Genomic DNA, 144,179 nt, shown 5'->3' on the forward strand with positions numbered 1-144,179 from the left:
CATATTTCAAACCCCATTGCAAAAGAACACAATCATTAAATACATATACTCTTTAAAATGATGAACAAATTTACCTTTAACAAAATTTGATATATTCTAGGATTTTGTATGATATTTCAGCTAGATTTTCTCGTTAAAAATCATGGTAGTTGGAAAAAAATCATAGATTTGAAATAAATTTTTGTATTAGACAAAACCAAATAAAAATCAACTCAATTAGATATATTCTAGCATTTCTATTAAATAAAGAAATAGGTCTTATCACAAGACACAAGTCTTATCACCTACCTCATTAGTTTTGAATTTTGTTCTCACCAAAAATTATAAAATGTAAGAAAAAATGTGACAAAAAGAATGTAAAAAGATGATTACAGTAAAAAGATGACTATCATGCACAATCATTTTTTTAGCTCATTTGGCACAATTGTTCTTACATTTTTTTGGCTTAATCTCCAACTGGTCAGTATGTGTTTTGAAAAATTATTCTTGGATAGTGAGTTAGGAAAAAGAGAAATATCAAACTTGAAAAAGATGCACATAAATGAAATTAATTTTTAAACTTGAATTTTATAAACTTACAAAGAGAACCATATAATTATAAGAAACTATTGTGGTTTGTACTATTTGAAAATTATATTTACAAGTGATAAAGTTATATAAATTTGATTCAGAGAGGGAAAATAATGGAAATGAATTATTACCAAAGGTGCAAGCTCAACTACCCCCTGACCCCCCATAGCAAATAGTTACATACATACATGGTTAAGTGCTACCTAACTATGTCCAAGACATCTGCACATTGGAGGCATACTTCATCTACCAGGTAGCCTACATACTTGTATCCAAAAGATCAAGACCCTTGAACTACTCAGTTTAACAAATATATAGTTATAGTTTCTAATTGTTTAGATGTAGCTATATTCCTATAACCACTAGTGAGCTTTACTCACCTAATACAACTCTTCACAATCATACACCCACTCGAGAAAATCTAACAATTTTCTATAATTAAAATAATGTAATACCCTAGTGCAACCTTTGTGTTGTAGTTTACCATGAATGTAAGGTTAACCTATATGTATGTCCTAACTCACTCCTTATATAGTTATGTTTAAAATCTTGAGACAATACCCATGGCCATTCTACTAGTTGAGTGAGTTTTATTTTTTTTCTATTGTGTCAAGATCTCTCTATTTATATACATACATATATGCATATATATACATATACATATGTATATGTGTGTCTATATATATATATAGAGAGAGAGAGAGAGAGATCACAAGGGCATTGCAATGAAATCCTATATCTCCAAATGTACAAGATCTCTATCTATATATAAATACATAAATATACATACATACATTTGCATATATAATTTTATCACCTTGGAAAATTGTATTTGATCTTGCTTGTTGGGAATAACTGATTGTTTGTTTTATTGTACCTAATCTAATGATAGTTCTACATGAATTTTTAATAAACCCAACTAATCAGCAACTAGACCAATTTAAGTAGGTTATGATTTGTTTTTTCCTAGTCAGTATTCTTTTTGTGTATGATCTTGATCTAAGTCATTTAGGATGGGTTGAGTGTATTTTATTATTTTATTATTTGGATTTTGGAATATGGGCTTTGTTTTATTATTGGCTTTGTTCAAGTCTTGATTTTAATGAAGTAACAATTTTTTTTAGGGTGGAAAGAACTCTATAATGAAGAGGAAGCTTGAAACCTTGAATTTTGAAATGCTAAAATGAAAGCTATAAATCAAGACATAAATGATTCCCCAGTTGTTTTAATTGTGGAGAGCTATGTGCAAAAGAGGGTGGAGAGCTCAAAAATTTGGTAGAGATTTCTTTGTCATCCCCTTGTGATCACTGGATTTTTTTGATGTGCCCTTATGATCTATGTGTTTTGTTTCCATGCCCTTGGTGGAGATTAGTGGAGATCTAGGATTTTTTTGCCATGCCCTTGTGATCTCTATATTTTTTTGTTGTGCCCTTGTGATCTCTGTGCCCTTACTCTTTGATTTTATTATTGTCTCATACTCTTGTGATCTTTATACCCTTTGTAACACTGCAACATTTGGGGTCAAATTGTGATGGTAACTTGTGATGGTGGTGTAATTTTTAGTGTTCGGGCCCAAATGTAGTAGTGCTTTCTTTATGATTTTCTTCAAGTGAAGAAGAGGTACCTATGTAAATGTTATTTTCTTTTCTTTCTAAACATGTATCTCTATATATTCCTTGCAGCAGGTGATTAGAGAAGCTTCTCTTTATGTATATGTATGTACACACACACACACATACACATATAACTATGTCTATGTTGATCAAATAAATAAGATTGATAAATGAGTGTCAACACACTTAACCATTTTTACTATACATGCCAAGTACACAATGAAAGCTGAGCTAGAATTTCTTTATGTGTCGAGCAAAACACATTATAGTATATGCTGAGCTATACATGTGCCAAGTAGATCAAAATAAAATGTGTGCCGAGAAATGCAAGAACCCTAATAGGAGTCGAGTGATTCAAAAATTCTATAGGAGCTGAGTAACATAGGAAACATAGTGGATGCCAAGCAATCTAGAATAGATGGTGCCAAACACTAGTATTACTTCATGTGCCAAGCAATGTAGGATTAGCATAAGAGTTTGTGCCAATAAAAACCAAGATGTAAAATGGTTATGCATGACTCATGATAGGATAAGGAGATAAGATCAAATCCTCCCATACACCTATGTGATCCTCATGCAACCAATTAGAAAATTGGAATTGCATGCAACTAATGGGTGAATTTCAAGGGTTTGAGTGGGAACATTTTATCTAAGGATGCATAATGATCCACTAACCTTTATAAGGGAGTCTTGATGCCATTGAACAAGAGTTGGGGAGAAGAAGGAACAACAAAGCCTTTTATTGAGGTCGTTGCAAAGCATTGGTGTCAAATATTTAATGGAAACGACAACATTTACACATTTGGTTGATCAGAATAGAACAAGGAACACAATCAGCAAATCAAATCTAGTAGAAATTAGGGATAGATGAGTAGGTCAAGAGCCTAAGATCAGCATTAGAGATTGCATTAGTTCAGATGTAATATTCTAATACTCTCTCACAATTGTATTAGGAATTTGGAAATCCTATTGAGTTAGGTAGGTTTAATAGCCTTATGTAAATCCTTTAACTAGGTGGCATTCTAAGTTGAATGTTCTTAAGTCCTCTAACAAGGCACATTCCTAATAGGGTGTAGAAATACTTTAACAAGGTCACATATTAACAGTGTGTTGTAGCCTTTAACAAGGCAAGCCTTTAATAGGGAAAACCATCATAAGTGGTTGAAATCAATTGTTGTAGCAATTTCATGGGTATTATCCCCACCCCAATTTTACCTTCCTATTCCTAGAGGGTTTCTAGGTCACCAAAATCTCAAGTGTTGTGCGGTGATGCATGTTTTTTTTTAATGATTGTTTAATGTTTATATGCATGCATGTTAATTTCAAGTGGTTTAAAGGCTAGTACTTCTAATTCACCTCCCCCTCTCAAAAGATCTCTTCCCATTAAGACATTCCAACAATTAGTATTAGAGCTAAGTTCTCTAGGGGAGAAGCCTAACAGCTTGGAGGAAAAGATTTGAAGATGGAAGTTTTCAAACCCGGGAGGATCATTGAGAACTAGGTGATAGATGTGCATCTCGCTCTACACAAGGTAGAGGAAGCTAGAGAGGAATTAAGAAAATCCTTAAAAGAAGGAAGGGAATAGCTATAGCCAAAAATGATATTCACTGCAATGAGATTGACACCACACAAGTATTTTCCAAAGGAGATTTCAAAGAATTTGATATAGCAATAGTAGAACTGATGGAGAAAAATAGAATTCAAGTAGAAGAGATAAGAACTCTTAAGATAGAGCATGAATCACAAGACATGATGCCATGTGAAATCACTAAACAAAAGAAAAGAGTAGTTGGGGATAGATTCATGATGGAGTATGACAAAATAAATCTTGCAAACATACTTGAAGAAAAGTGTACTGAATTAACAAGGATCTCAAACATGCAGATGGATACGCTTGCCCAAATGATGAACCTTCATCATGAACTCAATATGAAAGATATTGAGATCTCTACTTCGAGGATGCACAATGAACAACTACAGAATGAATTGAATAGAGAAAAAGAAATAGAAGAGAATCTCAACAAGTCAAGTAAAGCCATCAAATATTTTGAATAGTTGCTGAAATCCCCAAGATTAGCCCATGATACATCAGGACTTGGATACTCCAGCACTAAAGTTGGGGAATCATCAAAGAGTGCTGAGCAAAGGAGTGACAAAGGTAAGGATTCTAAACCCACTTGTCATTACTGTAATAAAAAGGCGCATACTACTAATTTTTGCAAGAGTAGAAGGATCAATCAGTCAAACACACCCAAAAGCAAGGGTTGCTATCACAAGTGCAACATGCAAGGACATATGACACAAGACTATAGGTCCAAAGTCACAAGGACACAAAGATTTGATGGACATTACCATAATTGCAAGAAGTATGGACATAGAGCCTTTGATTGCAGATCAAATCCTATGTAGACACCAAATCAGCATGTAAGAAGGGACAACTATGAACACCATTACAATTGGGGCTACAATACAAGGCAACTTTATCATTATTGTCAAGAATATGGACATATACCCCAAAACTGCATATGAACACATTTCAAGGGAAACTATAAAAGATGGTTGAACCAAAGTACTTGCTTAAAAACTGGACATGTCAGCAGGAATTGTGCAACAAAGGCCAAGGCACCCAAGACTGAAGTAAATAAGGGCAAAGAAAAGATTGATGTGGAACACATTAGAATAGACATGAAGAAGACATTGTAGAAAAAGGATGGATCAAGTACATCCAATGGAAGGGTCACTTCACCCATGAGGTCAAGTGATCATTTCTCATCCAATTAATCACAAGATGAGCCTATGAGGCTGATATATATAAGGAAGTATCATACATCAGCCCTAAACCATGAAGAAGCACTAAAAAGTATAAATATGCATGAGACAAGATGTTAAGACAAAAATTTGAATGATGATGTCAAGTTGTCTTTAGACACTGAGTGAAATTTCTTTGGATGTTGAGTTAAGAAGTCAAGTGGAAGTTGAGTGAAACTGCAGTGGTGGTTGAGTTATTAACAAAGATAGTAGATGCTAAGTGAGAATAGCTACCAAGTAAATGCCAAGTTAAAAAAAAAAAAAAAAAACCTTTGGAAGTTTAGTGATAGGTAAAGGTACAAAAATGCATTAAATACAAGGCTTTTGAGTCGCTTAAAGGTTAAAATCAATTCATTTTTGAGCCATCCAAATGAAGAGTGATTATCGGGGGCACAACTGAGAAATTTTCAAGCTTTCAACCAGCGATTTGCAGTGATTCAGCATCTACCCAAGTGATCTAAGCATTTAACCAGGTATTTCCTTCAGGTGCTAAGTTTTACAGTTTGTGAAGTTTGCATTAATCATCAAACCCTAGTTTAGTTTTAAAAATGGCATCTAGTTCAAAGATGACCTAAGTAAAAGAGAGCCATGAGATTCAATTTGTTAGTAACGAGGTTAAGCAACCTAAGTTTAGGCCCATACCATAAGTTGCATATAAAAATGATCCCGCTGGTGCCCTATCTGCCATCCTTGAAAAAATTGTTATGGTTCAGGATGTGTGAAAGTTTTATAACTACAAAATAGGAACCATAGGGGACTTGGAAATCTTTAATGCCTTTGACAAACTCTATGACAATGGTATATTGAAGGATGAGTTTTCTATCATAGAGAAGAAGGGTTTAACCAAAGCCTTAATTTTTCCAATTGTATTCAAAACTAAGTGGATACACATAATACTTAGTAGAATCCATGATGGATCATTCTAGCTAGAGCAAGGACCAGTCAAGATTACCAAGAAGATGGTTCATAGGGTTACAGGATTTTCAACCCTAGATTGGCCCAAGACATTGAGAAGTGAAAAGAAGGAAATAATAGAGAAGAACACAGGTGCAAAATGGAATAATAGGGGAATGACAATTGGCATAGTAAAAGATCTCCTTCTAGACTTTACTATAAGGATCATATCACATAAGTTTTATCAATCTAGTAGGTTGAATAGTGTACCCTACATAGTAGTGGATGTGGTATATAAGCTTGTAAAGAAAGACCACACTTATGACCTTGTAGAGCTCATGTTGCAAAAAAATAATGAAAATCTTGGAGCTATTAGAAATTCTAAAGGAGCACAATGCAAATTTGGGTTAGTGCTAGTTTGTATGTTCTTGTATGTGATGAAGGAATTCCCTTCATTTGGTAAAGTCAACTGGAGTCAGAATAAAACCATTATTGATCAAATAAATGATTTCATTGCACAAATGGGAGATAGCTTTGATGATCAAATGTCTATCTATTTTGATGATTTCAAGATTGCAATGAAGAAAAGAATGAGGATAATAGTTTCATTGGTAGAAAAGTATGCAAACAACATATGCTTTCTAGTTGACATTGATTATACTTACATTCAAGCAATCCTTCCAAGAGTAAGATGGCTTAGACCATTGGGATATGAGCTTGATGTTGACCAAGCTTCTGTAGTCATCACAACATTACTTGTAGAGGAAATGGATAAATATGTAAAGGCATTTGGAACATATGACACTTCCAAATCAAGAGTGGTTACCGAACTCAAGATAGCCACAACATTAAAGAAAAAGGAAAAGTTAGTAAAGAAAATAAAGAAGAAGTTTGGTGTTGGAGAAACAAGTGCATCAAGCAAAGCAGAGGAGATTAGTGAAGGAGAAGAAGAAGGTGATGATGAGAAAGATGAGGATTAGCCAAAAAACGGGACACTTGAATTGTCACAAGGCCAAGGTGAAGACAAAGATGAGAGTGCCGAGGAAGTAGAAACCAAGGAAGCACCCATAAAAGGTAGAGTCATCAAAAGGAAGGCAAAGACACCTCCTACTTCTCAACCTTCATGAAAGAAAGCTGCCACACCAACATCCAAGAAGCCAACAACCAGAGCTACAACAAGGGCCTCTATACAAAAGGCCAAAGAGGAAGCTAAAAAGAAGAAGAAGATAGTCAAGAAGGCACATGAAGAGCCAAGGAAAAGGAAAAGATATGTGGCTCAACCTGATACTGATGAGGAAGATTAGACTGAAAAGGTAAGTCATTTTTCTAAGTCTTCAATTGATATATTATGTGAAAAGATTAGAAATGGAGACTTAAGTGAAATGAAAAAGGATTGATTTCAATAAGTTTAGTAAAGAGGAATATAAAAGCATCGAAGAATCAGTCTATGTATTAATGACACAATTCAAGTACACACCTCTTGAACTAGATGGACAATTGCCAAAGGAATTGTCTAAAATTGTAGAAGATAGATGGCATTTCTATCTAATGATGGAAAAGGAGATGAGGGAATCAACCCTAGCAAGCATACTGCCTAATTTGACAAAGGAATAGATAACTCAAGTAGTCAAAAGGCATAACACTAGGTTTACACCTAAGTATAGGGCATTCTCCATTCTCCAAAACAAAATTGAAGAAGTTGTACAGAGAACCACAAGAGCATTGGAAGAACTTGTATAAGAAAATTGAAGATGTCCTTGAAGAGTAATACAAAGAAGAAGCTACTACTAAACCAGAGGAGAGAAGAAAGAGGAGAGAAGAGAAGATAAAAGTAGAGAAAAAGATTGAAGAGGAGGAAAGCAAAGATACTGATGAGCAGAAAAGTGTGCAAGACACACAACTTCCACCTCCTAGTCCTCCTCACTCTACTACCACACCTACAAAAATCATCAAAATTAAGGATGTTTTTGAAACCTCTTGTCAAAACATCAATCCATTAACTATAGAGGATCTCACTAAGATCCTTGACCAAACAACTCTTCAAGCACAATTGTGTACAAGTCCCATATTGGTCAGTGTAGATGATCTCCAAAAGTTAGTAGATAAACTCAAAGAAGCCAAGGTGTCACCACAAGAACCAAGAATAGCCATACAAGCTCATCAGGAGCTAAGTACAATAGTAGAGGAAGTCACAAGTATAACAATACAGACAACAATTACACCTCCAACAACAGTGGTACAAGACGAAGATAGGGAAGAAACACAAGATAAGGAGGAGTCAGCAATACAAACTTTGGTTGAATTGCCAAAAATAGGCACTCCTACCAAACCCATTCAGAAGCTGAGTACTGAAATGATGACCTTGCATGTTAGTACACCAAGCTCAAGTGCTACTAGGGTAGCTAGTACCATTCATTATGGCATTCTTGATCTTGATGAAGAAATTAAAATACCCTATTATGATTCAAGCACTTTAACTGAAGAAAAGATGAATGAGATATAAAGTGCATTGGATAAGAGAAGGACGAAAGAGGCAATGAGGAAAGACCACAAATACAAGTAGGCAATGAGTGAGATCAAAGATATATTCATGGATGCCTTCAGCCTACAACCTCCAGATTCAAGCAGGCCAATCCTTGAGCAACTATCTAATATAGTTGACGAAGTGAATAATGAAGACCATGATACAAATGCAAAACTCATGGAATGGTCAGAAAAGAAGTTTGAAAGCAAGGTTAACCACAAGATAGCTAATAACATAATTTTGGGACAGGTTGACCTAGCTAAGAAACTGGATAATGTAAAGATTGTATTAGGGAATATATTTTCCCTTTATAGCAAATTGTGTGATTTTTCCAGGTTCACACAAGAAATAAATCTAGAAGTTTTGAAACTTGAGAGAAAACTTAAGCTCTCTAGCATGTAACTACCCCCAAATCCTACACAAAGTGAAAAGCAATTTTCTCAAACACTTCACACTCAGAGGGAATTAGCTACATTATCAGCAAAAGAGGCCACTATTAAAGAAAAGATGATGCAAATACAATTCTCTATCACTCCTCACTTGGAGATATTACATAAAGACCAAATGTATGTAGAAATAGTCTTGAAGAAAGATCCAAATATTTCTACTCATGAAGGACTTGTTGATCTAGCAGTAGAGCTTGCAATCCAAAACAAGTCATTGGATATTGCATTGAATAACTGGTATGCAGCTCTCAAAATACTCCTTGAGGTAAATAAGACATTTTTGGCCAAGCATCGCATTACCATTTAGGACCCTTTGACATCAATGTCAAAAAGGGGGAGATAATATTAATGTTCTAAGGGGAGATAATATTATAAGGGGAGAGACACTACTACATTTCATCTCATTTTTCGACCAAAATTTTTGACCATTCACTAAATAAGTTTAATTTGGTCAGAATGTTAAGGCAAAAAAATTCTTTGTTTACATGTAAGCCTTGTGTTGGTCAAAATTTTTACCAACATGGGGCTTATGCATAAAAAAACAAAAAAAACATTTGTAACTTTCACTTTGTCTTTCTCGTGCACAGGTTTTCTGTGATGACAACTACTACTCCCACCTGCATGGGAGATGCTTGGGGCTTGAAACTAAGGAGGAGGGGAGTCCTCTTCCCATTACCATTTCCAAATTGTAGCATTCCAAAGCCAAGGGTTCACACATGAAATTCATCAATGTGGCCTACAACAACCTCATTCATGCCCACTAGGATTTTCTCTCTCAAATTGCCCCTTTGCTTACCCCCTTATGAGTAAGCCATGTTTTGCTTAAGACCCATAGAGACCACATACTCACCAAAAAAATTTCAACTAGGCTAGGTAGTAGAATGGCTTCACCCACAACATTGAGATGCATTGCTTGATGTTTCACATTTTGTCAAGGTTAACAAGTTCAAACTTGCAGTGGCTTATACATTCGTGTGGGTTTTCCTAGCTTTTAATGTTGGAGCATTGTTTGGAACACAAGAAAGATTTTTCCTTAATGTCTGGTAGTTGCAACACATTGACTTCTTTTACCTTTTTCATGGGTCCAGTGAAGATTAATTTGTTGAGTGAGTTTAGAATATGGTAGTAGAGGGTAAGCCATTTGTGAAATACCATTGGCTTTCAACTAGTTTTTTGACATCAATGGCAATGCAAAGTAAAAAACAAAAAATTTTAGTGCAAAGTAATTCCTATACATTGCATAATTACTGCCTCTCACATTTGGGTCATACAGGTGATGTGATTTCTACAAGGCACATTGTGTCAAGTTCAAGAAGGCTCATCTGCTCAATATCTACATCTGTAATAGAAACTTTCTCAGGGAATTTGGGATTGTATTTTGATGCTCAAGAGAATAGCTACTCTGATAACTCTAATGGTTGTCTATTCAATATCATTGTCAATAATAGATGGACGGTCGATTCATTCCTATCTAGGCTAGAAAAAGTTGATACCATGGAGTTGCTTGGGGTTCACTTTACATGAGGTGATAGACCATATCTAATTTCAGGTTTAGATGATCATATAGCCAAGGTACTCTTTACAAATTCTGTCCTGGTTGACATTTGTTACTTTTTGTATGGATCTTTTTGAATAATAGTCCACTACTCATTTTATTTGGTGTACTTGTATCGAATGTGGGATTACCAAACAAAAAGTTCAATCTAGACTCTTGACAGACATACCCATAATGTATCAACAACTTGCTTTCATCCTGAACTTCCTAGCATTATCACTAGTTCTGAAGATGGTACTGTACGCATTTGGCATTCAAAAACATACAGGTAAGTTTATTGAATTGTTTTTTTCACTAGATTTTTTTAAGTACAATGTAATTTTGCATATGATTTTGTTTTATAGTGATCGAATTATTTGTAATAATAAGGGCCAATACAAATTTATTAGATGATTATTATATACCCTTTTTTTTTGTATGGGGCCTACATTATGTAAATTAATTTTGTCTTTGTTACAGGTCTATTTACATCCCATTTTGACTGATATGTCCTATTTTTGCAATTGCTTCCTAAACACAAGGCTTGCTTCTTGAGTAAATCGCTCTAAAATTTTTGAACAATAGGTAGTATCATGCCTTGAGGCTGGCTCGCCATTTTAATGTAGAATTTTGTGCCCCTGCCTTGATCTACAAAATACCTATGCCAAGAATATTTATACATACTAAAATTAGCTAAAAATACTTTATATAATATCTTAGTGAAGTTGTGATAAGATGCTTGATAAGTATTTTTACTTGGTATGATGGGAATATACCTTGTGGAGTATGTTGTTTTGTTTGTATTCATTTTTTTCTCATTTTTTATCACTTGCAAATCTTATTGTTCTTTTTATGATATTCTAAAATATTGGAGCTTGTTACTAGATAAATTCATGGGGTAGGTACAAACATTTTTCTCTTTCTTTTTTGGCATTTCTTAGCTCATGCTTTTGACTACTTGTTATGTAACTTTAGTTAATGCAACACAAATCCTAATACATGTTATAACTATAAGAAGAATTATATATCTAGTGGATTATTACTATGCATCTCATATACTATTTAGTATTACATTAAAAAAATTCATATTCTTTTAGGTTGTTCAAGATTTTTTCATTTAGTTATATTTTAAGATGGAAATTTTGAGTTTTTTTAATATATTTTTTAACTATGAAATAGTCATTTCCTATATCTTATATTAAACTTTTACCTTATCCCAAATTGTACCCCAATCTCCAAAATTGAGAGAGTTTTTCATATCCAATCCCCTAGGTTCTCTACTAATTGAATGAAAGATACTTCTACACTTCAAATAATCAAATTAAACCCTTTGATTTCTCAATAAGAGTGGCTTCCTGTTGAGGCCTATCTATTTCAAAGAGTAGTTGGGATTGCTAAGTAGTTGTAAGCTATTACTAAATGGTGTGTTGGATACCATTGAATCTTCTTTTTTTTGTACAAAGTTTTCTATGTTTCACAGGTTTTCTAACTGTTATCCATTAGGATAGTGATTAACCATAGCAACCATTCCATCATTTTAACTAAGTAAGTTGATTAACTTTTCCCTAGCTTTATGTTTTGTGCCTATCATCCATAGTGCAACAACTAGAAGCTTGCTAAAAGATCTTATTTTGGCACAAAAGGAAAATTGGTTTGATACTTTGACATATACCCATGCACTATTCCAAAGATCTTATTTTAGTACAAGAACAAGGAATGTTAGCATAAGTTGTAGAATATGTGTCTACGCATTTCAATTTCATTTTATTGAATGTTTATAGATCCCTTCAAATAATCCATTTCATACATATTTTGCAATCATTGCATTCCATGAGAAGACATCATGTAAGTTCTTATATTGAAAATTGTAAGTCTTCCCACTATTAAGTTCACAATGTTCAAAATACAATCTCTGTTGAAAAATTAGGTTCCTCTAGACTACATGGTTTTGTTAGATCTAGATACACTCATCTAGTTAAGCAAGTTAAATGAAATCCTCCTGGAGATAAGAAGACAACGACACACCTTCTTTTACTTCAGTTTCAAATAATTCCCACAGTGTATGATTTTAAGATGGCTCAGAGTTGCCAAAAGTGTTCAGCTGTAATCTCTTGATTGGCACATTATCCTTTTCATCATCATTTCTCCTCACCATCTCTTCCACACTATCAACAGTTTCTCAACTCTAACTTGTCTCTTCATCATTCAATTCAGCCATGCTAGTGTTGTGATCTCTCCTAGTTCACACTCTCTATTCTCTTCTTCTTGGTTTTCTTCTTGAACTTGTTGATTTCTTGATTTGCTTCCACCTCATGTGGCTGAATTTTACCATCCTTTGATTGTGCCTCCAAATCAATAATCTCAATCTCTTCATCTTGATGTTCTTTGTCCTACTAGAAGGGAGAATCCACCTCTTGCCTCCGTCTTTGTCTTACTAACATTTGCCTTATGTCCTAGGATCTTGGAGGCTTCTCTTACGGCATCCACTGTGAGTGGAGCTGCAACATTTAACTTTAGTGTGAGGACTCGTTTTATTGTTCAAGTGTAGTTTTTTTCCATCTCTATAACTAACTATATTCACTGATGTATAGGAGGGAATATTGTTGCTTGTTCAATGCCACTCATAATGATCATCTTGATCACCTTGGATTGGTTGACTCCATACATTCTATCCCTCATAAAATTTCATGTCAAATGGCCCAAGATTGGTGCCTCCAATTTTTGCCCATGTAGAGGTGAAGTTGGATTGATTTTTCATTTCTTGTGTATCAGCTTTCAGTTGTGCCAACCTTTGTGCCTCAACACTTTCATCATTTCTAACTCCCTTTCCTATAGTTGCTTGCTCATTTCTTTCTTTCTCTCTTGTAGGTGGATCTTTCTTCTCCTCAACTTTGGCTATGGATTTGGATTTGTATTTTGGGTTCTCACCTCCTTTCTCCATGAATAAACCTACCACAACAACCTCTAATAAGATTTCAACTCATTTTCATCAAACTTGGACTAAATTTTAAAGTTAATAGCTGATAAATTACCTAAAACCAGATCCTAGACATTTACATCAGATTTTTAAAATTAGTGAATTAGAGGTCTAAATGGCTTAAACACTTAGCAATGTAGTCATTTTCTAATACTAGGCCTAATGTCACCTTTATCAATTTGGTTTTAATTCACTCTTAGTGGAAATGGAAAAGAGGACTAAGATTTGGAAAATGAATTGTGATATGGAATTATATAAATCTGGAAGTAATTGCAAACCACTGTTAATAGCAACAATAAAGTTGTTGGAGGTGGAGCTTTAAGAGCTTGATTGATTTTTTTTTATTTATACCTTGGCACTTATTGGTGATGATGTAAATTAAGCTCTGATTTGCTGGTAAGCACCCTAATTTGATTGTAAAATCTTGAGACTAGAGTTTATTACTAGAAAATGCTTGAAATTAGAGTCCTCTTGTTGCAATCAGACCCCAATTTGCTTGAAATTAGAACATTTACACTGGTGAATTCCTGTAGGTGCATGGAATTAGAGTTCTAGTGCTGGTAAATGCAAATAGGGTCTTTAATTTTATGATGAATGCTGATAATTAGAGCCTAACTTGCTGGTAGATAACTGCAATCAGACCTTAAGTTGATGATGAATGATGGTAATCAGTTCATCTTCAACCCAAAAACTTGGAGGAGAAAGATGTGTTTCAAATTGCATCATCTCCATTCTTTAGATCTACCATAATATGATTGAAAAAATTCCAAAATCCTTGTCTTGATGGTTTGGATTTATTAGATCTTCCTGTGATTAGGTAGAAAAAAATATTTTGAAATGAATGAATGACTTTATTTATATAGAGATAGCCTCTTTCAGAGATTTTATCCTTGCAATTCTAGAAAAATTTAATCATTATTATCAGACATTTAATAATCACTCTTATTTGCATTGAATTTGTAGCTTTATTAAATCTGGGCCTCTCTATCATTTTAAAATCAAATTTAAACTCCCTTAATGTATCAAAGCTATCTATGTAGGCATCGCATTATTAAATTTAGGCCTCTTCTGGTATCCTTAGGTTATCAGTAAAATATTGATTTAATTGCCTATTGTGGTTGCACTCAGGCACATTTTCACATTGTATCACATGATATTAAACAATAAAGTATATGTTTAGAGATAATACAATTTGATCCTTTTGGGTCATTTTACGTAGATCTGTTCTTACTCCACACTATTCTTATCACTAAAAAAGTCTATTAAAAAGTAGTTCTTTATTGAGGTCATCTACCTGTATCTTACTTAAAGAGTTGCTTCAAGAATTAGTTTTCTTAAATTGCATATTTCTAGATTTCGTGTAATACTAACATTTAAGAATAGAAACATAGCAGTTAAAACATGTAAATATAAGACAATTTTATAAAGTTGTGACACATATAAAAATGTCAAAAATAACTTGGAATACAGACACATTTTATATTAGCGTTCAACTTCTTGTTGCCCATGAAAGGTGGGTCACATTTTTAAGTTTAACCAATGCATGCATAATACTTCTTCTCTTTTCAATCTCACAACATTTTATCTTTTTTCACTAGACTCAATGTTGTACTTCCCCACAAAATGATCTTGGTAATTATTTGGCTTAGCAATTCAATGATGCTAAATCTCTATTGATTATAGCCTTGGTATCTATAATTTTAAGATAGTTACCTGTAAGAGTTTATATATGTACTTATTAGATGTTACAAAATTTGCAATGATTTCCAGGCTACATTTTTTCAGTTTAACATATGAGTCAACAATTCCAAGAAAATATTTGAAATCTTCATCTATAGCCCAGGGATACATGTTTTTTAGAAAATAACTTTCAGGATGTAAAGATGTGAAAGCAAAAGATTTCGTATTCAGAATTCACATGCTGATCAAAATAGATTACTAGTAAAGTCTTCCTTGGTTTTGGATGTTAGTAGTTCAATAATCTCTTTATTATTATTTTCACCAATCTCTTTATTAGTAGTTGCATCCCATACCCTAATTTGATGTAAAATCTTAGCATATTATTAATGGGTCTTTATGGCACTCAAAGGTTTGCATAATTAAATTGGAAAGAGATCCTCCAAGGAATATATATATATATATATATATATATATATATATATATATATATATATATATATATATATATATATATATATATATATATATATATATATATATAAATTATAACTTTCAATTTTACATTCAAAACCCTTACTTAAAATCTTAATTTTAAGTCTAACCAACCCCATAACACTCAAACATAAACAATATATAGAAAACATCATAGTCTCACAATTGGTTTTGATTTGAAATATATTATTGAATTCTTCATTTAGAGAGATGTCCATTTTTTGCTCCTCCCATTTTGATTATAGTTTTAGTTTTGTAACTTGACATTGTGAGTCACATGTGTGAAATTTTGAGTGAAGTTGAAAATTGTTCATTGGAAATATAGTCACAACCTTGGTGGAATGGAATACTGAAGAAACTAAAAGAAGAGATCAAAGAAAGAAAATGAAGAGATGAAGATGATGATGTTAGCATACATTTTTTTCTTTTTAAATCCTAGTTGTATTAGAATGCCATGATAAAATAGATTAGAGAATATTAATACATCAAATCATATGCTATCCTTTATGCTATAAATTAGTATGGAGTCTCTTAATATGAATTGATCCATAGTTATACTTGAGAGAATGTTCATTGTAAAATAAGATTTTTTAAACTTGATATTTTTAACATATACTTGATGTATGGATGCACCATTAAGTTCTCAATTATACACAACATGATTTATATATAAGAAAATTGTGAGATAGTTTGGCATAACTATATCCCCCACTAGTGATTGTGAACTAGATCATTTAGAGCATCATAGCCAAATTCCAAATATTCCATAACTAGTCAAGCCCATACTACCCTTGAGCCAATAGATAGTTTAGATCTACAAATAAAGTGTTTGTGTTGATCTTACATAAGATTTGTAGGGTGGATTCATCAAAGCAGTTTCTCTCTTCACATATTCTATCAATATAGTTCTACAACTCACCGATAAAGAGTTTTGGAAATTCCTCACTTATGATAATTGATTCTTCCTCCACATTATTTATCTTAGCCAATTCAAAGTCATCCTTTTTACTATTCATGCATAGTAATAGATGTATTCAAAGTTGTAGATTTAGTTTTCTCTTGATGAGCCATGGTGCTATACTCACCTATATCTTTGCCCTCACCACTAGGCTGCAATATGTTTGTTTCCTTTACAAATATGACATAGTGTCCATGCCTTGTGACACTTGAAACTAATTTGCACTTTTCTCATTTGGTTCTTACCCTTTTTAAAAACCCTGTAACTTGTGAGCCCATTGAAATTAGCTCATTTTTGGTTGTGTGCTTTTGGAATGTTTCAATTTAATGGTCAATCAATCTTTTGGAAACCCTATAAGCTATAGGTGATATAGCCCGTTCCTTTTGGAAAATGGCCAACAAGTCTAATAGAAGCTTATCATTTTCATTTAAGATTAAGGACATAATGATTTGCATACAAACTCTCACCTTGCCTGAACGATGCGTTTTAATTTTTTTCAAGAAGCATTGAAACATTTTAAGAATACTTTTTTCACTCTTGAGTTTCAACATAATGATAAAGGATCTAGTTCTTGCCATAGTTTCTAAAATCTTAGCCCTCTCACCAAAAGTTAGGGCTTCAGCATCATGTAACCCATAAGGTCACTACACTTTCACTTGTAGAGCCTTCCTTAGTATGTCATCAATATAGGGGGCTACATGAGATTTTATTCTTACAATCTCATTGTAACAAGAAGCAACTGCAAGTCTTACTTCACACTAGTGTTCCAAAAACTTCTATAGAACCTAAAAGAGAGCATTGAGGGCAGCAAAGCCTAATTCAAAAGCTTCCAGTCTGACTGGCCCACTTTGGACAAATATGAATCTAATTCCTCCAGCTTGGAGAGAACACCATCAAGAAATTTCAAACTCCAATTGTAGTTCCATTACATAGACTTAATTTCCTATTTCTTTTACTTTTTGCAAGTCTCCTACATGTTCACCATTGAATGTATCATTGAATGCTTTTAGTAAAAAATCACTTTTGTGGTCTGCCATTGTCTTCATTTTTTTTTTGCTAAATTGAAAGATGCTACCCTTGTTCTCCTAAATTTTAACAAACCCTTTTCGCTCCATCAACAACTAGGACATTTTCTTGAACAACTGGTAGTGCTTTTTTAAAGAAGACTTCACAATTAGCTAATACCTGATTTTAGTAAGAAGTATTGAAACATATGGAAAAAAAAAAAAAGAAATTCACACTTGAGATCCAACATAATATAAATGATCTAGCTCTTGTCATAGTTTCTCAAATCTTAGCCCTCTTTCCAAAATTAAGGGCTTTCATATCATGTAACCCATGAAGGCTCTCCACAATCATCTATGGAACCTTCCTTAGTATCTCATCATTATAGGGGAGCTACAAGAGTTGTTATTCTTATGATCTCATTGTAACAAGAAGCAATTGCAAGTCTTACTTATTCACACAGATGTTCCAAATACCTATACCAAACCAAAGCATGAATGTTACAAAAGCCTGTACCAAACCAAAGAAATCAATGAGGGCTACAAGGCTTAATTTAGAAGCTTGCAATCTGGCTGGTCCACTTTGGACAAATATGAATCCAATTCCTCCGTGTTGTAGAGAAAACCATTGGGAAATTTTATGGAGTCCAATTGTAGTACCCTTATATAGAGTAATTTTTTCTATTTCTTTTTCTTTTTGCAAGTCCCTTAGTTGTTTAGCATTGAATGTACCATTGAATGCTTTGGAGAATAGTTCACTTTTCTGATTTACCATTGTCCTCATTTTATTTTTTCCAAACTAAAAGATGCTACTCCTTTTTTGTTCAAAATTCTAAAAAAAATTGTCAACACATTAATAACCAGGCCATTTCTATGAACAATATATTTGTTGTGCTCACAATCAATGTCCCTTACTAATTTTTTTCATCCTAATTGTATAAACTGAGTCTTTTCTTGTGAACCATATTGAATTAAAGGATGCTTTTCCTTGAACATAGTTGTTATGATTTTAGCAGATGTATAAACTATCAGTGTTGGAGCTCTATTTCTCATGATAGATTTTGAGTTTTTGATCACTTCATGTATAAATCTTTTAGGCTCTAAAGAAATTTTTGGGTGGAGATGCCATATTAATGTTAGATCAAAAAATAAACAGAAACCCTGCTGCAAACTTGGTGATAGAGAAAGTGCTATTAAGGAGTGGTTAAAAGGCTTGGTAGTGATTTGATTTTGATCAATCAAGTACGCTTCATGTGTCCAGACTTTTTGTACTCAAAGTTTAGCTCTTTTTTATGCCCTATTATTATTGTGAGCTTTACAATTTTATATAGTTCATTTCTCTATTAAAAATTGCTATTATATTTTAGTTTTCTTTGTGTTGTACATAATCCAAATTAAACCCATTTATTTCTTATTACAGGGCTGCACCAGCCTTATGCTTGAAAAAAGAAGAGGAAGCCTCATGTTATAAGAGTAGAACCACAAGAGCCATAGGAGAATGTCAAAGATAGTCACAATGTGCCTATTAGCATCATGACTATCTTCAGCATTCTCCTATGGCTCATAAGGGAGATCAACTAGCAAAGATGCTCTGTTAGCTTTTAATACGCTTCATAGATGAGATTGCATTATATGAGATTCATTACTACACTTGGGAATGGGCTCATCTTCAATCTTCAGAAGATTGAAGATGAGCCCATTCCCAAGTGTAGTAATGAATCTCAAAGCTCCTTCAGCTCAAGCATATCATGTCCTTCAAACAATCTTTTTGAAGCTGCATCAACATTTTATACTTCAAGTGTTTGATTCTTCATCTTTCTTCTTTATTATTCTACAGAACAATTCTTATGGTTTAAGGTTTTTAGCATCAATTTGTAATTTCAGTCAAAAATCTCTATATATCTTTTCTTTCTAGACATGGTTGCTTAGTTTTTATGTAAATGTCTTTGCTTTTGCAGCTTGGACTTGAATTCACCACCAATGTTCTTTAGACTCAGCCAACAATATATTTGTACCTAGTATAGTGCATTGTAATGGTATTGTTCATACAATATTGATGTTTACTCAAGAAGAATCTTTTTATTTAGTTTTATTTGCCAAGTTTCCTTTTTTAGTTTGATTTTGAGCTGGTGATAAAATCTAATTTGACATTATTTGACATTATTTGATTGGTTTGATTGGTAATTGCTATGTATTATGCATTAAGAGTACTCCATGTTCGGAAAATGTAATCCCATCTTTGTTATATGAATAGAGTTCACATAAGAGATGTTGGTATGGTTTTTATAGAGTAGGTTAACAACTCTATCTTCTAAATTCTTTCTTTTAAATGGACATTTGGATATGGTGATATTAATGAAGGGTCTATATTGGTCAATATGATTGTGTTTGAACAGATATGCAAAGGAAGTAATCAAAGCAATTAAGAAACACATTGCCAATAAGAATCCTAAGATCCAAATTCTTTCTCTAATGGTTAGTATTGAATAATATTATAAATTTCTCTGATGTATGAAGGATTTTTAAGAGTGGCCAATGAACTTTACTATTGAACCAATAGGATTTTTTAGAATAGGCCAGACTTTCTAGATGTTGTCTACACAATAACAAAGTAGATTTTATTTTTTTTAAACATGAATCATTTGTTATTTAATATTAAAATTTGATTTCCTACCTCAGTTTACTACATTTTTAGATGCTTTAAGGCTTTCCAAAAAACAACAATAATTGTGTTATAGTTGCTCAAGTATATTCAGTAGTAAGATTATTTTAAGGTTTTTATTTTCACACAAGCAATTTTTTTCTTCTATTTTTAATTTTTTTTGAAGATAGCATGGTTCAATACATGTTATTTTCTTTACTTTGTAACTTTAGTGTACATGCTTGTGTTAAAGGAAGCTTTCTATTTTGTTTAGCTATGGTTGTGCACTTTGTTCGATTCAAAGTAATTTATCTTGTACTATCGTTCTGATTTATTGAAAGAGTTGGCATGCTTCTTGATATCTGTTTACAAGAACTAGGATTTGTTGGTTTACCAGGCAATAGTTCCAATAAGATTGTTGGTATAAAAACCACGGTTTGTTTTAACCATTAAAAATTGGTTTTACCCATCTTATTTAAGACATGTGGGATCTTATCAAGTTTTATTGCCACACTACTTTCTTTTAAACTTTTGTGTTTTATGGTGTCTTCATTATTGCAATTAAGAGCTGATTTCTAATTTAAAATGATTAATCTACATTAGAATGTAGTGGACTATGGCATATATTCCCTTTCAGCATTGATGGTAGTGAAAGGTATTATCTATGATATATGTGAGGTGCTCTGGAGATGTATCTGTCTATATTTATGGATATCAATAGAGAAAATTTAACATGTGCAACGTAAAATACAATCTAACTTTCTTTTCTTTGGAGGTGTCAACAAGAAGTGAGTCTAATTTTGCTAAAGAAATTGGTTGTAGCTGGTATTGGGGAATGACTTGTCATATTTATCACTCACAGGTTGTCTTGAAGTCTCATTTTTAGTATATAGATATTCTCCTGCTTTATGTTCTCATTGTATTTTTAATTTGCATTCTTGTTGCATCAGGTGGTGCTCTATATCTACTAGAATGTGATAGTAATTGTTGTTTGGCCTCAACTCTTGATTAGCTCTTTTTCTGGTTACTCACAAATAGGTAATTTGCCAAAAAAATGCAGAAAGTTCAAAACAGAGTAGGTTGTTGGGAAAAACTTGTTTGAGTGGCAATTATAAGTGCATATTTGAAAGAAATATACAAAGGTTAAAGACACTTTTTAGAGTGTTACTATTAATTGTCTTGGACAAGTATACTATATGTAAATTCTAGTATGGTAATGTTGATTTTGTAATTCTCAGTCCTGGCAGTATGCTTCTGCTACGTATATGACTTAATGTGGTAATGAGTAGACTTTCCAACATTTATATTACACTCAATATTAAAATTTTGCACACATTTAAGATTTGATTTCATTCTCAAGATCGGGAGTAAACTGAACCTAGTGATCCACCTAAACCATGAAACCCATTATTGGCCAGTCTTCCTATTTCTTGAAGGATAATGGGAAGGTCCAATGCTGGTAACACAAGATGTAAAAGTAGAACTTTGTAAATAGAAAATTATTAATGTAGAATGTTTAATGAATGTTTATGGGAAGGTCCAATCTTGGAAATAACACAAGTTGTAAAAGTAGAACTTTGTAAATAGAAAACAATTAAAATAGAATTATAATTTGGAATTGTAGGTTCATATTTATTAAGTTTTCTCTTTGGAATGAGACAGAAGAAGATTCAAAATATATTATTTTGTAACATTATTTGGATAAAATGTTGGGATGACTGATATGTGCCTAAGTTCAAGTTTAATGAAACTTTGTCAATGACATACCCATAACATACAATTATCATTGCGAATCCAATGCCATCATATTGACATGAGTAGGTACTAATGTCAATGTGTTAAAGATTTCCAACATCTTTTGTCTCATAAAATCTTGAAAAGTGCTCAAGTGCAAGATGTTGCACATTGATATTTTGACTCTTAAATCAAAGTCTCTCTAGTCAAACTCATCATTGGTTACTTTTGAAATTGGGCCTAGATTTAGTATAGAGTTAATAAATTGGAAGAACTAAAAAATTGGAAAGGTAGTAGAGAACATAGAAACATAAATAAGTTAATCATCTTCTAGTGGTTAGAATGAAAGATTCCAATGATGATTCTAATAATTTATCCATAGATACTCATCTATAGAAGAGATTTGAGGTAAAAATCATGATTTTTTTAATACTGTTGACAATGAATTTCCAGCTATAGTTGTCATATTTTTTGATAAATCTGATTTGATTACAACAAAAAGAGTATACCATCCACAAAATTTGAAGGAACATATTAGTATGTGAAGAATCAGTTCAAGTCTCTATGTTGTTGTTTAAGAGGTTATCATTATCATGCTGCAAAGTGCAAGTGGCTAAACTTGTTAATGATTTACATGTAAAATTATATGTTATTTGTTTTTAGAGATATAGTAGTTACATTCATATTTATGAATCAACATGTGTTGATTGTTTGTGGGATTCATTCGCTACCCCAATCAGAAAAGATTTGATTTAAACTTTGAATTTCTTGATAAAATTGTACTATCATGCCACTAGGGTGCAGGTTTGAGTCCTTGTCAAGGTAGTAAATAACATCACAATACTTGTTCCACCAATTGGTTGGATTCTAGAACATGGCCTAATTTCACATTAATGTTTTGTGTTGTAGTCCATGGAATTGAAGAGAATTTTTTATGTGATTTTTTGGTTATCAATTTCTTTGGAATTCTAATTGAAATTTTGAATGGCTTCTAGCTAAATCAATGAGCTTGAGTTGAATCTATGAAACCATGTTGATTTGATTTATTTCAAAATCACATAAATCAAATCAACTCAAATACGAGTTGATTTTCAAATATAGGTCTTCCTTGTCATGGCTTGCTTGTTCACAAAGCAACAAAATCATAATATGATTACCATAGAGATGAGGTCATATACTTTTTAGCATTTCAATAGTTTATTCATGTGTTTGATATGGAAGTTGGTGTTGTAGTTGCTCTATATGAAAACGTTGGATATTCTCAGTCTAATATATTTATTTCTTTGGCTCACCTAGGATGCAGTTCAACAACCCTCTTTAATCAGGACCTCTCAGAGTTGACATGCTTGATTTTTTAAAGTTGCCCACCTATTAATGAATATTTGATTAGTAGTGCTTCAAGGTATTGTTCTTCTTGTGTGTGTGTAATGGTAAATCACCTTGGATATGGAAAATAGGAAAATGCTCATGAGCTTTTAAGATAACATGAATTGCAAAGTGCTTAGAGTCTTTCAAATTTTAAATCATACTAACATATATCCAAATAGAAATGCTCATAGAAATTTTTAAAATTAATCTCCATTGATGTGCTTAAAAATAATTACATGGAAAATGCATGCATGCTCGCGTGTGCATGCACACACACATAGATTGATATCTTGTTTTTCTTTTCCCTTTTAGATTTGTAGTTGATACTATGCAGTCGATATGCCTTGATGAAGTTGGTGGAGAGGAAGCCATTCATCCAATAACACATGTGACTACATTCATTCAACAAACATTTGGTGGTTATCTTTAGTCAATGGTGGTGCTAGTATTAACTTTAAAATGTAAAAATGTCAATGAACAAATACACATGATTTGTATATTTCAATTATAAAATTTATTTTTGTATAAGGAGTTCAAATTAGGGGAGTCAGCCTGGTGAGCTAACATGGTGAGTTGACTTAAAGTGGTGAGTTGGTGGGGCAAGTGGGGGTGACTTGGTGAGCTAACCTGAAGAGTTGGCCTAGGGGGTAGACTTGGTGAGTGAACTTAGAGAGTTGACTTGGTGAGCGTACTTCAATTTTCAGCTTGGTGAGCTGACTTGGGGAGCATGGTGAGTGGGCTTAAAGTGGCAACTTGGTGGGGCGAGTTGGTGAGCCAACTTAGCGAGGCCACTTAGAGATGCAACATGTTGAGCTGACTTGGTGAGCAAGCTTGATGAGTGGACCTAAAGACTGACCTTGATGAGGCACTTTGGTGGGGTGACTTGATGACCAAACTCAAAGGGTCAACTTGGTGTGGTGACTTGGTGAGCTAACTTGGTGAGAAAACTTAAAGACTTACCTTAATGAAGCACTTTGGTGGGGTAACTTGATGAGCAAACTTAAAGAGTCAACTTTTTGAGCATACTCGAATAGTCGACTTCATTACATGACTTGGTGGCCTAGCTTGGCCCAGCTAACTTGGCATGCATACTTGAATAGTAGACTTGGTGAGCTGACTGAAAGAGTTAACTCATTAAGGTGACTAGGTGGGAGTGACTTGGTGAGTTGACCTGGAGAGTTGACCTAGGGGATGGGCTTGGTGAGAAAACTTAAAGAGTCAACTTGGTGAGTGCACTTGAATTTTCAGCTTGGCGAGCAGACTTGGGGACTTGGTGGGACATGTGGGAAATTTGATTCAGTGAGGTGACTTGGTAAGCAGATTTAAGGACTGACCTTGATGAGGTGCTTTGGTGGGGTGACTTGATGAATAAACTCAGAGTCAACCTGGCAAGCACACTTGAACAGTCAACTTGGTGGGGTGACTTGGCTAGCCCACTTGGCGAGCGTACTTGAATAGTTGAATTGGTGAGCTAATGAAGTGAGTTGACATGGTGAGTGGGCTTAGAGAAGCAACTTAGTGGGGCAATTTGGCAAGCATAGATAGTGAGACAACTTGCTAAACCAAGGTGGTGAAACCACTGGGTGAGTTGACATGGTGAGCTAACTTAAAGAGTCAACTTGTTGAGGTGACTCAATGGGGGTGACTTGGTGGGCTGACCTAGAGAGTTGACCTAGGGGGAAAACTTGCTAAGAAAACTTAAAGAGTCGACTTGGCGAGCATACTTGAATTGTCGACTTGGTGAGCTAACTATGAGAGTTATCTTGGTGAGCTAATATGGAAAGTTGACTTAAAGTGGTGACTTGGTGATACAAGTTTGTGAGATGACTTATTGAGGCCACTTGGTGAGGCAACTTCACAAAGTGACTTGGTGAGCCAACCTACTGAGTGTACTTAAAGACTAATTTTGATGAGACACTTTGGTTGGTTGACTTGATGAGAAAACTTAAAGTGTCAACTTGATGAGCATACTTGAATAGATGACTTGGTGACATGACTTGGTGTGGTGACTTTGTTAGTTGACTTGGTAAGCCGACCTGGTGAGCATACTGGAAAAGTCAACTTGGCGTGCCGACAAAGTGAGTTTACATGGTGAGTGGGCTCAGAGAAGAAACTCTATGGGGCAACTTTGCAAACATGCTAAGAGAGCCCACATGCTAGGGTAAAACCACTAGGTGAGTCAACTTCATGAGCTAACTTAATGAGTCAACCTGTTGAGGTGACTGGGTTGGGGTGACTTGGTAGCCTGACCTGGAGAGTTGGCCTAGGGGGTGGACTTGGTGAGAAAACTTAGAGAGTCAACTTGGTGAGCATACTTCAATTGTTAGCTTGGAAAGCTAACTTGGGGAGTCAGCTTGGTGATCTAACATGGTGAGTGGGCTTAAAGTGGCAACTTGGTGGGGCAAGTTGGCGAGCTGACTTAGCGAGGCCACTTAAAGACGTGACATAGTGAGCTAACTTGGTGAGCAAGCTCGATGAGTAGACCTAAAGACTAACCTTGATGAGGCACTTTGGTGGGGTGACTTGATGACCAAACTCAAAGAGTCAACTTGGTGAGCATACTTGCACTAGTACATTTGGGTTCATTTGTTTACCTTTATTGGTTGAATTTTTTACCCAATTTTTAACCAAATTCAACCAACCCATTGGTCGAAATTTTTTTGGTCAAAATTTTGACCAACTCACTGGTACATGATTTTTCTCAATCATATAACTAATTATATATTCTTCATATTAGTTACTATCGGTATTTTTTAGGCATTCTATAAAATAGTTCACATGCATTGTGTATGATATGACATTTTGCATGCATCTTGCACTCTCTCTCATTTGGCTAATGATGGATTACATAGCATGATCTAAAACCATGATGCTAAAAAAAATACATTTAAATCCAAAATGAACTTGCACTACAAATGGATTGTGGAAATCTGATATTGGTAAAATTGCATGCATGTCTACTAGGACAATCACAACTTAAACACATTTTTCCTGGTAGACATGCATGCAAAATTAACAATATTAGATTTCCACAATCCATTTGTAGTGCAAGTTCATTTTGGATTTGATTGTGTGTGTTTTTTAGAATCATGGTTTCACATCACTCTGTGTAATCCATCATCAGCCAGATGAGAGAGTGTAGGATGCATGTAAAATGTCATATCATAGGCAAGACATGTGAACTATTTTATAGAATGCCTGAAAAAAATTTTCCACCAATGCCTAAATTTTTTTCTACCTTTGTTTGTTGAAATTTCCACCTCCATTGGTCAAAATTTCCACCAACGCTTAAGTTTTTTTCTACCTTTGTTGGTCAAAATTTCCACCTTCATTGGTCAAAATTTCCACCAATGCCTAAATTTTTTTTCTACCTTTGTTGGTCAAAATTTTCACCTTCATTGGTCAAAATTTCCACCAAAACTTAAATTTTTTTCTACCTTTGTTGGTCAAAATTTTGACCAATTCCTGTTTGAACCTACACAATGGGTTCGGTAGGTTTTTGACTAATGCATTGGTCAAAATTTTGACCAAAAAAATAGCGACCAATGGGTTGGTTGAAGTTGGTCAAAATTTGGGTCAAAAATTTGACCAATAAAGGTCAAAAAAAAACCCAAATGTACTAGTGAGATATATTAAAGGAGAAGATTAGAAGATAACAAGATCAAAAATAGAGAACATTAGGCACAATGGCACAAGACATCAAAATTCATGACATGACAAGGCATAATCAACTCAAGGGGAGTCATAAGGTATATTGTTGTTCACGATATCTTTTTGAAATTTTGAAAGTGAAGAATGTACACATAAAGTTTAGATCATGAATGATCAGTTAAGTGTTTTTCACACTCATGTCAAAGGGGGAGATTGTTGATCAAATAAATAAGATTGACAAATGAGTGTCAACACACTTAACCATTTTTACTATACATGCCAAGTACACAATGGAAGCTGAGCTAGAATTTCTTTATGTGCCAAGTCACAAATAGTGTCGAGCAAACTATAATTGATGTCGAGTAGAACACATTATAGTATATGCCAAGCTATACATGTGCCAAGTAGATTAGAAGGCAGTGTGTGTCAAGAAATGCAGGAAAACAAATAGGAGCCAAGTGATTCAGGAATTCTATAGGAGCCGAGTAACACAGGAAACACAGTGGCTACCGAGCAATCCAGAATAGATGGTACTGAGCATCAATATTACTTCATGTGCTGAGAAACACATGATTAGTATAAGATTTTGTGCCAATACAGACCAAGATGTAAAATAGTTACGCATGACTCATGATAGGATAAGGAGATAAGATGAAATTCTCTCATCCACCTATGCGATCCTCATGCAGCCAATCAGAAAATTGGAATTGTATGGAGCCAATGGGTGAATTTCAAGGGTTTGAGAAGGAACATTTATCCAAGGATGCATAATTATCCACTAATCTTTATAAGGGAGTCCTGACACCATCGAATGAGAGTTGGAGAGAAGAAGGAACAACAGAGCCTTTTATTGAGGTTGTTGTAGAGCATTGGTGTCAAAGATTTAGTGGAAAGGACAACATTTACACATCTAGTTGATCAAAATAGAACAAGGAATACAATCAGAAGATCAAATCTAGTAGAGACCAGGGATAGACAAGGGGATCAAGAGCCCAAGATCAGCATTAGAGATTGCATTAGTTCAGGTGTAATATTCTAATACTCTCTCACAATTGTATTAGGAATTTTGAAATCCTATTGAGTTAGGTAGGTTTAATAGCCTTATGTAGATCCTTTAATAGGGTGGTATTCTAAGTTGAATGTTCTTAAATCTTCTAACAAGGTACACTCCTAAGAGGGTGTAGAAATCCTTTAACAGGGTCACATATTAATAGTGTGTTGTAGCCTTTAACAGGGCAAACCATCATAAGTGGTTGAAATCAATTGCTACAGTAGTTTCATGGGTATTATCCCCACCCCAATTTTACCTTCTTATTCTTGGAGGGTTTCTAGTTCACCAAAATCTCAAGTGTTATGTGGTGATGCATGTTTGTTTCTCATGATTGTTTAATGTTTATATGCATGCATGTTAATTTCAAGTGGTTTAAAGGCTAGTACTTCTGATTCACCCCCCTCTCTCAAAAGATATCTTCCCATTAAGACATTCCAAAATTCTATATATATGTTTATACATACATAAAAACATACATATATAGAGATCACAAAGGCAAACCTATGAGATGTAGAGATACATACATACATACATATATATACCCAATCACCACGAGACAATATAATTTGTAAGTACAAATTTCTAAATACTTAGTTTAGTATGAATAGTTTCAATTGAATTTATTTGAGGAGAGTGAGTCTACTTATGATGATAATGGATCCATGTATTGGGTCTTTAAAGGAGAGAGACTTATAGAAGATTAGATGTTGTTTATGTGGGATACTTCATTTGTGTGAATGGTTGATTGGGCAAGTTGCAAAAAATTAGGGTGTCAATTGCAAATAGTTTCATTAATTAGATAAGGGAATCAACTTTGGAAGAAAGATGATCAAAATTGGCATGTCCATCCTTATTATCTAGATGTCTCTATCTTATAATAGAAAATTACCTCAAATTCCAAGTGACAAATTATTAAATATATGGAAAATATGAAGAATATTTGCCTATAATATTTTTGAAGGAAAAAATAAAAATAAAAATATAATTTGGTGGAAAAATCCATGAGCTATGTGGCTCCACATTATGGCTATTCCATTGTCCAGTAATGGAAAATCTTCACGTTAAATATGAATATCTTGAAATTTAAAAAAATAACCATCAAATATCTATATTTGTGTTTTCGTGATAACAAATATACAATATAATTTTAAGAAAAATAATAGTCTTAAATGTATATGATTAAATAAAATAAACAAGAATACTAGTTGTAGCTATATAATTATAGTATTAATGATTATGTTAAACAATTTTTTTAATAAAATAAGTATCAAGTAACAGAAATGGATCATCTACTCGATCTTAATATGACTTAATGTGAATGCATCCAATCATTACCTAGACAATATTATACATGAGATCTTTACTCGATCACCAAGAGATAATATAATCTATAAGTACATACTTTTACATACTTAGTTTAGTAGGAATAAATTCAATTAAATACAAGGATAATTTCTTGTGTGAATCCAAGACATGAATGACTAATTTAATTTAGTAAAGTACTATGCAATTGTGTATGTATGCATGTAAATAAGTTTACATAGTGAATTGATTTACATACATACATACACATATGCATACAATCATCATAATCAATTATCCTTGAATCCAACCAAAGCTATCATATATGAATATGAGATACATGTTTAGAAAGAAAATAGAAGAACATTTACACAAGTACCTCTTCTCCCCTTGAAGAAAATCATAAAGCAAGGGCACAAAGATCACAAAGGAATGACAACAAAATCTTAGATCTCCACTAATCTCCACCAATTTTTAGAGCTCTCCACCCTCGTTTAGAGATTTACACCCTCTTTCATGCCTAGCTCTCCAAAATCAATAAAAAGAAGAAGGAATGACTAATTTCATGTTTTCTTTTCATTTTTGTTTCTAATCCATAATCCATAATCCACAAGATCTCTCTGCATACATACATACATACATATATATACATACATACATATAGATACATACATACATACATACATACATACATATATATCTATATATATATATATATATAGACACACACACACACACACACATATATACATACATACATGAAAGCAATAGTGCATTTTTAAAGAGTTTACAATTGTTCAACCAAATTAATGTTTTAGAAGTCAATGAATCTAAAGAATAGTTAGCTCAGAAGCAAGAACACAGTGTTGAAATTGTACGAAAAGTGCTTCACATGAGAGGTTTGCAAGTGAGGGTGTTCGTCAATCTTGAAAAATTGAATGCTTAAATGAAAGCTATCAATGATCAAACACCTATGCTAGAGTTACAACACACTGTGAAGTTGATTTTAGATAAGGTAGAGGAAGATATTCACAAGTTTGATAATCAAAATTTAAGGCATGAGAGCAAAGGAGAAAGAGAGACTTTAGAAAGACAATGAGAAGAAGCAACTTTAGAAAGAGACTGCACGATAGAAATAATAGCTAGACAACATAGACAATATTATGGGAGCCAATGGATAGAATCTTGGAAAGTTTTATGGTAGGTACTATGACATTGGAATCACTTGCAAGTGTCTTTGAGAATTTACAATCCAAATTTCAAATTCTTATAAGAGTGTTTCAAGTATTGTCATAGTCTCCTTGCAAGATGATCCCAAGTATCAAATGCTTATAAGAGTGTTACAAGGTTGGGAACCACTTCAACATCCTTTGAAAGGTTTAGAGGTAATGACATTATGGTAGAGGCTTCTGCAAGAGAATGAGCCTCATGATTATGGCTACTTTCTTTCTAAAGATATCTACTATGATATACTTTTGTAAAATTTCTTGCGAACTCTGCCCATTTTTCCTGATCTGCATTATTTTTGTGGATGATCTTGAGGTAAGTCACTTAGCATAGGTTGAGTGAGTTTTATTTTTTAATTATTTGGATTCTAGAATATTAATACAACTGGATCAATTTTTCTATTGTGTAGCTAATATGTAATAAGCACCTTAATAAAGATCTGTAGATATACATGTTCAAAATGAGATATAAAGAGATACTTGTTTAGAAGGAAAAGAAACCAACATTTACATACCCTTGAAGAAAATTCTAGAGCTAGGGCCTGGAAAAAATAAACACAAAGAAAGGGCACAAAATGACAATAATATTACAGAGCAAGGGCACAATAATGAAATGCAGATATATATCATAGAAAAGAAATGCAACAAACACATATGCATAATCACAATGCTCATTCCCATGTAGATGCCATGACCTAGTTAAATATACATATATATGAAAACAACTAATCAACAACTAGACCCATTTAACTAGTTATAGCTTGTTTCTTTCTAAAAGTATCTACTATGATATGTTTTTGTAAATTTTTTTGTAAACTCAGCCCATTTTTTGTGGTGTTCATTATTTTTGTGTAGGATCTTGAGGTAAGTCACTAAGCACGGGTTGAGTGGATTTTATTGTTTAATTATTTGGATTCTAGAATATGTATGTAGCTAGATCATATATGTAATAAGCACCTTGAAAAAGATCTCTTTATATGCATATAAAGATATAGGTTTAGAAGGAGAAAAAATATTTACATATGGATCCCTTCTTGCCCTTGAAGAAAATCATAGAGCTAGGGCATGACATGACATTGAAATCACAAAGCAAGGGTACAACATGAAAATGAAATCATAAAGAAAGGGGATGATAGGATAATAAAATCATACAGTAAGGACATGAAAACAAAATGTAGAGATCATGAGGGCACAACAACCAAATGCACTAATCATAAAGGTGTAATGACAATGCTCATAGCAGTCCACCTCTTTCATGTGTAGCTCTCTCCAAAATAAAAATAAATGGAAAAATGATTGTCGTGTTTTTTATTTGTTTATTTTATGCTCATGAGGGCATCACAATTATGATGTCAATGTCAGTATTGCGATGATGTCAGGGATAATTGCCAAAAAAAAAATGAAAATGATCACAAATTACACTGCCATCACAAAGTGTCGTTGCAATTTGACCCCAAATATTGTAGTGTACAAATTATAAAGTAATTAACAATATCTCATTGTGGGTAAAAGTTTTTCAGAATACTGATTCAGCCCCATCCCCCCTCTCAATATTATCTATTTCTAGCACCCCTATCCCACCCTCTCCCATCCCCTACTCTCTCTCCCCCTATCCCCCCCCCCCTCTCTCTCACACACACACTCTCCCATCTCCTACTCTCTCTCACTCTCTACCATCTCTCCCTCTCTCCCCAAACTCTACTCTCTCTCTCTCACTCTCTACCCTCTCTCCCTCTCTCCTTCCCTCTTTATTGAAATTTAGGCTTAGAAAGTCCATGCACACTATACTGTGTATGTGTTATAGTGTGTGTAGGCTATGTAATCTTGAATTCAAAAATTCTTATATAACACATGCATGCTATAGCGCGCATGTTATTTAAAGCTTTAGATTATACTAAGCCTAAGGCTTGGATTTTCCATGGGGATCCAACACAAAGGTTTATAGTCTATATACTGGTCTGAGACATGTTTTGTAGAAAGCATACAAAAAATCATAATTTTTCTTATGTGTTCTCCTTCAAGTTTCCTCATGGTTGAGAATCGATAAAATTAGGTTACATGCTATTGTAGACCTCTGTGTTAGCTATATAACCATATAATTTATTTTGAATTTGAACTATTTCTCTCAAAAAACAACATGTACTAATGGGGGTGTAGATTTCAGCTCGTTGATCAAATTTTGCAACAACATACTTTTTTAGAAACTAGACTCCATTCTACACAAGTTTTAAAAAAATTTGATTTTAGATTAGTTTTCAATCATTTCTAGGGGTAGCACATAGATATTTCACATTTTTTGGATGTATTCAATTACAAAATTCATATAAAAAAAAATTACACATTATAAAATTACCCAAAAAAATCTGGGATAAACTACATGGTGTAAGGTAACGTTTAACCAAAGTGATTAAACAATTTCAAAAAAAAAAAGTTAAAATTTTAGGGGGACCACACTTTGCACCATGTTATGTTAATGTATTACCACTTTCTGTGGCCTCTTCTTTTGAGAATCTGAAACTAAACCATTTGGAGAAAAAAATTATTTTAGAGACTAGATTCAAAGATCTACTACTTTTTTTTTGTCATATCTAAAAATTTTGAGCGTAACTATGTTCAAATTCTTATTGAAGTTCAGAAATTGTTGATTTCAAAAAAAAGAGTGGCCACTTATACCCCCATTTTGACACCACAACTTGTAAAAAGTTTAACAATTTCTAAAGGAAATACATTAATAGGGAAACACCAAACAATGTTTCTATTACCCTTAATTATGCAAGCTCCTAATAGAGTGTATTCTAAAATAATACAATTATTTTTATGACCAACCTCACACCATAGTTTTCAATCTAACTGGGTTTAAATGAGATAAATATTGGTATTGCATTTATGTGATTGTTTAATTATGTTGAATGGATGTTTAATCTTTAAATAATTGATAATTCTATTATAGGTTAATCATAACTACTATGACTAAATCTATTAAAGAAAAATAAAAATTGTGCTATATTACTCAACTGGTGACTATTAATTCAATATACTCTCTTACTAATCTTCCTATATCTAAAACACACACACACACACACACACACAAACCTTGTAAATAAGTACATATAATACATGTCAATTATAGATGAATCTATAAGATTGACTTAGATTTGATTTGTATGTTGTATCTACTAATATGTATGTATGTATGTATGTATGTATGTATATATATGTATGTATGTATATATGTATGTATATATGTATGTATACATATATATGTACATACATATATATACACATATATATATACATATATCTATATATACATATATATATACATTTATATACATATCTATATACATACATATGTATACATATATATGTATACATATATATGTATACATATATATGTATATATATATATGTTGGAAATGATTGAAAAGATCATAAGGAAGATTGTTGGAATGATCATATGGAACTGGTAAAGAATGTTCTCAATCATTATTTTGTCATTGATGTCAAACTTGCTATTTGTAGGAATGACAATTGGTTTAGTGATCCAAATACTATCAATTAGTTGATTAACAAGGAGGAGGAAATCAATAAGATGTAACTAGAACACCTAGAGAAAGGTTGAAGTTATGATGTTGGAATGAAGTAGAAGGATCAGTCAAGCCATTGATGAAATAATGTACTGATGACATACTCTAAGACACAGAGAATGGGCACACTGAAACATATCAAATAATAAGGTTTTAGCTAAGACATCTATAAAGCCTAACTAAAGTTCATTAGAGAGAAGGAGCTGAGCAAGCTAGTAGGTGCCGAATAGGTTCCTAGTTGAAGCCAAGCAAGTTCAACTTCAAGTGCCGAGTGAACTTTAGATGTCGAGTGATACAAAGTTTATCAAGTGCTGAGTGAACTTCAAGTGCTGAGTGATATAGAGTGTATCAAGTGCCGAGTGATATAGAGTTTATCAAGTGCTGAGTGATATAGTTTTATTTAGGTGCTGAGCTATCCAAGAAATAGATGCCAAGCATCAGAAAACCAATAGTGTCGAGTAACATAGAGATGTCGAGCATTAGTAAACCAATAATGTCGAGTTGTTGCATTATTTCAATAATTGAAGATTTGACAGATTTAAGCCAACAAGGTTGTTATCTAGAATTCTATGAATTAAATGGAAGATAAGAATGATGAGTTGGTGGCACAGAACACCATGTAGAACATTTTTGAGGTTACAATTGGAACCTAGATGAAGTCTCTAGATAAGAACAAGATATGAGATAGATACATTGTATCCTACCTAATCCATTTGAAACCCTAAAAATTGGAGAGGGAGAATTGAGTGGAAAAAGGAAAATTAGATTTCTATTTAAGGAGTCATAAGGTCATGAAGCAAAGCGAGAGAGGTTGTCAAGCATGAAAGCATAAATTGCTGAAGAGGGTGCTAAGGAGAAGAAAGCACAGAAATATTGTTTGGATAGATGACCACAAGGATGATTGCATTGGCATGATGAGTGAGAAGACTCAAGGAGACGAAGCTTGAGAGGAAGACAAGCTGTCAGAGCTGAAATGATTAAATCCAAGCAATAGGACTGAACTGAAGAAGTGATTTGAAATTTTCAAAGTATGTTGTAAGTTGTATCAAATCAAAAAGCCATTATTGTTACTCTCTAGCAATTGTAATAGATAGTTTAAATCCTATGGACTTAGGTTGGTTTAATAGCCATGAGGTAAATCCTTTAACAGGGTGACATTTCAAGTGAATGTTTAGAAGTCCTTTAACCAGGCCTATTCTTAATAGTTTGGTTAAATCCTCTAACAAGGTCACATTTAACAGTGTGTTGTAAGCCTTTAACAGGGTAGGCTTTTAATAGGGCATCATTTTAGAAGAGTGAAAATCAAGTAGCATGTTACTAGTGGTTTTTCCCAAATTGAGTTTCCATGTAAATCATTGTGTCATGTGTTGATCTTGCACATTTTATCTCTGCATGTTGATTTACTATAACTTGCTAATATGGTTGATTTAAGTTTGGATGAATGAAAAGTGTATGGATTCATTAAAAGTAGTGAAAAAGTGTTATTAGGGCATTTGGACCTTGGATAACTAATTCACTCCCCCCCCGCCCTCAGTTATTCTAAAATAATTCTAACAATTGGTATCAGAGCTAAACTGTTGATTCAGTTTAAAGGGACTATAAGCAGAAAAGATCAAAATGCCTAAGAGAGAAGTTCCCAAGCTCAACAAAGACAACTTTGTTGCATGGCAAAGTTTGATGAAGCTACATCTTGGATCCATAGGAGATTATGCTAAAAATTCAATTGTTACTAAATATGTTGATCCAACAGGTACTCCTACTGCATAAGATATGAAAAACAAACAAGAACACAATCAGACAATGCTAGAGATTTCTTCTGCACTCAACTATGCTGAATTTGATGATATCAAAGGATGTGATACTGCATTCAAAATGTGGAAATCCCTATTAGACATCTATGGAGGAGATCAGAATGTACAAAGAGAAAAAAGAGAAAGTCTTAGAGAAAGTTTGATGATATGAAAATGGAGGAAAATGAGAATGTTGCTCAGTATGGCACAAGAATAAAGGAAGTGGTAAGTGCAATAAGACACTTAAGTGGTCAATTGGATGAAGATACTATTAATAGTAAGTTCTTAAGAACCTTGCTTCCTATCTATGCTATTAGAGTATCAACAATACAAGAGTTAAGATGTGTACCAAGAAACAATCTAAGTTTTGAAGGTATAGTGGGTATACTCACTGCATTTGAGTTATCTAATTTTGACAACTACAGACTTGAGAATGTTAAATTTGCATTCAAGGCCAAGCTATCACTGAAAGATGCTGAACAGATGAAATCAAAGAAAGGAAGAAAGATGAAATATTTGTCCAGTGACAGTAGCACTGATGAGGAAGATGTGGAAAAATTGGAAGCACTACTTGCTAGAAGATTTCATAGAGGTATAGGAAAATTCAAAGGTAAGATGCCTATAATTTGTTTCAATTGCAGTGAAGTAGGTTATATTGCTACTAGGTGTACACAAAAAAATGATTACAAGGAAGGCAACAAATTCAGAAGAGAAGATAACAAGAGAGATTACAAAGACAAAGGTAAGAAGTGTTATATTGTTGAAGAAAATGATGATATTAATGATGATGAAGTTGTTTATGTAGCCATGAAGGACCAATCTAATGAAGAAGAGCCCACAGCACTGGTAACATGTATGAACAAGAATGATAGGTGGATCATAGATAGTGGATGCTCACATCACATGACATGAGACAAAAGTAAGTTTGTTAACTTTACTCAGTATGATGGAAATAGTGTTAGATTTGGTAATGATGCTCCATGTCAAATCAAAGAAAAAGGTTACATTAAGCTCACAGAGAAAATTTTATGTGATAATCCATACTATGTTGAAAGATTAAACTACAATTTGCTGAGTGTCTTACAGTTAGGCAATGTAGGATGCAAAGTAGAATTTGGAAAAAAAATTGCAAAAATCTATGATACCAATGATAAACTGATAGAAAAAAGAGATCAAACAAGAAGTAATTTGTTTTACCTTGATATGGACAATGTTTCTTGTCTCATTGCAAAATTTGATGATGAATGGTTATGGCATAGAAGGCTATGTCATGTCAACTTTGAAAATCTAGTCAATATCAGTAAAATGAAGAAATTTAGAGGTTTACCAAAATTGAAGAAGCTTGACAATATCATGTGCAAACAGTGTCAGCTAGGAAAGATGACAAAGTCAAGTTTCAAAAGCAAAAACTATACATCTAGAGAAGTACTTGAGTTAGTTCATACTGACTTATGTGGTCCAATGGAAGTACAAAGCTATAAAGAAGATAAGTACATAATGTTGTTTGTTGATGACTATTCCAGGATGATGACTGTTATGTTCTTAAAAAAAAAATTTGATGCTTTTCAAATGTTGAAGTGGTATGTGGCTAGAGTTGAAAAGGAAATAGAAAAGAGTTTGAAATGCCTAAGATCAGATAGAGGTGGTGAATTCACATCAAATGAATTCGAGATATTTTGTAATGATAAAGGAATCAAAAGAAAAATGTCAGCTCCTAGAACTCCCCAACAGAATGGAATTACTGAAAGAAGAAATAGATCTGTGATTGACTGTGCCAGAACATTAATGATGGAAAAGACTGTTGCTCTAAAATACTGGAGAGAAGCTATTAGTGTAGCTGTTCATACACTGAACTGAGTACAAGTCAAGAAAGGTAAAAATACAACACCTTTTGAATTATGGTATGGTCACTCACCCAATGTAAAACATTTCAAAGTATTTGGTTGCAAATGCTTTATCCTTAAAGATGCTAGAAATGGAAAACTTGATCCAAAAAGTGATGAAGGCATATTCTTTGGTTATTCCATTAGAAGTAAGGCTTACAAGTGTTTGAATACTAACACTAACAAAATTGTGGAGACTGCAAATGTAAACTTTGATGAACATACAGAAGTTCAAGCTGAAGAACCAAAGAGAATGGATGAATATAGAACCTTTGTGTATTTTTATGAAGGAATGACTACTGATGAGGATGATGTTAATCAAATTGAAACTCAACAACAAGTTTCAATTTCAGCCGACTCACAACCAGTGAATATCGAGTTGCATTCAGAAGCTGAGTTGTAGAATGAAGAAATTACACAATCTGATTCTGAAGTTTGTACACATGAGAGAGATGAAGTACAACCGAACAACTCAATACATAGTGACCTTGAATCAGAAAGATCAAACATGGAAATAAGGACAGAACCAAGATTATCCAAATATGTAAAAAGACATCACCCTGCTAAACAGATAATTGGTGACAAAGATGCAAGACCAATGACAAGGAATAGACTGAGACATGAATCATGTCTAATTAGAAAATCTAAAACTAAGACAATATATGGTGCATTACAAGATGATGACTGGTATAAAGCTATGGAAGAAGAGATTGATCAAATAAAGAAGAACAAAACTTGGGAGTTTGGTTCCATGACCAGTTGACAAGAATGTGATTGGCACCAAGTGGGTATTCAGAAATAAGCTAGATGAGAATGGTGAGATTACCAAAAATAAAGCTAGACTAGTATGCAAGGGTTATGCTCAAGAAGAAGGACTAGACTATGGGGAAACATTCGCCCCTATTGCTAGAATGGAAGGAGTAAGAACTTTACTTGCATATGCTGCATATAAAGATTTTAAAGTCTATCAGATGGATGTAAAGACGTCTTTTTTAAATGGAATACTAGAGGAAGTCTATATTGAACAACTAGAGAGATTTGTTAATGAGAACAATGGGAATATGGTTTTTAAGCTACATAAATCACTCTATGGTTTAAAACAAGCACCTAGAGCATGATATGCGAGACTTCACAAGTATCTAGTGAAAATAGGATTTGAAAGAATTGATGATAATAGCAACATGTACATCAAAGAAGAAGAAGGTAAGGATATTATTATATCTAAAATCTTTGTGGATGACATAGTGTTTGGTGGAAAGGAAGTGCTTTCCAAAGGCTTTGCTGACAAAATGAAACATAAATTTGAGATGTCTATGTTTGGAGAAATTAATTTTTTTTTTGGATTGCAAGTACATCAACTCAAACATGGTATATTTGTGAAACAATCAAAGTACATCAAAGAAATTCTTAAAACGTTTGGATTGGAGGAGTCCAAACCAGTCAGCACACCAATGGCAATAGGAAATAAGCTATCCAAAAAATGATGAATTCGCTGAAGTTAATCAAACAATGTACAGATCCATGATTGGAAAACTACAATATGTTGTACATAGCAGACTAGACATAGCATTAGCAATTGGAATAGTGGCTAGATTCTTTGCTAATCTCAAAGAAAATCATCTCATAGTAGTAAAAAGAATAATGAGATATCTTAAAGGAATTGATAACTTTGGTCTATACTATAAAAAGAATGGAAAGTTTGAGCTCAATGCATATACAGATGCAGATTGGGGAAGCAACATTGATGATAAAAAAAGCACAAGTGGAGGTGCATTATTTCTAGGAAAAAGGCTAGTTACTTAGACTAGCAAGAAATAAACATGCACATCCCAGTCCACTGCAGAATCAGAATATGTGGCAGCAGCACTCAATTGCACAAACATTATGTAGCTCACACATCTATTGAAAGGAATGAAAGAAGAGGTAACAAAACTTGTGATATTGTATTGTGATAACACAAGTGCTATAAACATATCCAAAAATCCAATAATGCATGCAAAAACCAAGCACATCGCAATCAAGTATCATTATGCAAGAGAATTTGTAGAAGACAAATAAGTGAAGTTGGAATACATTCACACAAAGGAACAAACTACAGATATCTTCACCAAACCATTGCCCATGAATGCTTATGAATATCTTAGAGGCAAGTTGGGGGTAATACCCCTAACTCAAACAGTTTAAAGCAAAAATGAAGTTGCCCTTAATCAATAGGAAAAAATCATTGAAATATCAGAAGAATGATGCAGAGGATGATAGTAGGAGCATAAACTTCAAATCAATCACAAGCATGGTGATAGAGGGAGAAGACATCAAGAAGCCAAAGCTTATATTTTGCATGATAAAGATGCTACATCTTTGGCATTTATGACAAAGAGGGAGAAATATGTAGAAACCTGATCAATACAAAGCAAGAGGGAGATATATATGAAAGAGGGAGATATATGAGATCAGTATTAAGGATGCAGCAGCCAAGAAATGTAGTAGACAATGTATACAATCTTGGTGGTAACTAAGTTGATCAATTGATCAGTTTGGTTTGCCATCAATGCCAAAGAGGGAGATTGTTAGAAATGATTGAAAAAATCATAAGAAAGATTTTTGGAATGATCATATGGAATTGGTAAAGAATGTTCTCAATCATTGTTTTGTCATTGATGCCAAACTTTCTATTTGCAGGAATGACAATTGCTTTAGTGATCCAAATACTATCAATTAGTTGATTAACAAGGAGCGGGAAATCAATAAGATGTAACCAGAACACCTAGAGAAAGGTTGAAGTTATGATGTTGGAATGAAGTAGAAGGATTAGTCAAGCCATTGATGAAATAATGTACTGATGACATACTCTAAGACACAGAGAATGGGCACACTGAAACATATCAAAGATATAAGGTTTTAGCTAAGATATTTGTAAAGCCTAACTAAAGTTTATTAGAGAGAAGGAGCTGAGCAAGCTAGTAGGTGCCGAACAGATTCCGCTGAGCAAGTTCAACTTCAAGTGCTGAGTGAACTTTAGATGCCGAGTGATATAGAGTTTATCAAGTGTCGAGTGAACTTCAAGTGTTGAGTGACAGAGAGTTTATCATGTGCCGAGTGAACTTCAAGTGCCAAGTGATACAAAGTTTATTAGGTGTCAAGTGATATAGCTTTATTTAGGTGCCAAGCTATCTAGGAAATAGATGTCGAGCATTAGAAAATCAATAGTGTCGAGTAACATAAAGATGTCGAGCATCAGTAAACCAATAATGTCGAGTTGCTGCATTATTTTAATAATCAAAGATTTGCCAGATTTAAGCCAACAAGGTTGTTATCTAGAAGTCTGTGAATTAAATGGAAGATAAGAATCATGAGCTGGTGGCACAGAACACCATGTAGAACATTTTTGAGGTTACAATTGGAACCTAGATGAAGTCTCTAGATAAGAACAAGATATGAGATAGATACATTGTATCCTACCTAATCCATTTGAAACCCTACAAATTGGAGAGGGGGAATTGAGCGGGAAAATGAAAATAAGATTTCTATTTAAGGAGTCGTAAGGTCATGAAGAAAAGCGAGAGAGGTTGTCAAGCATGAAAGCATAAATTGCTGAAGAAGGTGCTAAGCAGAAGAAAGCACAGAAATATTGTTTGGATAGATGACCACAAGGATGATTTTATTGGCATGATGAGTGAGAAGACTCAAGGAGACAAAGCTTGAGAGGAAGACAAGCTATCAAATCTGAAATGATTAAAGCCAAGCAATACTACTGAACTTAAGAAGTGATCTGAAATCTACAAAGTATGTTGTAAGTTGTATCAGATCAAAAAGCCATTATTGTTACTGTCTAGGAATTGTAATAGATAGTTTAAATCCTATGGACTTAGGTTAGTTTAATAGCCATGAGGTAAATCTTTTAACATGGTGACATTTCAAGTGAATGTTCAGAAGTCCTTTAACCAGGCCCATTCCTAATAGTTTGGTGAAATCTTCTAACAAGGTCACATTTAATAGTGTGTTGTAAGCCTTTAACAGGGCAGGCTTTTAATAGGGCATCACTTTAGAAGAGTGAAAATCAAGTAGCATGTTACTAGTGGTTTTTCCCGAATTGGGTTTCCACGTAAATCATTGTTTCATGTGTTGATCTTGCATGTTTTATCTCTGCATGTTGATTTACTGTAACTTGCTAATATGGTTGATTTAAGTTTGGATCAATGAAGAGTGTATGGATTCATTAAAAGTAGTGAAAAAGTGTTATTAGGGCATTTGGACCTTGGATAACTGATTCACCCCCCACCCTCTCAGTTATTCTAAAAGAAGTCTAACAATATATGTATGTATATGTATATGTATATATATATATATATATATATATACATACATATATATATATATATATATATGTATATATATATACATATATATATATACATATATATACATACATATATACATATACTTATATATATATGTATATATATATATACATATATATACATACATATATACATATACATATATATATATATATATGTATATATATATAATTTACAAATAAAATAATTTAGGTCAATATATGAGTTATATCCTTTTGCATTATATTATTCTAGAAGATTGTGGCTATTAATTGTTTTTATATTTAGGAATGGAAGGGTTACTTGTTTTCCCCAACTAATAATGTAATCGATGATGCTATGGATGCATGTAAAAGAGTCATATCAGTTGTTATTTTATCATTCATGTCAAGTCTTAGTTTTCTAGATATTATGCTAATTTAGAAGAGTTCTATATCATTTGATTGATGAAGAGGATTTGATTGATGGAGAGAATTTGAAGAAAGTATGTTGAACATAGAGTTGATAATTATGGTATTCAATGGGAACAAAAATGAGTTGGGTCTATTGATATTATAATGTTGGTTTGATTGTTTTATAATCATGAAATATTGTAAAGTTTTGAGTTACACAAGCTAAATTCAATTATGAGGCTAAAGAAGGAAGACAATATTTGTCAAGTTACTAGAGTGTTTACTGAGTAGTGGACAAAGTTAAGTTGGAAATTCAATATTACTCAAACAAGTCTAGTATTGAATAAGTTCTATACTACTTGAGTGAAATTTTATGTTCATCGAGTAACATCTAGAAGAAAAGGATTGTAAAGATGGAATCTAAGGCTAACTTTAGATGAAAGTATGAAATGTCCAAGATGTTAAGATACGTGAGTCAAATTATGTTGCAAGATCAAGGACTCAAAAAATTTAATGAAGATCTAATGATGAATATTGAAGAAGGATAATGATGAGCACAAATTTCTATGGACATTCTATTTTTCAAGTCTCTAGATTCATTGTATTTGGTATGAATATGGGATTGACGATTATGATTAAGATGAAATAATTAGAATAATATCAAAGTACAAAGACTACTATTTAAAGAGATGTTCAAGATAATTTTTGATTGCTAACTAAATGATGGAATTTTTGTGAATAAAAATTCTTTTAGGAGTTTGAGAAGAAGAATAAAGAAAGGTGTACAAAGAAAAGTAGAGGATAGATAAAAGTAGAGTTGGTCAAAGTGTAAGTGTGAATCATCTAGTGAGAAGATAAAAAATAGATTGAGAAAAAAGGAGATCTAAACAAGAAAGGTAGTCGTATACCTAAAAAGATCACCTATACTATTACTTTCTAATCACTATAAAATACAATATCATAAACTAGTCAATCCTAACAATTCTGTAAAATTCTATATTTTATCATCAATTAGTGTTATTTGTAAGTTGTTTAGAGGTGGCCACTCTTTAAACAAGATCAAGGAGTGATAAGTGTATCACCTATTTTAGTAGTACAAAATGAATACTAATTATAAGTGAAAGCATTCACAATACTAATATAGTTAACACTTATTATAGGACCAAGGTTATCACCAAGAAAAAAGGCAAACAAAGAATGGTAAGCTCCTTGAGTGTAACTTATGATGATGTAGATATGTCCCTGATAGATAAGGGATGCATGCTCATGGTGTTCTCAAGCTTCCAATGGATGGGGTGTTTTATCAAGCATGAAAATGGGTGAGGGTTTCAAAAATGGAGGTATGGGTGGATTTTAACATGGTAATGGTGTAAAATGGCTTTGATGTAGTGATCAATGGGGCATTATAAGTTTGTATCATAGTGGATGATAGATTTTGAGAGGGAAGGGATTTATTTATAGGCCAAGGGGTAGAGAGATGGATGGTCTCGATGAAAGGATCAAAGATTGGTGAGGGAGGGCTAGGATGCTTCAAAAGGAGAGCACATGGATTGTGCTTGTTTGGAGCCAATCAAGGAGAGACATTTGTCACAAGGAGGATGAGTGTGAGGGGATGGGAAAGATGATTGGTAAAAGAGAGTTATGATGGAGGAAGAGTGTGTAAGAGGGATGTAAGAGCCATTAATACTCTTGGATAGGGATGGAAGAGGAAAAGGGAGACTTATTGACTTGGGTTTGGGTTAGCAAGTCTTGACCCATCCTTAAAATTGTGCACATATTTAGAAAGGGGATTGGGCTTTTCTCAGGATGGGGTTTAGGGGGAAAGTGGCTTATCTTTGATGGGATGGGTTAGTTAGGTTCCTAAGTGAGGTTAGTATGGATGAATGGGTTGGATTAGGGGCAAAAATAGGGCTTAGGGATTTTTTAGGGGTTTGGATAATTTATTAAATGATTTATTTAATAAAATGTAGGATGTGAGATTAAATTAAATAGATTTGAGGATTTATTTAATTTAATAGAGGAATAGGATTATAATTGATAAGTCAATTTTGGGTTATCATTTGATTATGTCAATTGGACTATAGTTAATTGAATTGATTAATTAACTAGGGGATGATGATTGATTAATTAAATAGTAAATATTTAATCAATAATATCTTAGGAGATGGTTAAATAAGATTACCTAGTAGTGTAATTAGATTTAGGTGTCTACAGTTTGCCCCTCTTTGACGTAGTGTTGGAAGAACATTATTTCAAAGAAGTTTGGATATAAATAACGCAAAGAAGATTTTTTAAAGAAACATAGTTGTCCAAATTTTGAGTAGAAGAGGAGAGAATGGACTATTTGATGACCCCCTCAAGAAGGTGGCAAGGGAAGAAAAATGAGGCTTGACAACTTCTTGAAAAAGTGTAGTAAGTCAGGGCGAGGAGGAGGATAGAGAAGGATTAAAAGAGGGTGAAAAGGATAATAAATGTTTTTTTTAAAAAAAAGGTTGGGGCAATGGAGGTCAGTGGAGGGGTCATAGAGGAAAATAAGGCACAATAGAGGGCTTATAAGGGGCTTGGGGAGGTCTAAAAAGGGTTATTTTCTCTCATACAAATGACAAGATATTGCCGCTTGGAGCTCTAACTTGGATGATATGATGGTTGTGCTTGGATAACTAGAGCATCCACTAGACATGGTAAGGCAAGTACAAGTATGGTAGATAGTAGATCGATTGGTAGGGTAAAAAAACCAATCTTTAATTTTTTTAATTTGTAGCATTTTTAGTGCTCCCACAATGTAGGAAACTCAATCCCATGGACATTGGTCCACTGAGGTTGCTATAGGAATTGAGGGGATTACGTTCATGTAAAAATGGCTAGACGGGAAGGGTAAAGTAGGGCTTCAAAACAATTTTTGTGAAAGTGTGAATTTGTGTAGGAATACTTGGCAGGATTGTGAATTCGGTAGCTAGAAAGTGATTCCACTAGTGAAAATGCAAGGAACATAGTGGGAACACTATGTTGCTGAAATAGACAAGGTCAATGCAAAAATGTGATAAGGTTTGACTGGGAGTGTAAAAGTCAAAGCATGATCTTGCAATAAGTGGGGTCAGTGGGAATGCTAAGGCTTAGGTCTTGCAAGAATGCTACAATGGGAATGCAGTCTTGGGTTTTGGGGAGTCAAAAGGTCAAAGGGAATTCATGTGATAAGCTATGTCAGTGGGATCACAAGATTTGATAGTTCACAAGAACATGGTGGTGGGAACATGGGAAAAAGGGAAAAAGGGGAAAGGGATGCAAACAAAATATAGATTTGGTAGCAGGATGGGTGGGGGGTTTAGAAGTTAGGTGATGTATATATGAAAAGGAATACTTACATGCTATTGTCTTGTATGCACTGGTCTCTAGACGCTTTGGTGTCACACAAGAAATGGGAAGCCGTACTATGCCCTAAAAAGTAGCTTACCCTAATTGACCACATGAGTATAATTGGCATCATCTTGGGGTACCTAGTGAGATTTCCCCATACACAGACATATATGATGATGGTTACTAACTTATATAAGCAGTGGCATAGTGATATGGGCACATTTCACTTGCCCATAGGAGAGATGATAGTGACACTAGAGGATGTGTATAGGATTTTCAAATTGCCTCTACAAGGGATGCTAGTGAGGTGATGAGGGGTATGATAAGTTAGGCAGGAGTACAATGGCTAGTGGGGCATAAAGTAGCATACTAGATCCAAAGTGGGGAGTTCCCATTAGATGAGAACCAGGACCAAGTATCCCTAGAGAGGCATATTTACTTCTACATATGTGGTATAGTATTGTGGTACATTGCCCCAGATATAAGTGGGATAGGAGTCACCTTGGCTTTGATACTGACCATTATGCAAATTTTTGATGTTAGGGCCCCTATGACATGGGGTTCACTAATGTTAGAAGAGCTATATCAAGATCTTCATCAGATAGTGTATCAGGGGATAGGATGATAGGGGAGGAGTATAGGGTTCCTACCATTGTTATAGGTGTGGGCGTGGGAGCATATCGCAACATTCAGGCTAACTGGGTGGAGGGATATGTAGGCAAAGGAGCCAGTGGTGTATAGCTAGGGGGATCCATTGACATACCATCATATGAAGGATTTGGACTACTAGCTAGTCTAGATAGATGAGATTTATGCATTGACATGGAGACCATACATGGGTTTGGGGCCATGGGTAGAGGAGGGACAAAACTTACTATACACCATATCATTATGTTTCATTTTTGAGTGAATGGAGTATATTGTAGAGTAGTACTCACTAGATAGGGCCTTGCGATAGTTTGAATTGGTATAGGTGGCTCTAGGGGAGCGAAACTAGTATTAGTAGGTTACACACAAGCTAGTGACAATGTTTGGGCAAGCACTCTAGAGAGATTGATTATTATAGGCTTGGTGAGTGTTAGCACCATAGCAGTGGGAATGGTTCAACAGAGTAGCAAATGTGTTCTCCACATAGGAGTGCCAAGATTGGTTTGAGCAGCCGAAGCTAGTAGGTCAAGCTAACTTGACTAGAGTAGTATTGGTGGTGGGAGAGATAGCCCAAGAAACTAGACAAGGTATATATGTAGCCAAGGGGCTAAGACAATAGGTAGAGGGAGTGGTGTAGGAGGAGGGGCCAATGAGGTAGAGGTAGAGAGTTGGGATGAAGGTGAGATAGGAGGATGTAGGGGCGCAACTTGAGAGGGGAGAGGAGAGGTTGGTGGTGGAGAGGAGACCATAGGAGGAGGGTGCTTAGGGGCCATAGGGGCCAGGTGGCAAAGGAGGAGGTGGATCATCATTAGGGGGATGGGATTATGGACTGGTGAGCTGATACACATCCCTACAATAGACACAAAAGGCAACCAGCTATTTTCTATAAGACACTCAGTAGGAGAGGGGTCAACTTAGGATAAACCAATATTAGCTATGCCATGAGCATGATATGGCATAGGGATAGGTGAAAAGAGCATGGATAGAGGTGGTGACTCTACGGGTGGAGGGTAGGTAGTTGGAGGTAAGGTTAGAGATTGTTACCCTAGAGAGACAAATAGTATAGGGGAGGATGGACACCATCCAATAGGAGTAGGATGGTTTGGTGGTAGGTGGAGGTGTGGATGAGCTGAGGAGGTTGCAAGGGGAGGTGGAGGAGCAAAGGAAGAGAGCAGGATTCTACTGGGGGAGATATCATGTGGTGGTACCAACAAACCAAATAGGGCATTATAGATGACTGACATGATCAAGGACAACTGGGACCCATAGAGTCATGTAGGGAGGGGGAGAGATTGGATGGAGCACTAGGGGCTCTTAGAGGATAGGTGGGTCTTAGTAGATAGGGCAGAGCCATAGGATAGAGCAGAGCTAGAGGTGAGACATGGGTATTAGTGAGAGGAGGGATGAGGTAGAGGGCTTAAGTACGGGATGAGGATAGATGAGGCCACCACCTCTACTAGTAGTAGTACCAAGGTTAGAGTGGGACACATATGAGTCTCATGATGAGGAGGCTATAGATGAGGGAGATCAGTGATATGCAAATTTTGACATAGTATTTTTGGATGTACCATTGGATACATTTTTTCGTGCATAGACCCAATGGATTGATATGATTTTTTGTATGATATGGATACTATATATGTGGACTATGATGGACTTTGATATTTTGTAGGGATGGATGTTTTATTCTATATTCATTGTGGATGATATATATATATATATATATATATATATATATATAGAGAGAGAGAGAGAGAGAGAGAGAGAGAGAGAGAGAGAGAGAGAGAGAGAGAGAGAGGATCATTCTTTGGGGTGGGATATGGATGTATGGACTTATGATGTTATGATTTTTTTACGACATGGATGTTTATATATGATTAGATGTAGATGGGAGACTAATGTCTGCTTATGCAAGATGTGATGTTTATGAGAGATATGATGTTACTGATAGTTTGTGGTGCAAGATATGATATTTATGATGAGGTGTTTGGATAGTGCTAATATGTTTGTGGTGTAGGATGTGATGTGCTTTATGATGAGATTTTTGTTTGGATGGTGCTGATATCTTTGTGATGTAGGATATGATGTGCATTAATGATGAAATGTGAAACAAATTGTGTTTATGATGATGTTTACGATAATTAAGAAGATAATTTAAAAAAACAACAAACCTAGGATATGGTGATCGGTCCAATGTGTGTTGACTTCTATTTTGGAAAAGATAAATGGAAATGAAATAAATAATTAATGATCAAAAAAAAAATGTAACCCACAAAATGAATCTAAATCATGATGAAAAAAAAGGAGACTTAGACTTATGATGATGATTATGCTAAAAAGAGACTTTAAACTATGATAAAAGATGATAAAAGGAACATAGACTATGATAATGACTTATAATAAAATCAACATAAACTATGATAAAGTTGACATGAGAGTTATGGTGATGGAACATAAGAAAAATGAATGCCAATTGCAATGAAAAATGTGATACATGAACTCAAAGCTATGATGATAACATATGATAAATGAACTAAATATAAGGATGATAAAATATGACAAATGCAATAACATATGATGAATGAGTGTAATCTATGATGATAAAAAATTATAATATAAATCCAAACTATGATAATGGGCATGATAAATGAACACAAACTATGATGAGACAACACAGCAAAATATTTTTAACACTACAATGGTGGATATGATGAATACACACAACTATGATGGAAAAATATGATTAAGAAATTTAAAACTATGGGGCTTTAACATGAGGAACAAACTCAATCAATGATGATGAACAATGATAAAGGATGAACTTAAAAAATATGAGAAGCTAAATTTTAAGAGTATGATGATGGAAAATGATTAAAAAAGAACTTTATCTATGATGATAAGATAGAGGATAGAGGAACTTAAGCCTAGGATGGTGAACTATGACAAAGGATGCAAGTGATGATGATAAAACCTAAGCATAGGGATTATGATTTGTAAGAGTATGATAATGAAGATGAACTCAATGTTTGAGGATAAAGAAATTGAATTGAGAGATTTTGATAATGAAAGGATCCAAAGGGTGAAAAATATGGGTGATATAAAGGAAGAATGCAACCGAGGCAAGTGATGAAGAAAAATAGGGTAGAAGGGATTTTTGGGAATATAGGGAAGATGAGAAATCATGATATGAAAGGTAAGTAGAGTGATAGGAAAAGATATGTGGGGAGGTAGGAGAATGGTGTAGCATATCACTGATCATTCTTGACCATGGTCAGGAGAGGATGAATAGTAGGCACAACTTTAAACACAATGTGCATAGAAGACTAAGGAGGGTTAGATTAGGTAGGAGATTGGGGTGACAGGAAAAGGTGGGAACATGGTAGATGAGAGCTTGGAGGGAGTGACGATAGGGAGGAGAGGTGTGATGTAGGGATTGAATGTGTCAGAGGGGGTTAGTACAGATGTGTGTGAGGGTGATATGAACAAGTAACTTTTTGTATGGGAAAAAATGGAGAGAGTGAGGGGATACACTAGAAGCTTGAGGGAGGGGTACTTTATAAATAAGTACCACCATGTAGTGCGAGAACTTTATTTGATATAAGAATATTAGAGACATGCCAAGATTACTAGGAATGTCAAGACCTTTCTCCAAATATTACATAGGACTAACTCAAACAAGCATGGAACGATTTCCCCAACATCACACTTGAGTCCATAGAAATCAACATAGAAAGAACGCTAGGTGATCCACAAGAAAATGATATTCCCCAATTGAATCATGTGATCATTAATGAAAACATGTTTAGAATATGCAAGGGTGATAATTGATTGACTCACAAGTAGAAAAAAGACCTTGGTCAAAACCATGCTTTTGAGTTGCCCTAGTCAAAGTACACCATGATATAGAAGAACATGGTGACCATGAGGAGGGAATAACTAAATCACTTGGAAACAACCTACTTGAATAAAAATACACAAAAACCCAACATCAAAAGAAAGAACAAATTCATGAGAAAGTAACCTTTTGCCAAAGAGATTGGGAGAACTGGATATTGACAGGCTAATGTTAGGTACAATGAAGGATGCATCCTAGAGGAACCTAGTGATAGTATGTTTTTGGAAAATGATATAATGGGAAATGATAACTTCCTAAAGACAACTAGCTAGTGATGCAAGGTCCACTATTGGACTTGAAAATGTACAAGCATGACTATCCAATGGGTAGAGGATAGAAAAATATGATAGAATATGGTAGTAGGTGCGTGTATGATGGGGAAAAGATCAGGATGGGGAGATAGCATTGGTGCAATATATTTATTGTTACACATGTATTATACATATAATACTATGATTGTTACAAGGATATGATACATAGAATATTGTTGTTGTTATAAGAATATGATACATAGAATATTGCTCTTGTTACAAGAATATTATACATAGACATGGTTCAAAGGATAAAAATACACCTGATATGATCCATGTGGTAGTGTACAAAGGTGGGACATATATGCTAACCATGGTAGAATATATGATCGAGGTAGGCTTTCCAAGCTAATGGACATTGAAAAAGAAATATTGTAAATTGTCAAAGCTTAGGGATAAACTTTTTGAACACCTTGGAAAGTGGGAAGATGAGAGAGGAGATATAAAATGGGGATGGGGGAGATGTATTCATTGATAAATAATGGATAGGCTTAGTACACCTGGTGCCTATTTGATAGGTTTTCTCTTGGGTACCTATCCAAGTTGCTTGAATTGCCAAGTTTTCAACATTGGATGCTTATTTTTCTTTACTATTTACTATATATATATATAATTTTCAATTTTTAACTTTTAATTTTCTCTTACATTTTCCCTTGAGGGAGCAGGATACACTAAGGATGTTTAGGCGTAGAATTTTTTGAGCTAAATGATGTTGGTGGGACCATTCAAGACTTCAACTTCAAGTCTAGATAGCTGATATGCCCCTAAACCAAAAGAGGTTGTGACCACATAATGACCAAGCCATATGGGCTCTAACATGCCTTTCTTTTCTTGGTGAGCATGGACATTCATTTTTTCTTTGAGGACCATGTCTTCTTCTTGAAACTAGCATGGATGGACCTTCCTACTAAAGTTGTTCTTGAGACAATTCTATTAGACCATGAGATGGTCATAGGCCCATTGTCTTTTTTCATTAAATAAACTTGTCTAGTTAAGTCTAGCAATTCTATAATCCTCATCTAATATCTGGCCTCACAAAGAAATGCATAGGGATGGGAGTTTAGGTAAGATTGCTTAGCACCATACACTAGGTAATATGGTGTTGTGCTTGTGGATGTAGGGAATAAGGTATGGTAGGCCCACAGGTCAAGGTTGATTTGTAAATGCCAATCATGGCCAGAATCATTAACAAATTGCTTTAGGATTTTGAGTAAGGTTTTATTAGTTTCCTCTACCTAATAGTTACCTTGTGGGAAGTATGGGCTTAAAAAATGGTTGTGGATATGAAGGGAAGTGCACAATTCTTCCATATTGAGATTTTCAAAATTACCTCCATGATTAGTAAAAATGGTAGTTGGGATGCCAAAGTGGCATATGATATGATAGATGATAAGCTTGGACACTTGAACTCCTATGGAAGTGACAAGGGGGATTGCTTCTACCCACTTAGTGAAATAATCGGTGGTGATGATTATCCACTTGTGTCCTTTTGAAGAGAGAGGTGCAACAACACAAACAAGGTAAAAACCCCAACATGCAAACAACCATGGCAGCACAATAGGTGGAAGATCTTGAGCTAGGGCTTAGATTAGATTAGCATGTTTTTGATAGGGTTAAGACCATTTTACAAAGTAGCATGCATCATGCTCTAGAGTAGGCCAAGAATATCCAGCTTGAAGGTTTTCCTCATCTAGAACTATTCTACTCATGTGAGCACCACAAAGTCTAGCATGTACCTCTTTGAGAGCCATTGTAGCCTCATTTTGGTCTAAACATTGAGAGAGAGTATCATGATAACCATGATGATATAGAGTTCGAGCTATGACAGTGTAGCAAAATGCTCTATGAATAAGGTTCTAGTGTTGGGTTGTGTGAGATGGGGAGATATAATACTATTTAGTAGGTAAGCATAAATTTCTTGGTACCATGGAGATTGAGGACCAACCAAGATGCATGCATGTGTTGACTCATTGTTCTTGTATGTAGGCTCATGTAGTTGCTCAACTAGGAATTCATACTATGTAGCTTCCTGTAGGATCTCCAAAAGTGAACCAATAGTTGCCATGGCATCTATAGCCTTGTTTTGCAACTTGGGTATTTGTGTGAACTGTATTTGAGTAAAATGTTCCTTCAACTAGTCTATCAACTCCTTATAAGGCTGCAACTTGTTATCCTTGGTCTGATATTCATCTAGGATCTACTTGATGATAAGTTGTGAATCTCCAAAGACCTATAGCTCTATGATGTTCCACTCGACTACTATTTTGAGTCCTACAATAAGGGCCTCATACTTTGAGATGTTGTTAATACATTAGAACTGTAGTTTAAAAGATTTAGGAATGTAATATCCATAAGGTGTGACTAAGAGTATGTTAGCTCTAGAGCCATGGGATGTGTAAGATCCATCAAAGTATAACTTCTAGGATGGTTTTTCTTCTATTAAGAAAAGGTGTTCATTTGGGAATTCCACAATGAGAGGGTGATCCATAACCAAAAACACATCTGTGAAGTAATCTACTATAGCTTGACCTTTGATAGCCTTTCTGTTGACATATTGGATGTTGAATTCACTAAGAAGCATGACCCATTTAGCCAGACACCCTGTGAGTATTGTGTGTGAGAACATATACTTCAATGGTCAATTTTGGATATTAGTTGCAAGTGTGGCTTAACATATAATGACACAACTTTTGAGTGGAAAATACCATGGCTAGGCAATCCTTTTCCATTGGTGTGTAATTGATCTCATATCCAATGAGAGTATGACTAATATAGTAAATATCCATTTCCTTGCCTACATCATCAAGTTGTGCTAGAAGGGCACCTCATGCTTTTGGGGTAGCTATGATGTATAATATGACTAGGCATCCTACAACTAGAGGAACCAATATAGGTGGATTAGCCAAGTATTGCTTGATCAATTTAAATTTGCATTAGCAAATGGGGTCCCACCTAAAATTTTGATCCTTTTTGAGTAAATGTGTAAATGGTTGACACTTATTAGTGAGTTAGGAGATGAACCTCCTGACTGATTGTAGTTTCCATTGGAGAGAGAGAAGTTGTTTGATTGTTTTAGGAGGAGCCATATCCATGATGGCCTTGACCTTTTTAGGGTCAATCTCAATACCATGTTGTGACATAACAAATCCCAAGAGCTTGCTTGAGGTAATGCCAAAGATACACTTCTTTGGCTTGAGAAGGAGACAATATTTAGCCAATTGACCAAACACTTCCTTGAGATGGGATAAGTGATCAAGGGTGTTAAGAGATTTGACTAGAATATCATCCACATAAGCTTCAAGAGTCTTATGAATTAGGTCATGGAAGATAATTTTCATGCCATGCTAATATGTTGCCCCGAAATTCTTTAATCTGAATGGCATCATGTTATAAAAAAATGTCTCCTAAGGGGTGGTAAATGATGTCTTATGTTGGTCTACTTATACTATCTAAATCTGATTATATCTAGAGAAACCATCCATGAGCAACAATAGCTCATGGTTTACAGTGAGATCAACAATCATGTCTATGTTTCATAATGGGAAATTATCTTTTGGGCAAGCATTATTGAGATATCTGAAGTTTGTGCAAATCCTAATATCACCAGGAGGCTTTGTGACAGGCACCATGTTGGAGATCCATTCAGAATAGTCAATTGGAAAAATGATCTTTGCCTCTAGCAATTTTTCTAACTCCTCTTTAACTAGTAAAGCCACTTTGGGGTGCATCTGTTAGGGTTTTTTCTTGTCAGGTTTAGCCTTTTGATCCACAACCAAATGGTGTGCTACTAGCTTGGGGTCCAACCCTAGCATGCCTTGATAGGACCATGCAAAGAAATCAACATTTTCATGGAGGAATTCAATGAGAAGTTCTACCTATTTGGGTGGTAGAGATGCTGTAATGTATGGGATATTTTGTATTTTAGTTAGACTGATATTGACTAGTCGAGTCTCCTCTATCAAGAACAATGAAATGGAAGGCCTATGATCTTGTGGGGGGAGGATGAAATCTCCATCTTCAGTTGCCTCCAAGAGGTTTTCACATGAATTTGTCCTTTATTTTCTTTTCATATTTTGTGTCATCTAATGGTGCTCCAAGGGAGTTTTCACTAGAAGATGACATTGCTTTGTTTTTTTTCTTTTTTGTTTCATTTTGTAGTTCAATTTGTTAACCTCATAATGGTTTTTGACAATTGAGTGCCAACACACTTAAACATATTCTACATTGGATGCCGAGTACATCATGTATGCTGAGTGATCTTCATGTGCCAAGTAGTTTTCAGATACCGAGTGAAGATCAGATACCAAGCAAAGATCAGATACTGAGTGAAGAATAAGTGCTGAGCAACATAAAAGTGCTGAGTGTTAACAAGTACCGAGTGTTAAAAAGTGCCGAGAAACTTAAGGTACCGAGTAGTATAAGGTGTCGAGCTATCCAGGAAATCGCATGTGCTGAGTAGTATAAGGTGTCGAGCTATCCAGCAAACTGCATGTGCCAAGTATTAGCAATACTTCAAGAGCCGAGTAACTCAGTAGATCAACATAAGAGTTTGAAATTGCACAAACTATGATGCAAATAGTTTTTATAGCCGATATAAGGTAAATCTCCAAGGATTTAATGATGAGATCGAATCTTTTATTTTTCCTATGCAATTTGCATGCAGCTAATAAGAAAAAAGCTAAAGGCATGCAACCAATCAAAAAAAGATAAGTATTGAGCAAAAAATAAAGATTGAATATGGATCATAGATCCATATCTAACCCTAAATTCTCAAATGTCTTTATAAGGAAGATGAAACTTCATTGTAAAAAAAGGAGATGAGAGGTATGAGAAGACATACAAGGGTTTGCAAATCAAGGATTGTAATTAGTCAGGTTCATGATACCTAATACTCTCTAGCAATTGTATTAGAATGAAAATTATATGGTGATAGGTTAGCTTAATAGCTATTTTTATAAATCCTTTAACTAGGTGATTAAATCCTTTAACAGGGTAACACTTCATGTTAAGTGTTTGAAATCCTCTAACCAAGTCACTATTGACACAGTGTAAAGCCTTTATGAGGGCAGACCATCAGAAGTGGTTGAACAATATTGTTGTAGTAATTTTTGTGGGTATCATCCCCACCCCAATTTTACCTTCTTATTTTTGGAGGGTTTGTGGGTTACCAAATTCCAGTATTATGAGTTATTAATGCATGCATTTAGTTACATGTTTATTTGATGTATTTACATGCATGCAATTTACTTTCAGTTAAAAGTTTTATTGGATAAATTATGATACTTATGATTCACCCCACCCCTCTCTCATAAGTACTCTTTCCATATTTGAATATTCCAACAATTGGTATCAGAGATCATCTAGGTTCTCACAAGGAAAAGCCTAACAGCTTGGAGGAAAAGATCTAAAGATGGAAGCTTTCAAACTTAGAAAGATCATTGAAAATCAGGTGATAGACATGCAACTTGCTTTGCATAGCTTGGAGGAATTCAGAAACAAGTTGAGAGACTCATTATTAAAGAGAAAGGATATAGCCATAGCTGAAAATGATATACACTACAAGGAGATTGATACCACCAACATATTTTCCAGTGAAGACACTAAAGAGTTTGATGTAGCAATAGCAGAACTGATGGAGAAAAAAAAAATTCAAGTAGAGGAGTTAAGATCTCTCAAGATGGAACATGAATCATAGGCCATAATGATATGTGAAATTACTAAACATAAGAAAAGAGTAGTTGAAGACAAAGTGATGTTGGAAAATGATAAAAGAAATCTTGCAAATAGACTTGAAGAAAAATGCACTGAACTGACAAGGATCTCAAACATGCAGATGGATGCAGTTGCCCAAATGATGAACCTTCATCATGAACTCAATATAAAAGATATTGAGATCTCCACCTTGAAGATATAGAATGAACAAATGCAGAATGAATTGAACAGAGAAAAAGAGGTAGCAAAGAATCTCAATAAATCAAGTGAAGCCATCAAGTATTTTGAACAGTTGCTGAAATCACCAAAATCTGCCCATGATACATCAGGACTAGGATACAATAGCACTGAAGTTGGAGAATCATCAAAAAGTGCTGAACAAAGAAGTGACAAAGGTAAGAATTCAAAACTCACTTGTCATTACTATAATAAGAAGGAGCATATGACTAATGTGTGCAGGAGTAGAAGATTCAATCAATCAAACATACCCAAAAGTTTTTGTCACAAGTGCAACATGCAAGGACATATGACACAAAATTGTAGATCTAATGTCACAAGGACTTAGAGATTTGATGGACATTGTTATAATTGCAAAAAGTATGGACATAGGGCATTTGAATGCAGATCAAAACCTATGTGGACATCAAATCATCTAGCAAAAATAGAAGGGAATGAAAGTCATTATCATTGGGATTACAACACCAGGTACAGTTGTCACTATTGCCAAGATTATGGACATATACCACAGAACTATATAAAAACACATTTCAAACGGAACTACAAAAGATGGTTGAATCAAACTACATGCTTCAGTTGTTTGAAAACTGGTCATATCAACAGAAACTATCCTACAAGATCAAAGGCACCCAAGACTGAAGATAACAAAGGAAAAAAAAAGATTGACATCGAAAAGATAAGGGGGCAAATGAATAAGAATTGGAAAAAGAAAGATGAATACAACACATCAAGTGGAGGGATCACTTCACCCAATGGGTCAAGTGATCACACTTCATCAAACTAAGTATGAGAAGAACATATGACTGATATACAAAGCTATATCACACATCAGTCCTAAGACAAAGAAGCTCAGCAAGGTATAAATCTACATGAAACAAGATGTCAAGACAAAAACTAAATGTTGTCACCGAGCTGTCTTTGGATGTTGAGTTAGAACAAATGCCAAGCTACCAATAGCAACCGAGCTGATAACTAATGCCAAGTTGAAAACTCCAAAGGAATTCAAGTAAAGTGGAAGTATAGTGGAAGTTGAGTTAGGTCAAAATTTCTTCAGAAGCCGAGTTGGCAGTTGAGCATTCAATGTGATGAAATTAGGGTATATTATCGCAATTTTGATCAACTTTTCGCATCATGATCAAGAAGCAAAGGAGAAGAAAGAGAGTTGAGTGACTTCATAGCAAGAATCTAATGTTTCAAGTAGATTGCAACCATATTCAACATGTTTTTCATCGATCTAAAGGTATTTTCATTTGTGCCGAGCTATGTAGTTTCATACCCATTTGTTCTATAAACCCTAGTTTACAAAAATGGTGTCAAGTTCAAAGAAAGTCAAGGAAAAAGAGTCATTTGAAGTCCAGTTAGTTTCAAATGAGGTGAAGCAACCTGATTTCCACCCTATTCCCGAAGTTGCCTACAAAAATGACCCAGCCGGAGCTCTCTCCCACATTCCCCCAAAAGTTGTAATGGTTCAAGATGTGAGGAAATGTTACAATTGCAAGATAGCAACCCTAGGAGATATGGAAATTAGACAAGAATATGATAAACTGTGCGTAGATGCAGTCTTGAAAGAAGAATTCAAAATTGTAGAAAGAAAGGGTTTGACCCAAGTTTTAAGTTTTCCTACTATATTCAAAACTAAATGGATTAGACTTGTACTAAGCAGAATCCATGGTGGAAACTTGTGGTTAGAAGATATGCCCATCAAATTGACAAAGGAAATTATACATAGAGTAACAGGGTACCCAACCCTAGATCAGTACAAAACCCTAAGAAGTGAATCAAAGGAGATCATTGAAAGGAATACTGGTGCACAATGGAACAAAAGAGGAATGACAATTCATACCATACAAGATCCTCTAGTTGAATTTGTTGTTAGAGTCATTGCTCACAAATTCTATCAATCCAGTAGACTCAACAGTGTACCATGCATTGCAGTAGATGTAGGCTACAAATTGGTGAAAAAGGATCATACTTATGATCTTGCAGAACTGCAATTGCAACAGATCAATGAAAACCTAGTTGCCATAAGAAGAACAAAGAGCACACAATTCAAATTTGGAGAAATCCTAGTTTGCATATTCTTTTATGTATAGAATGAATTTCCTTGTTTTGGTAAATTAGCATGGAGGAATTATAGAACCATCATTGCACAAATTAATGAATATATAGAGCAAATGGGAGAAAATTTTGATACTTTGATGACAAGCTATTTTGAGGATTTCAAGAAATCCATGAAGCAAAGGTCAAGGATACCAGCTTCATTAGTGGAAAAGCATACTAATGATATATGTTTCTTACTTGACATTGATTTTACCTACATTCAAGTAGTAATACCAAGAGTAAGATGGCTAAGGCCATTTGGATATGAAATTAATATTGATGAGGCATCAGCAACAATAACTGCATTATTAGCAGAAGAAGCAGATAAAAGTGCACCACATTTTGGCACTTATGATGTGGTAAGATCTAAGATAAATATGGAATTAAAAATTGCTTCTACATTGAAGAAGAAAGATAAATTAATCAAGAATATTAAGAAGAAGTTTGGCAAGGAAATTGAGGCTAAGGCAGAAGAAGAAGAAGATGATAGTGATGATGAAGATGAGTAGGAACAAGGGTCAATGGAACTAACTCAAGGTCTTGGAGAAGATAAGGAGGAAGGTGTAGAGGAAGAAGAAGCCAAGTAAGAACCAACTGAAGCCAAGCCAAAGAAGAGAAAGGCAACAGAACAGCTTTCAGCTAAGCCCAAACCAAAGAAAGCTGCCACTCCATCACCTCAAAAGCCAACAACATGAGCATCAACAAGAGCCTCTACTCAAAAGGCTAAGTATAAAGTTACCAAGAAGAAACAAGTCAAGGAATCATAGGAAGAGCTGAGGAAAAGAAGAAGGTATGTGGCTCAACCTGACACTGATGAAGAAGAGAAAACTGAAAAGGTAAGCAATTCATTAGTTGATATCTTATGTAAAAAGATTGGAAATGGTGACTTGAATAATTTAAATAAAGTTGATTTTAGTAAATTTAATAAAGAAGAACAAAATAAAATAGAAGAAATAGTGTATGGAATGATGGCATAGTTCAAATGCACTCCACTTGAACTAGATGGCCAATTGCCAAAGGAGCTGTCAAAAATTGTAGAAGACAAATGGCATTTTTGTTTAAAAATGGAGAAGGAGATGAGGGAATCAACCCTAGCCAGTGTATTGTTAGATTTGACTAGAGAAAAAGTTAGAAAGGAAGTCAAAAGGCATAATAATAGGTTTACACCTAAGTACAGGGCATTCTTCATACTCCAAAACAGAATGGAAGAGATTGTTCAAAGAACAATGAAATCATGGAAGAATTTGTATAAAAGGATTGAAGATTTTCTTGAGGAAGAATACAAGGAAGAGGTTGTTGTACCAATAGAGGAGAGGAGAAAAAGGAAAGAAGAAGAATAAAAGAGAAGAGAAGAAGAGAGGAAAGAAGAAGAAGAAAAGAAAAGAGAAGAAGAAAAGAAAGATGGAGAGGAGGAAGAGACACAAAAATAGGACAAAATGGCAATAGCTAAGCAAGAGCAGTAACCAGAATAGAGTGTTCAAGACACAAAATTGCTACCTCCTAGCCTTCCACAAGCATCCATCTCATCTGCAGACACTGTGATGATTATTGATGTTCCTGATACTACTGGTCAGAATATCAATCCATTAACTACAGAAGATCTGAAAAGAATTCTTGACCAATCAACACAACAAGCAATATTGTGTACAGATCTAGTATTGGTCAATATAGATGAATTGTAAAAACTAGTAGAAAATACAATCAAAGATAAGGTGAATCCACAATAACCACCTTCTATCACAACTACTAGCAGTCAATTCGAAATACCAACAAGCATAATTGATGCTGCAAGACAAAAGCAAAGTGTAGTTGTAGAAAAAGGTATAGAACAAATAAGACAGACTATTACATCTGATCCTACAACACAAACACAAGGTGCACTTCTATAGATAACAATAATTGATCATGGTAGATAGAAGGAGGAAATAGTGAAAACCCCTAAAGAATAGGAGGCAATTCAAACATTAATAAATTTGCCTACCTCGGGAACTCCTTCACACCAACCATTGCAAATTTCTGTACCATCATCCAGTACTACCAGAGTTGCAAGGGTACTTCACTATGGAGACCCTGAATTAGATGAGGAAATAGTCATACCGAGCTATGACTCAAAATCAATAACCATTGATCAAATCAATGAGGTGCAAGATGCATTGAATAGAAGGAAAAGATAGGAAATACTCAGGAAGGAGTATAAACATAAGCAAACACTTTATGAGATAAAAGACATCTTTATGGATGCTTTTAGTTTGCAATCACCAGATGAGTCAAAGCATATCATAGAGCAATTAATAGATATTGTTGACCAGGTGACAAATAAAGACCTAGAAACCAATGCAAGACTTATAGAATGGCCAGAAAGAAAATTTCAAGGGAAAGTGAATGAGAAAATATCAAGACAAATTTCACTTTCACAAGTTGAATTGGCAAAGCTTATTGACAAGGTGAAGAAGGTACTTGAGAATATATTCTCACTGTACAAAAATTTGTGTGATTTTTCATACTTCACACAAGAAACAAGCCAAAAGATACTAAGCTTGGAAAGAAATTTAAACATTTCAAGCATGCAACTACTAAGTGATCCAGCTCAAAGTGAGAAGCATTTTTCTCAATTGCTTCACACTCACAAAGAAATAGCTGTCTTAACAGCAGATGAGGCTAATATCAAGGCCAAATTAATACAGCTCCAGTCCTCCATTACCCCACATTAAAGATACTCCATAAAGAACAATTCTATGCTTGAACTGTTCTCAAGAAAGACTCAAATCTTTCTACATTAGATGGACTCATTCATCTTGCTACTGAGACTTCTATCCAGCATAAGTCACTGGAAATTGCTTTGAACAATTGGGATGCAACTCTCAGAATGATTATGGAGGTAAATAGAACTTTTTTGGCTAAATATGGTCTTAACCCTTAAACATTCTTTGACATAAGTGTCAAAAAGGGGGAGATACAGATTAAAAAGGGGGAGATACAGATATGAGATAAATTAATGGGGGAGTTATAAATTGAAAAAAAATACAAAGGAGGAGCTTGTTATACAGATAAGGCACAATCAACTCAGGGGGAGTTACAAAATTATTGAGGTATATATTGTAAGATTGTAAGTTACAAGTTTTTGTCAAGTTTTCTTCAAAATCTGTACATACCAATCAGATTAGAAAATATACATATAAGAATAGTTAAGTGTTTTTGTCACTCATGTCAAAGGGGGAGATTGTTAACCTCATAATGGTTTTTGACAATTGAGTGCCAACACACTTAAAAATATTCTACATTGGATGTCGAGTACATCATGTATGTCGAGTGATCTTCATGTGTCGAGTAGTTTTCAGATACAGAGTGAAGATGAGATACTGAGTGAAGATCAGATACCGAGCGAAGATCAGATACCAAGTGAAGAATAAGTGCCAAGCAACATAAAGTGCCGAGTGTTAACAAGTGCCGAGCAACTTAAGGTGTTGAGTAGTATAAGGTGTCAAGCTATCCAAGAAATCACATGTGTCAAGTAGGATAAGGTGCCGAGCTATCTAGGAAACCACATGTGTTGAGTATCAACAATACTTCAGGAGCCGAGTAACTCAGTAGATCAGCATAAGAGTTTGAAATTGCACAAACTATGATGCAAATAGTTTTTACAGCCGACATAAGGTAAATCTCCAAGGATTTAATGATGACATCAAATCTTTTATTTTTCCTATGCAATTTGCATGCAACCAATAAGAAAAAAGCTAAAGGCATGCAAACAATCAGCAAAAGATAAGTATTGAGCAGAAAATGAAGATTGAATATGGATCGTAGATCCATATCTAACCCTAAATTCTCAAATGTCTTTATAAGGAAGAAGAAACTTCATTGTAAAAAAAGGAGATGAGAGGTATGAGAAGACATACAAGGGTTTGCAAGGAATTTTATTTTCAGAAGCAAGGATTATTAGATCACAAAAAGGGATCAAGATCAAAGAAAACAAAATAGGTGCCTCCAATCAGTAATCAAGGATTGTAATTAGTCAGGTTCATGATACCTAATACTCTCTAGCAATTGTATTAGAATGAAAATCCTATGGTGATAGGTTAGCTTAATAGCTATTTCAATAAATCCTTTAACTAGGTGATTAAATCCTTTAACAGGGTAACACTTCATGTTAAGTGTTTGAAATCCTCTAACCAAGTCACTATTGACACAGTATAAAGCCTTTAACAGGGCAGACCATCAGAAGTGGTTGAACAATATTGCTGTAGTAATTTTTTTTGGTATCATCCCCACCCCAGTTTTACCTTCTTATTCTTGGAGGGTTTCTGGGTTACCAAATTTCAGTATTATGAGTTATTGATGCATGTGTTTAGTTACATGTTTATTTGATGTATTTACATACATGCAATTTACTTTCAATTAAAAATTTTATTGGATAAATTATGATACTTATGATTCACCCCCCCCCCTCTCATAAGTACTCTTTCCATATTTGAATATTCCAACAGAATTTTGCAACTGGAGATCTCCTCCTCCTTGAAGTAACCTGCTAGATCTAGTTTGTAGGCATATGTTGATGGAAGTGGTGGTTTTTTATGTGGTGTTTTTTCCCCCATGAATCAAAGGAGTGTGTACTCTATAGAGAATTTGTTGACATGGACAACAGTTAGTTGGTCCCAATCAATGAGTTCAAGGTGAGTGAGTGATAGGTCTATGAGATTTAGGGATAATTAGTAGAGCACATAAGCTCCTAGGATAATTTCATCAAGGAAGATATAATCATAGGCTTTCTTTTCTACTTCCTCGAGGATGTCTTTGACCTCAACAAGACTATTGTGGATGTTTGTGAAGGCATGGCCTTCCTTCATCGTGCCCTTAGTTATGGGAAGTCCATAGCCTAAGGGTTTCTTTTTCTTTTCTTTGTATGCTTCCATAGGCTATGTAATGCCTAACTCCAAATGGGCTAGACCACCTCCTTGATAGTCTCACTACTCAATAGCAAGATGATGTGACCAGGGGTATTTTTTTTTTAGGTGAGCGAGAAGTCCTTCATTTTTTGGAGGTGGCACTTTGTATAGCCATGTTCTAATGTTAGGAGTGGTTTCCTCTCTGTCAAGGATACCTTTGGTAATAAATGTGGTAGGGCCCAATTGTCTGAGTTGAGGGGTGGTATTAGGCCTTAGCCCCTAATGTGTTAGGTTCCCTTGAGAATGTGGGTCGAGTGGTAAAGTGCCAACAAAAAAAGCATATGTGAGATTGTAATCTCTACAACCTTGGTAGTTGATCTTAACTATGGAAAGGGTGGAGGCTAAGATGGTATATGGATCATGGAAGGTGCCAAAGGAACTAGCCATGGTGTGGCCAATTTTGATTCCAAGAAAATGGTTGGTATATGAAGTTTCAACTGAATTGCAATAAGAAAAGGATTCATGATTGGCATGGATGGTTACCTCAGTGCCATTATGTAGAAATTTGACGCATTGATGATATGTGGATGGAATGACCTTCATGGCATGAATCCATGGTTGGCCAAGGAGGATATTTAATGGAAGGTTAAGATCAACTATATGACAAACTATTTCTTGAGTGGCTAGGCCAATACTGAGATGTAGCAAGACTGTTCCATTAGTTGTGCACTCCAACTTGTCATACGATTTGATGGTAATGACCTCATTAATGATATCTACCTTAGTGTATTCTACTTGTTTGATGAACTTTAAAGTACATAGATTTAGAGTCGATCCATTATATACTATGACCAGTTTGACCATGACTTTAGAAACCATGACAGTGATGCAAAGCAAAAACATATGATCAGGTTCAATTATTGAGATTTCAAAGGCTTTGAAGGATAGAGAACATGATGCAAAAAGGTGGCCAACCAAGTTCCAAAACTTAGTCAAAATTATTTTAGTGGGGATGCATGACTCATGGAGAGTACTATCAAGGATCTCTTGGCAAAGTGGGCTTGTTCATAAGAGATGTAGAATGGAAATCTGGGCTGGTGTATTTCCAGGGTATTCTAAGATATTATATTGTGGTCTTGATGAAGGTGGTGCTAATGGAGGTGGTTTCAATGGTGTAGATACAAATGGGCCAGCTATATTGAGTCGAGCTTGTCAAATAGTAACTATAGATTGGGTGTTTAGGCCTTTGATGTTTATAACATTGATAGAAGGTTGTACTTGTGATATACATTCGATGAGGTTCGCATAGTCTAAGTATGCTGAGGTATAGTTTTGAGACTTATCTTGGTTATCTCCTTGTTTTTTTTGAGTATTGTTGGGTTTTTTATTGACAAGAATGTTCATAGGTGCTTTACTTGTGTTTATGTAATGGAGAGGAAATACATTTTGGTATATCAATAATCCTACATTGGGCAAGGCCTTTGCACCCACTATGATCTCTTTCTAATCAATAAGGTCTTGTCAATAGTTCTTGAGTTGCATACATTTGAGGGTGGTGTACCCTTTGACATGATGGAATTTGAAAAAATCATTATCATTATACCAAGATTCCCTAGACTGATTAGGTTCCAAGGGTTGTGTTTGTGGATGTCGAATAAGATTATTCTTGGTTGGTGTCTCAAGGATTGCATCAAGGGGCTCCCCCAATGGGGTGTATACATGAGGCTGTCTTTGAACATGTGGTTTAGGTCCAGCCAAAAGTGTGATACCATTAGTTTGATTTTGATGGCTAGATATTTGGACATTGTGTTGATTGTTTTGTAGAGTCAACTACTGATAGATTGGTGGTTGTTGTTGAGAAAACATGGTGGGAATGTTTGCTACCAAACAATGACATGTACATGTTAGGTATTAGTGACACCATCAGTAATGATGTTCTTATTTTTATTCTAATACCATGGTTTGTCATTGCTTGGACCTCAATCCTGGGTGTTTTCCTTGTACATTTTGATGATACCATCCTTCATGAGCCCTTGCTCAAGTCCCATCCCTTTTTCCTTAATGTCTTTATATGTTTGTAAATAGTTCATAACCATGTGATGGAAAAGACTAGGATGTGTGTTGTTAATGAACATCTTGACAAGGTGATGTTCGAGGATGGTGCATGAGATCCTAGTTGCAAGAGTTTGCCAATGTTGTAAGTATTCTACAAGACTTTCTCCTCCCTTTTGTTTGGTATGAAATAGGTCTACTATAGACAACTTAGTTTTGACTAGAAGAGCATATTGAACCACAAAGGTTTCCAAAATATTAGCAAAAGTCTTAATGGTACCCTAGGGTATAGAATAAAACTATTCTAGGGTCAGAGCCTCCTAAGCTTTTTGGAAAAAGTAGCATGAGAAACACATCATTATAGGCCACTTCTTGGTAGTGCATATAGAATTTCTTTATGTGCGTGACTATGTCACTTTTCCATCTAAATTTATTAAATTTTAGGATCTCAAAATGTTTAGGAAAAGGTATCATCGTAATTGTTTTGTTAAATGGATATGGACAATCATTTTAGAATTTGAAAGTTTTTGAGTTTGTCCCATCCTTGAGGGCCTTAAGAGAATTTTTCATCTCTTCCCATTTAGAGTTTATAGGTAGGGTAATGGGTGCCTCCAGTCCAGGTGCCCCTAGTGTAGGGTATGTGGTGGCTATTGAAGGTTGGTATGGAAAACCTTGACTGCTATATGGTGATGGTCAAAAAATGGGATGTGCTACTATTGGGATGGATGTTATTAGTTGTTGGAATGTAGTTTAGGCATATTTCTACATTTTCTAAGTAGACTGTAGATGGGGAACATAGGTGTGAGTTTTTTGCCTTATTAGATAATTCAATGAGGATGCCTCTGCACACTGCTAGTGTGATGATTGCAACTGAAAAGATGGTAGCATAGGTAATACCTAGGCCATGTTTTGGGAATGTATACCTTTCCTAGTATATGTTGGTTGTGCTCTTGCTTGAGAAAGTAACTAAGTATTCATAGGTGCTAGGTAATTGATGTGGGAAAGAGTGTTCACAATCGAGTACTATGATGCAGGGGTTATTTGGCTATTGCCTAAGGGTGGTATAGAAAAATAGCTAGTAATGGGTGGTAATGAATAGACATGAGGAGGAAGGGATGAATATGACTGAGGTATGGAAATGGATGAAGTATTGAAGGGGGTACTAGTGGCAAGCCCTCATGCCATACCAGAGCTACAAGGTCCTAGAGAAAATGGGGACGAAGTACTTTGGCTAGTGAGAAATGGATTGATAGTGATTTTGGGTAGGATGGAAGATAAAGTATTCAAACCTAATGGAAGCACTCTCTTAATGTACTAGGATGTCAATTGGATTTTTATGGTACTAGTGAATGGATTGGATGTATTTTAAGATGGAAGGGAAAATGTCATCTGACTAAGTGGAAAAGGTGTTTATTGCAAAGCAAGGATATGGGTGGTGGAAGTAGATGGAGATGGTATACTTTTGGTTGATTGGGATGTGGTATGAACTAAGGGTTGAGTGAGGATGGTTTGAGTGTTTTGTGGAATTGGAGCATTGACCTTTGAAGCGATATTCGAGTTTTCTATTTTGGCTTGTATTGTTTGATACCCATTGTTTGGTGAAAGGAAAGGATTATGAGGGAAAGGTGATCCTATGGATGGTGGTTTCCATCCAAATAGAGAGTGGGTAGGATCCATAATGTTGGTAGGCGGTGGTCTTCCAAAATCAAAGGCACCAACATTGTCTCTTAAGAAGTTTTCCATGATGGTCTCTCTATTTTGATCTATGATGGAATTAATAATGGTTACGTGTCCAGGTTGATTCATGAATGCATCAGTATCTATTGAAGAACTTATTTCTTCAAGAATTTGTGGTGGTGGGTCTGGTGGTGCTGTGGAAACTATGGGGTATGGTTGAGCTTGAGTTGTGCTACTACTAAGACTAGGATCCATGTCCTTCTTTTTTCGTTTATTCTTACTAGTGCATGTGGTAGGTGGCATGAAATGATAGCTTCCCTAAGGATGAAATGCAAAAAAGGATGATGATAAGGGTATGTGAGGAGATTTTTTTGTCTAGGTTTGACTAGGGTGAATGGATTTCCTAAGATACAAAGGAGAGTGTGTGAAAATATTCTTAGTGATATCTAGGAAGCTTAAATGACATGGTATTAAGTGAGGGAGATTATGTTACCCTTAAGTTTGAATATGAAAATGTGATAGGGATATCAAACCTTTAGGTGGCCTTGTGAACTTTTGGAAGACAAATGGGGATCAAGTGTGGAGCCCAACCTTATTCTCAAGGTGATGTGGGACACAAATGATAGTTTATCCTAAATAATGTGTAGTTTAAGGATAACTATGATAGTGAGATGGATGGAGAGTTCTATTTTTAGGGAAACAAATCTTTTAATGCAGGGATGCTCAATTCTCTAAGTGATGAGTAAATAATGGAGGACACTAGGGTTTAATGATGTTTAATTTGGAAGATATCTAAAAATATAAGGTTGATTGAAAAAGGGGAGGAGATGACTCTACCAATGTTTTGATGGGATGAGGAGCTATATGAAAGACTAAGCCTATGACGAGATAAGTGCATAAGTGTGTGTGGGAAAAGAAGGACCTAATCCAAATAAGTAACACTAAAGTTATCAATAAGGCTATGGTTGACACCTTGTCAGAGAGTTAGGTTCTAAATTTTGCAGTCCCACTCAGCTTGTAATGCAATGTCTACACTATCTTTCTCAACTTGGTCTAGTTTAGTGATCCTTTGTTAGGGGATATACTTCTTATGTTTTTCTTCTATTTCTTTGTAATTTGGTATTTGTGGAAGTTTAGCCTTTTTGAACTTGGTCTTGGTTTGGCCTAACATGAGATAACTCTATCAGATTTGATCACAACTATGGTTTTCTTAAGAGGCAATGACTATGCTAAGTATACCTTTTAATCTTTGGTTGAAAACATAAATTAGTTGAGGAGTAACTAGGTTTCAAGAAAATGGTGTGTTTATTTAAAGGGGGAAAGTGGTTTTCTTGGCGTATTTTTGGGATGTAAGTAGTAAAATGGGGCAAACTAGGCTTAGGATTATTTCAAATAATCTTGCTAACAATCCTTTTGAAAAAAGGTAAGGATGATCTATTGTTGAAAATGAATGTTTTGTTTACAAGAAAAGTTTGTAGTCAAGTAAGATATGTAACAAGTGTATTTTGAAAAAGATAACGTTGGACCAAGGAGAGAAAAGTTTGTTTACAACTAGACTTTGTTAATGACTATTTTTGAGATAACAAGGATAGCTTTGAAAAAGGTAAAGTTGAACCAATGAAACTAAAGTTATTGTGAATGGACTTGCTAACAACTAATTTTCAGATAAAAAGGATAGGACCTTTTCTAATGTGATGATTTATGAGCAAACAATTTCTCAAAGGACAAAGCAAGTTTGAGAAAGACAAACAAATGATCTCTTTAGCAAAAGGATTTGATAGTAACCATAGAAACAATATATGTTATTAAAAATGTTTTTCACGGGTCTTTTGCACAAATAAGACAATTCAAAGACACTCTTTATCCCTAAGGTCAAAATTTTGTTGCAATATGTTATTCAATGGCCCATAACTTGATGTCTCTTTATTCTAGTGCAATATGTCCCTCTAATCAAAGAGGTCAGCCGATACAAGACTCGATTGACAAATGATACACATCAAAGAGTCTTCAAAGCATGGCAAATAGAAGTCCCCCTTTTGTAGGAACAATGACTCTTGGAGATGGAACCCAAATAGCCTTACGCCTATACTGGGGGAGCACAATGGTGAGTAATCTTGGGGGATGTTGTTTCCGTTGCATAGTGAATTAACATACCATAGATAAAATCAAGATGACTAAAATAGAGTTGTAAATAGGATTGTGGAGTCTTGCCAAATGGTTGTGGGTATGTGCAAGATAATGGTGTGCCAAAAAATGGTGATTTGAAAAATTTGTAGTTCTAAAATATCTCAAACCATTTCAAAATCTATTCCAACTTTTTTCCCACCCACCCTGATACTAAATGAAAACAATTAATATCTTTATAAGGTCTACTATAACTTTTGATATTGAACCTATATGGTCAACTTTAAAAACATCTTGAAAATGTGCTTTTGTCCTATTTTTATGTGATTTTTACTTCAAACATGCAATTGACAACTTTTTTTTCACAAACAATTGATGAAATGAAAAGGGTTTCTTAAGAATGTTCTTATATTTTCATAAATGTAAGGTTTGTCAAATTATGAGTTTAGTAAATAATTACTTATTTTCTAATGGAGTTACATATAAATTGTTGACTAACACACAGTTTGAAAAACAATTATAACTTTCAAATGGTACAACATTTTTTAAATCCAAATGATGCATCACATTTTGTGTTTCTTCTACTATAAGGAAAAAAAAATGAAAAATTGAGGGTAAAAGCACAAACCTGTGTCACCTTTTATGAAGAAATGTGATATCAAAATGCAAGAGTTCAACATTAATGACAAAAAAAATGGTATTTGTGTTTAGAATTTGAAAATGATGTAAACTGATGAAATGTCTGGAATTGGATGAAATTTATGCCTATCATTTTAAAAAAAAAATTTGAGTAAGAATTTATTCATTTATTTTATTTTGAAGTCCCTTTTTTAACTATAAAAAATATAGGGTGTAGTTCCCATAAAAAAAAAAAATGCAAATCATCTTTTTTTGTTTTGATTTGAAAATATCTTATAGATGACATGTATATCTAGTGCGCAAAAAAAGAAATAATTATTTTTGATCTATATTTTCTTTGTTATAAGTAGTCAAGCTCGACCTTCTCAGAAGCCAATAGTTTTTTCCTCCCGTCAAAACTTCCCAATCAAATCTACACCTTCTTGAGAAAAAATTACATATTCATGAAAAGGACTCTCTCCTCTAGAGATAAATATAATTGTTTTATTTTTTTGCTATGATTTACTATTTTTTTTCTTTTTTTAAGTGAGCATCTTCTGAAATGTTGAAATATCGATTTATAATATTTTAAAATTCTAACATATTGTAACTAATCAAAACACTTAAAATTTTATATAATGATGATATTGAATCTAAGATCTATAAAAGGGTATTTTTAGTTTTTGAATAAAATTGAGTTTTGATAGAGAAATGAAATTTGACCAAAACAGGTTTTACCCTTGAATTTTGTAGAGTTTTGAATTAGTTAAGGTGGTCAGACACAAGAGTTTTTTTATTCCAAAAATACTAAAGTAAAAAATTGATTATTAATTATTTATTTAGAATAAAAATATCCAAAAATATGTCACATCCATGCATGATTCTACTAGTTATATCTAGAATATTATTAAAAAAAAATTATCATTTGATTTTGATTAAGATGGTCAAACATATGTCTACTTCTTATTTTTGTTCTGAAATTTTTATAATTTTGCATTAAAATTCAAAATTTTGACCAATCAATTTTATTTTTTTGAGATAAGTCCTTGTGGTTTAGAAACTAGATTCAATTTTCTAGAGATTCTTTTCTCTCAACTTTTTGATATAAAGTTAATAACAATTAGAAAATTGCACATCAAGTTGACATAACCCTAATTTTCTAATTTTTTATTGCCACTTAAGAGCATAGTTTGGTTGACCATGATCCTGTACATACCCTTGTTACATATCTAATCCACTTAAGGATCTATTTTAGACATATTGAAATCATGGGAAAGTTTTCCCACCTTAGGCTACCCTCAGAAACACACTACTCGAACTTGGGAGATAGAGTGAGAAAGTTTACCTTTCTCCCCATTTATATACCAGCCATATTTTTACCGATTTGAGCTTCTTACCTAAGGGGACATGCTTTGCAAAGGTGGATAAACTTGCTAGAAGCACTCCTAGGTTGTTGCAGATGATCTTGCTAAAAAAATTTGGTACATGCATCATGTACTTTAAGGTTTTAAGATGAAGAAAAATAGAGAAGACAAAGATGTGCTAGAGGACACAATCTCAAAACACACAAAGCATTTGGTTCATTTCTATTTTGGGTGCTTTAGTGTATCCTAAAAAACTAGTTTTTGAAGACACACATGATCTTAGCATTCAATTGTTTATTTCCAACTTCACAACGATGGTCAACAAAATAAATTGTGTCAACAAAAGGGAATAGATCGAGAAAGCTTTTAAAAGGAGAGAATAAGAATGATTTTATCCTTAGATCATTCAAGATTTATAGAATTCATTTTAAGCCTTAAAATTGAGGTGTTTTTCACATAATGTTTGTTTGCACTTTAAATGAAGTATTCATCATATTGGTTCAGTTTTTAATACTTGACATTCAAGAGTAGATATTTTCAATTAAACTATCCAAACATTCCAATGAAAAATGTTCTAAGATTTAGACATGCATTCCATGAAAAGGTGAAAATTCTTCATTTTTAAGCATTTAAACAAGGATTTTCTAGCAAGCACTGTAAGAAAACCTATAAAAACCCATTAGAATTCTACTCCAACAAATACCTGCAACAAGAAAGTGTTAGAATTTGGCACTGGTTGGTCAAACTAGCAAACCCATAGGTTTTAGTCCATGATCCCAAAACATTGGAACATAGTTAAAAGGACATAGGATTGAGGTGCAATGAACTGGTAAAAATGCGAAAAAGTGGCATGCAGGAAGAAATTAATAGAGTGATCCCATGAAAGTGTGATCTCATGGATTTATGGGGAACCATTCTCACCAACAAATATATCTATAGGTTTGACCAAGGAGGAAAAAAGTGGGGTTTACTATTTGAAAAATTAGGTTAAGTATTTCTGCAGGTCTTTTACAATGATCTCACTAGTAAAAATGAGTGTTCCTATGGGAATAAGGTTGGTGGGAATGATGGGGGTGTTTTTAGTGGCACGTGGTGATAGGGTTGAAGATAGAATGTGATCCCTCTCTCATGGGTTCACATTCCCATAGGCTTAGGATCAAGATTGCATGGTTGTAGGTTCACGATTGTGTGGCTACAAGATTGTGAATAAAGGTGGCTAAAATGTTGCCCAAATTAGAACCTATTTAAATGGCTAGGAGTGTGCTTCCTAATGAGACCTTGATGCCCTCAATTTTTTTAGAAGAGCACCTACATACACAAACAAGTGCAAAACATCAGTTTGGTTGGTCTAACATAAACAAGAAAAAATGCGATTATGGTGACTTGAATGCAAGGTCTTACCGGGTGTGCCAAAATGTTTCACCTATTTTAGTAGTTCAACATTATTAATAATTATAAATGAAAGAATTAACAATACTAAAATAGTTAAGACTTATGATAGGATCAAGGTTATCACCAAGAAGGAAGGCAAACGAAGAATGGTAAGCTCCTTGAGTGTAACCTATGAGGATGTAGATATGTCCTTGATGGATAGGGGATGTATGCTCATGGTGTTCTCAAGCTTCCAATGGATGGGGTGTTTCATCAAGAATAAAAATGCATGAGGATTTTAACAATGGAGGTATGGGTGGATTTTAACATGGTAATGGTGTAAAATGGCTTTGATGTAGTGATCAATGGGGCATTATAAGTTTTCATGAAAGTGGATGATGGATTGTGAGAGGGAAGGGCTTTATTTATAGGCCAAGGGGTAGAGAGATGGATGTTCAACATGCAAGGATGAAAGAATGGTGAGGGAGGGCTAGGATGCTTTGAAAGGAGAGCACATGGATTATGCTTGTTTGGAGCCAATCAAGGAGTGATACTTGTTACAAGGAGGATGAGTGTGAGGGGATTTGCAAGATTAATGGTCAAAGAGAGTTATGAGGGAGGAACAGTGTGTAAGAGGGATGTAAGAAGCATTAATGGCATGTAATAGCCATAAATATTCATGGATAGGGATGGAAGAGGACAAGGGAGACTTGTTGACTTGGGTTTGGGTTAGCAAGTCTTAACTCTTGCTTAAAGTGGTGCACATGTTTAGAAAGCGGATTAGGCTTAGCTTAGGAAGGGGGTTATGGGAAAAGTGGCTTATCATTGATGGGAAGGGTTAGTTAGGTGGCCAAGTGAGGTTAGTTGGGTGAATGGATTGGATTAGGGGTAGATGTAGGGTTTAGGTATTTTTTAGGGGTTTGGATAATTTATTAAATGATTTATTTAATAAAATGGGGAATGTGGTATTAAATTAAATAGATTTGAGGATTTATTTAATTTAATAGAGAAATAGGGTTTTAACTGATAAATTGATTTTGTGTTATCATTTAATTTTTATCAACTAGACTATAGTTAATTGAATTAATTAATTAATTAGGGGATGATAATTAATTAAAAATAAATAAATATTTAATCCATAATGTCTTAGGAGATGACTAAATAAGATTACCTAGTAGTGTAATCAAAATTAGGTGTCTAAAATAAGGTCTAGATGATCTTTTGGTGTAAATCCTCTAACAAGGTCACATTAATAATGTGTATATAAGCTCTGAAAAGGTTGGCACCTAGTCAAGCTCACTTCAGAAGACTACAATTTTTGAGTTGCTAGTCCCAGGTAGTTTTTTCCTTTACAAGGTTTCCATGTTTAAAATATTGGTGTGAAATGTGTGAACGTTGTTATGTTGCAACTTAATATTCATGTTATTCTCATTTTACTACAACTTAGTAACAACTAAGTTAATGATCATGTATAACTAAATCTTATTACTGTCAATCAATTATTATAGAACTATGAGATATAAGTTTGGAGTAAAGTTATTGAGTGAGTTAAATGTGAACAATGAGAACCTCTCATCATGGAAAGACATAATGTAGTTGTATATATTTGGAATTGGAGACAATGTCACACATTGATTGTAAAATAAATACACTAGCCCTATTAGCCCTAAAACTATGGAGGAAATGAAATAGAAGATCACAATAACTTGATGATTGAGATTGCTTCTACACTTAATGATGTTGAATTTTATTCTTTCAATCAGTAGTAGAATTGGCCCCTATTTTTGAGAAAAAAGGGTCAAATTTTCTACCCAGATTGGTCAAACTTTTGACCAATGGTCTTGTTGCTATTTTTTTGGTTAAAATTTCAAAACATCCTTGTTTAGGTCAAAATTTATACACCAATATTGGTTAAAATTAGCATCTTATTTTGGCCATTGTATCTATCTATAATTTGACCATTGTTGATCAAAATCTCTCATCCATCTGACCAAGATGCCAAACCCACAATGCCAACTATGTCGATGCTTTGGTCAAAATTTCAATAAAGAAAATTAAAATGATTGATAGAAATTGGTGAGGGTTTCAACCAAGCTATGTCAAAATTTTGACAAATATGGAATTTTCAAAAACAATAATGTACTTGAAGATAAATATCAAGAAAACATCAATGCCATCCTGGTCGGTGATTAGTCTAGATATTCATCTTCAGATGTTACATTGCACTAATATATGTGGCTATGTATTTTTTATGTTACTTTTTTATTAGCATAATGTTTTATTATGAATTTATTTGATGTTGGTTATGGATGTGTGTGTGTGTATGTACAGACAAACCTAAGGCTAGAAAATACAACAAATTGGAAAAGATTAGCATAACTTACTAATACAGTAAAAGATAAAAGTATTAGGTTCCCTTACCAAAAAAAGAATCTTTGGAGAATATTCCATTGATTATATCAAAATATGATACTTTTGAATACACTAGCCACTCTCCAATAATACAACCTACGGCTTCACAATATGATTTCCAATACCCACACTATCTAGACTAGATCAATTTCAAAGTCTAGAACACCTGCTTGAGGCATAATCAGACACAAACTTAATCCAAATGTTTTCAAAAATAAAATATGGCCTTCTTTAATACAAGATATAGTTCCCAAATGTTTCAAAACACAACTATACAATATTTTCTTAGGGAAATCAAACTATGAACCCAAAACTCGAAATTGGGCTACAAGGAGAAAATTAAGATTTACGGAGGAAACCTTCTTGGAACTTGAACACATAAATTCTTAGAAACCTTTAGACACTCCAATACATTAACCAACAATCCTCACCAAGTTAGGACCATTGACCAATCCCCTAACTCAAGTTGTTTGCAAGACTTTCCTAGGACTAATAGGGCTAATTAGGTCACTTTTACAAAGAAAGTACAAGGAATTCAACACATATACCAACCAAAACTATTGTAATATCTTAGGGAAATGCAAAAACATCTAAATCCAAGTTCTTATGTTTCTATTCCACCCCTGGGCCAAGTTGTGTCTCAAAAAAACAAAACTAGACAGTCACATTTAAATGCATGTCCAGAGGGTTTAGCGATTTCTCCAAAAATATCCTACCTCCTGATCTAAGACCCAAATATTATTAAATTAAAATCTCCTCCCTTTCTTTCAACCAAGGATCATATTTTTTCCATGGTGGAATCTCTAGGAAAGAAAGATTTTCTCTGAAAACCCTTGTTAGGACGTTCCTGCGACCAACAAGCAAACAAAAATTGATTTGTCTTAGGCAATATGACTTGAAGATCTCAAAAAACTTGAAAAACCTTTATATGAAATTTATTCAAATTTTCCAATCCTTTAGAGTCTCATGTGAATCCAAACAATTCCATACAAACATTTTTTAAGGCAGAATTGGTAGGAAAACAACAGATTTTATTGATTTTATTGCAATGAATGAATATATTAGATTCTTCTATTCGATATTGAGAAAGGTTTCTCAACCTTATTTATTCCATTCCCAATTAGTTACAATTGATAAAGGTTCTTGTGAACATTGGGATTCAAAATGTTGCATTTATGGACAAAAGTTGCACTAGGCAAAATTGACAACTTTTTGCAAAAGTTGTCAAATATCTCCAAACTCTACCAAACTTTAATTCTAGACTCTACCTATGAACTTAGGAAGATTTTGATCATTAAATAATGATTATTCAACCTTGTAAACTAGTTTATCCTATTTCTACCTAGAAATTTCCCATAAAATGATTATGGTAGACAATTAGGTTTATAATACACCTAATGTCTCCTTCTCTTACAACTTGGACATTATTTCTAGTATTGGGTTCTAGATCCAACCACTATCCTAGCCCTTTTCCATTGATCCTCTAGATGTTCTTGCAATGGATGTAATTGAAGGTTCTCCTACACCAATCTTTATTATTCAAACCATATGACCATTGCATGCTTCGAGACATATGTTGAGGTACCACTGAAGTATGTTGCACATGATGCATGTCATCCGAGTTTGAAATATGGATGCAATGTTGTGGATAAGAACAATGGGATAAGTGAGATGCCTACTAGGTTTGAAGGGATTGGTGTTGGGATTAATGTAGCTACTGGTATTGAACCTAATGTGGTATACAGTACAATGGTTGGGGTTGCTATTACATCTAAGGTTGAGACTGTTATATACAGTAAATTAGTAAATAAACTCTATATCTTATGATGTTCTCAAGATTATCATTGAATATGTCACTCTTGACCCCAGGTTTGATAAAATTAGGACTCATCATTTTGTTCTGTTAAATCACTTTAGACACAAAGTGAAAATTTCTTTTCCTTTTTACATTTTCACCTCCATGGCCAAGAATATAGAGGGGTTTAAGAAATGCCCTATCAAAAATCTTTCCCTCCATGAGGGTCTCCTACTTTTGATTTATGAGTTATTGAAAACCCATACTAGAGGTAAAACCATTGGGGATTTGGGTAGTGCCTCGGAGGACACTGCCAGTTTTGATTCTGGGGATGAGCTTGTAGTGAAATTAGAGAAAATTGACACCCAAAGCAAAGCTATCCCAGTTACCCGTGATCCCCATATCCCTTGTAGGAAGAGCCCCAGATGTCTTCCCCCTATCCCCCCCTCTCCTCATCTTAAGGAGGTGAAAGAGGCTAGTGATGATGATTTGGAGTTTGATACAGAGTCAGAGGAGACGAGGAAGGAAAGTGAGATGGAAGAAGATAAGGGGAGAGAAAATGACAAGGAGGTGGTGACCCCTATGGACCCCAAGGTTAACCCTAAGAAAAGAAAAGTTAACTAGGCCCTACCCCAGGAACATCCCAACAACCATGTTGATGTGCCCCCCAGCCTTACCTCACCCAATTCACCTTAGGAGGTTCCCATTTTTCCCCCAGAGGAGATGATTGAAATCATGGTTGAAAAAGTGGGGGAGGTAATCAGAAAGAACAAGAGGAGGGCCTAGAGGAACTTCTATGGGGACAATGTCAGTTTGGGTATTGTTAGAGAACCTACTAAAATCCAGGTGTTGGAGGACCTTGATAGAAGTACCCACTATGACGAGCTCATTGATCCGGCTCTTTTTCTTATCTCTTACAATGTGCGTGAAACTGGCTTCAACTTCTTGAACAATGCAAAGAACAATCTGATTGACAACTTTCATTCCATCAGGTGGATTTTTCAGGAAATTGAGGCTCTGAAGGACAAGAACAACCAGCCCAATAACCAGGGTACTAACAAGGACTAGGAAGCCAGAGGAAGCAATGACGAGGTGGGTAGCTAGGAGAAAGGTAGAGGTCAGGTCTCCAAAGACCATCAGGATGATAGACTCGCCCAGCTTGAGCAGAAAGTCCAAAGACTGGATTCGATCCACTAGATAATCACGAAACAGATAGTGGACACCCTTCACACCTTGAATGAGAATATTGTCAATCTGGGGGACTATCTGAATACAACTAGCCTTGATAGGGATGTAGAGTAGAACACAGAGCAAGGATTCAACCAGGATGAATTTCAAAAAGAGGCCAGTGACTAGGTGAATTAAGGGAACCAGATGAACACTTCTACCAAGATTCAGGGGGGCATAGCCTCTCAAAAGGACAATGATGCTGCAGAAACCCTATAGGTCATGGACATGGATGGCCACTAGCTTATTCGCCTAGCTTTTCTTTTCTGTCTCTGGCCTTTGTTCTTTGGCTTCAGGCCTTCTTTTGTCTCTGGCCTTTTTTGGTAGTTTTTTTTTGTTTAGTATGTTTCATCTAGCTCTTTTTGTTGTAAAACTTTGGGTTTCAGGATCCCTATCAAACTTGTTTTACCTAATAAAAAACATTATATCTTATGAAAATTGTGCTTGCATACCTATTATAATGATCTAGATTATTGAGGAGTGAATCATATACAATGTTTGTATTTATAGATGTAATATTGTGTGAGTAATAAAAAGAGGCACGAAAAACATAAATAACCATATGAAGCTTTCGAAAGCAAGCATATAAGAAATGTATAAGAAAGATAATAAATTTTGGCACCACAAAAAATGTGACGAACAAATATATAAAAATACTAGTATAATTCATAAATTGGAACCCTTGATTTGACTTTGCAAATGTATGAGATCAAAAACATGCATTCCCTTCTACTCTAGAAACCATTCAAAGCATAAACCTTAAATACCAAATGTATAATTTTTAGTGATAAATATATAAATATGTATATCATTGACTTCAATATTATTAAGCATATAAAGAATAGGCCAGAAAACCAAAATTCATGTATTTTCTATAAATGAAAAATATTATATGTGCATACCCTCCAACTCTAGCAAGTTTGACATTTACAGGATACAAGAGCTTGAGAGAAACAATGATTCTATTACCAATCACATCTCTAGAGAGTTCACCAACCACTATAAAATTCCTCAATTTGTCATCACTTTCTATAAGACTTTGTATCACTCTAGTTGTAAGAAGTCTTCTATTCCAATTCTATTGCATATACTAGTGGTTCTTCGTATTCAAAAGGCATAAAAAGACTACCTCAATCACATAGCCTTTCCCATGAGGGAGAACTAATGAAAATTGAACTAAACATCCACTAGGATTTGAGGGTGAAATTAACTTTTTTGAACTAGACATAAGCTACATTTACATCTCTGATTTCCATAAAATACACCAAGAGGCCAAAATTTTCATACTATGCAAAAATAAGTTTTGTTGAAAGCATCAAATCTATGATAGAAGAACATGTTTCCTACCATAGATAAATGATGCCTTCATCAATTCTAATTTCAATAGATCACTTCTAATGTGCTTTATTTATTAATATTAAACCTAAGCTTTCAACTAAAGTTTTACACAAGGCATCAAAGATTATGCTCACCTACTGATATGTTTAACAACCAAAGAGGTAGATTGTAATGTTTGTATAAACAATGCTAACTTCCAACAATGAGAAATTTAAAGTGCTTTCCCTATTATTTATAAAAATTAAATAATGACACAAAAAAAGGATAAAAATATTGTAACCAGAGGCATAGAGCAGAATTTAAAATAGTACATCAGAAAGAAACTTCAAAATCTTCAAAACATCAAACAACATAACTTTTCTACAAATCAAAGGAAGTAAAAGTTGGTTTCTTGAAGTGGTCATGGTAGATTATGTTGTACATTTTTTTCCATCATATACTAATGTTCAATAGACAAATCCATCTAAAGTAGTTGTTTTAACACAAATCCCATTAAATGGTTATGACTTTAAAAAACTAATAATAGTTATATGAAGAGAAACAATACCAGAAAGGGATTGGTACGTCAGATTATCATGGTGAAACATCTTGAGGCACATGAAAAACATCAAGTTTCCTAGTAATTGAATACCATATCACTTTTAGTTTATGTGCAACACATCTAGAATCATACTATAAAATTTCACAAATAGAGATGGATGAAAAGTTCAAAACAACATTACATAATTTATTATTGTAAGCCCCCTTTGATTTATGCATCTAGAAAATAAAACTACAACCTAGTGGGATTGAGACAAACCTTATAAAACAACAATATCTAAGAAGGTTCTCTTTTCAACAACCATTGAATATAGGGTCCTCCAACCATTTCCATCATGATAAAATTCAACCTAAACTCACAAAAAATAAATGTTAGAAAAATACATTCTAAGATGAATTTATCTATGGCACTCCATATATTTAAACATAGACATGATGACATAGAGAATGGTGATATCCTCCCTCTGCAATGCCATCAATTACATAGATAGAATCTTCAAGAAGGATTGTAGCCCCATATCCTTGTAGTGAGGAAATTGAATCAATCTATTTAAATACATCTTTTAATAAAAAATAGAACTCAAAATTTGTAATCCATTACCATGATTCAATTTTTGTTCATGATTAATAGTTAAAACATGACAACAGGATTCCCTTAGATAGATTTCATAAAACTCTATTATCTAGATGCATGTTAAGATTAGAAAGTTACAAAAGACACATGGTTTGATCATGGAAAGTTATTTTACAATGACCTAGGAACTTGTGCAAGGATTAAACATCTCCCCACTATATAAAAGTGTTGAGCAATCATAACCACCTATAGCATAACTGCATCAATGACACATCAGTATCAACATATTTGAAAGGAAAACACTTACTATAGAGTACACAACTTGTGATATAAATTTAATTTACCAAATGAGCTTTAAACCATTTCTGTTAAAGACGTACAATTTTTCATTTAATACAATGATAGAAAAGCTTCCTCACTTCTTATTCATTTCTTCAAGTTAGACCCAATGACCCTCATGGGGATCAAATATTTCAATAGACCTAAAGGAAATTAGATCAATCAAATTTAAATAATAAACAAGTGTTTCATCCAATATCTTTACTAGTTGTAGAATGAAACTAATGAACAAATCAAAATGATCCACCTTAATTGAGATTTTTTGAATAAAAAGGAACTTAGATATCATTTTGATGATTACTCATTAATCCATTTCTTCTTGCAAGATGAGAAGATGGAGATAATGAGATTCAAAAATGGATGCAAAAATATGTATTGCTTAGTTGAATATTATCCGTAATAGAAGCTGATTGATCCAAACAATACAATCTCGTAGCTCTTTGTTCTTGAGACATGCAAAACCTTGGCAATCATACTACTAAAAATGTAACTTGGCATTCCCCAAAAGCCAAGAACTAGAAGCCATTAACATACAACCCATAATAGGAATTGAGTCTAAACCATCCTCCAAACAATATATGGCCTCTTCAACTCATATCAATTATTTATGGAATACAACAGACAACAGTGGTTGTTTCATATTATCAAAACTAGAGTCCTTGTTTCATATCATCAGAACTAGAGTGTCTGTTTCATATTATCAAAAGAAAATAATTATTTGAATCTTTTGTAGTAAAATATTAACATAAATTTTATTGATGTATTGGATCCAACTTTCCAATTATAATCCAATATCATCACTTTCACATATACTAACTTCTCCTATTATTCCAACTTCCATACTATCATTTTTAAGATAAAAACTTGTGTACTTAAAGGTATTTAGTGTTTCCTATGTCCTAATTGATTTAAGGATCTAATGGTGTTGATTTGGTATCCCTAGTGGTTAAATGGAATTGTTAAGATATATTACTAATTTCTGTGAGGAAAAGGGAGTCTAAAGGAACTAATTTAATACTTCACCTACTAGAAAAAAAAAAACCAATAAAATAATCCAAATTAGGCCAAGAGAGGTTGACGCATTCAATAAGAGAATACTTACACAAAATGAAGTTGAATCATGTCAGACATGTTGAGAATACTTAGTTTGAGCTTCACTTGGTTTCAAGAATACTTTAATATTCTCTAGCTAACAAGGTGAACCATGTGAAGGTGGAAGCTCATCTAGCCTCAACCCCCTCACCCTAACATCAATCTAAATTATCCATTAACATCTATTTACACACTTCATTCATTCATTCATCCATTTATGAACTATAACATTTAATCAATATAATCACATAACATTCATTAATATGATATAAAATTTATTAATACATAAAAATCTTCAAAAATTTATTTATATATAATAATAATCATTAACATGACATAAAATTCAATATTAAAATGCAATATTCATAGATAATTACTTTAAAAGTTGTTCTTTCATTATCCAACAAAGTTAATCAAACACGGTTTATCACAGAGCATTTTTAAGAAATCATTTCATTTTTAGGTTTTATTTAGATTTCTTAAGGTAAAGGAAATATATTCCTCATTCTCCTCCTCTTGTGGTTGTGATCTCAAATTATGATGGTTCCTTATGTTTCGAGGAGCATGAGGCTGTTGCACTAAAGGGGGTCTATTGCAATAATAAGTAAATGGGCTAAATTTGCATACCTTTTCTATACTTTTACAATTATTCCATTAACCAATACAACATAACATGCATTTTTCTTTACCTGACAATGTGAGATTATGTACAATAAAGTTTTGATCTATCACCACGTCAACATGCTAAACACTTCAAACATGGTCCACTCATTGACCATGATGTTCAATATGCTCTAAAATATTCAAAAAAATGTTACATGGCCAATTGCAATTAAATATGTTAAATTCTATTAATAATTACATAATTTATTTCCAATATAAATTTAATACCTCCACCACTATGATGGACATCATGGCCTTCATCAAGCACAGGTTTTGTGATAGGATTTGAATGTTGTAGTGAAATTTCATGTGCATTATTATCATTGTTTGATATATAAAATAGAAATAGTCAATTTATGTCAGAAATTAACACCAAACACAAAATTTTTCAACTATTCAATTTGATTTAATTTTCATTTGACCAATTCAGCTATGTCTCATCTAGTGCACCAAATTCTTCGGTGTGGCTTTTGGATTCTTGGTGTAGGTGTACAGCCATGACTTTAGAGCCTTCCTTTAAAGTAATTTTTTTGTCTTCATTTTTGGGCTCTATATTGAATTCTTGCCCTATATTTTTCCTTCATATCATATGTTTTGCATGTATGTTTTGATTAAACAAATTTTTTTGTAACCTTATATAAAAAAAAGTGATTTAAAATTTCATTGCTTCTACTTACAAGTCAAGAGTGAAGTTTCATATAGCCACTAGAGCCAAGTTTATGTTGGCCAACCTTTTGTACTCTCACTTCTATAGATTTTGATGTGTCTTGTACTCTATGAAAAGTTTGAAACATGTTATATTATATATTTACAAAGATCACTAATTAATGCATGATTTCATTCTACTTAATACTATCATAACATGCCTTCTTGTTTCCTCTTTTGGTTCAACTCCTTTACCATGTAGCATTTTCTCTTTTGCATCTCCTATTATTTCATTCCACTCCATTGGTGGACTCATAGGAGGATACTCATACTTTGGGTTATCCTTTAGAGCCCTTCTATATTGGCCCCTTACGGTCCTTATATGAATGGATGCTCTTTTAAGAAGGCACTATCCAAAAAAAAATTTCCAAAGAGGTCCTCTAAAAATGTAATGAGTTGATTTTTTAATTTAAGACTCTATTCATTCCACCTTTTTTGAAAAAACCTAAATTGTTAGATACATAATTTTAATACAATAAAATAAATGGAGGAAAAGTAAAATATTGTAACAATAATATGAAGCTACATACCTTTTACATATGGTGGGCCCAAATAGCTTCAATGCCATTACAAAAAGAGTATCATAAAAAATATCATTTCCTACAAAAATAGCATGGGATTATCAATCAAAAATGTGTTATGTATAAGTAAACTACAATTATAATGTAAATAATTATAGTTTTAAAGCACGTAGAAGCTTTGGTACTTTTAGCAGAAACATTGTTTTCTTGTTCAACAATAATGATCCTACAAATGAACCAGTAGTAGTGACATGAGCTGATCTAGGAAATGGTTTAGCTTCAATAGTAGTGGTCTCTATTCTTGTATCAGTTGTAGGTGTATATATTAGTGCACAAAAGAGTTCCATGAGTATAAAATGCACCCAACAAAAAAATATCAATGCATTATTAGCATATAAAAAAATATAGCAAAACAAGGTTTTACTAGATGTATTTGGTATAGATGAAGATGTTTGCAAGCTCCTTGTTGCTGACATTGCAGTCAGCAGTATCAAAGTGGTGATTGAAGGAGGTATCCGCACTTCATTATGAGCTAAAGAATACATTGTTAGAAAAGAAATTTATAGTAGATAAATATCAAATGGGGTACTAGAAGCATCTCAAACATAAGTTGAGTCAATAATGCATGCAAAGGTTAAATAAATGGTTAAAAAACTTTAACGAATATTTACATGAAGGTTGTGTGCTACAACCCTCACCATGTTGACCATATTTCACAAGCATCAAAAATTATTGTAAGAAGAACACACCATATTTAAGATTGTGATCCATAAGACTGTATAAAATATAAACTTCTATTAAACTTTTATTATTTCTTAAGATCAATTACTTTTTACCTTCATAAAATTGAATCTACATATCAATTCATCTTTGATTGCCTCTATCTCCTCAGTTTTGTTTTATTCTAGGACAAGGGTAAGAATTCCTTTACTATATTTATTTATCATCTGAGTAGACATGAAGTAGGGGTCAGTGTTACATGTGATGTCATCCAAACATGTTGCCTTAATTTCATATTGCATTTGATCTATGATCATTTTTTCTTTTCGCTATCAATAAGTATTAAGTTGTGACATCAATATCATTAAAATTCTATAAAAATAACTCTAAAGCCATAAAAAAAAGAACATAATAATATGAAATTTTCTTCTATATAATTTGTACAATTACACTAATTGTAACAAATTAATTTTCTAAACTAAAAAGATAGAGATATATTTTGAATTAGAAATAGATATGAAAATACTACTTCAACTAATTTATTGAAGTGAACATCTTTAATTCCATTTCATGTGAAACTAATTGAATTAACATTCAACTAAAATAACAACCAACTAAAATAACTAATTTCTATTGTAATTATAGAAGGAACTTAAATCATTAACATTAACTCTATGATATTCAATATTCACAAGAGAAAGTAAATGCATAGTAAAGGATGTTAGAAGAACATACAAAATCTAAATAGAGAGTCTTGTAATGGTTGTGAAAGCCTCAAATTTCATATAAGAGGAGAAGCATTAGCTTAGGCTTAACCTCCCAACCACAGACCATATCAATCCCCACACAATATTTTGATAAGAAAGGCCCTCCCAACCCCAGGTCTAGGCTTATGGCACTATTAGTCTAGCCATCTATGGAATATCAGTGTTTAGAATGTTCACTCAGTAATAGATGGGCATATCTCATTAACTTGTGCCACCAACATCATGTGATATTTAGAAGGAAAGCATGCCTTTAATGACCTTTCCCAAGGTTTTTGGATGGGTTTCTAATACCTGATCACCAACACTCAACTTGACAATAGGGTAATTGGATGGACATGCATGAGCTATTGAATAGTTCTTTAAAAGTAATAAAGTTAGCATATCAAATCTAATTCCATTTTCTTGTTCGTCCAAAACTTTGTTTCCCCATCTTCACCCTCTTTCTTGGCCAACCAACTAGGTGAGTCCTATGTGTCTATTCATAGAAGATATCAATTCATTTGCTAAAACTCAACTGATGGAAATAATATTTTAGTACTGGAACAATATAGTCCTTAAAACTCAAGAACTCCCCTTGAGAAAGCTTCAAAGGATTATAACATTAATTTGAAAGACCAGATGAAAAAAAGAGGAAATCATAGCATGACATGTGTATTTGGTTCAAACTTAACATGGTGAGCTAACTTGGTGTGCTTGATCAAATATGTTGCTCAATAGACTTAATTTAAATCACAACCAAGTATTGTTATTTGAAAAATCCTTGAAACTATTCTTGCATCTATACTTTTGAATGCAGTACATATATCAAAATAAGATTAGGAAAACTTATCACATAACCTGATCAATGAAGGGATGGATATTTTCTTAACTCTGACTGGTTGGCTCTCAAAAGTCAGATTTTTAAATGTGCATTTTAGATTCAAAGACCATTTAATGATAGGAATAGTAGCTCAAATTCTATTTAATATTTATTACAAGAAATAAGGAAAGAAAAAGGGAAGAGAGAATGGAAGTATAACTATAGTATCAAGTGCTTGCTCTGAGACTTATGTTCGAGCATAAAATAGATAAGAATAATATAGAAGGCTTAAAAAGAAGTCATGGCTCTTGGTAGTAGTTATAAAAAGATAATTGGATTCTTGGTTCACCTTTAAAAAAAAAGTAAAAAGATGCCAAGTGTACTCCTCGTCTCTTAAAGAGACTTATAATTATGAGAAAAAGAATTCAAATTATGTTTTCTTATTAAAAATAAATTGTTTATAATTTTACAGACACACACACACGTATATTTGTACATTTATATGATATTTTTGAATGGTGTCAACATATTATTATTGTGTCCAAGGTTATACCATTAGGACACAAATATCTATATATGTCCATAATTGAGAGATTATTTTATCTTCATATCCTCTCAATGTGTGTGTGTGTGTGTGTGTGTGTGTGAGTGTGTGTGTGTGAGTATGTTAATAGAGATGATCTAGAATGATTTAATACTATGGTGGCACCATAGTTTTTTATACCTATGTGCACACATATTGTTGGAAATATAATAAGGAAAGTAAACTTTGAGAGGGGAGGGGGTGAATTAGTCCTTCAAAACTTTAACCATAAAATGATTCACCACACATCCATCTTACAATTTGCATGAAAATTGAAATAACTATCTAAACATATTCATCCATATCATGAATGAAAATAACATTCAACACATATATGACACAAGATATTTGGTTATCCAGAAACCCTCCAATGAGAAGGTAAAATTGGGGTGGGGATGACACCCACAAATCTTCACTACTACATTTGTGAAGTGTATCTAATGAAGGTACAATGTTTGATCATAAACTATGATCTACCCTATGAAAGGTCTATCTTGTTAAAGGCTTACAAGATTGTTAGATCTTACTCTATTAAATGATTTCAACATCCTATTAGAAGTGTGAATGATTAAAGGATTTACAATAGCCTATTACAACTACTCTATTATCATATTTAACTGATTCACCTATTAGAATGTCTCAGCAATGATCCTGTGGTTAGCACTTTACTACTAGATAATAGATCACCTCTTTGCATGTATCCTTGATCCTTTCTGATTAGATATATCACTTATTTCTTTTAATACTTTCCTTCATTCTCCTTTAACTAATTCTACAATGTATAACTTGATTCTCAACTCCTTAGCCACCATAAATTCTTTTTCTATACATGCAAACTTCTCTCTTTGCACATACATTGCCTTAGGGTTTTCCTCCCTTAAGAAGACCTAGGTGACTTAGGGTTAGGTATACATCAATGATTGTGATTCACCCATTTTTTCACTTAATCCATCCCTTTAACTGATCGGTTGCATGAACTACAATGGTATCCTCAATATAGATTTGTTCCTATCATCTAGAATCGCAAAACAATCCTTATGTTGGCTGAAAAATAGTTTACATAGTAGTTTGTGACATTACAAAAAACTATGTACAAAATTATTTTACTCAACACTTGAAGTCTCTAATACTTGACATCTACTATATCTTCAAAGTTGTAACTCAACCTTTGAATGACTCATTATCTGTTGATCACTTAACATTTGAATCACTCGACATCAACTATTTGCTCGACACTTGAGTGACTTGGCACTTACTACTTACTCAACACATACTATATATCTCACTCAACATATACTATCTAAAAACTTATGCTCAACATACATTACTTTTTCAACATAAACTAATTTCTATCTTTTAAATAACTTAAGCATATTATCACTTAGATAATCTCTATTCAGTACTTGACTTACATATAAAATTTCAAAATTTCAAAATTTTGCAAAACTTGTAACTTATCTGTCATACCTAAAAAATTTATAACTCTCCCCGAGTTGATTGTCCTTTTTTGAATTTGAATACTCCTACTAAGTAAATATGTTGTACTACTATGCTCTATTTCTATATTAACTCCCCCTTTTTTTTGTCTCCCCCAAAGCTTATGCATTCTCCTCTTTTGTCTTTTCAAAATTAATTGTCCCCTTTTTGACACTTATGTCATGGGTGGTAGATGAATAGTGTGTTTATCCAAAAATGATTTATGGACCTCCATTATTTTCTTTAGTGTCACATCCCATTTGTCACACATTATCATAAAAGATTTTATTTGAATAGCTAACTTGACAGCAAGATTAACTAGGCCTTTATGAGTAAAAATATGAGGATATTTCCTCATCACTTTTTTTACAAACGATAGTTCTTGTGTAACACCTCCATATGAGGGGTCAACATGGATTGGATGCTAATTAGTGCAGCCCAAATGGTGGCATCTTGAGCGTGTAATGCTGCTAACTAAACTTGAGCTGATAAAAATTGTCTAAAATGTGACTAACTTAGACCATGAGATTTTTGTAGGATGTTACCTATTTTCTTCAAATCTCCTTCCAAGTGGTCAATGTGTCTCTGCACTTCTTGTGTGAACACAGGTACATCACACAACTTGGTGTAAAGAGAGAAAATGTTTTCTAACACCTTCTTCACATCATCAATTTTGGTTGCTAACTCAACCTAACTAAGTGCAATGGTACTTGATATCTTTTCAGTAACCTTGGTATGTAATTTCTTATCAGGCCATTCTAACAATTTGACATTTGTGTCTAGATCTTCATCATTTACCTTCTCCACAATATTTGTCAACTAATTAATGAATGGCTTTGTTTCATCTAATGCAAGTAGGCTAAAGGCATCAAGAAAGATGTCCTTGACGTCATGTAATTCTTTTTTTTTTCCTTTGCTCCCTTCTGAGTAGATCTTGGTGTTTCTTTCTTGCTAGAGCATCTTGTAATATGCTCATTTGTTCTATGGTTTTTGATACAAGATCAAAATTTAGTAGTTCAATCACCTCATATAAGTTGATATCACCATAAGATGTAACTTCATCAACCTTAGATGTACTAGGACTAGGCCTTGATGATTGCAATAGTGTAGCTTCTACACTCGACCTTTGAAGTGCTTGACTAGGAATATGAGTACCAGTATCTAGTAGGGTACTCGGTGTCTAAATTGATATCTATTCCTCTAGTTTTGTAGTCAAGACTAAATCTTCAGTCCTATCCTTCTCCTTTTTTGTGTTCCATGTATCACCTTTTTCTTGTGTTGTAGGTGCAGGATTGGCTTCCTAACCTATTTGGATTGGTGTCCCATCTTTCTCAGCTTTTGAAACTACATGTACTAAAACATTTGGCACCAATGCACTGACATGTGATGAAACAATGTCCTTCCTTTTATATACTACCATGGGCATGGTAGATTTCACTTTTGTATATTGAGGGGGAATAATAGATAATTCTTGAGTTTTCTCCCCTGTAGATGCCAATTCTACTTTCTCAATCTCATCCACACTCACCAATACAAGATGGCTACATAATTTTTCCTTGATGGTGGAGTCAATCAATATCTTTTGCATATCCTCCTCTATTAAGGGATTAATTTTTTGAGTAGTTTTTTTAGAGACATCCTTGATCTTTATTGTTTTTTTCTTGTTGATCTTATTTGTCCATATGAGGGGGACTAGTACTCAACATATCAACCTCTAGTACATTTAGATCTTGTTGTTTCTCTTCCTCCATTGTAGCCTCTATATTTTTTTCTTTTCTAGTACCCTCCTTGTGTCATTCCCTTACTAATTCATCATTTGTTATCTCAAATATCTCTTTTTTAGCTTTGTCTTTACCTACTTCCACAGGTGCTTGCTCAATAGCTTATTCTATCTACAACCCATAGATAACCTTCCATATCTGGTTGCTCTATTTGACAACTTCCTTAATGTTGTTCTATAAAATGATGAAGGCTCTATATTTTGGAGAAAATATCCCTTTATACTTATTAAAGGCCTTATTCATAGATGACTTATATAATTCAGGCATTGCTCTAGGAAGAGCAGTTTCCCTAATATTCCTTTCAGTATTTAAACTAAATTTCCATCTTTTCTTAACTCTTTCATATATACTTATGGGTAAAGAGTTGGCAAGCTCAATAGGAGTATTCTAGAATGTAGCCATTATTTTATACATATATTCTTCAACCTTGTTCATTTCTATTTTACCAAGTTTGTCAAACTCAACCTGTGTGAATCTTGATAAATCAACATTACTCTTGATATTATCTCACAAGTTGCCCAAAGTAGAAGAGGGATGCTGACTTACAATTTTGAATTGGATGATTTCATCTAACTCATTCCTCTCCTCAAATAATTTAGATGGAGCTATATATTTCCTCCTTTTCCTCTACTTAGGTTTATGTACCTTGGTAGTTGTACTATCCCTGTTTCCTTTAGGCTACTCAAATTGTTGATTGTTCTGAGCACTAGCTCTTGTGCTAGCCCTGGTGATAGGAACTGTAGGCTTTTGCTATGAAGCTTTCATAGGTTTCTTGGGTTTGCTAGCTGTTGGCTTCTTTTCTTTTCTATTTTTCTTTTCTGTAGAAATAGGTGCTTCATTGGCTTATTCTCCCTTAGCATCTTCATCAAATTTTTCTTCTTCTTCTCCTTGGTCCTCACCTTGACCTTATGTGATATAAATTGGTTCTTTGATAGGTGTATCTTCTTCATCATATTCATTATCCTCTTCTTCTTCATCCCTTTTTTCCACTTCACCAAATTGTTCATTGATCATTTTCACAATCTTGTTTTTCTTCCTCATCATAGAAGTTGTCTTCAACTCCATTGTTATTTTATGCTTGGCTACATCATAGTTTCCTAATGTAGTAATCTTCTTATCTACTTCCTCTTCCAATAAAGTAGTGATGGCCCTGCATATGCCTTATCCACATTAATTTCATAAGGCAATGGCTTGAGCCATCTAACCCTTGAAACAATAGCTTGAACATAAGTGAAATCAACATCAACTAGAGAAAAACATCACTGAAATGTTTCTCTACTAGTGATAATGGTATTCTCTATCTTTGTTTCATTGACTTCTTAAATTTTTCAAAATAACTTGGCATTACAGTCTAAAAATTATCTCAAAGTTTCTCTATGTATTCTCCAATATACATTGCAATAGACCTATTGGTCTTCCAAGAAACTTTTCCAAATGATAGAAAACTATTATGTATATATAAAAATATACAAACAAGTATTGAACCAAATTTGCATTGTGCACTTTTTGTCTTTTTTATGGTTCCAGAGTTTTCTGATAACTACTAGAGTTGTAAGTTAGCAAGGTCATAGGAATGGTCCTTCTTTACTATATTATAGCATAAATCCATACCTATACATGGTAGATTATTCAATCTTCTAGATTGAACGAAATTATGTTCAATCACTCTTACTACAAATGCAATTAGGGGAACAATGATTGTGTCTATGGTCATCCTTCTCTTGTTACATATTGCCCCTATATTCTTTTCAATTGCCTCTTTTCCATCACTCCTCATAGTTTTTGATCTTTCTAGGATAAGATACATTTTTACTCTTTGAATAATCCTCTTTATGATCTTGATAGGGCCTTCTTCTATCCATATAGGATTGTCATGTATTCTTCTTAAAACAATCTTAATCCAATCTATCTTGAATATGTTAGCAAAATATAGGGCATAGGTTAACCCTTTTCTCTCTACAATTATTTTTCCTCTTTCAACACTCTATTTTCACACATTTTTCCATACAAGTCTCTAATTTCCATGTCTCCTATACTTCTTACCTTTCAAATCTAGGAATACCTTACATCTTGTATCATTAAAACTTGTGGTGGTATCATACATAATGCACCAGATGGGTCTCCTTTGTATGCAATATCAGGAATTGACTAGAAATTTAGTTTTTTAATCTCATTACTAATCAACTAAACATTTGAGAATTATTTTCCTTCCTTAACTACAATATAAAAAGAGCTAGATTCCATTACAACTATCTAGGGTTTGTATAAATTAAAATAGCATAGCTCAACATATGATAAATACCTTAAAAAATCTTATGTTTGGTTGTGAGTAGCAGTTGAATTTAGTATGAAAATGCTTGGATCGATTTCTCCAATTCACCTTGCTCCCTTTATGCTCTCTTCAATATCCAATAGTTTCAAATGAGTCAAAAAAATGACCATATAGCCCTTGAAACTTTGCAATAAATGCTTAGTGCTTACAAAGTTTTGAAATTGCATGTACTAAAACATTTGGCACCAATGCACTGACATGTGATGACATTGTTTCCTTCCTTTGATATACTACCATGGGCATGGTATATTTCACTTTTTTATATTGAGGGGGGATAATAGATAATTATTGAGTTTTCTCCCCTATAGATGCCAATTTTTCTTTCTCAATCTCATCCACACTCACCAATACAAGATGGTTGCATAGTTTTGCCATGATGGTGGAGTCAATCAATATCTTTTGCATATCCTCCTCTATTAAGTGATTAATTTTCTAAGTAGTGTTTTCAGAGACATCCTTGATCTTTATTATTTTTTCTTGTTGATGTTCTTTGTCCATATGAGGGGGCATGGTACTTAGCATATCAACCTTTGGTATATTTAGATCTTGATGTTTCTCTTCCTCCATTGTAGCCTCTATATATGCTTCTTTTATAGTGCCCTCCTCATGTCATTCCCTTAAAAATTCATCATGTGTTATCTCAACTATCTCTTGTTCAATTTTTTCTTTACCTACTTCCATAGGTACTTTCTCAATAGCTTATTCTATCTACAACCCATAGATAACCTTCCATATCTAGGTGCTTTGTTTGACAACCTCCTTAATGTTATTCTGTAAAATGTTGAAGGCTCTATATTTTAGAGATAATATCCCCTTATACTCATTAAAGGCCTTATTCATAGATGACTTATCTAATTTAGGCATTACTCTAGCAAGAGTAGTCTCCCTAATATTCCTTTTAGCATTTAAATTGGATTTCCTTCTTTGCTCAACTCTTTCATATATACTTATGGGGAAAGAGTTGGCAAGCTCAATAGAGGTATTCTTGAATGTGGCCATTATTTTATACATAGATTCTTTAACCTTTTTCATTTCTATTTTACTAAGTTTGTCAAACTCAACGTGTGTGAATCTTGATAAATTGACATTATTCTTGATATTATCACACAAGTTGTCCAAAGTAGAAGAGGGATGGTGACTTACCACTTTGAATTGGATGATTTCATCTGACTTAGTCCTCTCGTCATCTAATTTAGATGGAGCTATACATTTCATCCTTTTCCTTTGCTTAGGTTCATCTACCTTGGTAGTTGTACTATCCCTCTTGCCTTTTAGGTTTCTCAAGTTCTTGATTCTTCTAAGAAGTAGCTCTTGTGCTATCCCTAGTGAGAGGAACTATAGCCTTCTTTTTGTGAAGGTTTCATAGTTTTCTTGGGTTTTCTAGCTATTAGCTTCTTTTCTTTTCTATTTTTCTTTTTTGTAGAAATATGTGCTTCATTGGCTTCTTCTCCCTTAGCATATTCATCAAATTTTTCTTCTTCTTCTCCTTGGTCCTCACCTTAACCTTATGCGAGAGAAATTGGTGCTTGGATAGGTGTATGTTCTTCATCATCTTCATTATCCTCTTCTTCTTCATCTCCTTTTGCCGCTTCACCAAATTATACATTGATCCTTTTCACAATCTTGTTCTTCTTCCTCATCATAGAATTTGTCTTCAAGTCCGTTGTTATTTTAGACTTAGCTACATGATAGTTTCCAAATGCAATAGCCTTTTTATCTACTTCCTCTTCTAGTAAAGTAGTGATGGTTGCATATTCCTTATCCACATTAATTTCATAAGGCAGTGGCCTGAGCCATCTAACCCTTGAAAAAATAGCTTGAACATAAGTGAAATCAACATCAACTAGGAAAAATTATCACTAGAATATTTCTCTACTAGTGATACTAGTATTATCTATCTTTCTTTCATTGACTTCTTAAAGTTTTCAAAATAACTTGGCAGTATAGTCTAAAAATTATCTCCAAGTTTCTCTATATATTCTCTAATCTACATTGTAGTAGACCTATTGGTCTTCCAAGAAACTTTTCCAAATGAGAGAAAACTATTATGCACATATAAAAATATACAAACAAGTATTGAACCAAATTTGCATTGTACACTTTTTGTCTTTCTTATGGTTCCAGAGTTTTCTGATAACTACTAGAGTTGAAAGTTAGCAAGGTCATAAGAATGGTCCTTGTTTACTGTATTATATCCTAAATCCATAGCTATATGTGGTAGAATATTCAATCTTCTAGATTGAAATAACTTATGTTCAATCAATTTTACTACAAATGCAATTAGGTTATCAATGATTGTGCCTATGGTCATCCCTCTTTTGTTCCATACTACCCCTATATTCTTTTCAATTGCCTCTTTTGCATCACTCCTCTAGGATACCCTATTACTCTTTGAATAATCCTCTTTTTAATCTTGATAGGGCCTTCTTCTATCCATACAATATTTTCATGTATTCTTCTTAAAACTATCTTAATCCACTCTATCTTGAATATGTTAGCAAGATATAGGGCATGGGTTAACCCTTTTCTCTCTACAATTTTTTTTCCTCTTTCAACACTCTATTTGCACTCATTTTTCCATACAATTCTCTAATTTCCATGTCTCGTATACTTTGTAGCTTACAAACATAGCAATACCTTACATCTTGTATCATTTAAACTTGTGGTGGTATCATAGATAATGTACCAAATAGGTCTCCTTTGTATGCAATATCAGGAATTGACTAGAAATGTAGTTGTTTAATCTCATTACTAATCAATTGAAAATTTAAGGCTTATTTTCCTTCCTTAACTATAGAAGCAAAAGAGTTAGACTCCATTACAACTATCTAGGTTTTTCATAAATTAAAATAGCATAGCTCGGCACATGATAAATACCTTAAAAATTTTGATATTTGGCGGTGAGTAGTAGATGAATTCAGTATGAAAATGCTTGAAATTAATTCTCCAATTCACCTTGCTCTCTTTGTGCTCTCTTCAATCTCGAATAATTTCAAATGAGTCAAAAAATGACCATATAGCCCTTGAAACTTTGCAATAAATTCTTAGTGCTCACAAAGTTATAAGCTCAGCTCCAATACTAATTTTGACTCATTTGGCTTCAATGTAATTTCTACCATACTCATCAACCACAAAAAATGCATCCAACTCTATCACCTTCGATAGCTCGACATCAACTATATTTTCACTTGTAAGCAATAATGAAACTTTTCATGCTCGATAGCAATGCCAAATCTTATAGATTTCTTCTAGGCTCCAACCAATACTTGACATCTTCCTTCATACATATATGATCTTTTCATGACTAAATCCTTGGAATTCATGCATAATTGAACTTTGAAATATCATTCCCACACATACCTCTTGATTGCCTACTTGGGGGTGGTGTGATCACCCAATCCATTGGATGAAGTGATCCCATCTAAACTTGATGTGTTGTAATCTTCCTTTTTCTTCCATGTCTTGTTCATCTACACTTAGACTTCTTCAATATCAACCTTGCCTTTTCGTTTATTGAATTCACTGCTAGGTGCTTTTGACCTTGTTGGATAATTTTTGCTAATGTGGCTAGTCTTCAAATAGCTAAAACATGTAGTTTGACTCAACCATCTACTGTAGTCACTTCTAAAATGTGTTCTAATGCAATTCTCAACAAATTTTCCGTACTCTTGACAATAGTGACAACTATACCTTGTATTATAATCCTAGCAGTAGGATCTATTAGTATGGTTTACCTTAGCTTTCTTGTTTGATGACCAATTAGGCTTGGATCTAAAATCATATGCTCTGTGTCCATACTTCTTATAGTTATAGTAGCAACCTTCAAATCTTTGTGTTCTTTATGTCTTGGTCTTGCATTCATGTGCTTGATGTCCTTGGTTGCTACACTTATGATAGTTACCCATGAATCTCTTCTTAATGTTCTAATTTGCATTGTTACTCTTGCAAACATTTATTGTGTGACTTAACTTTCCATAATTATGACAAGTAGGTTTGTAGTTCTTACGATTGTTGCTTCTTTTTTCATCACTCTTAGATGATTCCATTTCCTTAGTTCTTGTGCATTCCAATCCAGTAGTATCATCATTAGATCTAGGAGATCTAATCAGCTTCTTAAAGTACTTGATTGCTTTACTAGGTTTGTTGAAACTTTCAACAAATTATTTCTCTCTTTTCAAATCATTTCTCAGTTGTTCATTCTATAATTTTAGGTTTGTGATCTCAATATCCTTTCTATTCAATTCATATTTGGTAATCATAATTTGATTCATCGTTTCAAGTTGCATGTGAAAAATCTTTTTAACCTCTGATGTCTTCTCTTCCATTTTGTTGGTCAGGAACCTTTTGTCATCTTCAATCATGACTTTTTATTCCTCAACTTTCTTTCTCTTCTCAATCACCTCAATAGCAATACTAATTGGAATTTTTTTCAATCTTAATATTTATGACCTCTTCAGTTAGGGCTTCATTCTTTTCCATTAGATCTGCAACTACTGCATCAAATTCACTTGTGTATCCATCTATAAACAATTCAATAGTATCAATCTCTTGGTAATGTGTGTTATTCTCCTAAATAGCTATCTCTTTCCTTCCCTTTAATGAACACTTCAACTCATATTTTTCTTCTTTCAACTGATGTGGGTCCATTTGTATTTCAATCTTTTGGTTATCAATAACCTTTCCCAACTTTTAAACTTCCATCTTCAAGATCTCAAGAGGGTGGGGGAGGGGGGTGAATCAATCCTTCAAAAATTTAACCATATAATCATTCACCACACATCCATCTCACATTTCACATGAAAACTGAAATAACTAGCTAAACATATTCATTCACATCATGAAAGAAAATAACATTCAACACATATATGAAACATGATATTTGGTTACCTAGAAAGCCTCCAATGAGAAGGTAAATATAGGGTGGGGATGACACCCAAAAATCTTCATTGTAAAAGTTATAAAGTGTATCCAATGAAAGTTACAATATTTGATCATAAACTATGATCTACCTTGTGAAAGGACTTCCTTGTTAAAGGCTTACGAGATTGTTAGATCTTACCCTATTAAAGGATTTCAACACCTTATTAGATTTATGTTTGATTAAAGGAATCAAACTTACAATGAACTAATCACCCTATTAAAGGATTTACAATAGCTTGTTAGGACTACTTTGTTAAGATATTCAACTGATTCACCTGTTAGAATGTCTCAACAATGATCTTGCAGTTAGAACTTTGCTGCTGGATAAAAGATCACCTATTTGCATGTATCCTTGATCCTTTATAATCATATGTATCACTTTTTTTCTGCTAACTCCTTTCCTATTTTATCCTTTAACTAATTCTACAATGTATAACTTGGTTCTAAACTTCTTAGCCAACATGAATATTCTGTCTACGCATGCAAACTTCTCTCTTCACACATTAACTATTTTAAGGTTTTCCTTCCTTAAGAAGACCTAGGTTACTTAGGATCAGGTATGAGTCAACAATTGTGATTCCCTAATATTTCTACTTAATCCATCCCTTTAACTAATTAGTTGAATGAACTGCATAGGGATCCTCAATATAGATTCATTCTTATCATCTAGAATTAGAAAGCAATCCTTAAGTCAACTAAAAAATGGTTTACATTGTATTTCATGCCATTACAAACAACTATGTCCAAAATTGTTTTTCTCAGCACTAGAATTCTTTGATGCTTGGCATCCATTGTATCTTCAATGCTATAACTTGGCCTCTCAATGACTTGACATCCATTGATCACTCAACATCTGAATCATTCAGCATCAACTGTTTGCTCGGCACTTGAGTGACTCTACACTTACTAATTACTTGACACATACTATATATACATACTTAAAATTTATGTTTGACATACATTACTTGTTCAACATGAACTAAGTTCTATCTTGTAAATGACTTAAGTGTATGATTGGTCATGTCAAAACCAGTCTAAGATTAACACATACACACACACAAACATATATATATAATGAAATGATGAGAATACCAACATAAACTATTTAAAGGTACATATCTTGATCATATTTAAATGTTCAATATTTTATTGATTGTCCAATAGCTTATGTGTGTCCAAAATATGAACCCTATTATGCATCACTAGGTCCTTACCAAGATAGTTAGAGGTCATAGCTATCGATCAGACAAATGGAATAAGGTAGTGCCCCATTCCATAGATCTTGTTAAGAAATTCTTCACCCCTTTGTGTGCTCCTATAATCACCCATGCAACATTTTCTAGAATAATAAAAAGTTCACATGATAAATCTATATCAACATATAACATAGATAGTAGTAAATAAATTAGTTAATAACCATCATTTAGAAAACAAGCAACTGTTAAGTACCATCATTGACATATGACAAGTAACAATTAACTACCATCATCAATAAATGGTTATACATAATAATTGATAAAAAAAAATTTAATATGAAACAAAGGTTACATATAACTACCCTATATTAATTTATTTAGATGATAACCACCTAAAAGATACTCAAATCATAAGAACATATAAATAAGATTTTAGAAAAAAAAATTAAAATAAATTACATAAAAAGTAAAGCAAGTTGTAAATATAATATCTATACAAAAAATCTAAGAAACAACACTTCTATCCTCATGTGTTTTCCAAGATCGTATATAACATGTTTAACACTATTGTCCAACTGGTGTAGGAGGGATTGGGGTAGGACATACTAAAATAATTTAAAAATGATCTTTTAGATATATTTTAAAATAATAAAATAAAATTTAAATGAAATTTTACAAATATATTGTAAACAAAGAACATGACTTACCTTGACAAAGGTATGCCAATCATGTGTTTTCAACCATGGCCCAAAATTACCTTTCTTTGATACAAGATTGCTTATAATTGTAGAAAATCTTATGGGAACTTTTGTATTTCTATGACTTCTTTTAATGCATCACTTTGTTTCTCCATTAATAACCAAGGAAGGGCACTCATATTTATGCATTCTTCATTGCTATTTGTTTCAATGAAAATTTTTAGTGTATGATTGGATTAATGAATACCATTACAAAATTTGGCATTTTTGCTCTCACACCTTCCATCCAATATTTTTGAAAGTGTCTATATTACATTGTTTCCAATATGCATAGATCAAAACTATACATGATTGGGAAATCCTTGTAGTATGATAACCTACTAAATTGAGTAGGATAATTTTTATTTATCTAGGAAGTTGGTCATTGATACCTTGATGACCTTTGCAAGCATCAATTGCATCATTACTAAATAAAATACAATGTCAAAATGTCAATGTCAAACCAAAATCATCAGATAGACATTACCTTAGTGATATAGTCAATTGTATTCCAACTTCCATATATTAGGAATCACTCTTTATGTCCTTGATCTTATCTCTTCTTTCCAATTAAAAATATATTTTTTAGTCATTTGGTACTTATTATTATTGTGGAAAAAGTTCCTAAACTTCTTGAATGATGAGATTTCATCTTTAGACCACAAAGTAGACATGCAAATTTTTGATGTCTAAAGACCTTAAACATCATGTACAATTGGATCATGCACCATTATCATGTGCAACTTAAACATACAACAATAATGCGCAATCACTATAACATACCAAAAATATGTGACGTTAACAATATGACATACCCCAAAAATGAGTTAGCCCAAGGGCATCATCTATTGTCCATACAAGCACTACATGAAATTAAAATTTTCTTTGTCCTATTGGTGTTGAGATATCATACATAGTGACTCCATCCCATAACTTTAACAACTCATCAATAAGGAGCACTATTTATATGTGCATATCTTTAACTTTCTACTTACCTAGTAATTGAATGAACACAAATATTACATGATTATTATGACTATTTTGATGCATTGTTTATAAATTAATTTAGATAACTATTAAATGAAAAAATACATCTCATATCTCCAAATGGATTGACATCGTTCCCTGCCAATGAAAGCTTGAGATTATGAGGTTCTTATTTAAAGTGTGGCAATGTTTCTTCTATCTCTTTAAATGAAAAACCATCCAAAGGAATTCACATAATGTCATCTTGACTTCTATTGTGTGCATGGTAATCCATAAATTGTGCCAAGCTAGTGTACCTAAATAATTGTTCAAGATGTGTAATAATGGGAATGTATCAAAGAACCTTGTGAGGCACCTTTTTTGTTATTTGATCTAATTGATATTTACTAATATGAAAATCAAGGAATTCTATTACAAATGATCATTGGGACATGTATGTATTGTTTGATACTTCATTTCAATTTGATTCATAATGTTAGATAATTCTTTGTACAAATGAGGCACAATGTTTGATGGTGGTAACAAAAATGCACCTATCAACCTACAAAAAAAAAAAATGAATTGTTAATATAATGAATAGTAATGGTATGTAACATTCAATATGACAAAAATGGCATACCTTAGCATACATGACATTGCTACATTGGATTAACCATGCATAATGTTCAAGTTCACCAACAACACTATAGAAGAGAGAAGATTTTTTTGGGAACCCTGGTATAGGGGCTCGTATAACTTCTCAATTATAGGTATATCAAGATCATATTCATCATAATTATCAAATGCGTTAGTACCATCATCATGATCATCTTGATTAGTTGTGCCAATACCATCTTCTTTAATCATTTCCTCTGGCAGATTATCAACTACACCAATACCATCATCTTTAAATGTTCTCTCTACCACATGATCATCTTCTTCAATGGGAATGTTATCCTTAGCTTGGATATTCATGCCTCCATGTTCCTCTAGTTCGAAATCCACATTCACTAATCGACAAAAATTGTTCCCCCTTCAACGTGACCATGTTGCCTACAATGACTTTGGGTTGTTGTGACTAAAATTATTTGATTCTTTAAGCCCTTAGATTTTTTGCAAGGACAAATATATTTGTCAACTTTTTTTTTTGGAACTGAGACCACAATCTATCAATTGTCTCATTATTTTGTTCTAGGTTCATACTACCAAGTATGGTCTTTTTTCATGAGAAAATATTCAAGCTATAAATATACAAAATATAAAGATACAATAATTAGTAGTATCTTTTATATAATAAAAAATAATAAAATATTACAACATTATACAAGTTTTACAAATATAGACAAAAATCATGCTCACAAGATTAGGCTAGCCAATTTTCACATTCCTTCTCAAATCATCTTTCCTCCACCATAATTTGGACTTAGTATTTTCATGTGATGAAGGATTTTGTAATTTTATATTACCACACAAATGTGTGTGTGATCACACACACACACACACACACACACACACACACACACACACACACACACACACACACACACACACACACACACACACACACACACACACACACACACACACACACACACACACACACACACGTGCATGCGCGCGCATGCAAGCACACACACATGTACACACGCGCACACACACACATAATCACACACACATGTGATCACATAGACACACACTCACTTGATCACATACACATATATAAAGTACAATCAAGTGAAAACTTATGGAACCAAATATGATGGAACTTAGATTAAATGGTATATGAAGGGTTTTTTTCTTCCTAACTAGGTTTTGAAACATATTATGAGGTAGACTATGACACTTTTACATTAGAATTCTCAATATCAATGGGTTGTGGTAAAAGGTGTTACATTGTAGGGGGTGGTGGTAAAAGGTGTTACATTGTTTTCATTAAGTAAAAATAGGTTTTAAAGGACCTGAAACCTTTTACATAAAACTAGAAGTCTAGAGATAACCAAGAGAAGTAAATAGCATAGACAAGTAGCACAGGACGCCATGAGAGAGACCTCCAAAAAGAACAGCCATGAGGTCACCCAAAGGTGTTACATTGTTAGCATCCTTAGAATTTTCCTTTGATAGTTCATGAATCATTTATGAATAGTTCATAGTTCATGAAAAAATTCTTTCATGGTTATTTAATGAAATATTATTCACTTTGGAGGATCATTTGATTATTTCATTTTTTTAATATTTTCACTCATCATTGTGTGGTGGCTTTGTATACTTTGTCTTGATTTCTAATCTATATCATATTTAAAGATCTTTATTTATTTTTTATATACAAGAATCTAGGGCATCACAAGTATACCACACATATTGAAATCAAATTCATTAAATAAAACCAATCATTATCATATTTAATACATCAAGTTTACATCCATGACCTAAATGATAAGTATAGTATGTGTATTCATACTTACAAGATTATTCTTCCAAAAATTAAAACTACTTCTTATCATAAGGGTCTCGAGCAACCTTAATGTTGGAATTTTTTTGACTTATCTTTTGATATAATTGTGATGCAAGAGAATCCTTGGTGTAAGAGCAATCTAACATCACCCAAAAAATATTTTTATTTTTCAGCTTTTCTATTTTTAATAAGGACTAGTAGTCATGGGGTTACTATTTCTGGGAGCTTACTATTTTTAGTAATTTTTTCATATGAGCTAAGAATGTTCTCATTTTCTCCATGAAGGTTCATTTCATAATTATAATCCTATAATAAAAATCTCATTGCTCCAACTTAAGTATCAGAGAATTTATCACAGATTTTTAGTGGAAAAATTTGCAAAAATTTATTTAGGCTCATCATTGGAGGCCTTAGAGTGTTTGGATGAGGTCCAAAAATTTGATGGAATGACACTTGCATAGTTTTGATTTTGTAAATTAGGAGCTGGCATTTCTGAAAAGTGGTTATAATAGCCAATTAGAGCAACGATTCAAGAGTTGTGGCTTTCCAAAGTTGGGCTACCCGAAATTTCCAAAACAAATGTAAAAGATGTATTTCTCCAACTCTATATGTTTTGTTAGGGTCTATCAGCCCTAGGTATTAAGTTTGGGCATCTAGAACCTTCCCAAGTGGCATAAAATTGCCTATTTAGGAAAGGCCTAAACATTGTCTAGGACAACTCTAGGTGGTAGTTTGTAGCTTAGTCTTGCAAATAAAAAGTCCATATTTTGTTCTCATATTTGTTGTTGTTTCTTTGTTTATATTAAGAGTTTATGGTATTAAGGGGAGCACCCTTCATCAAATTGTGAAGGGTAATTGATTAAATAATTTCAAGACAATGACTAAGGACAAAAAACACATGCAATAGACTTATGATGCATGTTGATTCAATTATTTGTAACTTTCTCACACATGTTAAATAACCATTCTCTTTTATAATTCTTAAATTACTTGATTTTGAAGTGTGTTGATTTAAATTTTTAGGGGTTAGCTAGTTATGTGTGTTGATCTCAAAATAATATCAAACATTAAAGCTCCTTGAAATTATAAATATTGCAGCTTGCTATTGTTTAATGCCCATATCAGAAATATTTTTCCAATAATGCTTTCCCTAGTCCAACAAGACTATAGCACCTAATGTTATAGTCCACTTAGAAAAGGATAATCACTCGCCAATTAAATGTATATGATTTGGGATGTATGATTTAATCTCCATAGTACTAGATGAGAAATATTTGATAGTGAAAGGGCCAAAAATAAGCTTGGAAAGAGAAATAAGGAGGCATACTAAGGTGAAAGCATAAAAAAGGAGCATGAAATTAAAATATAGGTTATAATTTATGATTCTATAAAATAAACAAAATGTATAGGTTTTCATATTGTTCTAGATTTGCACCCTTGAGTAAATTTTCATTCCACATTACTCCCTTATCATAGCTTAAGACTCAAATCCCTACCACCTAGTAGCATTTGCCAACTTGTCACCCACTCAAGAATCTCGATCACATGGCTTACACAACTCAAGATGTGTGTGCACTCGAAAGATGCCAATACAATATCTGGGGTCAAATTGAAATGAAAAATTATGATGGCAGTGTAATTTGTATTTATTTTGACATTTTTCTTGTAATTGTTCTCAATGTCATCACAATACTGATGTTGGCATCATAGTTGCAATGCTTGTATGAGTATAAACAAAAAAAAAAAAAAAAAAAAAAAAACATGACATAAATCATTCCCCATTTGTTTTGATTGTAGAGAGATGCACACAAAAGAAGGTAGAAAGCTTTGAATGAGGGTGGAGAGCTCTGAACATTGTCATACCATTGCCATTGGTGCATTTCATTGTTGTGGTCTCTACATTTTGTATCTATGCCCTTTCTCTATTATTTTGTCACTATGTATCTTTGCATTTCATTTCCATGCCCTTTCTTTATGATTTGGTTGTCTTACCCTTGTGATCTCTGCATTTCATTACCATGCCCTTGTTCTTCAATTTCATTTTCATGCCCTTCCTCTATGATTTTGTTACCATGGTGTGCCCTTGTGATCTTTGTGCCCTTACTCTATGATTTCATTGTCATGTAATGCCCTTGATCTATGATTTCATTGTCACGTCATGCCCTTTCTCTATGATTTCATTGGCATGCACTAGCTCTATGATTTTCTTCAAGGGATCTATGTAAATGTTCATTTATTTTCCTTCTAAATAGGTATCTCTTTGTATTTCCTTCTAAACATGTATATATAGAGATCCTTTTTAAGGTGCTTATTACATCTTAGCATAATAGAAAAATTGATCTAGCTGCATGCATGTTCCAGAATCCAAATAATAAAACACTAAAACTCACTCAACCCATGTGAAATGAGTTACCTCAAGATCCTCCACAAAAATAATGTAGACCAAGAAAAATGGATAGAGTTCTCAACAAATTTTACAAAAACATATCATAGTAAATATTTTTACAAAGAAACAAGCCATAACTCAGTTACATGGGTCTATTTTTTGATTACTTGGGTTGATTACAAATTCCTATATATTTTTCATTAGATTAATTACAATAAAATGAACAATCAGTTGTTCCTAGCTAGCAGGATCAAATACAATTTTCCAAGGTGATAAAATTGCATATGCAAGGAATTGAAGAATAAATTTAGTGAAGAGTTGAGTGTAAGGAGTTGAAGAAGCAAGTTCTTCTTTTGTATAAATGTCATAATCACGAGGCCCATTCCCTTACATAAGCCTCTGCCACAATGGCATTACCTCTAAACCAGGCATAGGATGTTGAAGTGGTTCCCAATCTTGAAACACTCTTATAAGAATTTGATACTTGGTTGGGATCATCATAGGGAGACTGTGGCAATACTTGAAACACTCTTATAAGAATTCAATATTTGGATTGTAAATTCTCAAAGGCACTTGCAAGTGATTCCAATGTCATAGGACCTACCACAAAAAAATTTCGGATTCTATCTAGTGGCTACCATAATATCTTCTATGTTGTCTACTTGTTGTTTTTGTCATGCAGTCTCTTTCTAAAGTCTCTCCTTCTCTTTCTAAAGCCACCCCTTCTCCTTCACTCTTGTGCCTTAAATTTTTATTATCAAACTTTTGAATTTCTGTCTCTACCTTATCTAAAATCAACTTCACATTGTTTTGTAACTCTAGGATAGGTGTTTGATCATGAATAGCTTTCATTTCAACATTCAGTTTTTCAAGATTGGTCAACACCCTCGCTTTCAAACCTCTCATGTCAAGCACTTTCTGTACTATTTCAACACCATGTTCTTGTTTCTAAGCTAATAGTTCTTCACTTGCATTTTCTTGTAAAACATTAATTTTGTTGAACAATTATAAACTCTTAAAAAGTGCATTGTTGTTTTCATGTATGTATGTATATATAATAATGAATAATAATAATATTTTTCATGAATGTCAAAATAATAACTAACATTACCATTGGATCATATAATAATGAAGTAATCAACCTAGCTAATATAAACCTAGACCAATTTAACTATTGTTTCCAATGTCATAGTACCTACTGCAACACTTTCCTGGATTCTATCTAGTGGCTCCCGTAATATCTTTTATGTTTTCTAGTTGTTTTTATCGTGTAGTCTCTTTCTAAAGTTTCTCCTTCTCCTTCACTCTCATGCCTTAAATTTTTATTATCAAACTTCTAAATATCTACCTCTACCTGATCTAAAATCAACTTCATAGTGTGTTGTAACTCTCACATAGGGGTATTTTCTTGTAAAATATTAATTTTGTAGAACAATTGTAAACTCTTAGAAAGTACATTATTCTTTTTCATGTATATATGTATATAAAAATGTATGTATGTATGCATATACATGTGTGTGTGTGTGTGTATGTATGTATGTATGTATGTATGTGTGTATATGTGTGTATGCATGTATGTATATATAAAGACAGATCTTGTGGATTATGGATTATAAACAAAAAGAAAATAAAACATGACATTAATCATTCTCTATTTATTTTTATTAATTTTCAAGAGTTGCACATGAAAGAGGGTGGAGAGATCTTAACGTTGGTGGAGACTAATGGAGATCTAGGATTTTGTTGTTGTTCCCTTGTAATCACTGCATTTTGTTTCCATGTCAGGCCCTTGTGATCTTTGTGCCCTTTCTCTATGATTTTCTTCAAGGGGAGAAGAGTTACGTATGTAAATTTTCTTTTTTCCTTCTAAGCATATATCTCTTGTTCATATATAATAGCTTTGGTTAGATTCAAGGATATCTGATTATGATGATTGTATGCATATGTGTGTGTATGTATGGCTATCAGTTCACTATATGAACTACTTTATATCCATACATAAACACTTGCATAGTACTTGTCCTAAATTAAATTAATTATTCTTGTCTTGAAATCACACAAGCAATTATCCTTGCATATAGTCAAAACTATTCATACCAAACTAAGTATGCAAAAATATGTTCATGTTTGCATTCTTTAAGTATTGCATATATATAAATGAATAAAGTAACCTTAGGATATGACTTTTGCATTGAGAGAAAAATGTTGATTTACAATTATAGAAAAAAATAGGTGAAATAATGTTGGCTTTTACACAATGTTAGAAAATTGTATTTAGGGAAAAAGAGTATATTCATAGTTCAATCAAAAGTAAATCAAAAGGGGCAGAAAGAAAAAGCTAGATACATTGTAGTGCCTCTCATATTTGCAGTCTGTACCTTGTCTATTTTGATTCAAGAGATATTTGATACTCTTATTATGTACCTTATGATGACCTGAGGGTTAGATGTTATACTTTGACTCAATACCATAAATGCTATACTACTATGTTGTTTAGTTTATCATTTTGCATGTTGATGCTATTTTGAGATGATAGTAGATCTATGATGATATTTGGTTTTATGGTTTATTGGACATATTTGTTGAGTATGTTATGAGATGGATTCTATGTTCTGATTATTTATTGCATTCTTGTATCTTTACACTTTCGACAAATGTGAGTGATGTAAATGGATTAAATAGGTATTTTAATACATGTTTCTTTGGCTATGATATTATATGCAATTGCACTTGATCATGTTTTTTAGTGTGCATAAATTATATCCCTAATAGTGGCACATGGAGTTAATGATTCAGCTATTCATATTTTGCCAATGTCATCCCTGTATGTTCGACATAGCCTTATTTTCTTTTTTTAATCTAAATCTTTTGGTGATTAGTAAATTTGAACTCATTTGCATTATGTGATTAGACTAGTGAGCGTGTCTATGCATTTAGAAGTTCGCATTTTTTGTGAAAGTGTTAAGAGATTTTCTATGATTTTTTGGTTTTTGGGTTTTAAATCTTTTGGAATTTAATTTCTGGTAGCTTTTCCTTAGGTGAATTTCTATTATGAATAATAACCTATTTTCATTTGAGTCAATTTAGAGTTTAGCTACTCTAGTTGGCTAGTTTCCAAAATTGACTATTCACTCGAAAAGTGAATAAGTATTGGAAAACTGAATTAATTATTCACTTCTCACATTTAGAATTGGAAATTTGAGAGCCATTTTAGAAATCCTCTTTTGAAGGATTTTTTTTTGTTTGTTCTGGGAGCTGTAAGTGTGGGATCTGCATGAGGTTGTTCTTTTTGGATTCAACTCAAGGAATTTATACTTTGTCATCATTTTTAGTAGATTTAGCAGATGATTTATTTTATTGTGCAAGTTACTATTCATAACCCTTTTGTTGTCAAGTAGGGCTTTCTCATTTTATTGTTTTTGCTTTGTTTTTGCTTCCATTTGTTGTAGTAGCATGTTAGGAGGTAGAGAACTAGTGTTCCCCTCCATTTCTATTTGCTAGTTCAACCCAGTTGGTTGGGTATGAACATTTTTCCTATTTTTGAAATGGGGGTTTGGGTTTTAGAGACATTATGCTGCTCATTTTTGCATATGGTGTCTGATTTCTATTATTGTTGGATTTTTGGGGTTTTTACACCTAAATGCCAAATGGGTTTTAATTTCAAAATTTTTCCAAAATTTTGGGTTTTTGCCTCATTTTGTGTGCCACCCTATTTTCTCAAGTTTTCTTGCCACAATGTAAGTTGTGGACTTGGATAATCCGTTTGGATAATTGACAGACCACTATTGCACTTTATGTTGCATTGGGATGCATGTAGCATCTGTCATCACAATTATGTTTTCAGTTGATCACCTTTTTGTTTGTGTTCTCATCCAGCCCTTTTGGTATGATCTTCGTGATGGTGGTGTGCTACACACGAGTACATCTGTCAAGTAACCTATGAGGCTCGATCTTTTGTGATACTTCTGAAATTTTTGATCATTTGGGATGGGTTGGGAATTTGCATGCCTACAAGCACTTGTAATTGGATGAGCATGGGTAGGGTATGGTAGCATATGGAGGGTGCTTCTACCTCACAGCTTGGTGATCATTATGCCTAGAGGGTTGGTGAAGGAAGCTTTAATTAAGCGAGAATTAAGTAAAATGTTGGATGGTAATAAACTTAAGATAATAAAATATTTCGGGTGCTAGAGCATTTTTGTTGAGGGATGTTGAATCTACACAAGTCCTAGCTTGGGCTTTTTGATGCCAAGTGACTCTCCATGATGTTAGTCCCTACATAGTAGCCCATTGAGATGTCTAACTAGGACCTATAGTTTATGCATTGTATTTGTCTTGGGTTCAGTCATCATACTACTTGGTGTGCGTGTGAGCCATGGATGTTTTTTTGTGTATGTTTGTGGTTTGATCATTATCTCCATCAGCATGGCAGGTGTGGACCTACACGTACCACATAGTTGGGAGGCATAGCTACCTTCACCACTATTAGGGACCAGTGTATAAAGATAGCCTTGTATCCTAGTGCGACCATTGCTAGATATGTTCACTTAGTACTTCGGTTTACAAAGTATGCTTCTTGTGATTTATGCTCTAATTGGGATGTTGTTTATCATGTTTAGATGATCTTAGTTTTGACTCATTCCTTATTATGTTGATTAGCATCTGATAGGTGATGTTATTTAGTTGTGGATTTATCTTCTATTGTATTACTAGCATGTTAGATTTCTTTTTTCTTTTGGTTATTAGTATGTTTAATAGTGACATCCCTATCACAATAGTTTTGACAATTTGATCGGTGGCTTGGGATGTTATACACAGGGGATGACTAGGGCCCATGATGGCCTTATGATGTCATTGATAGTTGGGAGGAACCACATACTTAGTTTGGCTGTTTTGAACATTGCGATGTTATTTCAGTTATTACAATGTTTCTTTAGTTCACTACAATGTTCCTTTTATAATTTTACTCTTATCTATTAGATGGTTAGATGTTATTCTTTCTATATTTCCTTATTTGATTCGAGGGTTCTTGCCTTGAAATGTAGATTTGGTACTCCCTGGTGTTGAGGTTTTGAGCTTAGTTTTGATCTTTTGTTTTTCCTTATGTGTTTTTATTTAGTTTCTTAGGCAACCTTTTATCAACATGGTGTGACACAAAAAATGTATCGCATGGCCATTGAAACTATATCATGTGTCCCTTGATTTTATTGCACGCCTCTTCGAGAAATGTCGTGATATTGAAAAGTATCACACCTCCTTTTGAGAAATGTTGTATGACACCCTTAAAGTGTCACATTCCTTGGAGAGAAGTATCGCCTAGTCCCTATAAGTGTTGGCCTCCTTTAGGAATATCACGCGATACTTTTCTATGCTGTATTAAAGTATCACCTAGTTTTTGTAAAAACCTGCATGGGTGGGCAGCAAGCACTTTTTGGTCTCTTCCAAACTCGTTGAGAGTTTATTTGGATATCCTTTTTGGTTTTCTTCAAATCTATGGTGTCGCATTTTGGATCTAGGTTGTTTCTATTCTTATCCAGTTTTGCATCTTTTGGTTGTAGTCCTTTGGGGTTTAAAATATATCGTTTAAGTTGATGTATATAATTTGACACATATAAGTTGAAGTATATTTAATTCCTTATACTTAAGATATATTTTAATATGCAACAATTCATTTGAGATGGGTTTCAGACCTCTACGGGCTAAGATAAAGATTCTAGGAAATTTTAGGGCTTTAGATTTCAAACTTAGCCAATTTTCAGGAGTCACCTTTGGTCTATCAGCTTGGTTGTTCTCGCATGTCTTCTTATTTATGTTTGGGTTGGTAGTGGCATTTGAAGATCTGTTGGTGCTAGTTATTTGTCAGTCTTCCATTGCGATCTTTATGATCTATGTAGGTTGTTATCTTGTGCACTTACACTTAGTAAAAAAAAATTATCTTGCTTGTTTTTCATCCTTTTTTCCAAGGATCTCTAGGTGGGGCATTACATACATGGTATAAAGTATAGAACCAAAATTAATGGTAGTATGCTTTAAAAATCCTTCACTATCATTATGCAAATGAATTTTTTATCTCTCAAAGTGGCATGATTAAAAAATAGCATGCTTTCTACAAATAATCTATTCCAATGAAACTCTAAAATATTCATATTTGGCACAAAATCAATGCAAATTTCAATTATTGCAAAGGAAATCATTACCTTTTTGAGAGGGATTATCATATGCATGGATGATTTAAATTAAGAAAGAAATTACATAGAAAGCCTAGTCAAGGTTTATGGTATATGATTTCATTACCATGCTTACATTTGTGCTTCAATTTTTTTCTTGAAATATACAATAAAATAAGTCAAGTAGATTTTTGAATCTTCATGCATTTGTCCCTTAAATTACCATTATGGAGCTGCTTCAATTCCTTTCACACCCAACTACCTAGCTTGTAATTGTCCATGCAAATATTAGACTCAATAATGGTGAATTCAATAAGGTTTCCTTAGTCAATTTTTCCTCTAGAAATATTATAAAATAAGAGATGTATTGTAATAGGTGTATCATTATTAAATATATTTCAACTATGATTCTATCTTTCTCATGGCATCTTTATTATGAAATATTTCAAATATTCAATATGATTGTTTGGATCACATTTTTATAATTACAAACACAATAATATCTGACAACAATGATAAAAATGGCTAGTTCTTGTTTCAGTTACAAAATTAATTAAATTGAATTATGTTAATGCTCAATATTATCAATATGATTTATCTTTCATTTTAATATACATGACACTGAAATGACTGTCATTTTTTTTAATGCTAAACATTTCACATTGATGAATACTTCCACTATAGAAAACCTCTTGGCTTAATTATCTCTAGGTGATTGAGTAAAGATCAAATACAGTTTTCCATGGTGATAAATTTGCATATGTAGATGTATGTATGCATGTGTATATGTATGTATGTATATATTCATATATGTATGTATGTATATATGTATCTCTGCATCTTTTCATTTCATTGTCATCCCCTTGTAATCCCTACATCTCATTGTCATGATATTATGGTCTTTGCATCTCATTGTTGTGCCCTTGTGATCTCTATATATGTATGTATTTATGTATGTATGTATATGTATATATATGTTTATACATACATACATACATACATACATACATAGATACATATGTGTGTATGTGTGTATATACACACACACACATACATATACATAAAGAGAAGCTTCTCTAATGACCTGCTTGGGGAAATATAAAGAGAGGTACATGTTTAAAAGGAAAAGAAAAGAACATTTACACAGGTAGCTCTTCTCCCCTTGAAGAAAATTGTATAGAAAGCACTACTAAATTTGGTCTCGAATTACACCACAAATTGCAAAAAGCAAACATGAAAATCACCAAAAGTTACACCTCTATCACAATTTGACTACAAATGTTGTATTGCAAAGGGTGTAATGATCACAAGGGAATGACACAAAAATGAAATCATAGACAAAGGGCAAGGAGATCACAATGACACAAGAATGCAATATAGAGATTACAAGGGCACCACAACAAAATTATAGATCTCCATTGATCTCCACCAAGGGCATTACAATGAAATACAAAGATCATATACGCATGGGAAAAAAATGTAGGGATCACAAGGGCATGACAATGAAATCTCTACCAACATTTTGAGCTTAAAGCTCTCCACCAATGTTTAGAGCTGTCCACCTTGTTTTGTGGATAGCTCTCCATAATCAAAATAAAAGGGAGATAATTTATGTTGTGTTTTAAAAAAAATAAATCTAAAATCAATTTCACATTGTGTTGTAACTCTAGAATAGCTATTTGATCCTTGATAGCTTTCATTTCAACATTTTAGCAGTCAAGTTTTCAAGTTTCCTCTTCATTGTATGTTTAATTTATCAATGATTTTCTCCAGTTTGATTACACTGCATCTCAACTAGTTGCTCCAATGATGCAATCACCCATCTATCTCCAAGTTATGCAAGAACTTATTTTTTTATAGAATCTAGATAGATACTAAGAGTTCCAAAGCCATAAACCTAAAGACCATCATGTGTATGTCCCAACAATGGAAGGATAGGATGTAACCATGCATGTATTGGCACATTCTCCCTATGAAGATCCCAAGAATCTACTATTGTTGTTAATTTGGGCATCACTATATGATCCAGAATGTTATGAAGTACTAAATTCAATAGTAACTTTTCCCATGTCTCCAAAAAATGTAGCATAGGTTTAGGGTTCCTTGGCTCCTAGGAATTTATATCATAGGCCTAGGGTAGTAACTCCTTACACTTAACTCTTCATTGAAGTTATACACTCAACTAGTTTTACATTTGAATAAAGGGTCCCCTTATAGAATGAAGAATCCATACCTATCATTTATCATAAGACATTTCAATAGATGTAGCCTAGTTTACCTAGATTTTGAAAATAGAAGACTAAACTCTAAGTTTCAACATTAACTTGACTGGTCTATTTAGATCCATTAATTATTATCACAAGATTTTAACCATAACTCTATAAGGAGTGAGTTAGGACATACATAAGTTAACCATACATTAACTATAAATTACAAAAAAGGGGTTACACCAAGTATTAGAGTATTACAATTATAGAAAACCCCCTAATTTGCTTGAGTGGGTGTATGATGGCATAGAGTTGTATTAGGTGAGTAAAGTTCACTAATGGTTATAGGAATACAACTACATCAAAACAATTAGAAACTAGAACTACATATTCATTAGAGTGAATATTTCAAGGGTCTTGATCCCATGGATTGGGTATGTAGGCCGCCTAATAGGCAAAGTATGCCTCTAGTGTGCATACACCTTGGACATAGTTAGTTATCACTTAACTATTACAAGACATTATATGTTAACTCATGAGGCTCATTCCCTTGTAGAAGCCTCTACCACAATGACATTACCTCTAAACCATACAAAGGATGTTGAAATGGTTCCCAACCTTGAAATACTCTAATAAGTAATGGCAAACCAAATGTAGATGCAATACATATATTACTATTATTTATGTATATGTATGTATGTATATACATATATATATACAAACTAGGAAAATGGGTAGAGTTAATGTCATTGTTAATGGGCATTATATTTCCCCCACATACATACATTATGTATATACATATTTCCCATTAAGTTTGTATTATTTCCGTGCAAGATTTTGAGATAAGTCACTTAGCATGGGTTGAGTGAGTTTTATTGTTTTATTATTTGGATTTTGGAATATATATGTTGTTGGATCAATTTTTATGTTGTTTTAAGATGTAATAAGCACCTTAAAAAAGATTTCTCTATATACATACATACATACATACATACATACATACATGCATATGTATGTATGTATTTATATGTATGTATGTATGTATGTATGCATGCATGTATTTATGTATGTATGTTTGTATATATTAGTGGAGATCATTGCATTTCATTGTCATGCCCTTCTGATCTCTGCATCTCATTGTCATGCCCTTATGATGTCTACATCTCATTCATTTTATTGTAACTAATTTGATGATAGTTTCTATAGGAATTTGTAATCAACCTAGTAGATCAACAACTAGATCCATTTAACTGGGTTATGGCTTCTTTCTTTCTAAAAGTATCTGCTATCATATGTTTTTTGTAAAATTTCTTGTTAACTCTGCCTATTTTTCCTAGTCTACATTACTTTTGTGGAGGATCGCTCCTTAAAAAGGATCTCTTTGTATACATACATACATTTATGTATGTATCTATACAAGTATGTATATATGTATATATGTATGTATGTATATATATGTATATGTATGTATGTATGTACGTATGCATTTATGTATATATATATATATGTATATACATATATATATATACACATATGTATATGTATATATACATATATACATAGACATGTGTGTTAGTCTAAAAAAGGGTTTGACACTTGAGTGTCAACACACTTAACCACATTTCACATTGAAGCTGAGTACACTGTGTATGCCAAACCACAGTATGTGCTGAGTCAAGAAATTCAACAAGTGCTGAGCATGATCTAAGTGTAGAACAAGATTTACTATGCAAAGAACATTAACAATAAAGTAAACATTCACAAAACTAAAACTAAATTCACATATATGTTTAGACAAAGAAAAGCAAATAAGAAGTGCAAAACCTCAAAGGAGAAAAAACTCCATGCTTTTTTGATTTTGTAGATGCATCCTTTGATGTGGATGTATGCTCAAGATGCTCAAAGTTGCTTCAATGGTGGAGATGGGTAATGGGAAATTGGTAGCTTTGTGAGCTCTCAATTTGGCATTATAAGGGTCAGATTGATGGCTTTGGTTCTCAAAATAGCATGGTAACTTTAGCTCAAAGATTGTTATTGAATGGCTTCGGATGAGATTCAATTTATAGGCCAAGGGGTAGAGGGATCGAGGGCTTAGATGCAAGGATGCAGAGATGGTTAAGGAGGGTTAAGATGCACTCAAAGGGGAGCACATGTATTGTGCTTGTTTAGCACCAATGGGAAGGTGACACTTGTCACAAGGAGGATGAGTGTGAGAGGGTAGGGTAAAGGGTTGGTTAAAGGCATGATGAGTGGGGTTGAGTATGTAAGAGATATGTAAGAGGAATGAGTGTGGAAGAGGGAAGAGTGTGGAAGATGGATGTAAGAGTCATGAGTGGGCTTGTAAGAGTCTTTTATGGTTTGTAAGAGCACTCATGACTTGGTGGTTGGGATTTTTGAGGGGAGACTTTGGTTTGGTTTAGGAAAGTCTTAAACTTGTTTAGGGAATGTGACAACATTAGGGGGTGGATTAGGCTTGGGTTTAGGATTAGATTAGGGATGTTAGAGATGTGCAAGTGGATGACATTAATGAGAGTGGGTGAGTTAGTGGCTAAGCTTGGTTAGTATGGTTGGATGGGGTGGATTAGGCTAAATGGAGGATTAGGGATAGGTTAGGGGTTTTTGGATTTGAGGATTTTATTTATCAAATAGATTTATTTAATAAATGGGGATTTTTGGAATTAGATAGAAGAATAGGATTTAATTGATAAATAATAGGTTTATTTGATTTATCAATTAGGAATATAGATGATTAATTAAATTAATCAGCTAGGGATGGCAAAGGATTAATTAAATAATAATTTAATTAATGATGCCTTTAGAGATGGCTAAATTAGATTATCAAAGTGGAGTAATCAAATTTAGGTGTCTACACTAAGTACTAAGTATTATTCAGGTGCCGAGTCTTAAAGGATGTCGAGCAAAATAGGAGCATATATAGAAGCTGAGTTACAGTAGATGTCGAGCATCAAGAAGCAATAAGTGTTGAGTAACTCAGAATCAACATATGAGTTTGAAATTTCACAAACTCAGATGTAAACCATTTTCATAGCCGACATAAGACAAATCTCGAAAGATTTAAGTGATAAGATCAAATCATTTATATTTCCTATGCAATCTACATGCAGCCAATAAGAAAAATGGAGAAGGCATGCAACCAATAAGAGATGTGCAAGGAATAAACAAAAAACAAAGATTAAATATGGATCATAGATCCATACCTAACCCTAAGTCTTCAAGTGTCTTTATAAGGAAAATGAAATCAGATTGAGCAGTGAGAGCATAAAAAAGGAGGGGAAAAATGTATAACGAAGTCTAATATCAGAGAAAAGAGAATCAGATCACAGAGGATCAAGATCAGAGAGAACAGATCAAGTGCTTGTATTTAGCAATTGAAGGATTGTAAGCCATCAGGTTTATCATACCTAATACTCTTTAACCATTGTATTAGAGAGAAAATCCTATGATGATAGGTTAGCTTAGTAGCTATTTTATAGATCCTTTAACTAGCTGACTAAATCCTTTGATAGGGTGACACTTCATGTAAAAGTGTTTGTAAATCCTTTAACCAAGTCACTATTGATACAGTGTAAAGCCTTTGATAGGGCATGCCTTTAATAGGGAAAACCATCATAAGTGGTTAAACATTATTATTACAGTGATTTTGTGGGTATCATCCCCACCCCAATTTCACCTTCTTATTTCTGGAGGGTTTTTGGGTTACCAAAACTTAAGTGTTATGTGGTGATGCATATTGGTTTCTTATGATTGCTTAATATTTATATGCATGCATGTTTAACTAAAAAAATGTTATTAAGGATTTGAAATAGCTAAAAGGCTAGTTCTTCTGATTCACCCCCCACCCCCTCTTAGAAGCATTCTTTCCAATAAGACAATCTAACAATTGGTATCAGATCATAGTTTCTTTCAAAGAGAAGCCTAACAGCTTGGAGGAAAAGATCAAAGGATGGAAGTTTTCAAAATTGGAAAGATCATTGAAAACTAGGTGATAGATGTGCATCTTGCTCTACAAAAGGTAGAGTAAGCTAGAGTGGAATTAAGAAAATATTTAAAAAGAAGAAAGGAGATAGCCATAGCTAAAAATGACATACACTACAAGGAGATTGACACCACACAAGTGTTTTCCAATGGAGACACCAAAGAATTTGATGCAGCAATAATATAACTGATGGAGAAAAATGAAGCTCAAGAAAATGAGATAAGATCTCTCAAGATGGAACGTGAATCAAAGGCCATAATGCTATGTGAAATCACTAAACAAAAGAAAATAGAAATTGAGGATAGAGTCATGATGGAAGATGACAAAAGAAATCTTGCAAACAGACTGGAAGAAAAGAGTACTAAATTAACAAGAATTTCAAACATGCAGATGGATACACTTGCTCAAATGATGAACCTTCGTCATGAACTTAAAATGAAAAATATCGAGATCTCTACTCTGAAGATGTAGAATGAACAATTACAGAATGAACTGGATAGAGAAAAGGAGATAGCAAAAAATCTCAACAAGTCAAGTGAAGCCATAAAGTACTTTGAGCAATTGCTAAAATGCCCAAGATCAACCCATTATACATTAGGACTTGGATACAATAGCACTAAAGTTGGTGAATCATCAAAGAGTTTTGAGAAAAGAAGTGAAAAAGGTAAGGATTCTAAACCCACTTGTCATTACTGTAATAAGAGGGGACACACTGCTAATATTTGCAGGAGTAGAAGAATCAATCAGCCAAATAAAAGCAAGAGTTATTGTCACAAGTATAAAATGCAAGGACATATGACATAAGACTGTAAATCCAAAACCCCAAGAACACAAAGATTTGATGGACATTGTCATAACTACAAGAAATATGGAAATAGGACATTTGAATGCAAATCAAAGCCCATGTGGACATCAAATCAACCAGCAAAAGGGAATGAAAGCCACTATCATTGGGATTATAACACCTAGTACAGTTGTCACTACTGTCAAGAATATGGAAAGACACCCCAGAATTACATAAGAACACATTTCAAAGGAAATTATAAAAGATGGTTGAGCCAAACTACATGTTTCAGCTACTTGAAAATTGGTCATACCAGCAAGAACTATCCTACAAGGTCCAAAGCACCAAATATTGAAGCCAACAAAGGAAAAGAAAAGATTTATGTCATAAGAGGACAAATGAATAAGACTTGGAAGAAGAAAGATGAGTGCAGTACATCAAGAAAAGGGATCACTTCACCTAATGGGTCAAGTGATCACACTTCATCAAACTAAGCATAAGAGAAATATATGGGACTGATATACAAAGATATATCATACATCAATCCCAAGACAAAGAAGCACTGAAAATAAGAATTAAGAATAAGATAAGATACTAAGACTAAAATTCAAACAATGATGCTGAGTCATCTTTGGATGCTGCATAAAAATGCTTTGGATGTCGAGTTAATCAGCAAAGTTAGTAGATGCCGAGTAAGCATAGCTTCTGAATCGATGCCAAGTTGAAAAACATTTGGAAGCTGAGTGACATGTGTAGGTACCAAAATGCATTAAATGCAAAAGTTTCTTCTATCATTTAAAAGTAAAAATTGATTCATTCTTGAGCCATTCAAATGAAGAGTGATTATTTTGAGCATGTTTGAGCGATTTTCAAGCTTTTAACCAATGATTTGTAGTAATTCAGCATCTACCCAAGCGATCAAAGTATCTATCCAGGTATTTCCTTCAAGTTTCGAGTTTTACAGTTTGAAAAGTTAATGTTTTAAATTGTTAAAACCCTAGTTCGGATATAAATGGGGACAAGCTCAAAAATGACCCAAGAGAAAATGAGTCATGAAATTCAACTTGTCAGCAAAAAAGTAAAGCAACCTGAGTTTAGACCAATACCAGAGGTTGCATACAAAAATGATCCCGCTGGTGCCCTATCCGCCATCCCTGAAAAAGTTATTATGGTTCAGGATGTGTAAAAATGCTATAATTGTAAAATAGGGGCCATAGGAGATTTGGAAATCTTTAATGCCTATGAAAAACTCTATGATAATGGTATTCTGAAAGATGAGTTTTCTGTCATAGAAAAGAAGGGTTTAACCAAAGCCCTAGTCTTTCCAATAGTATTAAAAAATGAGTGGATACACATTATACTCAATAGAATCCATGATGGATCATTCTAGTTAGAACAAGGGCAAGTCAAGATTACCAAGAAGATGGTTCATAGGGTTACTGGCTTTCCAACCCTAGATCAGCCAAAAACCTTGAGAAGAAAAAAGAAGGAAACAATTAAGAAGAACACAGGAGAAAAGTGTAACAATAGAGGCATGACTATAGACACCATAATTGATCCCCTTTTATATTTTACTGTAAGGATCATATCACATAAGTTTTACCAATCCAACAGGTTAAATAGTGTACCCTGCATAACAGTAGATGTGGCACATAAACTTGTAAAGAAAGATCACACTTATGATCTTGCAGAGCTCTTGTTGTAATAGATTAATGAAAATCTTGGAGCTTTTAGAAAATCCAAGGGAGCACAGTGTAAATTTTGTTCAGTGTTGGTTTCTATGTTCTTCTATGTAATGAAGGCATTTCTTTCATTTGGCAAAGTCAACTAGAGTCAAAATAAAACCATTGTTGATCAAGTTAATGATTTCATTGTACAAATGGGAGATAGCTTTGATGATCAAATGTCTATCTATTTTGAAGATTTCAAAAATGCAATGAAGAACAGAATGAGGATACCAGTCTCACTAGTAGAAAAGCATATAAATGACATATGTTTTCTTTTTGGTATTAATTACACCTACATTCAATCGGTCCATCCAAGGACAAGATGGCTTAGACTATTAGGATATGAGCTTGATTTTGACCAAGCTTCTGAAATCATCATAGCTTTACTTGCAGAGGAAATGGACAAATCTACCAAGGCATTTGGGACATATGATACTGTAAAATCAAGAGTTGTTACAGAACTCAAGATAGCCTCAGCAGTAAAGAAAAAGGACAAGTTGGCAAAATAGATAAAGAAGAATTTTGGTGTTGAAGAATCAAGTACAGTAGGTGAATAAGAAGAGATTAGTGAAGGAGAAGAAGAAGATGAGCCAAAACAAGAGCCACTTGAACTACCTCAGAGACAATGAGAAGAAAAAGATGAGAGTGCCGAGGAAACAAAAACCAAGGAAGCACCCATCAGAGGTAGAGTCATTAAAAGGAAAAAAAAGACCTCTCCTGCTTCATAGCCCCCACCAAAGAAAGCTATCATGCAAATTCCAAAGAAGCCAACAACGAGAGCTACAACAAGGGCCTCTACCCAAAAGGCTAAAGAGGAAGCCACAAAGAAGAAAAACAAAAAGGCACAGGAAGAGCCAAAGAAAAGGAAAAGATATGTGGCCCAACCTAATACTGATGAAGAAGATTAGATTGAAGAGGTAAGTCCTCCTAAATCTTCAATTGATATATTATGTAAGAAGATTAGGAATGGAGACATAAATGAAATGAAAAAGATTGATTACAATAAGTTTAGTAAAGAGGAACAAAATAGCATAGAAGAATCAATCTATGCATTTATGGCACAATTCAAGTATACACCTCTTGAACTAGATGGACAATTGCCAAAGGAATTGTCTAAAATTATAGAAGATAAATGGCATTTCTATCTAATGATGGAGAAAGAGATGAGGGAATCAACCCTAGCACTACCTGATTTGACAAAAGAATAGGTAACTCAAGCAGTCAAACAACATAACAAAAGGTTTACACCCAAATATAGGGTATTCTCCATCCTACAAACAAAATTGAAGAAGTTGTGCAGAGAACAACAAGAGTATGGGAAAACTTGTACAAAACATTTGAAGATGTTCTTGAAGAAATATACAAAGAAGAAGCTACTGCCAAACATGAAGAAAGAAGGAAGAGGAGAGAAGAGAAAACTAAAGAAGAGAAGAAGGTTGCAAAAGAGGAAAATAAGAAAGAAAGAGAGGAGGAAAGAAAAGATGAAGACAAAGGAACTGATGAAAAAAAAAATGTGCAAAGCACACATCTCTCACCTCCTATCTCTCCTCACTCACCTACCACACTTGCAAAAATCATAAAGATTAAGGATGTTGTTGATACTACATGTCAAAACATCAATCCATTAACTGCAGTTGATCTTACTAAGATCCTTGACCAAACAAATCTACAAGCACAATTGTGTACAAATCCCATATTGCTGACTGTGGATAATCTTCAAAAGTTAGTAGAAAAACTCAAAGAGGTCAAGGTGCCATCACAACAACCACCGCAAATCATTCAAACTACTAGGCTTACATTTCTACCACCTTCATCACCACCAAGATTAGTCACTCAAACTCATTAGGAGCCAAGTGCAACAACAGAGGTAATCATAGGGACAATAGCTCAGACAGTGAGTACACCTCCAGCAGCAGTAATACAACAAGAAGAAGACAACCAAGAAGAAGAGGAGAAGGAAGAAACCCAAAATAAAGAGGAGTCTACAATATAAACTTTGGTTGAATTACCAAAAATAACAACTCCCACAAAACCCAGTCATGAGTAGAGTACTGAACAAATAATTTTATATGCCAGTACACACTGTTCAAGTTCTACAGGGGTAGCTAAGACCATACATTATGGTATTCCTAAGCTTGATGAAGAAATCAAAATACCCTATTATGATTCAAGCACTCTAAATGAGGAAAAGATGAATGAAATATAGAATGCATTGGATAAGAGGAGGAGACAAGAGGCAATGAGAAAAGACTACAAATACAAGTAGGCACTGAATGAAATAAAAGATATATTCATGGATGCTTTTAGTCTTCAACCTCTAGATGCAAACAAGCCAATACTTGAGCAATTATCTGATATAGTTGACCAAGTAAATAATGAATACCATGATACTAATGCAAAACTATTGGAATGGTCAGAAAAGAAGTTTTTAGGTAAAGTCAACCAGAACATAGCTAATAACATAATTTTGGGATAGGTTGACCTAGCCAAGAAATTGGAAAATGTAAAAAGTGTATTAGGGAACATATTTTCCCTTTATAGCAAATTGTGTGATTTTTCCAGGTTCACACATGAAATAAATTAGAAAATTTTGAACCTTGAGAGTAAATTAAAACTCTCCAACATGCAACTATCCTCAAATACTGCATAGAGTGAAAAGTAATTTGCTCATAGATTACACACTTAGAGGGAATTAGCTACATTATCAGCAGAAGAGGCCACTATCAAAGAAAAGTTGATGCAAATACAAGCCTCCATTACTCCTCACTTAGAAGTATTGCACAAGGAGAAAATGTATGCAGAAACATTCCTGAAGAAGGATCCTAATATTTCTACACATGAAGGACTAGTTGATCTCACAGCAAAGCTGGCAATCCAACAAAAGTCATTGGATATTGCCTTAAATAATTGGGATGTAGCTCTCCAAATACTCCTTGAAGTAAACAAGACATTTTTGGTTAAACATGGCATTACTATTTAGGACCCTTTGACATAAAGTATCAAAAAGGGGGAGATAATACTTTGAGGGGGAGATAATATGTTGAAGATATATTAAAGAGAATATTAAGCATAACAACACAAGACATTGGCATGATGAACTCAGGGGGAGTCACATTTTTTATTACATTACACATTTTTGATAAACCTTTGTATACATATCAAGCAGATCAGAAAGCATACTCATAAAATGAGATATATATTGCTTTGTTAAGTGTTTTTGATACTCATGTCAAAGCAAGAGATTGCTAGTCTAAAAATGGTTTTAACACTTGAGTGTCAACACACTTAACCACCTTTCACATTGAAGCCAAGTACACTGTGTATGCCAAGCCACAACATGTGCCGAGTCAGGAAATTCAAAAAGTGTTGAGCATGATCTTCAGGTGCTGAACAGTCTTTAGGTGTCGAGTGAAGATTAGGTACCGAGTAAGTACAGGTGCCTAGCATGATCTAAGTACCAAACATTATTCAAGTGTCAAGTCTTAAAGGATGCCGAGCAAGATAGGAGCATATATAGAAGTCGAGTTACAATAGATGCCGAGCATCAGGAAGCAGTAAGTGCTGAGTAACTCAGAATTAGCATATGAGTTTGAAACTTCGCAAACTTAGATGTAAACCATTTTCATAGCCAACATAAGACAAATCTTGGAAGATTTAAGTGATAAGTTCAAATCATTTATATTTTCTATGCAATCTACATGCAGCCAATAAGAAAAATGGAGAAGGCATGCAACCAATAAGAGATGTGCAAGGAATAAGAAAAAATTAGAGATTAAATATGGATCGTAGATCCATACCTAACTCTAAGTCTTTGATTATCTCTATAAGGAAGATGAAATCAGATTGAGCAGTGAGAGCATAAAAAAAGGAAGGTAAAAATGTATAAGGAAGTCTAATATCAGAGAGAAGAGAATCAGATCATAGAGGATCAAGATTAGAGAGAATAGATCAAGTGCCTATATTTAGCAATCAAAGGATTATAAGCCATCAAGTTTATCATACCTAATACTCTTTAACCATTGTATTAGAGAGAAAATCCTATGATGATAGGTTAGCTTAGCAGCTATTTTATAGATCATTTAACTAGCTGACTAAATCCTTTAACAGGGTGACACTTCATGTAAAAGTGTTTGTAAATCCTTTAACCAGGTCATTATTGATATAGTGTAAAGCCTTTGATAGAGTAGGCCTTTAACAGGGCAGACCATCAGAAGTGGTTAAACATTATTACTACAGTGATTTTTTGGGTATCATCCCCACCCCAATTTTACCTTCTTATTTCTGGAGGGTTTCTGGGTTACCAAAACTTAAGTGTTATGTGGTGATGCATATTGGTTTCTTATGATTGCTTAATATTTACATGCATGCATGTTTGTTCTAAAAATATGTTATTAAGGATTTGAAATAGTTAAAAGGCTAGTTCTTCTAATTCAGCCCCACCCCACTCTCTCAGAAGCATTCTTTCCAATAAGACAATCCAACAATGTGTGTGTGTATGTGTGTATGTATGTATATATAAAAAGCTATCTTGACACCAAAAAAAAAATAATAATCACTCAACACATAGCATGGCCATAGATACGATGGCAACACCTATTGATAAGTCTATTTCTCTTTTTTTCTCTTATTTTTCATGTGTTTATTTCACTTGAACTATTATTTCTAAGGGGGAATTTTGTAATATTGTATTCATTTTATGCAAGAGGTGATGAGGACATTCCTAGATTCATTTAATATTGGATTCAACACTAACTTATGATTTTATGACAACTAATTGTCTGACTCTATAGGTTTCGAGAAATGTAGAAGGATGCGATAGTTTAATATGCAATCTCAATTCATATGCATACAACATCAGGTGGAGCTGAAAAAACCTAACAAGTTTGCATTTTTGTTAGAGGTTTGCATAGAGCTATTAAATAAATGTAAACATGGTGGGTTTTTTCAGCTTCTTCTATTGTCCATGCATACAAAATGTAGTTGCAAGTGCATTCTTGATTGAAAGTTGAAGAATCTTATTTTGGATGTGATGAAAAAATGACATGCAGTAGAAGATGGGAAAATGATGTCACTTTTGTAGGTCTAGAACCTTTTTCGTACGTTAAAGATTTATCTTTTCTTAAAAAAATTAGATGTTAATAGGGAATTCAGATGTTAAGGGGGTGCGTGGGACAAGTGAGCTTCAACCTTTGCATGGCTGACCCTGATTAGTAGAAAATATTAAACTATTCTCAAAACCAAATGAAGCTCAATATTAACCTATGATTGCATGAAACCTAACTATGCAGATCTACTATGCGCTATGAGAGCATCATAGCTGAATTAGAGCCATTTTTTTATTAATATAGACAACTATCCATCACTCCCACCAAAGTGTTGTCACATACCTATCACTCCCACCAAATTATTTCCACATACCTATCTCTCCCACTAAATTTCTATCACATACCCATTGCTATTATAGCAACATGTGCCAATGGATAGTTGTCACTTACATAATTTTATTGTCACTTTCTGTCATAATTGTGACAGTGTGCAGATGAACACTTGTTGTGGTCTTTTTCCAAGGCACAACAATGTTATCTATTGAAATTGTGATGGACTCCCTTGTCATCACAATTTGAGATAGCAAAAGTATCATACGCATCCAACAGGAGCCAAATCATGATGGTGTCACTTGGGTGACATGTGTCCATCAGATTTGTGATAGCCTGTTGTCACAAATCTGACCCAAATGTACTAGTGTGTTTATGTAGTGTGTTGGCATCCACAAAATTTCAAATGTGGAGGATGTCATGGGAGCATTACAAACTTTCAACATGCATTTTTAATGCTTGAATAATTGGCTCACCAATGAAGGTTTCAACTTGCATATATAATCAATCATTTAGCATGTATTTGTTCCTCTTGGATGTTTCTTTGCTATTTGTTCATTCTCTCTTTTCATGATCTTGTTAGGAATATTTTACACTAATTTTATTGTAGGTGTTTGAGCTTACACCATTTTTCCAAGCCTTCAAGCTCTTTCCATTGCACTCATGTTGGATTTATCACCTTCACTAGTAGCTGATCTTAAAACTTGATCATTGTTCTATTATTTCGGGTAGACTATTCATGTGAATCATTGCCACAATGTTACTATCAGAACCTATGTTGTGGATGGTAACTGAATCTAACTCTTCCTATGATTTCATTGTCATTGATTGGTCATTCGATGAGGTTTGTGTAGGAGCATTCTCCTCTAGCTAAAACCCTACCTGTTCTTTTATGACTTCATCTATTCCTTCCATATAAAAAATTGCCAATATCACTAATATATTAATAGGGTTTTTTTATGGTTTTTACATTTTGAATGATTTTTGGCTTAAAAGCACACATAAAGTGTAGATTTTTTGTGCTAGATCCCATATGAAATAGAAAAAAGCAATTTTGAGGAGGAAAGCAATATGTAAGAAACATGGTTGCTGAGTAAAACACTTGGACTTCTCACTTGGGAAAATTTAATTCTGATGCTACTAATAAAGTCATTGCTGATCCTAGAAAAACTTTGTTACCCATCCCATATTGCTCTCATGATCTATTGTTCTAATGCTCCAATGATAGTTTCTCCTTGTATCTAATTTTGTTTTTAGTTTTTGCTACCAATCAAATAGTGCTTCCAATCAACTATAGGAGGAAAGGGCTTCAATCCTTCCTAGAGTGATTGCAAAAGAAAAATAAATATTTTATTAATTGATTAGTTGAAAAAATTATTCGTCCTTGAGGATTCAAGGTAAATGAATACACTAACCTCAAATAGCTCCCACACACATAGACTACATCCAAACCTCCTCTAAAATATGAAACTAATGTCACCTTTTTTTTCTTTATGAACCCAATTTAGTCAAAATTTTGATCAAGTCAGGCATAAAACCAAAAAATAAATGTATTCAACAAGTCAATTAAGGACTTGGTCCAAATAAAAGGTCAAAAATTGACCTATAATGTATTAGTGAATAACTGCACTATTGTGAAAAAGATGTGGGGTAAATTGACACTTATACACTAAGGAGATGATAATGTAAGGAGAGTTAAATATGGAAGTCTTAGAGGAAAGTATGATGAAATGAGAATGAAAGAAGGTGAGAATGTTACCTAGTATGTAAACCAAATCAAAGAAGTTGTGAGTTAAATCAAATTTTTTGGAGGAGCTATTAGTGACACTAAAATTGTATGTAAAACTATCAAGATTGTTCTTGGACTATTTATGCTGTCAATTTTTTTGCAATTTAGGAAGTCAGAGCTATGCATTCTAATCTATTGACACTTGATAGTTTAGTTGGTTTGTTGATTGGATTTAACCAATTATGACAATAGTATGTTTACAATTGGAAATGATTTTAAATCTTCACTAAAAACTAAAAGTTCCAAGAAAGAAAATAAAAGTAAATAGGTGTGTGCTAGAAAATGTGACTTGTTGGGAGCACAAATCAACAAACAAATATTAGTTAAAAACCTCAAATATGCAACAAAGACTCATCAAAATGAAAGAACATTAACTAACTAATGCTTTCTTGAGTCTTGCAACTCTAAGTAGCCAAAAAACCAAATCCTCTAGCCACCTCTATAGCTCAACAAAAGCACCCATGAGAGGCCTTGTTGGTGTGTTAAGATGGAGGGTATGTTTGGTGTGCTCTCCCAAACACAGCAATGTAGTGAATCTCTTGAGTAGATGTCCAAATGTGAGTAGTGATGAAATATGAACCTAAGCTATATAGCATGAATAACACCTCAAGAAATAGCTATGGAGAAAGCCATACTTGAAGGTATTCAATGATAATGATATGAAATGTAATAAAGAAAGCTAACCAAGTATGCAAGCTATACTAATATGTAAATGCAATAGAAAATGAGAATGCACAACTAAAATAGATGAAAAATGAAAATACAAAGCTAAACCAGCTACCAAATGGTTAGTATGTATCTAGAAATCACCATGAAAACTACCATGAAAGCTACTATGAAAACTCAAACTAACATGGAAGCTCAACTAAAAACTCAAATCTCAAACCAACATAATAACAATGCAATAATGAAAGATGCAAATGCTTGAGACAAGGCCTCTATTTATAAGCTTAGGGGAGGGCTTGATGAGGTGGCATCCATGTAGGTTCCACATAAGGTGATATGCAAGCCATGCAAGTAGTCAAAAATTCAAATTTTTCTCACACATGTGTGAGCAAACTTGAGAAGAAGAGTGGGAGACAAGAGTGCAAAGGGAGTGTGTAGGCATGCCATCTCACACATGTGTGAGCACACTCTTAGGCTAATGAGGAGGATTAGGAAGGAGATTAAGAATGATTAAGTGGGATTAGAGAAGAAGTAGGCTTAAGAGGATAAAAATGATGGTTATAGGCTAGGCTCTAGGTTAGGCTTAAGATTAAACTAAATGAAATTTAATTTAATCATGGGTTTAGAGGAATTAATAAGATGTGAGGATTAAATAAACAAAATTTATTTTAAAAAGGGGATGATGGAGGATCATGTGTTAAATTAATTTAACACATTAAGGCTAGGAGTATTTAAATTAAATTTAAATGCTTAGGAGAATGAACTTATTTAATTAAAATAATTTAATTAAATAAGTAGAAGAATGTGAGCAATATAATTAATTACAATGTCACACGCAATATTAATAAATTAATATAGTCTTTAGGGGCAATTTTAAGCGTCTACATTTTGTCCCTCTTTAATGTGATGTTAGAACATCATATCAAAGAAAAGAAAATATAGGTTGCCCCAGAGAAGGTGGGAATTCTATGGCGATGACAGAGGAGGAAGGTACCGCCTCACAAAAATTGCACAAAAAATAAATTTTGGGCAATTGTTGTGAAAAGCTCTTAAGAAAAGAAGAAAAAGGATAAAAAACAGGAATAAATGACAACATTCACATGACTTGTGGGTAAACAGGAGATGGACATGGCTCAGGGAAGACATTGGCTCAAATAAGGTCCACGAGGGGCCTATATAAGCCTCTAAGGGTCCCAAAGAAGGTAATTGTCAAATCACGAGTAGATCATCTAGGGAAAACATGGACCCTATTGATTAATTGTAGCTTGGTGAGCACATTTGGGAGTACCAATGAGTAGTTGAGATGGGCCCACTGGTAAGTCATGTGATCCTCTTTGTCTTTTGGTAGACTAGGCTAGCTTAGGCAGATTTATTGCTTAATAAATGAAGCAAAAATGTTGTTGGAGCACAAATGACAGTCTACACCCTATCATCTACATAGATGAAAAAGAAACATCTATGATAGGATTGACCCTGTCGTTTGCACAGACACTCGAAAAGGGTATGGACTTTGTAGAGATAATAAGTTTCATCCTATCATCTTCATAGATAGATAAGGTAGGTTAGGGAAAATAGAGATGACATAATAGATGTTGTCATCTTTGCAGATGATAAAAGGTTTGTTGTCTATGCAGACCAGCATCTACGCAGATCAATTTTTCTATTGACCAACATCTGCACTGATTAGTGGCTCCACAATTTTTGACAAATTGGTAGGAGGCAAGGGAAGATGCCCCATTCTTACGATAAAATAGGCTAGAAAGATTGATTCTCTACATGTCTATGCTATAGGAGGACATGGTGGTATTCAGGTCAAGAGAGCACTACCCTCCGACCATGGTGATCTAGGAGAGATTGATAGACATGGATTGGGGACATGTGTGATTGTGTAGCTTAGAGCATGTTCACAAGTGGTTAGACCTAAGGTCCCACTCAACACAGCTATTAGAACTCATAAAGAAATAGTACACATTGGTAGGGAGCTTCCATCTACTAATAAGGGAGGCTACCATCACATTCTTGGATGTATGGAAAATCTTGTGAGTGCCGATCAGAGGCACATACCTAGAGTATGTACTAGAGGGTTCTAATCTATTCCTAAGGGAGTGCTTGGACAGAAGGTGACAACAGTTACCCATCCAATGATCATGGTTATCGTGGAGAGGAGCTCTAGAGAAGAGGCTAACAAGGCTAGCAATATACCTAGCCTCACTGATATGGAAGATGCTACAAGATCATGCAAGATATGGGTGGCTGATTGGGTGAGCACAAGTGTTGAGCACCCTTCTAGGGGAGGATGGAGAGGTCTACTGCTAGGGATAGAAAATCTTAGCCAAATTATATCACAATTTACATGTGTACATATCAAACCTAGCACATTGTATGACTAGGACTGACACTATTGATGGTTTGGTCATGAGAGCACATTGGGGTCACATTGCCCATCACTCGGTGGGAGACCAGGCAACCTATGGAGCCATTCACCTATAGATACTAGCCTCTAATTTAGTATACAACTACATTGTCAGTGGGGTTCTAGCACTACTATATTGATGAGATTATTATGTTCGAGTGGACTCCATATGATGGGGTAGAGTGATGGTGGTAGACATTGGCTTTAGGAGGCGAGGATGAAATGGAGGATCAGATGTACCTCTTGTACACACAAACTGACTAGTGGATCATTGGGTAGTCCATGCACCTTATCATGTGGTACATGCCTTCTCTAGTGCATCAATAGTTTGGTAGGACATAGGATGCAGTGCTAGATAGATTCTTATATTCTATGGTGTCTTGAGAGTATGGTTGGCTATTGGGGCATGGGACTAACCTTTAGTTGGCCTGTATATCATGGGAATCCATGCTAGCAGTGCCATGGGTACATAGATAGGATAGGGGAGATGCAGGTGTGACATTGACATATGCATAATGGTGGACAGCCCACTAGCAAGTCAAACTCACAGTGCTAGGGTGCCTCTGCTACTAGAGTAGCCACAGGGGGAGGGGGATGGAGTGGGGGATAGTGGACAGGTAGCTATGATGCAACCACCAACATAGGGGGCACAAGAGGGACCATGAGGGTGCAGAGCCTGAGCAAGGAAAGAGCCAGGGCTAGCACTAGTATAGGCACCAGTGCAGGCACCAACATCAGCTCCAAGACAAGGGCCATAGGTACAGGTATAGGTACAAGTGCCAACAAGGGGACAGAGATAGGGGCTAGCAAAGGACTTGGATATGGTGAGTGCTGAGCAAGATAGCCTCTGTGTAGAGGTAGCCTGGCTACAAGGCATAGCATAGGTGCAACAAGCATAAGAAGATAGCTTAGAGTTGGCCATGGGGGCCATACAGGTAGAGCAGTAAGTGTAGAGGGCTAGAGGAGACAGTGCAAAGGAGGCCTTAGCGACCCTATAGGAACAAGTGGATACTAGGGAGTTTGTAGGGATGGGGATCCATATAGGGGTAGAGGAGTGGGAAGAGCCAAAGAGACTCCAAGAGGAGGTAGCCATATTACGGGCCAAGCAGGCCACCCATCAGGCACAGTTGGACGAGTACTACAGGTAGAGTGACATAGCTAGATAGATGCTATAGCCTAGGGAAACCATCACAATGATGTAGGAGGCCATTATAGCTAGTTCAGCAGAGGCATGAACCATATGAGAGGTAGTCTATTATATGTCACTTTATATTAAGTCCATGCCTGCTGATTGGCAACAACCAAATTTTGGGAGGGGGGCCAACTTATGGATCTCAAGGGGCAAAGCTAGATCAAAGTAGTCCATAGGACAATAGAGACTGCCTTGAGGGGGGGATATAGGGGGGGCTAGGCCCTCACACCCAGTAGGTTGATTTTGTATAGTGATCAATTTTTTGATAGATATTTGCAGACGTAGCAAGCTTTTGATGATGCATTTGTACTATATGATTCTACATGATTTGTAGATGGACTGTACAAACACTATTTTTTGAGATATATATATATATATTCGATGGCTCTATATGTGTATGGACTTATGTGATGCATATGATTTTTATGATGTGGATATTGAGATTTGTGATGTAGGATGTGATGCTATGTGATGTTTCCTATGATATGTATATGATGCCTAACATATGTGTGATGTAGATTTACAGGTGATTATGAAATGTATGATTTACTTTACATGTATGGATGCACTATATATATGTGAGATGGTGTATATGCCCCTAGAGGTGATGACTAAAAGGAATGTATGCAACTAATGGAATGAACTAATGCAATCTAATAAAATGAACTAAAAATGCCTAAGGAACACTAAATGAGATGAATCAAATGAACACTAATGTAATAGAAAATGAATGAATGCAATAATGAGAAGTTAATGTAATGTAATGGAAATGAACTAATGAATTAATATCTATTAAAACTATCACTCATAAAAACCCAGTTGCATAGCATAGGAGGGAGGAAATAAATAGAACCTTGTCTCAAGCACAACTCAACTGAAACCCTATACTACATGCATCCTAACTACATGATATCAAGAGATTCCATTGTGTTTATATGGAGAGCACACCTTAAGTTGATTTTGAAAATGCATTTATGCATTATATTCTATAGAAGCATAAATGACATGACTCGTTTGCATGGGCTAGACAAACCATAGAGACTTTGGAATGATAGGTGTAGTTTGCATAGTCATGATGGATCAAATGTCATATACGCCATGGAGAGGTCTAGGCACACCCAAATTATTTTTAGGGATCTTTGGTGGAAAGTGTGCTAACCCGTTGCCCCCAGTATGCAATGCATTAACATAACTTGAAACTAACACATATGAACTAAAGCCTCAAAAAATAGATCATACCATAAAAAAACATGTGTAGTCAATGAGAGCCATTTAGGTATGACAAAAATATGGAAGATCAAGGCACATCCTAAAAAGGCTTCCATTAACACACAAAAATAAAATCAACCAAATAAGAGACCTCATGACCAAGTAGTCATTCAATCCACAGTTCCTGCCAAGAACCTTAGGTCTAGAAGTGAATTTCACAATGTCGCCTATAGGAAGGATTCATCCTATAATAATGTGTCAAGTCAGATGTCAATGATCATAAAATCATGTGTTTCTGGCAAGGGCTATAAAGTGAACAAGTTTCTTGAATCATTAAGTCTTGAATGATGATTTTGTGTAAGTCCAAGTGTGGTCATTATTGTGAAAAAGCTCAGTGCAATGGGATTGGATAACCACTTGACAAAAAATGCCTCGTAGACTAGAGGTCTATCAAAAGATGGAGGTGAAGAGAAGCCTCACAGACCAAGAGGTCTTTTACTGGATGTATGAAAAGAAAAAGGCTAGATAAGACTTTGCATAAGGGAATTGAAATAGTGGAATGAGGTGAAACAAGCCTTATAGACAATGGATCAACCATACTTTTTTTAGGAACATTTTGTGCTTTTTAGGCTTTTTTCAGGAACATTTTATGATGTTTTTTTGGATATTTTTTGATTTTCTTATTTTTTTGGATTTTTGTAGGACTATAAACACTGTACAAGAACTACAAAGGCTCAACCATAGAACTGCCTAAGATGCTAGATATTTATAGGCTTAGGGAGAAGATCTCCCTGTAGACTAGCAATCTGATATGCCCCAAAACCATATTTTTCTATAATGATAAATGGATGTAGCCAATTTGCCTCAAACTTTCCTTTCTTTTCATGGTTCACGAGCTTCTTCGTATTATGCTGCAAAAAAAAGTCACCCAATGCAAACTCCCATCGCTTGACTTTCTTGTGATACTAAAGTTGAAGGCAATTTTGATACACATGGAGGTGGTTTAGGGCATTCATTCATCTCTCATCGAGGAGTTCTAGCTATTGCAAGTGAGCAACTCAATATTCTTCTTTGGATATCAGATTCTTGAGAGAGATTCTGAGGGAAGGGAGCTCAATTTTGATGGGCAAGATGGATTTGGAACCATAACCAAGAAAAAATGGGGTGGCTCCTGTGGGGGTACAGATGGAGGTATGATAGGCCCAAAGGGTGGGAGCAATTTGGATGTGCTAATCACAACCAGCTATAGCAACTATTTTTTTTAGGATTTTCAAAATGGTTTTATTTGTAGCTTTAGCTTGGCCATTGCCTTAGGGGTAGTATCTGGTGGAAAAATGTTGGGTAATTCTGAATTTCCTACATAGTGTGGCAATTTCCTAATTTTTGAAAGGGGTTCCATTATTAGTCATAATATCTTGAGATATACCAAAATGACATATAATGTAGTTCAAGATGAACTTCAAAATCTATTTTCTAGTGATGTAGGTTAATGGAACAGCCTCAACCCACTTTGTGAAGTACTCAGTGGTAAAAATAATATACTTGTGGCCATTTGAGAAATTTGGGTATACTAGACCAACAAGATCGAATCCCTAGGGGGAAAAGGGCCATGGGGTGATGGTGGGTTGAAGGTCTTGGGTAGGAACATGTATTAAATCACTATGTTGCTGACAAGGAACACATCTTTTCACAAAATGATATGCATCTACTTCCATAGTGGACCAATAGTAACTTTTCCTAAGAAGCTTTTTCACTAACATAAGGCTACTAGAGCAGGCACCACAAATCCCTTGGGGAACCTCTTCTAATGCCGTTCTAGCTTCATCTAAATTGAGACATTGGAGGAGGGTTCCATGAAAGTGTTTTCAAAAAAATGTGTCACCTAGGATAGTATATCGGGCAGTTTGGCAGATGAAATTTTTTCTTTGGTTTGGGGTGAGGGCTATGGGGATGGTTTTGTGACATAGATAGGCAAAAATATTGATGTAGCATGGAGACTCAGGGCCAACAACCTCATACACCAACTCTGAATTAGTTTGCTCATAAGTAGGGGTAAAATGATTCTCAACAAGAAACTCACATTTAGGACTGTACTCTGGTATGGCAATCATGGAGGTAATAGTAGCCATGGCATTTACTACTTTATTATTGGCCCTCAAGATCTACTAAAAATCAATTTATGTAAAGTGCTACTTAAGATCTTCAACTATCTGACAGTAGGGAAAAGAATTTTCATCCTTGTTGTGGTTTTCATCTGTGACTTGTTTAATGACCAATTGTTAGTCTCCAAAAACAATAAGGTTTTTGATATTCCATCTGATAGAACTCAGCTATATTGTTTGTGCAAGGGAATGAGATTTTATAAGACCTAGGAAGGAGATCTCCTTGTGGTGTCACAAAGAAAATTCTTGCCCCTGATCCCTTTTGTGTAAAGGATCCATCAAAAAAGAGTTTCTATGGTGTAGTAGGGGCTACTATCATGATGTTGTCATCTAGAAAATTTTTTGCAATGGGATGGGCACCTTGAGGGGGAGCTTTAACAACCTGATTTGTGATTACTTGTCCCTTAATGGATTTATAATCCTTATAAACAATGTCAAACTCACTTTAAATCAAGACCCATTTTTGGCATGACCTATGAGGGTGGCTTTTGATAACAAATATTTTAGTGAATCTATCTTGGCAATGAGGTATGTAGTATGATTGAGCATATAATGGTGTGACTTTTACATGCAAAAGACTACAACCAAACATGCTCGCTCAATAGCAGTGTAGTTCAACTCATACCCAACTAGTGTTCAACTGAGGTAATATATAGCTTGCTCAATCTCATTGTAATCTAACTGTGCCAAAAGTGCTCCTAGGGAAACTAAAGTAGTTGAAATGTAAAGGATCAATGGTTTTTGATGAGTCTAAAAAATGCCTTTATTTTGTTATGTTTAAGATACTTTACGATACTCCATTTATCCGTGTTTTAACACTTATAAGTCTATGTTTGATAAACCTTTGATGATTTATGGGATAGAAAAACTATGTCATCCTTTGCCTAAATTATATCTAATATGCAGTATTTCATATAAATATCTAAATGTCCATTCTTATGCTTGAAGTTAGTTTGATGGATGTTTATTTGCAAATATGTCTTATATCATAACTAACCTGATGATAAGGATTAAAGTATAAGCAGAAGAATCTAGAAGTTGGTTGCCAACAGCATTGAAGGAGAAATGAGCATCAAGGAACAACCATGAAAAGGAAGTTATAACCACTCCAGGAAACATAGCAGCAAATAAGGAGGAGTTTTTATGAGCCATTACCTTCTCTGCATTTACGTTGTAACGAGTGGATGCCGTGACTTCATTGCTCCCTCCTCAATTCCGTTATCCTTCCTTTCCGCTTTCAGTTGTTCTCCTATATTCTCTCCTGCGGACTTAACTTAGGATAGTTACTTTTCTGTTATGTAATAAAGAGTAGATTCCCTATATATGTCAGGATCGACTCCTATGTGTGAAGTTTTTTAGTTTTTAGTTTTTGGTTTTGATAAGTTTTATCGAGTAAGAGAGAACACTAATTCACAGTTTGTTGCAGTTGTGTTTTACAATTCTGAATTATGTAATGACTGATTAATGAAATGAATTAGTTCTCTTTAGTTTCTATCTTGCATTGGTAGATTAGAGAAGCCAACCAAGGGGGCCTACTTGGAAGGTGGATTAGATTAGGATAGAATAGATTCATTTTACTAAGCATTAGTAGTATTTTAAGTAAGACATAGCTAGTTAATTCCTTCCTATAGCATCACACTTCATGAACATTCTTGCAACATCTACGAGAACAGTCTAATGGATGAGTCAAATGGAATCTATTTTATCTTTTCATTGTATTTTCAACATTTATAGATTCAGTAGTTTCCTTTCTACAGCAGTAGTGTAGTTTCCTTCCATTGCATTTTTAGTTTCTTGCAACACAAGCATAATGACTCATCAAGGTACCTAGTGCACATACTATGCCGACCATTTCAAGTATACGTCCCTGGGTTGACAATCTAAATGCACCTCATGGTAGGGGAAAAGTAGTCCTTAGCTTGAATAGATTATTCCTAAGCCAGGCCTAGTTCATGACTATGGAACACCTATTGTGAGGCGGTTCATTTTTGGTACCATTGCCAGGGATGGTGTCAAGCTAGGAACATTTTTGAGTCATAGTTTTTAGATTAAGTTCTTTTTACTAGTGTAAAAATTTTAGTTGCATGCATTGAAGAGGAAGATGACGAGATGAATATGGCGAATTTCTTCCATAGGGATCTGTTAATTTGAAAGAAGAAGTTGAAGAAGAAGTTGAGTTACCCTTTGAAGATGCAAGTCCTGTTTTCCCCATAGTATCATCATCAAGAGCTGAATCCCTAGATATATCAGGTCTCTAGCCTTTCACTGAAATATTGACCAATTTTCTTGATAACACTACCTTGAATCCACCATTTGTTAATCACCTAGAGCCTAACCTTCCTTTTCAGCAACAACCTCATAATCCAGTCCCACCAGTCATGGCACAACCCACTTTTCCATTTCCACTTCCAAGTCTCATAACTAATGCCAATCTCAAGAATATACCTCCCACTGCTCTTCCAAAGTTCTATGGCCTTGTAACTAAAGACCCAGATACCTTCTTGTTTGAGTTCAAAATCCTTTGTCATAGTTTCAACTACAACACTGATGCCATAAGCTTAAATTATTTCTAGCCACATTGAAAGAATCAGTTTTACGATGGTTCATGGGCTTAGGAGCCAATGCAACTATAAATTGGGATGAAATGTAAGCCTTGTTTTTGGAAAAATATAAAGAATATTGCAAAACATCTAGCACAAGAGGAGATGATATCTTTAAGATATCATAGAAGGAGGAAGAGACATTAGAAGACTATGTTTCTCGATTTTTATATACACTACAAAAGAATCCTCAGCACACATTGTCTGAAGATTCCTGAAAACTAGTCTTTCTAAGAGGAGTGAATGAAGACTGTTTGGAAGCATTAGACTTGATGGCCGGTGGAGATGTATATCAAGCTCAATGGGATGAACTCAAAAAGATATGTTAGAACTACTCAAGGTCAAACATGAAGAAAGGTCGAGGACCCCATTCTACGGTTACAAAAAGAATTAGTCAAGGCATTTCAAAACTTGAAATATCCAATTTGTTGTCAGATTTCAAACAAGACATCAGTAATGATGTCGCTACATAGTTGGATACAATGACTACAAAGGAGAAGCAAGCAGAGGCTGAGTTACAACTAGCTGAGTACTGTCATCATTGCCGAAAGAAAAAGAAGGATTGCCACTATAAATTGGTTGCAAGCATGGAGAACCAACATCTTCCAACTGAATATATAAAGATAAATGGGGATGATGAGCAAGTATTCTTTCTTGCTCAATGCCGACCATGGGCTCAATGTCAAGGTATGCCTCAAGACCCCTTGCAAAATTCAAATTCATATGGTAATCAATGGCAAAACCGCAATACCCAAGGTCCCTCACAAAACCAACCCAATTGGAATAATGCTAGGAAAAATAATCCACAACAGTCTCAATGGTCTCAAAATTTCCAACAACCTTGGCCTAACCAACAAAACCAATGGCAACCACCCCAAGGGAATTGGTAATCTCCAAAACAAGGGAATTGGCAATCTCTAAACCAATGGAAGGGATTTCAACAATGGCCTAACCAAAATACTGGTGTTCCACAATTACCCCCTCCATCTCAACAACCTGCTTTAATGCCACCACTTGCAAATAGTGGACCTCAAAAGAAAAGACAGCTACTTGCACAGCCTCAGCCAAATCCAAATAGCAAACCACAATAGCCCATGTATAGTACTGATACCTAGCAGTACCCTGCTTATGCCCTAGATGTCACAGATATACATTTGAGATCTGGAATGACCTTACCAGCACCAAGGCCACCTCTTATAACTGAAGTATCAGACTCTCCTGCAATATTAGAACCTTTGGTTGATGAACCTGTTGACCCAACTAATGTTACCATACCAATACCAAACCAACTAGCAGTAGAGCCTCCTTTTCCAGACCAACTAATACAAAAGGAACAAAGAAAGGAACAACCCTTTGAAATTGTTAACCAGTTGAAGAATATGCATGTTCGAATACCTTTGTTTCAAGCTATTAAGGACATTCCTGGTTATGGAAAATCTATAAGGGAAGCTTGTCTAAAGAAACCTGGAAGGAAGAAGAAGGATCCTACCACAGTTCATGTTGTTGGACATTTAGCTGATATCATGTTAGCAAGAGTGATTACACCAAAATACTCTGACCTAGGGAGTCCAGTAGTAAGTGTCAGCATCAATGGTCAATTTGTTAAAAATGCCTTAATAGATTTGGGAGCTTTTATAAATTTGATGACTAAAGAAACCATGAAGAAGTTATGAATAGAAGGATTAAGGCCCACACCAACTATTTTGTAGCTTGCAGATAGTTCCACTGTCACTCCTGATGGAATGATAGAAAATATTGTTGTGACCTAAGATTCCCTAGAATATCTTATGGACTTCATGATTTTGTCCCCTAAAGTAAACCTATCTAGCTATTATGTCATTCTAGGTAGACCATGGTTGGCCACAACTGATGCAAACATAAATTGCAGATCAGGGAATATGACCATATTAAATGGCGAAGCAATTTGATCTATATCCTCCTGCACAACCATTACCAAATCTGAGTACATCTTTTTGGCCAAATTTAGGAGATGAAGAAGAAGAGATAAATTCCATAGTACAACTTATGATGTTACATAGGAAATCTTTTCTAAAGTTGCAAGAAGAAGATTTAGTAATCTAGAGCATCCTTACCAACACCTGTGTGGTAGGATAACATTTGTCTAAAAGCTCTGTAATAGAATTGATTACATATGAAAAGTGTGATACAAGTTGTACTTTACTTAAGGAACCTGAAAATCTTTGTTCATTGCTTCCCTGTGAAGTAGAAGGAAGCCCAATCTCCAAAATTGCTATGGTAGAATCCACTATTCCTATTGAACTGAGTAAAGGCCATAAACTGCATGTTAACCCCAAATTGACATCCATACAGATGGAATAATTAAAAGAATTGCTTCAGAAGCATGAGAAGACTTTTTCTTGGGATTATGATGATATCAAAGGATTAAGCCCTACATTGTGTACCCATAGGATATACATTAATGAAGGTTGTCTACCACTTCGTCAACCTTAGAGGAGGATAAATCCAAGCCTCAAAGAAATAGTCAAAACAGAATTGCAGAAACTGCTTGATGTTGGCTTTATCTATCCTATATCTAATAGTAAATGGGTATCACCACTGGTTATAGTACCTAAGAAAGGAGGAAAATGGAGAATTTGTTTAGATTATAAGGAGTTGAATAAGGCTACTAAAAAGGATAATTTTCCTTTACCCTTCATAGATCAAGTTTTGGATACACTAGCTGGAAAGAAGTACTTCTCCTTTTTAGATGGATACAGTGGCTATAATCAAATCAGTATTGCTCCTGAAGACCAAGACAAAACTACATTTAACTGTCCATGGGGTACTTTTGCATACTTTGTTTTACCATTTGGTCTTTGTAACACTCCTGCAACATTTCAACGGGCTATAATTAGTATTTTTGCTAATATATCACATGATTGTATGGAAATCTATATGGATGACTTTACAACATTTGGAGTTACTTTTGAAGAAGAAATGATAAATCTTGAAAAAGTTTTGGTAAGATGTCCAGTTGAAACATAAGTTAAGTTTTGGTAACTTGAAAAAATCAAAAAAAATTTAGCTGGACATGATAAATCTTGAAGTCCCTTGTATAAGTTGCTTACAAAAGAAGCTGAATTCAAATGGACACTTGAGTGTGATAAAGCTTTCCTGCAGCTTAAGAAACTCTTGACCACAACCCCAATTTTACAAGGCCCTGATTGGAACCTACCTTTTCATATATATACAGATGCTTCTGATTATGCCATAGGAGCAGTTTTAGCACAGAAACACTCAAATCTTGAGAATGCCATTTATTATATTAGTAAGAGTCTTCATGGTCCAGAACTAAATTATATAGTGACTAAAAAAGAATTGTTAGCAGTAGTCTATGCTCTAAATAAATTTTGGCATTACCTCACAAGTTATCTTATCTATGTTCATACTGATCATGTAGCAATCAAGTATCTCATGAACAAACCTACTATAACCTGTAGGTTAGCAAGATGGTTACTATTGTTACAAAAATTTGACATAACCATAGTAGATAAGCCTGGAAAAACAAATGTCGTAGCTGATTATTTTTCAAGAATCAATCATCATGATACTGACAATACTCTGGTAGATGATGCATTTCTAGATGAACATTTGTTTCATATTGTTGTTAAAGTTCCATGGTATGCAGATATTGCTAACTACATTGCAACTAATAAGACACCAATGCATTTTTCTTATAAGGAGAGAAAGCTACTCATACAGAAAAGCTTCCATTTCTCATGGATAGACAATTTTCTATTCTATACTGGACCTGATCAAGTTATGTGCAGATGTGTAAGAGAAGATGAGACATATGATATTTTGCATGCATGTCATAATGAGCCTTGCAGAGGACATTTTGCAGCCAAAAGAACAGCTTTCAAAATCTTAGCCACTGGTTACTATTGGCCTACCCTTCATAAAAATTCAATCAATTATACAAGAAAGTGTGACCAATGCCAAAGAATGGGTCACCCAACCAAAATAGATGAAATGCCTTTGAACTAGGGAATAGACTTCATCGGTCCTATTGATCCTCCATCCAATGGGAAGTCTTATATTCTGGTTTGTACTAACTACCTAACCAAATGGGTTGAGGTTAAGGCTATGAAACATGCCCGTGATGAAAAAGTTGCTGAGTTCCTGTATGAAGAGATTTTTACATGTTATGGAGTTCCTAAAGAATTGGTTACTGATCAAGGCACACAATTTACTTCTAACCTAATTTCAGAATTGATGAAATAGTATAACATCAGGGATCGTAGATCCAGTCCTTATCATCTACAAGCCAATGGACAAGTAGAAGTTACCAACCATGAGCTGGAAAATATTCTAACTAAAACAGTCCATTTTCATCATCAAGATTGGACCAGCCAGTTTCAAGAAGCAATTTGGGCTTATAGAATAACTTGGAAAACCACTACCAGATTCACACCATTTGAGCTTTTATAAGGGAAAGTGGCAATGCTTCCAATTGAATTTGAACACAAGACTTTGAGAACATCCTTGACCTTAGGTATTGATCTTCCTGTAGCACAAAGAGAATGTCTCCTACATCTTAATTCTTTGGATGAAATGCACACAACCGCTTTAGAACATACTGAACTGGTGCAAAAATAGAGAAAACATTGGCATGATTCTCATATCCTTAACAAAAAATTCAAAGCTAGTGATTGGGCATTATTGTATGATTCCCGCTTCAAGGATATGCCAAGGAAGCTACAGACATGATGGTTAGGACCATATCAAATCATCCATGTCTTTGACAATAGAATAGTTCAACTAACCACAATTGATGATATGCCTTTCAAAATGCTGATCAATGGTCATCGACTTAAACTTTACAAACAATCTCAAACAAAGTTGAGTTCATGCAATAGTTTGAACAACTGGATCCAACAACAACTCAAGTATCTCTTCCTGCAGCCAAAGGTGAAAACCTTCCGCCTGCTCTTCTTCAACATTAATTCTAATTTGCATGTCCATAATAATAACTTTATGTTCGCATAAAGTCCATTTTATTTTCATGATATTTCTTTCCGTTCATATCTTAATCTTCCATCCGCCCACCTCACTCCATTTCTTAATCTTCCATCCACTCACTTTCTACATACTTATGTTTTTGTGTTTTCAATCAAATCTGCAAATGCTAATGAATGTTGCCATTTACATTATTTCTGCCACCTTTTTTTTGGAGCATGTGACAATCTGCTTGGTAGGTATAAACATTTTCAAACTATTATTCATTTATAAGTTTGTAGATTTTGTTAATTATATCTAATACTGCATAGTCTTTATAATTACGACGTATTCCAGTCCCTAACCCATACTAGTCTGACACTTGAGGAAACTTGTCATAAAATTAGCAAGGGGCAGGGGAGTGTCATACTGTCCAATGACATGCCTAATTAACTATGATGATTTTCAAAAATCTTGGCATTACCCTTTATTAATGAGAACTTTTTGCCATAAGTATGCCATGTCAAGTGTTGTACTCCCACTTTTTGAATGAATTTTTCTTTGTTCGTGCCAAATTTTTCATGCTAAGCCATGATGTGACCTATTTTTTTAAAATTTTGGCATTTGAACCATGTTTTTGGATGATTTCCATGCAAATTCATGATTTACTTTTACCTAAAGTTTAATTATGGCACATAACAATTGGTTATGGCAATTAATGTTCCCAAAAAGAAGTGGTGAAGCGTCTGTGAAATAACATAGAGCTTTGCAATTTGCATTCAGAAAGGGAGAGGGAAATGGAGTAGCAAAAGTATTAAGAAATGGGAGGAGGTTTACAGAGAAGAGAGTCGGTCGAGCGCATTTTGTTGCTCTTTGATGTAGAAGTAGTAAGAAGATTCAATGCATGCGGGTGCTTAGGTTATTGTTTGAATTTAACATTATATGATGAAGAAGTAGCTGTAGAATTCACTAGGACATTTGATGAAGGTGAAGCTTCTATGTGGGGTTTGACAGTAATTGCAATAGAAAAAAAAATTGCAGAAGTAACAGGGTTACCTTTTGTTGGAGAGCATTATTCGAGCTCGCATGATGCTAGGTCAGCAAGGGCCCAGTTCACTACCCCACATAACCCTCCATTGGATGTTACAAAGTAGGGGTGCCAGAGATTGTCTTTGCCGCCTCCATACCCTAACCTAGCAATGCATGTCATCAGGTATTTTACTTGTGAAGGCATATTTTCTCACTTACATGCACACCATTTTAAGTTGCTTAGTTGTATAAGGCACAATATTGCCGTGAATCTCTCAAATTTTCTATATAATATGCTTTGTATTAGTGTGGAAGAGACTCAAAAAGGGAAAGATAATTTTGTCACTCACCATGCTTTGATTAAGTTGTTAATAGAAAGGTGTCTTAGGGATGTATCCCCTTTGACATGGGATGACTTTGTAAAATTTAAAACCTTACAACCCCAAGTTAACCTTAGTGAACGATAGGGTGAGGAAAACATAGTTCCCAGTGGTGAGCCTACAGAACAAAATATTGAGGGAGCTGAAATAGAAAATGCACAAGGGATTGAACTAGAATTTTCTTCCACTCAAGTGAATGTGCCTCCACCTAAATAGGACATCCCTAGGCCCACTACTAGTCAAGCTAAAAGGAAACCGAAGTCACCAGAAGAAACCATTGCTCAACAAAAACCTAGTCCTGCAATTCAGCAATAGAAGAAAACAAAGAAGGTTCCTGCAGCAACTAATCCTACAGTAGTGATACCAAAATAGAAAAGTAGGCAAAAGAAAATAG

Source organism: Cupressus sempervirens, chromosome 2, assembly GCF_028749045.1.
Source record: "Cupressus sempervirens isolate cs-2001-9-10 chromosome 2, ASM2874904v1, whole genome shotgun sequence".
NCBI classification, from domain to species: domain Eukaryota; kingdom Viridiplantae; phylum Streptophyta; class Pinopsida; order Cupressales; family Cupressaceae; genus Cupressus; species Cupressus sempervirens.